This window comes from Schistocerca gregaria, chromosome 2, assembly GCF_023897955.1.
Source record: "Schistocerca gregaria isolate iqSchGreg1 chromosome 2, iqSchGreg1.2, whole genome shotgun sequence".
In the NCBI taxonomy this organism is placed as follows: Eukaryota; Metazoa; Arthropoda; class Insecta; order Orthoptera; family Acrididae; genus Schistocerca; species Schistocerca gregaria.
In genome coordinates, this window is record NC_064921.1 from 359,534,274 (window position 1) to 359,678,452 (window position 144,179).

The window sequence follows — 144,179 nt, forward strand, 5'->3', positions numbered from 1 at the left end:
GTACATGTTGCAGAAATCCACACAGCACACTTAGTGTAAATAAATTACTCTGGTACACTTTGTAATATTCTCAACGTCAGTTTATGGTACGCACTTGATGTTTTAATGCATTTGCTAAGATGCAAAGATATCATTCATTTCCTATTGACCAAGGATGTAAGCAGAGCATACCCTCATCTTTGCCCGGTTTACATCCTTGATCAAAAGTATTTAAATGATATCTTTGTATCTTTGTTTAATGATATGCTTTGCATTGTAAACAAAAACGAAAAGTGTACAGCTCATGTGTGAGGCTCTACAATAACATTAAGAATATTGTGAAGTGTTCCACAATAATTGATTTACAATGTGTATACTGTGTGAAACTAAACACATCTACATGTACCTGCAAAACCACATGGACCACGACAAAACAAATTGCAACCTACTGGAAATAACGTAAGCGAACACAACTATTTCTCATTATACTCGTACCTAAATAAATGCAAGCACTTTAGTGCGTTTACTTATTAATGAAATAACCGTTCAGTTTAATATTCTATTTACGAGAAAGTATTTGTATGAATAAACTTGCATTTTCTGCATCACAATACAGTTAACACTTCTTACAAGCAGAGACCAGGATGTTGGGATCACGAATTTACTTCAAACCTTGTACACTTTAGTAGGCCATTAAAACAACATAATGTGTAAGTAATAAGGCGCACCATTTCCGCAATTCCAAGAAAGTGGAAAGAGAAGTTTAACGCGTCTATTATGTGACTGAAGTATCTATGGCTAGGTGCCGGACGTTAAGAGTTCATGGTGGTCAAGTGATGAGCGCTCGAGCTTTTGTAAGACGAACGTGTAAGACGCGACGTTTCGATTCCCGTTCAAACTTAATTACTGATCATTTTTTTATCACTGTCTATATTATTTAATTTTTATGACATTTGAGAATTAATATAATGAAAAAACCACATGTATTTGCATGAAGTTTCAGTTCGTATTTTCCATGTCTCTATGAGAAATATCATTCTGCAACGTGTAATGTCGAGAGCACATCCGACGAGAAATTGTACACACATCAAAAAAAGTTTTGCATCACCCTGGTTCCCAGAACACCTGAAGATAGACGCTGACAGTCCCTCTGACTGTTCAGAGAAGTCACTAAACCCGCCCAAAGATGTAAACAACCATGCATGACCACCGCCTATCAGACGGAAGGGGTCCGACAGCCGATCAGTTCCAGTCATTCCACCAGGAAGGAGGTACACGGCTCGTGTTCTCTGTAGTTCAATCATGCCTAAACAGTCAATACCGCGGTTCGATCGCGTCTGCATTGTTACTTTGTACCAGGAAGGGCTCTCAGCAAGGGACTTGTCCAGACGTCTCGGAGTGAACCAAAGCGATGTAGTTCGGACATGGAGGAGATACAGAGAGACAGGAACTGTCGATGACATGTCTCGCTCAAGCCGCCCAAGGGCTACTACTGCAGTGGATGACCGCTACCTACTGATTACGGCTCGGAGGAACCCAGACAGCAACGCCACCACGTAGAATAATGCTTTTCGTGCAGCCACAGTACGTATTACGTCTCAAACTGCGCGCAATAGGCTGCATGGTGCGCAAAAAAAGGTTCAAATGGCTCTTAGCACTATGGGACTTAACATCTATGGTCATCAGTCCCCTAGAACTTAGAACTACTTAAACCTAACTAACCTAAGGACATCACACACATCCACGCCCGAGGCAGGATTCGAACATGCGACCGTAGCAATCGCGCGGTTCCGGACTGAGCGCCTAGAACCGCTAGACCACCGCGGCCGGCGCATGATGCGCAACTTCACTCCAGACGTACATGGCGGGGTCCATCCTTGCAACCACGACACCATGCAGCGCGGTACAGATGGGCCCAACAACATGCCAAATTGACCGCACAGGATTAGCATCACGTTCTCTTCACCGATGAGTGTCGCATATGCCTTCAATCAGACAATCGTTAGCGACGTGTTTGAAGGCAATCTGGTCAGGTTGAACGCCTTAGGCACACTGTCCAGCGAGTGCAGCAAATTTAAGTTCCCTGCTGTTTTGGGGTAGCATTATGTAGGGCCGACATACGCCACTGGTACTCTTGGAAGGCGCCGTAACGGCTGTACGATATGTGAATGCCATCCTCTGACCGATAGTACAACCATATCGGCGGCATATTGGCGAGACATTCGACTTCATGGACGACAGTTTGCACCCCCATCATGCACATCTTGTGAATGGCCTCCTTCAGGATAACGACATCGCTCGATAGAGTGGCCAGCATGTTCTACAGACATGAACCATACCGAACATGCCTGGGTTAGATTGAAAAGGGCTGTTTATGGACGACATGACCCATCAACCACTCGGAGGGATCTACGCAGAATCGCCGTTAAGGAGTGAGAGAACCTGGACCAACAGTGCCTTGATGAACTTGAGGATAGTATGCCACGACGAATCCAGACATCTGGACCACCACTTCTGAAGGTCTCGCTGTCTGTTGTTATCATGAGCAGTAAAAATGGGCCGAAATGATGTTTATGTTGATCTCTATTCCAGTTTTCTGTACAGGTTTCGCAACTCTAGGAATCGATGTGATGCAAATCTTTTCTTGATGTGTACATACTACATTACTCTTGTCATCTGGCACATTATGGATTACTTTTTTTTACCCTCATATTCTATCATCTTGCGGAACTCGAACGCTAACCACTTGCTTTTCTTTTAAAATTTCTCAATGCTTGAAATAAGGAAAACCTCTTTCTTTTAATTATTTTATTTATTTTAATTGTTAGGGCCACAGTCATCTACGGGTTGGAGGAGACAAGATGGACAGGGGTCGAATTCCGAGGCCTGGCCACGATGCCTATCCCTTCCCGCTGCCGTGATGCTCATCACACTGCTCATACTAATTTTACTTACTTATTTCTTTCTTTTTTGTGTAAATATACTGAACACCTGCCTAATTTCACGCAGGGCCCCCGCGAGTCAGCAGAAGTGCCGCAACAAGACGTGGCATGGACTCTACTAATTTCTGAAGTAGTGGTGGAGGGAGCTGACACCATGAATCCTACAGGGCTGTCCATAAATCCATAGTGTACGAGGGGTGGAGATCTCTTCTGAACAGCAAGTTGCAAGGCATCCAAGATATGCTCAATAATGTTCTTGTCTGGGGAGTCTGGTGCCATCGGAAGTGTCTTAACTCAGAAGAGTGTTCCTGGAGCCACTCTGTAGCAGTTCTGGACATGTGGGGTGTCACATTGTCCTGCTGGAATTGCCAAAGCCCGTCGGGTGCACAATGGACGTGAATGGCTGCAGGTGATCAAACAGGATGCTTATGTATGTGTCATCTGTTAGAGACGTATCTAGACGTATCAGGAATCCCATATCACTCCAACTGCACACGCCACACACCATTTCAGAGCCTCCACCAGCTTGAACAGTCCCCTGTTGACATTCAGGATCCATGGATTCACAAAGTTGTCTCCATACTCGTACACGTTCATGCTCTGGATACAATTTGAAACGAGACTCGTCCGACCAAGCAACATGTCTACAGTCATCAACAGTCCAATGTCGGTGTTGACGGGTGCAAGATAAGGCGTAAAGCTTTGTGTAGTGAAGTCATCAATGGTACACAAGTGGGACCTCGGGTCCGAAAGCCCATATCGACGATGTTTCGTTAAATGGTTCGCACACTGACACTTGTTCGTGGCCCAGCATTGAAATCCGCAGCAATTTTCGGAATGGTTGCACTTCTGTGACGTTGAACGATTCTCTTCAGTCAACGTTGGTCCCGTAATTGCAGGATCTTTATCCTGCCGCAGCAGTGTCAAAGATTTGATGTTTTACCGGATTCCTGACATTCACGGTACACTCGTGAAATGGTTGTACGGGAAAATCCCCATTTCCTCGCTACCTTGGAAATGCTGTGTTCCATCGTTCGTGCGTCGACTATAACACCACGTTCAAACTAATTTAAATCTCGATAACCTGCCGTTGTAGCAGCAATAACCGATCTAACAATTGTTCGAGACACTTGTTGTCTTATATAGGCGTTGCCGACCGCAGCGGCGTATTCTCCCTGTTGTTTACATATCTGTATTTGTATACGCATGCCTGTACCAGTTTCTTTGACGCTTCACTGTGGTTCATACGTTTGAAAGTTATCAGATGCATCAACCTAAAGCAAGACGTTGTTTTCACATATAAGTTGAAGTAATTTCTCAAGGTCTTGCAGTAAACTGACCATGACCATCATTCTCAATTTACCATCGTTCTCCGCTGACCATCACTTTCCACTGACCACTGATTGTCTCTCTCCACTGATCATCATTCTCCATTCCGTTGGCTTTCGCATTATGTGAAGGTTCCTTCCTCTTCCTCAGAGTTTCTTGCTTTCTGTCTTGTTGTGTGCATCTTGTCTCTGGCCGTAGTGTGTTGCCGCATAAACTGTGAAATGTTTTGGCCGGCAGGAGTGGCCGTGCGGATCTAGGCGCTGCAGTCTGGAGGCGAGCGACCGCTATGGTCGCAGTTTCGAATCCTGCCTCGGGCATGGATGTGTGTGATGCCCTTAGGTTAGTTAGGTTTAATTAGTCCTAAGTTCTAGGCGATTGATGACCTCAGAAGTTAAGTCGCATAGTGCTCAGAGCCATTTGAACTTTTTTTTTTGTGAAATGTTTTCCTGCTGTACTTGTTGAAACCACGCATTCTGAGTAATCGCGTAGCTGTTCAAAAAATTTAAACGTCGGTTAAGCTAACCAAGTCATCAGCTATTATGAAAGATGTAACGTCCATGTTTTTTGACGCTCGTTTGTGTGATGTGTTTACCAGTAGAACCTTGTATTTATTTCTGTATTATAAATCTCTTGTTAAGTGCACCATGTCCATGATCGTTAAACCCTATGGTAGGTCTGTGGTTTGATGTGTAGCTGTCCTGCTTTCTCTTAGTGTGTTGTTCTGTTGGTTAATATCCGTCACTAGCCCCCTAAGTGGGCGGCTGCCATTTCCTATTTCAGATTAGCCGCCAAGCTGATATTTGCGCTATTTGCGAGTAAGTCGAATTCCTGTTGTATTCATTTTCTCCTATTCCGTTTAATGCTTCTGAAGTGTAGTTATTGTGTGTCGGGTATGTCGATCGCTGGTGCTTACTTATCAAACATTCATTAGCAAAATCTGCTTAATTCACTTCTCATCTTTTCTTATACCTCTTTAAGTAATGTGATGCGCCAGGTTGTGCGAATTGAATGAGTACTAACGAAGTTTATCATGTTGCAGTCGGTACTCATAATCAGTATCATGAGTGAATTCTACATGTAACTTATCGTATCCTGTCTGTTCCCAATTAGACTTATTCATGTTCACGTGTCATTTCTATATGCCTGAAGGCAGTTAGTACATTAATTGTTCATTGATTTCTGTAGCTGGTCAGCTGAATAAAATGATATCTCTTATTATAGTTTCGTGAGTGCTTGCTTTACTTTATACATTTTGATTATGATGATACTTGTGTTGTTAATTGCCCTTTTATTTTTTGTGTAAACTTTTAGATTACTGGGGTAATATTCATATACGTTCGCGGTGAAAACTGTAGCTTTAAAGTTTTTAGTTTATGGTTGACTAGAAGCTCACCGGCCGCGGTGGCCGAGCTGTTCTAGGCGCTACGGTCACAAGTTCGAATCCTGCCTCGGATATAGATGTATGTGATGTCCTTAGGTTAGTTAGGTTTAAGTAGTTTTAAGTTCTAGGGGACTGATGACCTCAGATGTTAAGTCCCATAGTGCTCAGAGCCATTTGAACCAGAAGCTCTTGTTAGCGAACGTGTTTTAACTGTTTTATTAAATTATAATGAAATGTCCCCTCTCACCATATCTAATTCCGCAATAATGTTTCACGAAACTTATTATTCATCGCTTTTTTTCTAATGCTACAGCATTGGATTTTGCCGCTAAAATTTTACATTCAGATTTGGTCCTACTGATGTAAAGATTTTGTATTTGTAATTCGTCATGGTTAATTGTGATAACTATCACTGAAATTTCTAATGACGATTAATATATAAATTATGCAAATCTGAGGAATCATTGGTAAAATATACATCTAAGTAATCTATGTTGGGAGTTATCCATCTTAGTCTCGTCTTGCAGGTTAGTTCTGGTACCTTACAGTTCTAGTCAAAACAACGACGTGCAACGATGTAAAGAAAAATGACTGTTTCAAGCATGGATAGATCGAGAAGAATAGTAAATATTTAAAGAAAGTATTTAAGATGACAGGTTATTTTTAAGTTTTTTTTTTTACTTATTTGATTTTTGACTCAAGTGGGAGAAGAGCTGTCAGGATAATGGTGAAATGTAGTGTGTGTGTGTGTGTGTGTGTGTGTGTGCGTGTGTGTGTGTGCGAGGGGAAAAGGGTGGAGGGAAACGTTGGCTTTGAAAGATGATGTGTGAGCGATGCTTTGTTGCGTTAAAATTGGGGCTGTGTGGTGGTTCGTATGTGGGATAGGGAGGGGATCCCAGTTTATGTACTTCCTCTGCTCCTGCATATGAGCTTAAATTTTCTTAATTTGACATTCACGGTCTTTTCTTGAGATACGTGTAGAAGGAAACCCCATATTGGTTGGCCTGTGACAAAACGAGTTGCTCTTCTTTGGATTATCTCTATTTCATCGATCACTCCGATCAGATAAAGGTTTCAGACTGACAGACGATATTCAGTTAAAGATTGAACGAGGGTTTTGTAACGCACCTCCTTCGTTGAGTGGGCAACACTTCCCGAGGATTGTTCAAATGAATCTGTCAGGGATGTGCTTTTCCTGAGATTAGTTGTATGTGATCGTCCGACTTTAAATTCGTACGCATTCTCCGAGATAATTAATGGATGTGACTGCTTCTAGACGTAGTTCAGCAATCCTACAGTTATATAATTAAGGGTCTTCCCACCTACATATGATCTGTACGTAACATTTGTTTGTGTTCAGAGCAAACTTCCAATTCCTGCACCAGCTGTTGCTGTGTTTATTTTTCTAAGTTTACCACTGTCGGTATTACTAGTAGCATTACTTACAGTACAACTAAGCTATATATATTTCGTAAAAAGGATAGTCATAGAGTTTCAATTACCGCCTCGAAAAAACCAAGCCACTTCTCTTAAACATGTTGATGGCGTTCAGTTCTTTACTATATATTCACCCTACAGTGTGACATACTTTTTCCATTCTCTCGTGACTTGGTGAAGACCTCGTGTGCAGAAGTCTGCATTTTGACTGTTCAGGGACCGTTCCAGTCAAAAATCACCTTGTCTTCATTCTGGAAATGCCTTCCACGCATATGATAGAAAAGAAAGAAATCAGTGAGTGCCGTGTCAGAAAATTCGGGACTGAGGCAACATTTCATAAGCCACACAAGCAACATGAGCAGAAAAACCTGGAGCTTGTCGCGAAGGTGAAACATCCCACTGCCTCCCGTAATCTCATCACGAGATTTTGGTAGTGTGCTCCTGTGACGCTTCACACCTTGGCGACCACATTCCATTAGCTTTATGTAGCTGTGCCACGGATAAGTACAGGTGTGGATTTGGGAAATTCTTGTAAATTTCGCGCAGCTATGGCTGGAAGCCTGTACATAAGGGACCGATTATCACATCGGATGGCAGGCGTGGGCGATGTTGTTATTTAGCAAACGGTTCTGCGAGGCAGGTTTACGACACCACCCGCAGGAGTGAAGGCATGGCCCTGAGGGCACTGTATATAAGTGTGAAGTAATCAGGGAAGCACAGAAGACTAACGTGCTGTGAAGAACCCATACGTTCCAGTTACAACAGTGGCTATTGACCTGAGTATAGGGGCAGATGTGAGCTGAGGAAAGCTGACGTTGTAGTTATTAAAGAGCATTCCATTTTCTCCCTCCAGAGGACCTATACTGTGTGTTCAAAAGTATCCAGACACCCAGCTGAAAGTGACTTACAAGTTCGTAGCGCCCTCCATCGGTAATGATGGAATTCAATATGGTGTTGGCCCACCCTTAGCCTTGATGACAGCTTCCACTCTCGTTGCCATACGTTCAATCAGCTGTTGCAAGGTTTCTTGGGGAATGGCAGCCCATTCTTCAGGGAGTGCTGTACTGAGGAGAGGTATCGATGTGGGTCGGTGAGGCCTGGCATGAAGTCGGCGTTCCAAAACATCCCAAAGGTGTTCTATGGGACTCAGGTCGGGACTCTGTGCAGTCCAGTGCATTAATTGATGTTATTGTCGTGTAACCACTCCGCCACAGGCCGTGCATTATGAACAGGTGCCCGATCGTGTTGAAAGATGCAGTCGCCATTCCCCAATTGCTCTTCAACAGTGGGAACAAGAAGGTGCTTAAAACATTAATGTAGGCTTGTGCTGTGATAGTGCCATGCAAAACTACAAGGGGTGCAAGCCCCCTCCATGAAAAACACGACCGCACCATAACTCCACCACCTCTGGATTTTACAGTTGGCACTACACACGCTGGCAGATGACGTTCACCGGGCAGTCGCCATACCCACACCCCCAGTCGCCACATTGTGTACCGTGATTCGTCACGCCACACATCGTTTTTCCATCGTTCAATCGTCCAATGTTTTCGCTCCTTACGCCAAGCGAGGCGTCGTTTGGATTATGAGAAACCTCTCGACCATGAAATCCAAGTGTTCTCACCTCCCGCTTAACGGTCATAGTACTTGCAGTTTGGAAATCCTCTGTGAAGATAACACAGTACGACCCTCTTCAACTGTCGGCGGTCTCTGTCAGGCAACAGACGAGGTCGGTCTGTATGCTTTTGTGCTGTACGTGTTCCTTCACGTTTCCACTTCACTATCACATCGGAAACAATGGGCCTAGGGATGTTTAAGAGTGTGGAAATTCTCGCGTACAGACGTATGACACAACTGATACCCAGTCACCTGACCACGTTCCAAGTCCGTGAGGTCCACGGAGTGCCCAGTCCTGCACTCTCACAATGTCTAATGACTACTGAGATCGCTGATATGGAGTACCTGCCATTAGGTGGCAGCACAATGCACCTAATATAAAAAAACTTATGTTTTTTGGGGTGTCCGGATACTTTTGATCACATAGTGTATATCAGAGGCGTTGGGAAAAAGGAGCCAAGAAGCTCAAATCGGGCACTTATGTCCATCTCTAGAACCATAGAGAATGACGGCAGTTTAAGTTCCAGGCAAACAATGACGATCTCTGTTGATGGGGGGATGTTAATGTCTGCCGTTAAATGGCTCTGAGCACTATGGGACTTAACATCTGAGGTCATCAGTCCCCTAGAACTTAGAACTACTTAAACCTTACTAAGGACACCACACACATACATGCCCGAGGCAGGATTCGAACCTGCGACCGTAGCGGTCGCGCGGTTCCAGACTGAAGCACCTAGAACCTCTCGGCCACTCCAGCCGGCTCTGGTGGTGGATATCAGCGGCGGATCGGCCGGCTGCACAGACGCGCCTTACATGTGGCGGGGTGGGCTGCACCGGCGCGAGGGCGAGAGGGCTATTGGCCTCCGCTCTCTGGCTAACACCGTCCGGCGGACTGCAAGCTCCGTCCGCAGGGGTGGGGACAGAGCGAGAGATCGCGGCTTCCTGGGTGCAGAGCTGTCTGCGGTTACTAAACGACCTGCCGTGGACAGACGGACGGAGCTGCTAAGGCTCATTACAACGACGGCAGACGGCTGTTTCGGAGCTCTACATGGGGTCCGCGTGGTGGTGGTGGTGGTGACGGTGGTGGTGGTTAGTGTTTAACATCACCCGTCGACAACGAGGTCATTAGAGACGGAGCGCAAGCTCGGGTTAGGGAAGGATTGGGAAGGAAATAGGCCGTGCCCTTTCAAAAGAACCATCCCGGCATTTGCCTGAAACAATTTAAGGAAATCACGGAAAACCTAAATCAGGATGGCTGGAGACGGGGTTGAAACGTCGTCCTCCCGAATGCGAGTCCAGTGTGCTAACCACTGCGCCACCTCGCTCGGTGGGGTACGCAAGTTGCACGTGAAGCAGCAGTCAGCTGTGTTCCGGGATACCTAAGCACCCAACAAGTGCGGTGGCCACGTAGCCGTGGCAAGGCTGGTCCAGCCGGTGTGGCCGTGCGGTTCTAGGCGCTTCAGTCTGGAACCGCGTGACCGCTACTGTCGCAGCTTCGAATCCTGCCTCGGACATGGATGTGTGTGATGTCCTTGGGTTAGTTAGGTTTAAGTAGTTGTAAGTTCTAGGGGACTGATGACTATAGATGTTAAGTCCCATAGTGCTCAGAGCCATTTGGCAAGGCTGGGCGACCGGACGCGACGCAGCAGATTCCTGCGCTGGCATTGGCGGTGACCTGCGCACGCACGCGAGCGGCGCCTTGACTGGGATTAGGGAACGGCCTGCTGTGTGCCTTCGATGCAATAAAGTTAATGACACTCTTGCCGGTGTTTCTCTGCACGCTTCTGTTTGAGTCAGCCCTCTCTCCCAAACCATACTTATCTGCCGTTCCGACATATTACAACCCCAGATCTTGGCAGCATGTAATACTATCATGGCAGTCGCAAAAACTTGTGGCATGAGCTTGCCCAATGGTGACCAGGTCTTCGTCTTTTTGGTGCTGGTGAATCCACATTGCTTACTGTTCCCCTTTCACCGTGTCATAGTGATACTTCCAGTATTCGTTCATGGTGATTAGACGTCTAAAGAAATCTGGATTGGCTTGAAACAGCAGCAACATCTACTCTGCTGCCATGGTTCGGTGGGCTCTTTGATTGGATGTGAGCGGTCGCGGATCCCAGCAAACGGAAAGTTTTCTTTTTTTTTTTCATCAGTCTTCTGACTGCTTTAATGGGGGGCCCCATGAATTCCCGTCCCGTGCCAACATTTCCACTTCACAGTAGTATTGGTAACCTCCTAGTATTTAGTATCTAGTACTTCTAGTATCTAGTAGTATACTAGAAGATAATCAGGTAGATTATATAATGGTAAGACAGAGATTTAGGAACCAGGTTTTAAATTGTATGTCATTTCCAGGAACAGATGTGGACTCTGACCACAATCTATTGGTTATGAACTGTAGATTAAAACTGAAGAAACTGCAAAAAGGTGGGAATTTAAGGAGATGGGACCTGAATAAACTGACTAAATCAGAGGTTGTACAAAGTTTCAGAAAGAGCATAATGGAACAATTGACAGAAATAGGGCAAAGAAATACAGTAGAAGAAGAATGGGTAGCTCTGAGGGACGAAGTAGTAAGGGCAGCAGAGGATCAAGTAGGTAAAAAAACGAGGGCTAGTAGAAATCCTTGGGTAACAGATGAAATATTGAATTTAATTGATGAAAGGAGAAAATATAAAAATGCAGTAAATGAAGCAGGCAAAAAGGAATACAAAAAATTTGGCGCTCCCTGAAATTGTCGCCCAGGTCAGACACCCCGATTTGCCCCTGCGACCGTAACAGTCGCGCGGTCCTGGACTGAAGCACCTAGAACCGTTCGGTTGCAGCGGCCGGCTATTTAGATACTTTGCAGCAGGATTTGCGCAAGTGCAGTTACTGCGTGTTGAGGAGAATAGGCAATTAGTATTCTTAGATAAAAATTGAGTTCCAAAAAAATCGTAAGAACATATTACGCTCTACTTCAGGGACTTTCTTCTAGTACCATACCTTTAGTTATTTTGGTACAGCCTATATCGGTATTTTAGGTGATTAGTGCGCCTTTCAAGCGTCTACAACAGCTGCAAATAAAAAAATTTCATAAATTATGGATTGTTCTCGGTCCTTTTAAGACGAGACATCGGAACAAAAATCGTGGCAGTGGTATACAATTACTTGCGATCTGCCGCGCACGGAGTCTCTCGTAAATGACTCTGCGTTCATACACGACACGATACGGTAATGGTGTCTTACACGTTACCATAATTAAGTTCATAATTTCCTTAAGAATATCTTGCTTGAAGTTCCTACGAGGTCCAATAGAACGCAAATTCATTAGCGACATTTTTCGTTACACAGAAGAAATAGTTGCACACCTCTTTCGGTACTATATTATTTTTCTCTCGCAGTACTTCTATTTATTCACGATAAAATTTGTCTAACATGCATCTGTAAACTCTGATAATGTTCAATTGCTTTTTTCAGCACACATAATTACTATAGTAATTTCCCCTTAAGGAGAGTGCTAAAACACAACTAATTTTCATAGTATTTTTTCTGCCTCTCTTTTTTCTCCCCAAATATCTCTCACATATTCACTGTGCTGCTCCTTCCTCTCTACTGTCCACTTCTTTCTTTTTTCTTCTCTTTGGGCATTTGCTTAAATTTCTGCTTCCTGTTTTTTTTTTTTTTTTTTTTTTTTCGCTGAAGCTACTTTTCTCTGTCTGTCACGTCTTCTGTGCCGATGTTCAGTTTCGTGAGGTCTTTTGTGGCTTCCTTCACCCAGTTGGTTTTTACCATATTCGTTGTCACTATGTTAAAAATCTTTTTGGTCTGTATATTTTCTCTCATCCTTTGTATGTGTCTGTAGAACTTCACCCTTCTCTTCCTGATGTTGTTTGTAACCATCTCTGTTTGTTCATACATTTGTTTTGTCGGGTGATTTCATCTCAAAACATACAGGTCATGTCAACTCGAGGTCATGAATTTCTCTAAAAAAATACATATTAGACCTCTATATCATAAGCGTTAAGAAGTAAAGTATTTTCATTTTATCTTAATTTTTGTAAATGGTAAGGCCCCTTGGAAAATATATATTTTGTAAATAACTCTTAAAACAGTAGAGAACAAAAAATATATAACTAATAAAAGCAAAAGTACCGGAGCTCTGGCAGATGTTTTGCGGTTAGTGTGTTGAAATTTAGCTGATCCCGCACACTAATGGGCTTCTTTTAACTTACAAACTTATAACAAAAACACCAAATTTCGGTTAATTTTTCCACTTAAAATTTTTTTTCTGATTCGGAAAGTCACACAATGCTATGTTTTCTGTCATATTACCAGATATTAGTGATGTAATCATAAACAGTATTTTTTCGCTCAGCTATCTGTATTACGTAAATATTTATCACTAAAAAGTAAAAAATAATAATAATTTTTGCGCGTTTTTACGAATTATTTACTCGAAAATCCGCATCCGAAAACTTTTGATAATTGTGCAAGAATTGCTACACTCAGTACAAGAAGAAATTTAGTGACAACCCACCTGAACGATCACCATCAGCCGAATGTGAAACTGACGAAGAATTCCTGAGTATGAACTTGATGGTGCGTTGAGTGCTAGAATTTCTGCTGTAGCCCCTAGTACATCTCCTGTCAAATGCCCAGGAGAAGTAAGAATCACAAGAAGAAAACAGTACATAAAAATAATAGCATTTCTGCTGTAGCCGCTATTATACCTACCCTTAAATGTCCGGGAAAGGTAAGAAGCACAAGAAGAAAACAGTACATAAACAGAAAAGCGGAGGAAATTGAAAAACGTTTTACACAAGCAACATATTCAAAAATTTGTGAAGTATATAATGTAGATGCACTTGCTGCAGAACCTGAAGATAGTGATATGTGTATGAAATATGATGTGTAGTTTGAAAACCTAAATACTGCTGCGTCAGCAGTCACCTGTACTGAGAAGGCACAATTACTGATACCGATATCAGGTAGCTACTCTAAGCAGCAGCAGATACTGAAATACGAGTACACATCCATTTCCCATATTATTTGATTTCAAAAGCTCGTAAATTAAAACATGAGAAAGGTATTTGGGCATGCCCAGATTCTTATTGTGGACATCCGTTGCAAGATGATACACTTACTGTTGCTGTGGAATATTACCTAAGTGATGACAAAGATTTCAGCAATGTATTTGCCGCTCCGGGATGCAATCCAGTAGTGACTTGATTAAGTTCCTACCACACGCTTCATAGCCGAACACACTACTCTCTTTTTTTAAACGGAATTCCCTTCATATACTTTCATTAACAATTTAGACTTTCACATTTGTTCCTAATGTTGATATGGTGTGTACAAATCCAATAGCATCTCTTATAGCATCAACAGCTTCATGCCTGAAATTAAATCTTGTTGCAAGATGTTTACAGAGACACTCTACCCCATCACATACAGTTTTTCCATGACATGTTAACGAAAATGTCCATTTTTTCGTCTGAATTCCTATACAACAGTGTTGACCAAGCTAATAAAGTTGAAAGCGGCTTTTAAAATGAGATGCTGCACCATCAGTCACACACACAAGTTTAGTAAATGCATGTAATCTAGATGCTACGTCATCAATTATCATGCTGACAGCGTAGCATGCATGTGCACTGTCATGAATGAGATCATCACTGACAATATTAAAACAGTGTGATGTCCCAAAGAAGTGAGCAACACATGTGAATATTGATACCTGTGATGTGTGCCAGCGGCAACTTCGAATTTCGTTCTGCAAAGCAACAGACCAGTTCTCAACAAAGTCGATATGAAGAACTGATGTGTCACTTTTCCGGAATGTGGCTGATTTTACTTCAGCTATGTCTCTGAATCCTCTGGGTATGATTGTAAGCTATTCTTTTCACGAGCCAACGCCTAACCTCTGTAACAAACTTCTCTGCCTCTACTGTCTTCTTCATCAACACTCCTGCCTCCCACAATGCATAGGTTACGTCACTGTCAGTATCCTGGAGGTGTAATGTTTCAACAGTCATCACTTCAGCACTAGGGCACATTGCACACTCCTGAAAGCAACATTCATGTTGCAGCTCTTGACGTATACACACAACCATCAGGTCCATTTCTGTGTACTTCTTTCCTGTGACACTGCTTATGGCGACACAAATAAGTTTCAAATTATTGCAGTAAATACATGTGTATTTTTCCTTCACTGGCTGGCATTTTACCCATTTTGGTTGTAAGGGGTAGAATTCGGTACATCCTTTTTCATTAGGAGATGTGCTTCTCTTACTGGTCTTGTCATATATCTTCTTACCTTTTCAACCATTTGCACTTACAAATCATCATAAAATGAGAATATTGTAGTTTTAGAGAGTTATCATATGGAATTTCAACATACATATTTTTAGCAACCTTGGAAATAGTGATGTGACACATTCGGATGTTCTACGACTGCTAATTTCATCCAGGCCTGTATTCCGTCTTCTGTGGCTCTGTCATATGTTAAATTCCACCATCTGATTTTCGTTTTTCTCGGTGGTTGCCCCAATTTTATAAGTTCCTTCATTTTTGCTGACAGTTATGTCCGTTCGTTATTGTCAAATTTCTTAATTATTTTGTCATATTTTGTTGTTAAATTTTAGGAACTATGAGTCTCTTCTGAAACTTCTGTTGGTGCTCGTGATTTTTCTATTTGGTATTAATTTGTTTTTTGGATGTCGCTTTGTGATCGATTTGAAATTCTGCTAGGGCGTTGTTGGGGCATTTCCAAGTTCCTAGTTTATTGTAATTGCTTCGACATGATTTTGAGTCAAATTTCCTGCAGAAGTATACCATATTCTCTCCATTGGTGTTTGTCCTCTTGCGTGCCGCCGCGCCGGCCGCGGTGGTCTAGCGGATCAGGCGCTCAGTCCGGAACCGTGTGACCGCTACGGTCGCAGGTTCGAATCCTTCCTCGGGCATGGATGTGTGTGATGTCCTTAGGTTAGTTAGGTTTAAGTAGTTGTAAGTTCTAGGGGACTGATGACCACAGCAGTTGAGTCCCACAGTGCTCAGAGCCACTTTTTGTGCCGCCGCGTCTTGTCACGGTCCGCGTGGCTCCCCCTGTCGGAGGTTCGAGTCCTTCCTAGGGCATGGTTGTGTGTCGTCCTTAGCGTAAGCTAGTTTAAGATAGATTAAGTAGTGTGTAAGCCTAGGGACAAATGACCTCAGTAGTTTGGTCCCATAAGACATTATCACAGATTTTCAGTTCCAAAAATTCTTGTGGGCCGCATGTGTTCCTGTTGCGTCTTTGAATTTTCTTTCCCTGCTTAACTGTATGTTAAAATCTTCTAGTAACACTTTCAAGTGCTTCGTGGGAACTTTGTTGGTAGTTTCTTTCAGATCTTCCCAGAAATCTTCTATCATATGTTTCCGTGTTTCTTTTCGTAGTTGATTGTGGGGTTATGTGCACTGATTACTGCGTAGGTTCTTTCTGGATCATATCGTGAGTCCTGATATCTTTTTCTGATTCTGAAGCGAAATCTACTACAGAGAACCACGTTAGCTGTATTGAGAGATTTGTGAAATAGAATTTATTCGTGGTGTTTGATCAAATGGCTCTGAGCACTATGGGACTAACATCTGAGGTCATCAGTCCCCTAGAACTTAGAACTACTTAAACCCAACTAACCAAAGGACATCACACACATCCATGCCCGAGGCAGGATTCGAACCTGCGACCGTAGCTGTTGCGCGTTCCAGACTGAAGCGCCTAGATCCGATCGGCCACTCCGGCCGGCTGGAGTTTGTCAGTTGTTTCAATTTACCTTTTTTCAGTAACACACTATCATATTCTACACTAAAAACATAGATTTCTGTTTTTTTTCAGAATGGTTAGTAGCATTTTAAATGGTCACTAAATGACAATGCTGTAAGACGGTCAGATGACCTTGATCTGCTTATCTTCGTGACAGCCGCTACTTATTTTTTATATTCCAAGCAGATTCTCACCTGGAAATAAGTTTTCTACTTTAAAATCTATTTCATGGTCTGGATCAGATTTAGAGCATGCCTTCCCTTTTTTATACACTTCAGACAAATGGCAAACATATACATTTTTGCAATGTTTCATTGACGTATGAAAACTATTGCATTAATATCCTGCTACTGAAAAGCCAGTTGTGGGTATAATCCAAGTAGAAAAGCAGAAGAGAGAGAGCCTGGACTCTTTTGGGTGGGGTGGGGGAGGTTTCGCTTCACTTCTGGTGTTAACGTAACGCGCGTGCGTGGTGGCGACGTGCTCGGACAGTGACAGTGTTTACGTCGAGGCGACTGTTCAGGATCAGAGTGGAGTCAGTGTGCTGGCTGATAAGCCCGCTGCTGGCGTCTGTCGCCTCTGGGGACAGCCCACGGCCCTCCTCCCAGACGTCGCAGCCGCCTCCGGGTCACCGGCCACCGTCCGCAGTCAGACGGCACTCGCAAATTACCAATCACAACCGTAATTACCAATATAACTGCACAGGCACTTGAGACAGTGTAGACGGAATACTATTTACCAAACTTTACAGGAATAATGTCCATTTCTGCGTTGTTAGCACTTTTATTGCTACGACCTGCAGTTAGGCGGCAATGCTGGTACCGGAACTCGGACCCCAGCAACCAAGGACATGGAGCGTGAACGACAGACGTTGCTATGATCTGCTTCACCAACATGTGATTCCTAATGTAGGGGACAGAGGTGCTTTACACTCAACTACACTCTGGCCATTAAAACTGCTACGCCAAGAAGAAATTCAGATGATAAACAGGTATTCTGTGGACAAATATATTATACTAGAACTGACATGTGATTACATTTTCACGTAATTTGGGTGCATAGATCCTGAGAAATCAGTACCCAGAACAACCACATCTGGCCGTAATAACGGCCTTGATACGTCTGGACATTGAGTCAAACAGAGCTTGAATGGCGTGTACAGGTACAGCTGCCCATGTAGCTTCAATACGATACTACAGTTCATCAAGCGTAGTGACTGGCGTATTGTGACGAGCCAGTTGCTCGGCCACCATTGACCAGACTTTTTCAGTTGGTGAGAGATTTGAACAATGTGCTGGCCAGGTCAGCAGTCGAACATTTTCTGTATCCAGAAAGGCCCGTACAGGACCTGCAACGTGCGGTCGTGCATTATCCTGCTGAAATGTAGGGTTTCGCAGGGATCCAATGAAGGGTAGAACCATGGGTCGTAACACATCCGAAATGTAGCGTCCACCGTTCAAAGTGCCGTCAATGCGAACAAGAGGTGACCGCGACGTGTAACCAATGGCATCCCATACCATCACGCCGGGTGATATGCCAGTATGGCAATGCCGAATACATGCTTCCAATGTGCGTTCACCGCGATGTCGCCAAACACGGATGCGACCATCATGATGCTGTAAACAGAACCTGGATACATCCGAAAATGTGACTTTTTGCATCCAGGTTCGTCGTTTAGTACACCATCGCAGGCGGTACTGTCTGTGATGCAGCGTCAAGAGTAACCGCAGCCATGGTCTCCGAGCTGATAGTCCATGCTGCTGCAAACGTCGTCGAACTGTTCGTGCAGATGGTTGTTGTCTTGCAAATGTCCCCATCTGTTGACTCGGGGATCGAGACGTGGGTGCACGATCCGTTACAGCCATGCGAATAAGATGCCTGTCATCTCGACTGCTAGTGATACGAGGCCGTTGGGGTCCAGCACGGCGTTCCGTATTACCCTCCTGAACCCACCGATTCCATATTCTGCTAACAGTCCTTGGATCTCCACCAACGCGAGCAGCAATGTCGCTATACGATAAACCGCAATCGTGATAGGCTACAATCCGACCTTTATCACAGTCGGAAACGTGATGGTACGCATTTCTCCTCCTTACACGAGGCATCACAACAACGTTTCACCAGGCAACGCTGTTTGTGTATGAGAAATGGGTTGGAAACTTTTTTCATGTCAGCACGTTGTAGGTGTCGCCACCGGCGCCAACCTTGCGTGAATGCTCTGAAAAGCTAATCATTTGCATATCACAGCATCTTCTTCCTGTCGGTTAAATTTCACGTCTGTAGCTCGTCATCTTCGTGGTGTAGCAGTTTTAATGACCAGTAGTGTATTTTGATGCAGGACAGAGCTCCACCTCATATTCCTCGTGAGGTCTCTCGGTTACTCCGTAACACATTTGGAGAAAACCGAACTATTGGCCTATCGTTCCAAACTGTCGCCACCAAGATCACCAGATTTGCACCCTTGTTATTTCTGGCTGTGGAGTTACCTGAAAGACAGGTTTTATCAAAGGAACACTAACACACGTTGGATGTTGAAAATGAGCATAGCGAGGAAGGCACCCAACATCCACCCGAGATGTTTCTGGCAGCATAAGAGCGATCTCTAGTGCTGTTCCAGGATGTGATTGCAGGTGGTCGTCACATTGAGCAACGCTGGAACGTAAACATGGTACGCAATTGACAAGTGTGGCCCTCTCAATCAATGGTTTCTTTCAATGGTTTATTCATTGTTTCTCTTCCACATGTCCTACAAATGTTTTCACAAAGCTTCATCGTCCTATGATCATTCGTTTTTCATGGGGATCCTCTCAAGTAGCGAAACTATCATTATAACCACACGATGCTATGTATCGAAAATAAATGAACTAACGGAAAGTTAACAGTGTGAAAAGACAAGTAACTGTTGGTCTATTCATGTTCTGAATACAGCAGGTGGATTAAATAACAGTTCTACAGGGACTTATATAATCCCTTACAAAATTGCTTTCCAAGGCTGCTATCTGAAATACATCTCCGTGATAATGACAAGGAGGAAATTGAGTCAGTAAATAAATCACTGATAGCCAACGTCTCTCATGGATATCATGGGTTATCAGGCAGAACAATAAATCACTGTGCTGCATATGTTAGCCCTGCACTTAGCTGTGATCAATTAAAGTCATCAGCAGTGAAACATATCCTATAAAAAACGAGAAAGAGATAATGTAGACGATTTTAGATCTACTTATATGCCTTCGGTGTTTGCAAAAGTTATTGAAAAGGCTGTACATATAAGTCTAACAGATCATTTGCGTACAAATAATTTTCTGTCAAACATCTAGTTTTGTTTTATAAGTGCTTTAACGAATGAAAATGCTATATTCTCTTTTCTCTGTGAGGCACTGGACGGATTAAAGGAAAAGTTGCAAACATTATTCGTCGTCTTTGATTTACCTAAGGCGTTGATTGTGTTGATCACAAAATATTACAGTAGAAGTTGAAATAACAGGAGTATCTCAAAACTGGTTCTTCTCATAGATTAGAAACAGGCAGCAGAAGACCAGTCTCCACAGTAATGAGAACGGTTAAGAGGTGGCGTCTGGTCGGGACACGGTTCAGTGAGGAGGGAGTGGGGAAGGGGGCGGGGCTCGTATGTACATAAATGATATGCCTTCCATTGTGGCAGGTGATCCTAAAATATTTCCGTTCGCTGGCGACACTAGTCTGGTAATGAATGACGCTGAATGTAATAAAGGCAATGTATCAAATAGTGCAGTTCAAGACATAAATGCATGAGTTGTAGAAAATAAATGGATACTAAATCACAGTAAGACTCAGATTTTACTGTTTATAACGCACAGTTCAACTAAAATTTACATCATGATCACATAGAATGGGCATATGATTAGTGAATCCGAATAACCCAGATTCGAAGGAGTTCAGATAGAGAATAAGAGTTCATTGAAAGCCCATGTTCAGGATCTTGTTCAAAAACTGTCATATTCACCATTAGAGCAGAATCTGCAATAATTATAGTCCAATATGAAAATTAGCCTACTTTGCTTATTGTTATTCGCATATGACACACGGCATTGTTTTCTGGGATAACTCTTCCTATTCACAAAGGGTACTTTTGGCTCCGAAATGGGCAGTTCGAGCTATATGTGATGTACGTTCGAGGAACACTTGCAAACACCAATCAGGACTCTGGGAAACCTGATACCGAACGCTCAATATATATTTATCTTTAATGTCGTTTGTTGTTAACAGAGTGAGATTATTTTCAAGAATTAGCAGATTTCGCTCATTTAACACCAGATATAATTCAATCTGCATTTCTATCACAACTCCTCGAATCTTGTGAACAAAGTCGTGCAGTATTCTGCTGTACCCATTTTCAATAAACTACCACAGAAATTAAAAAATCGTAGCAGTTACCCTCGCACTTTCAAGTTAAAACTGAATAATTTGCTTGTGGCCCACTCCTCTCAATCTGTCGGTTAGTTACTTGAATAATTTAAACAGATTCCTTTATTACATTTTTGATTATGTAAATACATTCTCAGAAGACTGTCGTTTGCATAGTACATGCTTAAATTTTATTTAATTTAATGTTAACTTTCCAGATGTTAATTTCGTGCAATGATGCATTCCATGATCACGGAGAATTGCTCCTAAAGTTAATCCTACGGAACAGGACGTGTAAAATTAGATAAAAAACATTTCAAGAAAGGGAAAAGAGAGTTAAGGACTGGAGTGCGGAAGGTGGATTGCTCTCCCCCTCTCCCCCCTTCAATTTAATCGTAATAGAAAGAGCACCGAGAAAAGTAACAACCTTAGACACAGGATCTCGGCACCTCGTGGTCCAGGGATAGCCGGCACGGTAGCTCAGTGTGTCCGGTCAGAGCAGAGGGTAAGATGGTCTCTGTAATAAAAAAGCAGAGAGAATGGATTAACGATGAACTTGAACGGGTGATATGATACGTCTGTCAGAACAAATGCAATGAACAATAATGAACAAAGTGAGATTTCCCAAAAAAAAAATGGGGGAAGGGGAGGGTGGTTACCGTCTTTGATTAGTGATCAAAACGTCCTCAGTCCTGGTCTCGAAACCCACCACCGCTTAAATTTTGATTAATAATCAGCGTTGGCCGCCGGAGACTTCCGGTATAAGAAGTCAACCTCTTTCTACCAACGGCCTAGTCAAAGAGGAGCGGACCGAGGTTCAGGGCAGTCTCTTGTCCTTGCGGTGGAAAACTGCCCCTAAAGGCAGAAGAACCAGGAATGGTCAATGGCACAGAGATGCAGAAGGTTTTGGAACCCACTACATTAAAGACACATAACGTGTATCTACAGGACATGTGGCGTGTAATTGAAACGTGTCACGGTGATCTCTCCATTTCAAAAGATTACGGAATAGTCACCAATTTGGATAACTGGGATGGGACTGCCAAGGGGGAGGTGACTATGAGAAAAAGATTGGATAACCAACGAAAAGACATCATTCTACCAGGCAGGGCATGGAATGCCAAAAGCTTGTACGTGGCAGTGAAGCTAGAAAATTTGAAAAGGGAAATACAAAGGCTCAATCTAGATATAGTAGAGGTCAGTCAATTGAAATGGAAGGAACACAAGGATTTCTGGTCAGATGAATATAAGGTGATATCAACAGCAGCAGAAAATGGTATCATGCGAGCGTGATTCTTTATGAATAGAAAGGTAAGACAGAGAGTGTGTTACTGTGAACAGTTTAGTGGTAGGGTTGTTCGTATCAGAATCGACAGCAGACCTACACCGACAACGATAGTCCAGATATACATGCCGAAGTCGCAAGCTGAAGATGAAGAGATAGAGAAAGCATATGAGAATACTGAAAGGGTAATACAGTACATAAAGGCAGATGTCAAAAATGGTTCAAATGGCTCTGAGTACTATGGGACTTAACTTCTGAGGTCATCAGTCTCTTAGAACTACCTAAACCTAACTAACCTAAGGACAACACACACATCCATAGCCGAGGCAGGATTCGAGCCTGCGACCTTAGTGGTATCGCGATTCCAGACTGTAGCGCCTAGAACCGCTCTGCCAACCCGGCCGGCAGAGGATCCAGAATTAGAATCAGAATTTAAGAGAGCTTTGGAGGACTTAGGATCAAATAAGGCAGAAGGGATATATAACATCCCAGCAGAGTTTGTAAAACCATGAGGGGCAACAAAACGATTATTCACGGTGGTGTGTAGAAAGTATGAGTCTGACGACATACCATCTGACTTTCGGAAAAAGATCATCCACACCATTCCGAACACTGCAAGAACTGACAAGTGCGAGAATTATTGCACAATCAGTTTAACAGCTCTTGCATCCAAGTTTCTGACAAGAATAATATACAGAAGAATGGAAAAGAAAATTGATGATGCGCTAGATGACGATCAGTTTGGCTTTAGGGAAAATACAGGCACCAGAGAGGCAATTCTGACGTTGCGGTTGATAATGGAAGCAAGATTAAAGAAAAATCAAGACACGTTTATAGGATTTGTCGACCTGCAAAAAGTGTTTGACAATGCAAGACGGTACAAGACGTTCGAAACTGAGAAAAATAGGGGTAAGCTGTAGGGAGAGTCGGGTAATATACAATATGTAAAAGAGCCAAGAGGGAATAATAAGACTGGACGACCAAGAACGAAAAGTCCGCAGCTCGTGATCTCGCGGTCACGTTCTCCCTACCCGTGCACGGGATCCCGGGTTCGATTATCGACGGGGTCAGGAATTTTCACCTGCCTCGAGATGACTGGGTGTTTGTGTTATCCTCATCAATTCATCGTCATTCATGTAAGTGGCGAGATTGGACTGAGCAGTTGAGAATTTGTACTGGCGCTGATGGGTGCGCAGTTGAGCGCCCCACAAACCAAACATCATCATCATCATCATCATCATCGAATTAAAAATCTACTGTTCAATCTATTCGAAGAAGCAATTATGGTAATAAAAGAAAGTTTTAGAAGTGGAATTAAAATTGAAGTTGGAAGTCTATCAATGACACGATTCGCTCATGACATTGCTAACCTGAGTGTAAGTGAAGGAGAATTGCATGATCTGCTGAATGGAATGAACAGTGTAATTAGTACTGAGAGTAAATCGGAAAAAGACGAAATTAATGAGAAGTAGCAGAAACGGGAACAGCGAGGCACTTAACGACAGAATTGTTATCACGAAGTAGATTAAGTTAAGGAATTCTACTACCTAGGCAGCAAAATAAGCAACTGACGGAGCAAGGAGGGCATAAAACGACTAGCATCGGCAAAGACAGCATTCCTGGACGAGAGAAACTTTCTAGTGTCAAACGTTGGCCTTAATTGACGGAAAAAAATCCTGAGTATGTACGTTTGGAGCACTGAATTATTTGGTAGTGAAACATGGATTGTGGGAGAACCGGAACAGAAGAGAATCGAAACATTTGAGGTGTGGTGCAACAGACGAATGTTGAAAATTGGGTGGACTAATGAGGTACGGCATGAGGAGGTTCTGTGCAGAATCGGAGAGGTAAGGAATATGTAGAAAACATTGACAAGGATAAAGGACAGAATGAGAGGGCGTCTGTTAGGAGATGACTTCCCTGGTGCTAGAGAAAGCTGTAGAGGGCAAAAATAGTAGAGGAAGACAGAGATACGAATACATCCAGCAAATAATTGAGGACGTAGGTCGCAAGTGCTACTCTGGAATGAGGAGATTGAAACAGGAGAGGAAAAAAAACGAAAGAAATCATTTTGAACTCCTGCCCACAAATTGACAGAGAATCGTTTCTGGTGATCAGACGAGCTAGGCTTTTAGATCCTCATCACCTGGTGCAAGACTATGTGGCAGTTTCAAACAACGTCACGAGCGAAAGATGCCTCATTCGTGAACAACGCAAACTGTAAGATATTTGGCACTGTTGTACTGAGCTGTATAATCCATTGAAGAGAACTAAGCTCCGCGCTCAGAATCTATTGGCCCCATTGTTCGCATATGTTGGGTGTGACAGCTGATACACCAGCATTCTTCACATTATGCATTTTAAGGACAGTTTGTGGGTGCTACTTGATGAATCGGTTCTCACATGATGCAACACCATCATCTCAAATCCACGCGAGAAGTGAGAATAATTCTTTGTCGAAAACTTAGACTCGCCAACTGCTTGTTTCACTCGAGTTTCTATCCATGGTGATCAACAGCTCGTATCTTCCAATGAGAATGAGACATTGTGAATCTTTTCACTGTACATTTGTTTGGCTTTCCGGGAACAAAACTCCACCTTTGCAAGTTCCTGTAATTAATAATTCTCAACTTATTTACTCAATTTCTGATGATCAAATAATTCTGCGTGGTAGCGCAAAAGTCCCATGAGTCCATCCAAGACATACAGTATCATCCTACACAGAAACATTGCCATGACTGAAGGATGCTATGCCCAGATGTTTCATGAAGAAGTAACGGATTCCAGCTTCATGCAAATGAAAACATACGATCTTATTCTTGAAAAGAACGATTATCACCTTCACCACAATCCAATGTGCATTACATATGCTCCCCCCCTGTGACTAGCAGAGGGCGATAGATTCGCAAAAGGCCAATTAGCATTGTTATATAATTGTACGTGCTTGATGTTGAGGCTAACGGTGTGTGCCTGACCTGGTCCAGCGATGTAACATCCATCACTATATGCGTGCGGCAGTCAAAGTGTTAGCCATTGGTCCGCAGCTCGTGGTCGTGCGGTAGCATTCTCGCTTCCCACGCCAGGGTTCGATTCCTGGCGGGGTCAGGGATTTTCTGTGCCTCGTGATGACTGGGTGTTGTGTGTTGTCCTTATGTTAGTTAGGTTTAAGTAGTTATAAGTTCTAGGGGACTGATGACGATAGATGTTAAGTCCCATAGTGCTCAGAGCCATTTGAACCATATAACGTCATATCCAGCTTTACGGCAAAGAAATATGTAAAAATCTAAAAGGAAAGCAGAACAAAAGGACTGCTATAAACACCAAATAACTATTGTATACCTATCCGCCACATAGCGGACATTTGCATTACTGCGTATGTAATAGTCCATAAGCTGTGGTCGTCAAAACGTATAGAAGATAGGGCACAATAAACATACAAAAGCATTTGGTAATCGTCTACGTTAAACACCACCCTTATCCAACTAAGCTTGTGCCAAATGTTTTATGTCCTACGTTTCTTCATTTAAAGGAACTATTTAAGTGGTTAACCGAGCCACCGTTTACACAGAAAATAAGTAACTACAGGAAACAGCTTGACGGTATCTTCCTGACATTGGATTATCCCAAAATAGGGCTGTGTTTATAAGGTAGCCTCCGCGGCCGGAAAAAAAGCCGTCTGTGTTGGAAGCAGTGCGGGCAGCCAGATGATCTGTGGGCCTACTGTTGATAAGCGCCTATGTAAACGTGACGAGGCCTGCCGGGCGCAGGGGAGGCGTGGCCGTCCCAGCATGCTCAGCGCGGACCGCGCAAAGTCCGCAGTGGTGGCTGCGGGCAGCTAGCAGCGGGCGCTGGTCGCAGAAGACACCGCGCAGTCCTCTCCTCCAGCATGCCAGACCTCCTGGACAGCGGGCTCTTCCCGCTACCCTCCAACTTCTCCAGGCGGCAGTGGCTCACGCTCATCGTCATCGGCATCGCAGACTTCTGCAACGCCATTTGCGTCTCGCTCCAAGCCCCCTTCTACCCGCACGAGGTGAGTGCCCTACTGCTCAAATAATGGTATTTCCCGACCACATATCCGTTCTAGTTCGAACTAACTGGCTTCAGGAAGCATGTACACAAATACATGTGTAGGACATTCTTCAATACAGTGTTAAGTCTGGTGATCGTTAGCACACAAGCAGTTGTTGCTTAAAGTGTTAACTGTTGGGAAACGGACGCATTGCTCATCGAAATTTTAGTCGACCTAAATTAAGTTGCGTTGCTGAGCGATAGAACACCTGTACTAACCACAGCTCCTGAAATGGACAAAGTTTCATTACAAAAACGGCAGCATTTCGGGTCATAGAACGTAACTTTAATCAGGTTCTAACAGGAAGTCGTTTAATTTCCGAGCCATATACAATGGAAAAAATATTACGATAGAAATTTTTTGGATTGGAGACAGACAACCTGTAATTTAGTGTCTGGCCTACTAAAGTCTTTTGTTTCCTTCTTCGTCTGTCCCGCATACTGTTGAATTCTCTGAAGATAAATGTAACAAGGTTTTACACATTGTTTTGAAGATGTAAAAGAATGCTTTTCCTGTCACCAAATGCGTCAGTTTCCCTTAGGAAGTGATAGTGTGCCGCTTGTTTATGAATCATATAAGTTTTGCCTTGCGTAAATAGTATTTAAATTGCTTGCGTTCATTTCGAGACTCGTAAAAGTTCGGAATATTCCTAAACAAGAGAGTAAAACCACCAAGCATCCACCTCCATGTTGGCCAATGTACCAGACAAGAGATAGTTGGTTTGAAATGGTGAGTCGATGCTCATTGACTCACCTCGGTTACCCAGACCAGCACACAGCGCGTCAATTACACTAGCAGGTCGCAGTTGCCACTAGACAAATTCTTCACGTTTAGAAGACAGTGTTCCGTTTCTCGACGAACTGTGTAGTACACGCCCATTCCAACCCAAACAGGACGCTTCCCTTCATCGGGTACTGCTCTTAGCGAACGAGCTAGACAGTCAAGACTCACAGTCGTAAACAAAGGCAAACACAAATTGTAATATCATTGATTCTAAGACCCTCGAATTTATTTTATCTCTGAGACCCAAATTCAGTATTTGTAATCGTTGTGAGCACGCTGTATTAAATATTGCTCTTTAGCGCAGCGTATTTAAGTCACTCAGAAAGAACGCGCCGTCACAAAATTGAACTGCTGCTGTAAGCGGCTAATATTCAGTTACCTTTGTCGTCCGTTTCAGGCACAAGATATCCTTCTAGATTTAATCGCTGCATTTAGGACCGAAGTTACTGCTGCTGAAAAGTCATTACTTTAGAGTCAAGAGGTTATTGACAATGCAGAAAACAATTATTGAAATATATTTTGTTCATATGGTTACCAATAACTCGTAAATACTTAACGTTCTCATATACCACAGGGTTGCTGATAAAATCAAACTATATTTTTCAGTTTCGATCATTGGGCAACATGATTTGTGATCACGCTGGGGCTTCAGTTAAAAGAATTCATAGCATCAAGAAACATGAAAATGTGTAATAGGATTTAGTTGTATAAATTCATTTTGTATACTCTTAAACTCATTTTTCCATCGATGACAGCGACACATGGTCATTTTTCATCTCATTTTCGTCGCCACTGTATACTGCTGTAATTTTGTTTGATCATTTAGACTGAAATGGCAGCGAATAAAGTTTTCAGTAACTTTTGAGGATATGTAAATTACTTTTTCATTCCCAGCGTCACTAATCCGCCTGTAATGCACTTAGTAGTATTTGACCCACACTACTCGAGTTGTAATTGTATACAAGATAAAGTACCTTTAGAAATTTGTAGGTGTAAATACAAAAACCTGAGTATATGTAAAAGAACGTCATTTAACGAATACTTATCAAGCTGGTGAAAAGTTTTGTCTATTATGAGCGCCATGTGTAGCATGGAAATGTGGTTGGAAAAATGATGAAAAATGCGACATTTTTGGAACCTGTTTTGTCATTTAATCACTGTACTGGCGTTGTCTTTTGTTTATCTGTAATCTGTCGAAATATTATGGGACAGTTTAGTGTCTGTACCGCATGTTCGGTGCCTTACAAGCTTCTCGGATGAGCAGATTGCCGGCACTTTCAGATGTTCCACCCTATTGAAGTATCATATCCCTTTCGTGTATCTAATGTCTGAAGGGTTACATTGTTCATGTTTCTTACACACTGAAGCAAAACATTTTAAATGACGAAGTTAAATGGAGCGGGCATTTTTGGCAGCAGACGTCCTCCAAGCTGAAGATGGTTATGAATTAGTACTAAAAATGTCCAATATTGAATTTTTCACCATGAAGATGGATTGTCTCTACCTTCAGATTTGTGTACTGTCGAAGCAGTGTGCCCTATAACAAATGGTTCTTATACTTACTGCTCTGAGGCAACTGGAATATCTTCGCAAATATGATAAATTTTACTGCTCACAATTTAGGTTTTATATGCATGATTTCCCTGTAGATATGAGGCCAAAGATGGCATTTCTCCATCGTGTTGGATGTGTCTGTAATATTTGGTGGCATTCCTGCAGTCATATAGGAATGTATCGTGCTAAAAAAGTGCTGAAATACTTTTCGGCGTCTTTGACAATATGTTCACTTCATTTGCACCCAGTACTGCTGGATATTTATCTGTGAAGAGGACACAATATATCCATGTAATTTTAAACTGACTAACCCATGTGCAAATGACACATCTGTTTATCCGTGTCGGGATGCTCGGTATTTAAAATTAGTCGCGGTATGACATACCAAAATAAAGCAACGTGTAAGAAAATCGTGATGACAGTGTTGCACTTTTATTTGGTATGCTAGTACTGTACGTGAATGTACAAACAAAAATGTACCAATTATCGTAGCAGTCTTTCAGATTGCTGGCTGCTCAATTATACTGTAGCTTTGTCTGCTGCAGCGCTTGAAGCTGTAGTTGTCCCTTACATATTCACAAATGTGAACTGTAGCATCAAAAAAATGTTTTGGACTCCGAATAACTACCACAAACGGATAGCGAAGCCATTCGAGAAGTTGTGCTGCGCCGAGGGTTGCGTGAGTGTGTAGCGCCGTCTTGAGATCGCTGACGACGCCTGAGATAATAGCCGCTGCGTCCGCTCAATGCTCCAGGGAGCAGGTGGATGGCGACTGCCCTCTGCTCTAGAGACTGCCACTCTGTACGTCTGGATGACAACTGACAGTCTGCCTTTTCGCAAAGTACTTCTTATACTCCAATTTGTGCAAATATGTCTAGTTTATTTCTCATAAATGCAACCACTATACCTTGAGCAGATATTGTATTACTAGGTACGCGTCACCTGATGTGACTCTAATTCCTTAAAATTCTTCAGACTTGCATTTTACACATCGATGCTGCAAAAGTTTAACTTCAAAGTTATAGTTGTGCGCGTAGAGAGAAAATGATAAATAAAACAGTAGGTCAAGAATTTACCTTGTCAACCGTAGGGCCATTCCTAATGTAGCATAATCACGACTACGTAACACATCTGAGATATTAACCACCTCCTTGTCCACACATGAACATTGCTGTCACGCAATACTTACTTTCTGGTCTCACTTGTGGAGCAAGACTTTCTCTTTCTGGTTGACTGCAGTAAATCGAAAAACTGATATTTTATTTTCTTCATTACTGAATTACAATATACTTGTTAAATGACATAAACATAACGTAAAAAATATTTTCCGTTTTATTCTGTAGTTTTTTCAGGTACCTGCTTCAGTAATATATGTAAATCGTACGTCATTTTATCTGTGTTTGGTTGTTTCGGGGGAAGGGACCAAACAGCGAGGTCAGCGGTTCCATCGGATTAGAGGAGGATTGGGTGGAAGTCGGCCGTGCACTTTCAAAAGGAATCGTCCCGGCATTTGCCTGAAGCGATTTAGGGACATCACGGAAAACCTAAATCAGTATGGCTGGACGCGTGTTTGAAGCGTTGTCCTCCCGAATGTGAGTGTAGTATAGCCACTGAGCCACCTCGATCGGTTTTCACCTGTGGTTGCGACATTTGTCACCTGGCAGTGGCCTGAGAAGAGGAAAGCCTGTTCGTGATCCAATAAACGGCATTTCGCAGAACGTCAGGAAAGTCCTCCCTTTTGACTTTTATTTACCATAAATAAAAAATAAGGGCACCCAAGTGGAAAATGTTAGCGGCGACAGGAGGAGGTAGTTATATTCAGGATAAGTTTCTCATGTGGAGATAAACTGACTTGATTCTTTAGCGGAATCCATTGATTACAGTAAATGTTTTGGTTGCAAAGCAGTTGAACCACTTACCAAGTGACGTCGTTAATTATTGATGCCCTGTATGTAAATGAAACGTTACTATTATGTCATTGTTTGCATTATCAGCTTATTGGGCGCGGTGGTATGTGGCCAATATGTTTATGGCTCAATGGAGCTGGTCTCACGTTCAAGGGAACCTTTAACTGCGGCCGTGTCGCCTGGTTTCCTTCAGCTGTAATTTTTGACGTAATTGACACCATTGCACTAACATTGAAAGTATGTGGCTAATGTTTACGATGTGTACCGTACGTGCCGCGGTCTTTCTATATAAGCTGAGGAAGTGCAAGAGCGACGCAGAAATACATGTAATAGCAACGCTAGGGTGTCGTTACCTGGCTGTGATTGCCATTACTGCCGCAGTAATTGTGTAGTGTCCTGCTGCAAACCACAATACTTCTGCTGTCGTTGATTATGCTGCTACTGTAAACCTTTAAAAGGGATGGAGGATAGAAAACTTTCTCCATTCCCACACAGTAGTTCAGACATACAGGGTGTTTAAAAATGACCGGTATATTTGAAACGGCAATAAAAACTAAACGAGCAGCGATAGAAATACACCGTTTGTTGCAATATGCTTGGGACAACAGTAAATTTTCAGGCGGACAAACTTTCGAAATTACAGTAGTTACAATTTTCAACAACAGATGGCGTTGCAAGTGATCTGAAAGATATAGAAGACAACGCAGTCTGTGGGTGCGCCATTCTGTACGTCGTCTTTCTGCTGTAAGCGTGTGCTGTTCACAACGTGTGCTGTGGACAACATGGTTTATTCCTTAGAACAGAGGATTTTTATGGTGTTGGAATTCCACCGCCTAGAACAGTGTTGTTGCAACAAGACGAAGTTTTCAACGGAGGTTTAATGTAACCAAAGGACCGAAAAGCGATACAATAAAGGATCTGTTTGAAAAATTTCAACGGACTGGGAACGTGACGGATGAACGTGCTGGAAAGGTAGGGCGACCGCGTACGGCAACCACAGAGGGCAACGCGCAGCTAGTGCAGCAGATGATCCAACAGCGGCCCCGGGTTTCCGTTCGCCGTGTTGCAGCTGCGGTCCAAATGACGCCAACGTCCACGTATCGTCTCATGCGCCAGAGTTTACACCTCTATCCATACAAAATTCAAACGTGGCAACCCCTCAGCGCCGCTACCATTGCTGCACGAGAGACATTAGTTAACAATATAGTGCACAGGATTGATGACGGCGATATGCATGTGGGCAGCAGTTGGTTTACTGACGAAGCTTATTTTTACCTGGTCGGCTTCGTGAATAAACAGAACTGGCGCATATGGGGAACCGAAAAGCCCCATGTTGCAGTCCCATCGTCCCTGCATCCTCAAAAAGTACTGGTCTGGGCCGCCATTTCTTCCAAAGGAATCATTGGCCCATTTTTCAGATCTGAAACGATTACTGCATCACGCTATCTGGACATTCTTAGTGAATTTGTGGCGGTACAAACTGCCTTAGACGACACTGCGAACACCTCGTGGTTTATGCAAGATGGTGCCCAGCCACATCGCACGGCCGACGTCTTTAATTTCCTGAATGAATATTTCGATGATCGTGTGATTGCTTTGGGCTATCCGAAACATACAGGAGGCGGCGTGGATTGGCCTCCCTATTCGCCACACATGAACCCCTGTGACTTTTTTCTGTGGGGACACTTGAAAGACCAGGTGTACCGCCAGAATCCAGAAACAATTGAACAGCTGAAGCAGTACATCTCATCTACATGTGAAGCCATTCCGCCAGACACGTTGTCAAAGGTTTCGGGTAATTTCATTCAGAGACTACGCCATATTATTGCTACGCATCGTGGATATGTGGAAAATATCGTACTATAGAGTTTCCCAGACCGCAGCGCCATCTGTTGTTAATTGTAACTACTGTAATTTCGAAAGTTCGTCTGCCTGAAAATGTACTGTTGTCCCAAGCATATTGCAACAAACGGTGTATTTCTATCGCTGCCCGTTTAGTTTCTATTGCCGTTTCAAATATACCGGTCATTTTTCAAACACCCTGTATTTATTAAACATATTGTGCCCTATACCCACCCCATATCACGGCAAATGAGCTTTTATATTGTTAGTTCTCCGAATTCATTCAAATAACATCGTGTGATGGTAATTCCAGCTCATCAGTAGCCTGTTTGATGTCGGCAAAGTCACCAAATGACTATCCTCTGGTGTTTTTTCTGGCTTAGAAATAGGCGTGTCGGAAGAGGCCGGATCAGACGAATTAGGGGATGAAATGGTCGACTAACTGGGAACGCTGTGCATCCATTTCAGTCTCATCTTCCAATGAATGCGAAGGTGCGTGTTGTCCTGCAACAAAAGGTTCGATTTGGTCGACTTTCTAGGTCATTTCGTCGTCTTTTAGCTGGACAAAGATTGGTGCAATACTCTAAGGTAAAACTGCAGACTGAACTACGCAGGCCTAGAACAGACTACAATATTTACCCCCATAAAACGGATGCCACGATTTTCTGACATATTTGGATGCGAAGCTTATCCGAGTGCACGTACTCACCCTGATTATTTTCTTACTCTTGGTTCCTGTATCACAACTATGAAACTATTTTCTGCTAACGTAGCGAGAAATTCCTCTGCAGTGGCAAAATGGGACAAAACTGTGGATGGCTCAACTCGGCCTTGTTTATTAACTACTGAAACTTTTTGGCAGCTAGTTCACTGAGGGCTTCACGTCTGACATTTTTAATAAGGATAGAAATACGCTTCTGGGTGATGTCTAGTATCTCAGCCATGTTTTTGGAAAATACTAGGTGATTCTCAAGAATCAGCTTGTAGACATATTTTGTTGATGGATGTGTAGTGGGCCTCCCGTTGAGAGGCTAAACAGTGAAATCTACAGTCTCAAATCTAGGCACCCAGGTTTTGACCGTGTTGGAGGAACGACACTTATACTACATAGTGTTTGTGACATCTGTATTGAATGTCGTTTGCAGACTTTGTCTGGAGAAAAGTCATCACTGCTTATAGCTCCACGTGAATTAAACTTGCTTGTGTCTATCTCAGACGCTACCTGAAATTAGAGGTATGAGAATAGCAAACGTGCAATAGTCTTATAACTGGCGGAGGGCAAATTCATAACAAATGATTTGATTCATAACATGTGATATTTGGGCAGTTACGTAATAAAGTATCAAGCTTTCACGTACTATCACATTAATTTTCCAGTTGTAATTGGACGGTGCCAAATTCTGGAACTCATCACATTTGTTCTTGATATTGCTGCCGTAGCTTAGCTGTTTGCGCCTGGTTGGTCGCGTAGTAATACTTGCTCCATATCGTCTCGTTCACAGCAGCAACAATTGTTCTCCCTACAATAAATAAGCAGGAATAAAAGTTGGCACCTTCGCATCGACGTTGAAAGCTGATTCCATAATTAATAAAAGTTCAGGCATTTGGTGATAACACAATGAGTGACACCAATTGTTAGAACGTCGTATACTAATGCACATTCATGTCCTAAGGAGAATAAGTTCCATTTCCGCAACCGAAGATAGTTGCCAGGCTGTTTCAAAAGCTTGCCAAAAACCATGGCTGAACTCGTTATGGAGCAAGCGAGTAAGCATACATATCCAAAGCGTACACGAAACACACCGTTAAGGGTGCCTGGGAAGTGGTGATCAGTATGTCTGACCACGAAACTTGATGCTGGTTGCTCTGGTGGTGCGCCGGCCGCGGTGGCCTAGCGGTTCTAGGCGCTCAGTCCGGAACCGCGTGACTGCTACGGTCGCAGGTTCGAATCCTGCCTCGGGCATGGATGTGTGGATAACATTGACATAAGCTTGAGGAAGAACTTGCTGAAATTGTATGCTCGGAGCACAACACTACACAGAAAGGACTTGTACATGCGGAAATTGAAGAAAAAACTGGTAACATAAAATGTGGACCTACAATTGTTTCTAAAATAGTGGATGGATCGAGAGCAAGAGGTATTCGAACAAAGGCTGGCGAATAATGTAGAAAATTTGGCAAAAGGCTGAAAATTGGAGGGAAACGTGCTTAGGCACCTAATACAGTTTGGCAATGACACAAAGCAACGAGCGGTAAAGCTGTAATATCAGGCAAACGTTTATACGTTACTAATTGATAAGGAGGATGGGGTAGTAGGTAATCAGAGATAATAAATCTGGCGCAGAGTATAAAGTAGACCACCACAGTATAATTGTAGGATTGTTCTCTTTAAAGTAGCTGTTAACCCATGTCTGAGGACACGTCTGATGGACGTTTAGTCATACAAAAAGAAATCATTACTCCGTGTCGCTTCATAAGTGGCCTCCAAGTAGCGATTAGTCGTTAATTGGGGTCTAGAGGGGCGGATTAATTTAAAGTGTATCGCTCCGAGTGAAGCAGGAATCCTAAAGATGGCGTAGTCGGTTGGGATAACGGGCCGGAGTTTGCAGAATTGGGCAGACGAGGCACGTTTAAAGGGAAGCAGACTGGCGCCGGCGCCGGCCGCACGGATCAGCGGCTGCGCTGATGGCTGCAGGGTTATCTGCCCGGCCGCCACTCCGCTCACTTCAAGCGTGTCGCCAGTCCAGCATCCAGCATACGTCGCAGAGGACGCACGCGCCGCCTGGTTTTGGCGTCGTAGTATCTACAGCTACGGAGCGTGCCAAAACTCGACCTTATTTTTATGCAGCCAAGCATAAATCCAGAAAAACAAAGCATGCTTAACTGTGTTGTTTTCTCGACGATTCTATAATCTACCGTCACTAAGTGATAACAAATCTTGAATCAGTCTGTAGCAAACGACTTCTGTGTTCTCTTATTGACTGTGATGGACAAGATGAAGGAAGAGCGGAATATGTACTAAATTCCGCCATCTGATCTTAATAAGAGTATATGAATGAGCGTTCTGGAAGCCATAGTACAAAAATTAGATGGGGCTTGCATGAGCCCCAGTATGTTTACTCAGGTGAATGCATATGTTCCGGTCATTTCATCCTCTCTCCGTCCATCCCCCCTCCCATTCCCTCTGTCCATATCCTCCTCTCCCCCCCCCCCCCCCCTCTCTGTCTCCACGTCATCATGTTCACCCAATACGACGCTGGTGGTTCTTACTCCCACAGTATTTCCTTCTAGATCGTAATCGTGTGTACCAAATTGGGTTGAAATCTTTCCAGGGGTTTAGCATGAGCCTTCGTACACATTTGTCAAATGTATTTCGCTTATACTCAGCATATTTCACATGTAATTGTACATATTTCGCCCAGCAATTTTTCTCACGCAGCTCAGTGTTTAAAGGGACGAATCCCCTGAAATATGTGCCGTGTAATGATATAATTGTGAAGGTGCATTCAGCGGCGTATGTGAATATTGCCTGAGAAGTGTTTTCGCGGTTAAGTCAGTAGTAAAGCAGTAGTACATTAAAGCGCGAGGCTTCAAGTCAGTGTTATTGTAAGAGCAGCGAAAATGTAGTAAGCAATAAACTTTTCTTCATTTTTGGGGTTGTCAGCGAGAAAGTTCCGTAAAAATCTGAAATTGGGTTGGAACAAACATTACACTAAGTACTCTTCCTCAAATACTAAATGAATAAAGTATGGGTATTCGCGCATCGTTGGTTAAACTTTCTCACTCATCCATTTGATAGGTGGTTCACACCACCTCCTCCACCCCCACCCCTCTCACAGCGATGATTTCCAGGTACTGATATGTGTGCCAAGTTAGGCTGAAATCAGTCCAGTGACTTAGGAGAAGATGGGGAACATACATACACACATACATCTTTATAATACGTATTTGTACCGAAGACTGACGTAACGACTAAGAAGACTCCTTTAAACAGATGTCTGCAGCTCTTAAACAGAAGTACGTTCAATCACTTTGAGTCCCTAGTTAATACAAGACGAACGTAGTTATATCGTCTCTAACGATCTCGACTTAAAGGCTTCAGAACATAATCTTTCTTCCTATTAGTTGTCAGTTCTTCAGATATCCTTCCGAATTTTTCTCCCCCCCTCCTCCTCCTCCTCCTCCTCCTCCTCCTCCTCCTCCTCCTCCTCCTCCCAGCTTCACACTGGGATGTTCTTTCGCACTCATGCATCAGATGGAAGTGATTTAGTCCCTCGCTGCTGCACATTTCTAAGGGAAAATTCTATGATCTCAGCAGACAGCAGAAACCTGTGGTACCTAGTTGTTTCATCATACTACAGTGTTACTTTTCTCCATTTTCGCTAAGTTTCTTTAAATTTGCCGCAATTGTTGTTAACGTCACTTTTTATCCAAGCTATTAAAACTTTCTTGCGGCTATGAAGTTCCGCGCAGCTGAGACACCTAGTGTAGCAGCGGTTCAGTTTGAAAGGACGACTCATAGGAAAATGATCAGCGACCATGGACCTGGGAGTTTGGTGAAAACTTGAACAATGGGCTTACACATATTATAAAGTCAAAACTGAGGAGCTGTTGGTGTGATCAGCGTCAAACTGCTAGATGATCAGCGTCAAACTGCTAGAAGGCGCAATAGTGAAACTGGTCAATGTAGTTGTTCTGGTTCACGGAAAAATTGCTGATACTTCTTAAGCTTTGTGCAACTCTAATTTTATCCTCAATCCCTTTGAAAGTCGTACATAGGAATCTACATAATATTCATAAATTCCAACATGAAGGGACGTTCTTTGAATTTTGAAAGCAGTTTTTATTTCCAGAGGAAAAAGGCTTATTGCTTAGGATGATAGTTTTTAAGTCTTCCAATTTTCAAGAGCAGGACTGGGCTTAGCACCAAAATTTGCAGCACACTATGTTTTATGTTCGCTCTGAGTACTTCTATGCCTCTGTCCTAAGGGCCAAATAAGATTGTCACCATTGTACAAACTTTATGCGCCGATACTCCAGCCTGACATGCGTTCTAAAGGTTTAGTGTCCCGGCAAATAATAGTTGCACAGGCAGTATCTTCGGTACGAGGACTGCAGTTTCTCGAGTGATCACCGTCCCCGCACGGTTAGATGTTGTTTTCACCTGCATGGTCTCTGATCCATCCATATCATAAGAGGCGTACCTAGTTCCCTCTTTCCAGTCGGCCGATACTTAATTACCTTTTCTGGTAATCAATCTTCTGTCAACATGATCCACTTCATCTTAGTGTCTTCAATCTTATTAACCGAAGAGATTTTTAAACCTGATTTTTTCATTTCTTATTTTATCCATTTTACTACAGCCCTTTACAGCTCATGTTCACATATGCTGCCTGTATATGTGATTTTTTCTTTTTGTTACTGTCCATGATTCGGAACCACATAAGAGTAGCTCCAACAACAACTTTATAAGATTTTCCTTTCCTTATTTTTCTTTTCATAGATCTTCCAGTTGTTCCGCAGATAGCTTTATATTTATTAACCTTCTTCTCAATGTCTTTGTCATAGTTAAAACCAGTATCACAACCTAGATAATTGAAGTGGAATACTTGATCTAAAATTTTCTCATTCTTTGGTTTCGATCTGACTAGATTCCTCCCCTTGAAAACCATTATCTCAACTTTTCCACCAATCAACATAGGCCAGTCGTTTTATCCACGACTGAAGCAATGTGGTAATGCCTCATTCCTTTCTCTCCTCATGAACTGTAGACTCGAAGTTGATACATTTTTACGGTTTGTGAGGGCAACTTTACATGCCATCACGTTTTAAGGTAGGTACTAACCTTCGCATCATATTGATGACCCATTAAAAGACAATGTGTACGACGTTTTTAACAAGTAACAGTTCTTAATCGTGAGAAGTTTAATATTGCAACTGACGTTACTAACTCATACAAATATGAACAGATATGGCTCTATCAGACTTCCCAGACGTACATCAGAAGTCATTTATCAAATGAGATCTCCATTCTAGTCACAGATCAGTCTATATACCTAACACAATTGTATTTTCGTCAGTAGGCGCATGTATTGACAGTGAGCCAAAAGGTTTTTCGAGGCCGAAAACCATCAAATCCACTTCGCCATTGTTCATTCACAGGCTATCACGTGTAACAAGTGTGAATTATGTTTCATATGATCTTATTCCTTTCTGATATCCGTGGAGGAAGTTTAACTGTTAACTGTAGGCCATAATTTTAAATCGGAATATATTCTAGAATCAAACTAATATTAGAGGTTGCGTGTGCTGTACAGTAGGACAAGTCTATAGGCCATTTTTACCTGTTTATCAAATATCGTAAGCTATGCTGGTGGCAATATTTCTCTGCTCGGAGAATCAATGTTAAATTGTGGCTAGTAACCGAACTAATTCAGTTATTTTCCGCAAAGTTTCAGACAAAAACTGTCGGGTTTAGAAGCCTTGCTTCAACACGTTGATTTCAGAAATATAAATATCATTAATATCTCTAATGGTAGGGAAATTGTATGTGGAAAGCATTCCTTTACTGCACGAGAAAGGTTTCAAATGGCGTTGCTGTAATGAAATTTTCAGATCACCAATCGCGACAATTCGCAGGTGTCTGCGACTTCTCGAGGACTACAGGATCTCCATAAATTGTTCGTAACTTCAGATTTAATTATTTTAAAACTATACTAGGTTATAACTTGTTTCCAATCTAAGTAGTCAAGGTTTGGGTTCCTCACTCATACAGGTCAATGAGTGCAACCACAGTGGCAAGGACAATGTCCAGGCGGTATGGAATTTCTCTCAAAGGACGCTCCAAGAACACTGTGACAGGTTCAAACGCTTTGCGTATGTTTAAGACCCTGTAGGTATGTAGCTTTGATTCGGTACACTTTAATTTTATAGTGCTCCATAGGAAGGAACCTACTGGGGTGAGGACCACATCGTCCAGTCAGTTTGTCTGAAAACTTTCCACACAAAAAATGACATGTAGGAACCGATGAGGTGATTCCCCATCCTGTTGAAAGTAGTCTTGCTGGTTTGACAGGGAGGCTCTAGAACATATCTGGCAAGACAATAAGAAACAGTATTTATTAATAGTGATGATACACAGTTAAGTAAAACTTCGGTAAGGCTGATGCGTGCCGCTTGACCTACACTTACAGTTCCGCTCTATCAAAACTACGGTTTAGTATTTCTGGTACAGCACGTAAATGACAGCATAACCGGCAGTATTGGTACCATTGAGAGGGAAACACAAATGAATGTGTGAAAGAGAAGCTAGGAACCGACGACCATTGTGTATATAATATCCTTCAAAAATATAAATTGTAGTTTGTAAGCAATAAAATTCATCGATCGCGTAACTTTTACCCATTTATGGAGAGAAAGCAGTTATTTTCATGGAAGTACAGTTTACACCCACAAACATTAAAATCTACACTGAAGAGCCAAAGAAACTGGTACACACGCCTAATATCGTGGTTGGCTCCAGCGAGCGCACAGAACTGCCGCGACACGACGCGGCATCGACTCAGACTAATGTCTGAAGTAGTGCTGGAGGAGACTGACACCATGAATCCTGCAGGGCTGTCCATAAATCCGTAAGAGTACGAAGGTGGTAGAGACAATTCTGAACAGCGTGTTGCATGGTATCCCAGATATGCTTAGTAACGTTCATGTCTGGGGAGATTCGTGGCCAGCGGAAGTGTTTACACTCAGAAAAGTGTTCCTGGAGCCACTCTGTATCAATTCTGGACGTGTGGGGTATTGCATTGTCCTGCTGGTATTGCCCGAGTCATTCAGAATGCACAATGGACATGAATGTATGCAGGTGATCAGACAGAATGCTTAAGTACGTCTACCTGTCAGCCGTGTCTAGGCGTTTCAGGGGTCCCAATCACTCCAACTGCACACGGCCCACGCCATTAGAGCCTCCACCAGCTTGAACAGTCCCTTGCTCACAAGATGGGTCCATAGACTCAAGAGGTTATCTCCATACCCGTACACGTCCATCCGCTCGATACAATTTGAAAAGAGACTCGTCTGACCAGGCAACATGTTTCTAGTCGTCAACAGCCCAACGTCGGTGTTGACGATACCAGGCGAGGTGTAAAGCTTCTGTACTGCAGGCAAAGTACACAAGTAGGTCTTCTGTTCCGAAAGTCCATATCGAAGATGTTTCCTTGAATGGTTCACATGCTGACCCTTGTTGATGGCCTAGCATAGATATATGCAGCAATTAGCGGAGCGGTAGTACTTCCGTTATGGTGAACGATTCTCTTCGGTCATCGTTGGTCCCATTCTTGCAGAATCTTTTTCCGTTTTTCCGGCCACAAGTGTCGCTGATTTGATGTTATACCAGATTTCTGATATTAAAGTGCAATTGTGAAATGGTCGTACGAGAAAATCCACACTTCATCGGTACCTCGGAGGTGCTGTGTCCCATTGTTCGGGCGACGACAATAACACCACGATCGAACTCACTTAAATCTTAATAACCTGCCGTTGCAGTACCAGTAACCGATCTAACAATTGCGCCAGACACTTGTCTTGTGTAGGCGTTGCCGACCGCAGGGCCGTATTCTGCCTGTTTACGTCTCTCTGCATTGGAATAAGCATGCCTATATTAGTTTCTTTGGCACTTCAATGTATGTAACTTATATTGTACTCCATAGAACATTCCTCTTCATCAAAGTTAAGTTTCCTATTATCAATAGGTGCGAAAGTTGTTTATGAACAACATGTTTCACATAATCTCGACGAATACCGTAGCAATGTGTTTTTTTAATTTTATCTTTTTTGAGTGAATTGTTTTTTCTATCGCTACATGATAATCAGTAATTGTTTGTGTAGAACATCCCTCTGTTTAAAGGTACAGATCAAAAGTTTTCGAAAAAAGCTGAACCATACATTGGCAATTCCAATTTTGCTATAGATACTGTTCATTCTTAAGTGATAAGAGGATAACCAAGTAAACAAAAAAGTTTCGTGCGTTACGCGGCCTTTATGTATACTCCATCAGTTTTTAGCGGGTTCGTGACTTCCGGTTTCTAGAGGACTCTAGCAAGACAGCATACTTCCCCCCAGGGGGTCCACAACATCTTTTGTGGATATGTGCGTAGCGAGCACGGGACCCGGAGCTAATGTGGCCCTCCTTCCTTTCTGGGCTCCATACCTTCCATTTCCGCATCCTTCCCCATCCCCCATCTTCCCTCCCCCCCCTCCCCTCACCTCCGCCTCTTTTCTTTCCTTTCTCCCCCTCTGGGAGTATGTTTTGTGCCTACGTCCGGAGATGGACGCTCCAAAATGTAACACATTCTTTGCTTTTTATGCTTGCAAGTCTTCGTCCTTCCTTTGTCATTCTTTTCCTTACCTCTTCTCTTTACCCTTCTCCACTGCAGCGTTTGAGACCTCTTCTTTCCTTTCTCCTTCTTTGTTTTTCCCTTTCTCTTTTTTTCCTCCCTGTGTGTGTCTGAACGCCAACCCATGCATTTCCATGCATAGCCGGTGACGGGGTAACGCGTAATTCCCCGCCGCAGATACAGGTAGGACGCTTATGTACCCCCTGGTAACGGCCAGGCCCAGGGAGGGGTGATTACCCGAGCTGATACCTTCCGAAAGTGCCGATTGGTCGCTCCGTCCGTTTCTCGGGAGGTGTGACCTGAGGTGTGAACAATCACCTAAGGCGGGAGTGCCCTCAAAGAGGGCCCCCACAAGGGAGGAGCGCGCCATCGGAGACGCTGGTAATCATGGGGGATACTTCCGCAATGGTTTCCTCAGCTTCTACCATGTCTACTCACAAGCGTAAGTTCAATGAGTCTCATCCACAGACAGTTCTTCCATCGTTGCCACAGTTCCTTGTTGTTTCTCGGTCTGGCGAAGGTCACGACTTCTCCACGGTCAACCCTTTCATTATTCAGAAAGGTGTCGACGCAATTGAAGGTCCTGTAAAGTCTTGTTCCAGATTACGAAATGGCACCTTGTTGTCGGAAACAGTGCCCTCCAAGCCCAGAAATTGCTGCGTATTTCACTGCTACACACCTTCCCTGTCCGGGTGAAAGTGCACCACACTTTAAATTCCTCACGTGGGGTTGTTTACACACGCTCCCTCGATGGATTGTCTGACGAGGAAATTCAACATGACCTATCTGACCAGGGCATAACGGCTGTTCATAGTCATGAAAAGGATTGACACGAACATCGTTCCAACCTGTACTGTCTTCTTGACATTTGACAGAGTTCAACTCCCATCGAACATCAAAGCGGGCTAGGAGATAATTTCTGTTTGCCCTTACATCCAAAACCCTTCGCATTGCTATCGGTGTCAGCGGTTCAATCATACCAGCCAGTCCTGTTCCAATCTGACCAAATGTGTTGCGAGTGGCAAGGATGCCCAAGAGGGTGCTTGTCCACCTCCATCCCCTCGTTGCATCAACTGTATGGGTGACCGCGCTGCTTCCTCTCGCGATTGCCCCATTTTAAAGACGGAAAGCTCATTCAGGAAATCAAAGTGAAGGAAAAGGTGTCTACCTTTGCTGCTCGAAAATTATTCTCCAGTCGAAAGCCCACTGTGCCTCAGACAGGTAAATACAGCACTGTCCTTACCTCTCCTCGGCCAACAAAGGAGGCGGCCACGCAGACTTGTGATCTCACCTTTAGTGCCACAGTTGTCAGATCGGCCAGTACAAAGATCGTACGTTCAACCTCCCCACTTTTGCTTGCTCACTCTAAGGCTCACCCTTCATCGGGTTCTGTTAAATCTCGAGCCAAAAAGTCAGACACCCGGACTTCCAAAATATAGCCTACACATGCAGATTTTTTACATACCCCAAATTCACAACCATCAGTTCCTCCTTCATATACACATCCTGTTTCCAAGAAGGCTAATAAGAAACCCAGTTCATCTCCTTCTCCACCATGGCGTGTCTCATCTACAGCACCAAATGTTGTAGCCGCCCTCAGCCGTCTTGTGTGTCGCCGAGGCGCACTGCTGGAGGCCGATGAACCGGCCGATCGCTGGTGGCAGGAGCTGCTCCTGAACAACATATGGATCAGGATCTTCTGCCTTCGGCTGACTGCCATTCCACGCTGTCAGTCTCCAGCTCTGATCTGTCGTTGAGTTGAGGGCAACCTTGGTCGCATTCTTCCATTTTCTGTCCACCCTATGTCCATTATCCATTGGGATATCCGCGGCATTCGAGCCAGTCAGGATTGTCGATCCTCTTACGATCCTACTCGCCGGTCATCTTTCGTCTTCAGGAAACAAAGCTGTCCCCATGACCGCTTTGTTTTCCCCCATTTTCAGTCAGTCCGATTTGATCTCCCCTCTGTTGAAGGCACTCCAGCACATGGACTCATGATTCTTCTTCATGATACTCTCCATTATCACCCAATCCCCTTACACACTTCCTTCCAAGCAGTCGCTATGCGTGTTCCCCTTTCTGGATACACCTTCTCTCTTTGTACGGTATACATTCCATCGTCCACACCAATGGCACGAGCTGATCTCCATCTTCTTGGTCAGCTTCCACACCCCTATTTGCTGGTTGAGGACTTCAATGCCCACAAGCCGCTTTGGGGATCTCCACATCCTTGTCTGTGTGGCTCACTATTGATAGACGTTTTCCACCAAGCGGATCTTGTTTGCCTCAACACTGGGGACCCTAAATTTTTGTCTGCCTCCACAACAACTTTCTCTCATTTGGACCTTTCGATCGGTACTGTTCCGCTAGCTCGGCGCTTCGAATGGTTCGTCCTTGCTGATACACACTAGAGTGACCACTTTCCATGTGTCCTTCGATTGCAGCCACACCTGCCATATGTGCGCCCGCGACACTGGAAGTTTGCCCAAGCCGATTGGACACTTTTTCGTCTCTAGCGACATTCGATGACAGTCACTTTCCTAGCGTCGACGATGAGGTCATTCATTTTACAGACGTTATTCTGTCAGCTGCGAAATGTTAAATACCTCGCACCTCCGAATTGCCCCGGCGCCCGCCAGTTCCTTGGTGTAACGAGGCATGCCGCGACGCAATACGTAAGCGGCGGCGTGCTCTTCGCGTTTTCAGACACCATCCTACATTGGCCAACTGTATCCGCCATAAGCAGTTCCGTTCGCGATGCCGTCGCGTCATCCGCGATAGCAAGAAGGCAAGCTGGGACTTCTTTACTAGCTCATTTAACACCTTCACTCCCTCCTCGGAAGTTTGGAGTCGGATTCGACAGTTATGTGGCGCGCCTAGTTTCTCCCCGGTCTCTGGGCTCACTGTCGCGCATGATCCTTTAGTGGACCCCGTCGTCAACACTTTGCTGAGATTTCGAGCTCTTCAAATTACCTGTCAGCGTTTCTCCCGAAAAAACGCGCTGCGGAAATGTACCCTTTTGCCTTCTCTTCTCAAAATCGCGAAATCTACAACACTGTTTTCTCCATGCGGGAACTCCAACATGCACTCTCTTCTCGCTCCTCCGCCCCAGGACCGGATGGTATCCACATCCAAATGTTGCTGCATTTATCATACCGTAGTCTTCGTTACCTCCTTCGCCTTTATAATCGAATTTGGACTGATGGTACTTTCGCCAGACGATGGCGGGAAGCTATTGCAGTTCATGTTTCGAAACCTGGAAAGGACAAACATCTCCCCTCTAGCTATCGCCCCATTTGTCACGAGTAGTGTATATAAGGTTTTGGAGCGTATGGTGAATTGCCTTTTAACTTGGTGGCTGGAGTCCCGCAGTCTTTTAACACCTGCCCAATGGGGTTTCCGAAAGTATCGTTCTACAGTTGACCATCTTGTTGCCCTCTCCACTTACATCATGAACAATTTTCTCCGGATACGCCAAAAGGTAGCAATATTTTTTGATCTGGAGAATGCATACGATACCTGTTGGAGGCCAGGCATCCTCCGCACACTGTTCTCTTGGGGCTTTCGAGGACGGCTGCTCCTTTTTCTTCACGAATTTATGGCAGAGCGCACATTTAGAGTGCGGGTGAACACTACTCTCTCCCTTACTTTCTCCCAAGAAAATGGGCTACCCCAGGGCTATGTGCTAAGTGTTGTACTGTTTGCCATTGCCATAAATCCCATTATGGATTGTCTCCTTGATGTCTCGGGCTCCCTCTTTGTGGACGATTTTGCGATCTACTACAGCTCTCAACGGACCAGCCTCCTTGAACGACGTCTTCAAGGATGTCTCGGTCGCCTCCGCTCTTGGAGCATCGAAACCGGCTTCCGTTTTTCTCCCAGTAAGACCGTTTAATTTTTGGCGCCGTACGGAGTTTCTTCCACCTTCCTTACATCTAGGACCTCCCGTTTTCGGACGTCGCTGGATTCTTGGGTCTTATGTTTGACAGAAAATTGTGTTGGTCCTCCCACGTTTCCTATCTTTCGGCTCGCTGTCTGCGATCCCTCGACACCTTCCGTGTCCTGAATGGTACCTCCTGGTGTGCATACCGAGTGGTCCTTCTCCGCCTCTATCGCGCCTTAGTGCGCTCAAAATTGGACTATGGAAGCATAGCTTACTCCTCCGCTCGGCCGTCTATTCTTCGGCGTCTCGACTCTATCAACCGTGGATTACGTTTAGTGTCTGGCGCTTTTTACACCAGCCCTGTGGAAAGCATTTATGCTGAGACTATTGAACCTCCGCTGTCCAATTGGCGAGCTGTCCTGAGTCGTTATGCTAGCCATCTGTCTTCCATGCCTACTAATCCGGCCCATGACATGTTTTTCGACACCTCCTTGGATTTAGGGTATGCAGGCCGCTCTTCCTCCCTACTACCACCGGGAGTCAGCTTCCGTCAACTGCTCCATTCTCTTTCCTTCCGTTTCCCTAAAACTTTCTTAATAACTTGGGGTACAGCACCTCCTTGGCTCTGTCCCTGGACCTGCCTGCTCCGTGACCTTTGTCAGTTTCCCAAGGATGGTACTCCTTCACTTGTTTATCGTCGCACATTTTCTGCTCTATGTGCATAAATGAAGGAAGCCACATTTATTTACACTGATGGCTCAAAAACATCGTTTGGTGTAGGGAGTGCCTATATTGTTGGCGATATCCCAAATCGATTTCGGCTTCCCGACCAGTGTTTATACTGCGGAGCTTCACGCTGTTCTCCAGGCTGTCCAATACATCCGTCGCCATCAGCGGATACAGTATGTTATCTGTTAAGATTCTCTCAGCTCTCTCCTCAGTCTACAAGCTCTCTACCCTGTCCACCCTCTGGTCCACTGGATTCAGGACTGCCTATGCTTGCTCCACTTGGGGGGCGTCTCTGTGGCGTTCCTCTGGATCCCAGGACACGTTGGTATCTGTGGAAATGAGGCGGCCGATATAGTGGCCAAGGCTGCAGTCTTTCTTCAGCCAGCTATTCGCATGATTCCCTTCGCCGATCTGCAGAGTGTTTTATGTCGTTCTTTTATGGCACGCAAATTTTACTGGCGATCCTCCCCCACTCTGTCCCCATTGCTCTCAGCTGTGGACGGTAGACACCTTTTGAGTGCCCCTATTTTACTCCGTTACGCGCCCGTCTACAGCTGTCGCCTGATATATCTTCCATTTTAGCAGATGACACGCGCTCAGCCGATCGCGTTCTCGAGTTTATTGGTGCCAGTGAGTTGACGTCAGTCATTTGAAGCTCTTTTTGGGGACAACCAACCCCCCCCCCCCCCCCCCTCTACAGTGGTTTTTTAAGCTTTCTTTCTGTTTTTAGTTTCTCAGATTTTTGAGTTTCGTTCCCATTGCTGCTGGTTTTCAGTTTCGTTTTTTACCTTTTCCTAAGTCACAGACCGGGCGCTAATGACCATAGCAGTTTTCCCCCCTAAAACCATAACAAAAACATACAGTTAAAATATCAAACCAATAACTCCAGTACTTTCGTAGATACAATTTTTTACCTAAAACACATAACGGTGCTGGCATTGGCATCACATTGAATTAGGGACTGTAATGTATTCATCTACAGTATCAACTGAAACACTACAACCAAGTTGAGTGTCAAATTTATTAGTAATTAATTTTCTGAGAAATAAATTTTTCATTAAATTTTACAGTTTCGGAATTGAGATTTCTAGTCTAAATTATTAGCGGTAAACTTGTAGACATCACAAATACCACGAATATAGAAGTGGTCGAAATTATCTGATTGGCTGCTTTACATACAATCAAATAGGAATTTAGCATTTCTAGTGGGTTTGAATAGGGCTTTGTGCCTCAGCTCTGAGACGGGATAGCCGCTCGGGCGCAGTCGTCTGGTAAACTACGCTGATCAAATTTGTATCAAAATGAGTAGATTCCCGCGTTTGATTGGTTCTCGTGTCGTTGAAGAAAAGCGACTACAGTATTGACTTTATTGTGAATGTTTTATTTTAGGAGATATTCACGTGTGGACATTTCATGTCTTCCATAACTCCGCGTTGCGTGTTTCGTGCAGATTACGAGACCTTATGGCCACCACTTCTTTACAAGAAGTCTACTGAACGACTGAATGTGTTAACTCGTGAGTGGTCGTGGGTCAGTGGCTGTTTAGGACGTTCAAAATACCAGGTCGGACTAAATACCTTCTACATGCTTTCAGATGTGAACTTGTCGCAGACAGTCAGTAATATTGCATAATCGACGCCGGGATATTAAACATGGATTTGATAGCTATTTTCTGTGTTTTAGAGAAAATAAAACAACTTAAGCTTAAGGATATTTTTTCAAACGAGTTCTCGCTCGATAGTTTAACTTCCGGCTACTGCCCATGGATTTGAATTGCGTGGTAGGTATTAGATTTTTGTTAAAGCTGCTTTTGTCGGCTAAATCAGTATCTACCATCGCACTGTGAAGGGGCTGACAACCTGAAAACCTACCTAGGTAGGTGGACTGAATGTTTAAAGAACAGTGAGAGAACAACCCGCCCAGCCGCTATTTGTATTAAACAATATTTTTAATCGCACCACCACCACCATCTAACTCTGCACTGCATAACTATGACGGCTGTACTCGCCGTTACGGGAGAATAACATAACAGCAAATTACAGCCATAACTGTAACTTTTGTAGTTTACCACAATTCCCTGTGGCAGCGCAGGCACCACGAGTTCAGCACAGGGTTCTCTAGATGCTAAACATGGCCCTGCTTACAGCGTATTGTTTTGGAGTGACTCCTTGCCTGCCACGACAGGTCATACATCACAAGAGGGAACAGTGAGAACGTCATGTGGTGTTCAAAGTAATATCGTAATTGTCATTCGTAGATTTCGTTTCTAGAGTTTTAAATCTCTATATTTCATGCTCGTTTTACATTTAAATTGCATTAATAATCCATCAGTGCAAAAATTCAATATTAGAAAAAAATACTATACGTATTTTTGACGAGGTCGAGCAAGCAGCTGACGCAAGTGGCATTTTCCGACAATGATGCTCGTGCGTCAACTGTTCTCTACATAGTGGGTTCGCCGCGCTATTATGAATAAATCTGTCGATCCCCTTGATAAGAAAAATAAAATATTCAAAGAAAAATAAGCAGAAACTACGTATACCGTAGCCACACCCCCCCCCCTTTTCTCACTCCCCGGGCATGTGCTGTTTCTCTTCTCACGAAACTAACACACTAGTAGTCCAGCTGTTGATTTTTGTGATTTGGTTCGTACATATGAAGATTTGGATACCTTATTTCCAATTTGGAAATGTCATGAGTGAATTTTTGTAGTGAAGAATAAGTAACTATTTTGTTAATCTGTTAAGGAGCGGTAGCTTATGTATGAAGCCACACTTCTTTGCGAGGCTCCTCTGGAAAGTTATAATGCTCTGAGTTTCAACGAATTTCTGTTATTTGTGAATACAGTAGAAACACTACTTAGCTTAAGAGCTTAACACAAAGCGATGTGCTAAAACACTGCTTACAAGGTTAAAATTGACTGTGGTGTTGAGGCTTAAGTCTCAAACAGCAAATTAAATATTCAAACTAGGAGTACCCTAAACAGGAGATTTCTTAAAGTGCTTTTATCGGGCAGTCATTACGATTATCGTTCTAGGGACGTGTGACTTCTCGAAGAAGAAGAAAGGAAATCCTGACCAGTTTGCAAACAGCTTTTTCGCTTCGGAATTGTGTTGAAATATGCAGACATTTTACTTTTGAAAGGATTTGCGCCTTACGTCGTAGTCGTATACATAGTGTTTCGGTAATCAGAATACGCTCTAAATAAATTTGCTTCTAAACTTCAACAGACAAAACCTAACTAGTTTCCTGGATCGTTATCAAATCATCCAGATAGTCCACTTTATAATAAATATGTTCAGGACGCTTCTGCCCACTTTTCTGAAATTGGTTCAAATGGCTCTGAGCACTATGGGACTTAACATCTATGGTCATCAGTCCCCTAGAACTCAGAACTACTTAGTCCTAACTAACCTAAGGACAGCACACAACACCCAGTCATCACGAGGCAGAGAAAATCCCTGACCCCGCTGGGAATCGAACCCGGGAACCCGGGCGTGAGAAGCGAGAACGCTACCGCACGACCGCGAGCTGCGGACTTTCTAAAATTGGCGTGGCCTCCATACGACAACGTTTACATTTTCAAGTGCAGAGTAATCGTAAAAAACTCTGCTGCTCCCGCAGCAGTTCTGAAACCGTACTTCCGTAACGAATGCTCCTATTGCTGTTTGAAAGGAATGTGGGCTCTCTGGAACACATTCTCAGTCGAGTTAGGACAAGGCCTGGAAATTTTGCTAAGCCACATGCCTTAGTCGCATGCGTCATGCGTGGACAACCGCGAGATAAGATCGCGGTCAGTGCCCTGCTTATTCATCCAAGAACGCGAGCCAGGTCTCAAAATTTTTCAGGGTCAAACAAAGTAGTGTGCTGGGGTACATGCATGCCAGTATATTTACCCATGGTAATGCCGAATCAAGGAAGAACGCCCTAATTTTACATTCCTAGAGTTACTGACGGAAAGCCAAGAAATACGTACGTACAAAAAGGGGGAGAAAATATAAAACTGAAAAGATTTCTTGGTAAGTTCTGTAAGTTGCAATTACGAAACAATCCATGTACACACAACTTTTTATTCTGTAAACTGTCGAAACAGTTACGGATACTATATTACTTAAGACAGAAAATTGTAACACAGTTATCACTGCAAAGGTCCATCCAGACACTAAATGCAAGCAACTCTCCATATTTGCTGCAGCATTATGCTCACTCTTGTGAAGTTTTCTGGTAGGTTAAAATTATGCACCACATTGACTTCAGTCTGGACTTTGCCCTGTCAGAGCCAGTGCTTTTACCAACTGCATTACCCAGGCATGCTCTGGGTTAGCCAGTCTGTTGTGCTCCAGACAGTACATAAGTGACACGTTCTACATCCTAGAGGACCTTCTCACTACGGATCAACTGGAATGAAAGTAAATCTAATCTAAAATGCCCGTTGCTGAAGTTTGAATTGCCCATGATGTTGCGCATGAGCCAGTCAGACACTGGGTGTACAGGTCTGCTTATAAAAGTAAAAAAACACTCGTAGCTTTTAGTGTATCAGGACTTACATATTTTTGACAGCATGACGACCCACCTGTTAAAAAACACGCAAGAACATACGATGTCTTTAATAATATTGCAGACCTTAGTGACGCTACTTCATTTCGTGATGTAGATCCAAGCGGTAAGCAGTATCAAAAGTCTGCATCTGTAGCATAAAACCAAACTTCCACATGCAACAAAAATGACGTCACTCTAATGTCACCAAAGTTGCGTGTAGAAACATTAATATTCGTGTCATGCCATTAGAGTGACTTAACTTTTAGCCACACTTTTTGTGACGCTACTTCTCATCTCCCATCACAGCGTCAGAAGCAGCCACCATCTGGGAGCTAACGTGGCGTATTTGATGGTTTTCTTATTTATACTGATAATTACGAAAATATGTAGTTTTAATGATGGACTACATGAAGGGTCTTTCCAAAAAGCATAGTTCTGAGTGTAGTTTATTATGATACGATGTTTATCGCCAAAGACCTCTGCAGTGTTTCCTGCAACATCCTTTGCAGAACAACCTTTTGGAGACTTTCTGCTAAGGCTCGCTCTCTGTATAAATGCACTAAGAAGGAACGTGGGAGCACTACATCTACTCTCTGGATATGTCTCTTCAGCCTAGATGTGGGCCAAGCTCCATAGTCTTCTGGGCCATCAAAGAGCCACAACTGTGCCAGTTATCTTCTTTCAGAATGGTCTCTGTTCTGATAAATTATCTCTTGCCGAATACCTTGCGATTCACCTTGCCTCGACTCATGATACGGCCTTGGGTCATGATACCGTTTACAATAAAGCACACCCTCTGGAAATTACGCCTCACACCTTCACATTCTACTTGCTTTCTTTGTCTGGGATTTCTGATGCTCCCTACTAATTTTTATTAGTCAGCTTTTAGCCCAGAAGTTGTTCTGGGTTTCAATTAGTACTTCTCAGCTCTTCATGGGTTCTACAGAACAGTGTCCCACAGGGCTATGTTCTAAGTGTCACCCCATAAGGGGCTCAGCATTAGTTTGCTGATTACAGACTTGGTGACCCCAAGATTCCTTAGTTGGGGACTGGTAAGCGCCACCATTCCTGTCAATGCAAGTTCTGGTCATACTTGAGTGACCACTGTGGCTTCACTGCCTGGACCGCGAGGAAGGTACTCACCTATATAAAAAAAAACCTCAACAAGGTGTGCTACGAGCTCAGGTGGTGAATGGCTGTTGAGGAAAGTCTTTAGCGAGTAACCTCTGGAGCACCTGCCCTCCCCCACTTTTATAAGGCTTGCTCAGGCATTCAGAGATCTGCCTGTGTCGACGGTTGTTTCCCTAGCGTCTCGTTGAATCCCTATGGAACTGTCATGAAACTACTACTATTCACAGGAAAGATGTACCATCAGGCAGCACCTACACCCACTCCTCAGAGCTTTTAATTGAAACTGCTAATTCCAACCAAATATCTAAGCTTCTGGGATGTAAGGCCTTAGGTGACTACCCAGTCGAGGTTGATTTGAATAACACCCTTAACTTGGTAAGCTCCAATATAAAGGAGATGGACTGGGCAGCGTTAAGTGACGAATGAAAGAATGTGGGCGTCACAGAGGTGCGAAATTATGTGAGGAGTGTCAATGGCAATTTGGAAAAATCGACAACATTTATTCTAACGTTTAGTGCTCAATAATTACCGGAACATATCCTTGCAGGCTATATCCGCCTTAAGGTTTACCCCTTTGTTCCTCCCTCTATGTGATGCTATAAATGTCAAAGATCTGGCCATACCACTATGGGATGTAACGGGAAGGTTACATGTGACAATTGTGGAGGCTCAAGCTCACGAGTCAGGGACTTCTTGTACACTTCCTCCGAAATGTGTAAACTGCTCTGGGCATCACCCAGTGTGGAGCAGAAAGTGTGAGGTTTACGAGGAAAGGCAAATTCAACAGTTGAAAGTAGAGACGCATACCCTATGGTGAAGCTAAAGAGGCTTACAAAGCCATGCAATCACCGGTTTTTGCTACATCTTTTGCATCAGCCCTTAAGACACCAATCACTAAGTGTAATGCCTCCACACAAACTCGGACCACAGATTAAAGTACAAGTACATGCACTTGCGATGTACCTGTGGGGGAAACTCTCGACTCGTTCGGAAGCCGTCAGCATAAGCCAAATACCGCTCCCCAACATCAGAAGCCAACCAAGCCATCCCTGCAAACCAGGCAACTGTCTCCTCCTGTCAGTAAAGAAAAACGTCCTTCGAAATGTAGTTCAAAGGCCAAGAAAGCGGTAGTTAAACCTTAGCATCGACGAGCGCTCTCACTTTCTAATGGAAACTATGCTCTTGAGAATATGGACTTCCAATCAGAGGAGCCAGAGAGCACGGAACTGGCGAACGTTTCCCCTTACCTCCCTGGCAAATCACTGCTTCTGAGGGAGACTGAAAAGAACAACCATCGCTAAACAATGGCTTCCACAGGGACTTCTGTGTTGCAGTGGTATTTGACTGGATATCGCTCACATTTGGAAGAATTACAGCTGCTGGTCTAGGATAAACCTTTCTGCATCCGCTTACAAGAAACGCATCTTAGTCACAGGCACACCTGCATTACGTGGCTACCACATGTACAGGAAGGTCGATACTACCAGAGACACAGCTAAGGTGGAGTGGCTATTTTCCTTGATGATAGATGCCACTCCTCCCCTGTCCCTCTTATCACGAACATACAAGTAATTCCTGTGAAAGTTTCCGCACGCTTCACTATCACAGTGTGTTCTTTGTACCTGCCCCCAATGACGCTTTGGATGCAGACGCACTGGCAGACATTTTCCAGGCATTCCCATGCCCATTACTCCTTGTAGGGGGCTTCAATGCCCACAATGTGCTGTGGGGCTCTGCTATTACTTGCTCCTGGGGTCGGATGATCGAGAAACTCGTCCATTCTGAGAATATGTGCCATCTGAATGACTCATTTTCCCACAACTACAGGGTCTTTTTCAGCTACTGGTCTTTTTGTTCCCAGATATTGCAGACTCAGTTCAGTGGTAACTGGGTCCAGATTTACATGCTAGAGAGCACTTCTCAGTGTGGATCCATCTTCTGACTAGGGCGGTGGCCAATAGGGGACCACACAGGTGGATGATATACAGGGCAAATTGGCTACTGTACAGTCGACAGGCTATTTTTGAACAAACAGGATTGTGCACAGGAGACGGTGGCCCATATCACTCAAGAACTGCCCCAAGTCCATTCCCGAGGTCTAGTAACCACCTCAGACGACAGCCTGTACCTTGGTGGAATGACGACTGTCGACTGGCAATCAGGGCCACACGGACAGCTCTGCGGAATTTCACTGTCCAAATACAAAATCTTCATGACTTCAGGTCTGTGAGAGCACATGCAAGGCAAGTGATCAACGAATGGAAGAGGGCTTCCTGGAGGGAATTCATGACCCCCATTAAACGGTTCACTTCTACTGCACAAGTTTGGGAATCAAGGGTAGTACACGTTCCCTTATGGCCTTGTCAAATAATGGGGTCTTAATGGACCTGCCAGAAGATATGGCTCACGTTTTAGTTGCTCACTTTTTTACTGTTAAGTCATCCAGACAAGCTCATGATGTTTAGGTATTCCACCAGATGGCAGAGATGAGGAAGCTCAATTTCTTCTCGCACGGTGAGGAAGTCTACAACTCTCCATTCTCCATGTGGGAACTGGAATCACCTTTGTCCGCAACCAGACACTGCTACAGGACCTGATGAGATTCATTATGCCATGCTTCATCTGTACTGTGAACAAAGGTCAGCTCATCTCTTGTTTCAATGAGCTCTGGTTTGATGAACAGTACTCCACAACTTGGAGGCAATATCAATTCCATTCTGGAAGCCAGGCAAGGACCATAGCGCCCTTACCAGTTGTATGGGCAAGACTCTTGAACACATGGTCAACTGCCGCTTCGCCTGGCTGCTCGAGTCCTGATCCTCTTCCAGTGCGGTTTCAGGCGCTACCATTCTGTTATTGACAACTTAATTCTACTGGAGACGGCTATGCAAGAGTCCTCACTCCGAAACCATTTGGTTTGTGTTTTTTACCTCAAAAAAGCATATGACATTACTTGGAGGTTAAACATCCTTCACCAACTTCATGACTGGGAACTACGTGGACGCCTGCCGCTTTTGATACAATTTTCTCGAGGAGCGGCATTTTCGTTGTTGCATTGGCGATGCCAGGTCTCATTGCTATGTTCAGGAGAATGGTGTGCCCCAGGGCAGTGTCCTCGATGTCACATTGTTTGCCATTGCTATCAATGGCATTTCCTCCAGTCAGGAGCCCTCTCAAATGCTCTTTGTTTGTAGATGACTTTGCAATCTTCTACTCTTCCTCTGATCTTAAGACGACGAGGCAGCTACAGGTGGCCATTAAGAGGCTGGAAACCTGGGCCCAGACAACTAGTTTTCAGTTCTCACCTGACAAGGCTGTGTGTGTCAATTTTAACCAAGCTCATTGGAGTTTTAACCAACCAGTGCTTATATGGGGAACTGTATTTTACGTCTTCAAGACACTGTGCACTTTTTGGGTTTATTATTTGACTCGAAATTAACATGGCTCCCACACTTGACAGACCTACGAACAGAAGGCTTCTGCTCGTTGAACGTTCGAAATGCCTTGGCGGAAAAACATGGGGAGCTGACAGGTCCTGTCTCCAGCAGTTTCAAAGGGCATTCGTCAATCACACTTAGATTATGGCAGTGTGCTCTATGGCTCGCCCCCCCTGTGGGTTCGGGGGTAAGAATAGGCCCACGGTATTCCTGCCTGTCGTAAGAGGCGACTAAAAGGAGTCTCAAACGTTTTGGCCTTGTGAGATGGTCCCCTAACGGGTTTGACCTCCATCCTTCTAAATTTTCCGAAGAGCGAGCCGATTGGGGAAGGGCGCCTTACAAGGAGAGATGTGTCCATCAAGCATTACCATCTCTAGCCAGGTTTGTCGTCATCGCTTAGCAGTCCCGCTCACCTACCATCTCTTGGGCGTGGATTTGTTCTTGGGTGCGGTTTCTTGCAGTCTGCTATGCTGTGCCGCTTTATGCGCCAATGACGATATTGGACTACATCACCTGAAATCCAGCATGGTAGCCAGTCCGTTGTGGTGGGGCCGCCATGTACCCTGTTGGTTGTAGCCCCCTGACTACACAGGGATCGCTCTGCTGATGCCAGCGCCGTTAACTCCCCACGTATGCCAAGGAGTAGATGCCTATCTTCTTGGGGCATTGGGACTCCCGGCAATGGCCATCCTGCCAGGTGGTCGTTGCTGAGGCTGGGTGGCGCCCGTGGGGAGGGCCCTTGGTCGGAGTAGGTGGCATCAGAGCGGATGACCCGCAATGAAGCGTGGTACATCATCTCTTGCTGGTGGCCAGCCGCCAGCAGTCTCTAAGCGTTCCAGGGCTCAATACAACGCAACTACATATGACCCCAAATCGTTCCCCTCCCTGGCTACACCATGGGAGGAACGAAAGACTAAGGATGCCAGCGAACCATACTCGCCCCGCTACCTGGTGTGTAAGAGACCTGATGGTGAATCCTTTACATCCATGAAGCCTCAGTTCTTCGTCGAGCACTTAGAGGACAAGTTCGGGGAGGTGGAGGGCTTGTCCAAAATGCGCTCGGGCTCGGTTTTGATCAAATCGGCGTCCTCCGCCCAGTCCCGCCGGTTACTCGATTGTAACAAGCTGGGGGATGTTCCGGTTACAATCACGCCCCATAAGAGTCTTAATATGGTCCAGGGCATAATATTCCATCGGGACCTTCTATTGCAGTCCGATGACGAGCTTCGCGCCAATTTAGAGCGGCGAGGTGTTCACTTCGTCCGGCGCGTACATCGTGGTCCAAGGGATAAGCAGGTTGCCACCGGTGCCTTCATCTTGGCCTTCGAGGGTGATACTTTACCTGAGAAGGTCAAGGTGATGGTCTATAGTTGTGACGTCAAGCCATATATCCCTCCCCCGATGCGGTGCTTTAAGTGCTGGAAGTTCGGGCATATGTCTTCCCGCTGTACTTCCGGCCTCACATGTCGAGATTGTGGACGCCCATTACATCCCGATACTCCATGTGCTCCGCCCCCCATCTGTGTAAACTGCGGAGAGCACCACTCACCTTGCTCGCCGGACTGCAGGATCTACCAGAAAGAGCGCAAAATCATGGAGTATAAGACCCTGGACCGCCTGACATACACTGAGGCCAGGCAGAAGTTCGAACGCCTCCATCCTGTTCGAATGCCTGCCTCTTACGCCGCGGCTACTACTGTTATGGCCCCATTAGCTCTCCCTCAGACTGCCACCTCTCAGAGCCGGAATGCTACACCTGCCCCCTTGATGGTGGGGGGCACTTCACTCCCTGCTGCTCCTGCACTACCTGCCTCAGGAGCAGCAACCCCCCAACCATCGGGGACATCAGTCCCCACTTCTAAGCTGGGGAAGCCTCAAACTTCCCCTGCTCGAATAGCACGGAAAGGGTCCCTTGGGTCCCTTCCTTCCCAGGTTTCCGCCTCTGGGAAGGGTGACGTCAGCCAATGGAAGAAAAGCAGACCAGCGGCTGATCGCAGGGCTTCCCGCTCCTCCTCCGTCCCGGAGACTGACTCGCTGGAGCCCTCCCAGCCAATGAAACCCAAGGACCAAAGAGACAAGACGAAGAAGAAGACCTCTAAGGCCAAGGACCACGCGGTGGCATCCACCCCACTGCTCCCTACAGGCTCTGCGTCCGGGGATAAGGTGGAGATCCGGGCGTCCGCTGAGGACCTGGATCTCGCCGGACCCTCAGACGCCATGGAAGCAGATTGTACTGGTCCTCCATCGGTGGCAGCAGGTGACCCAGTGGCGTGATCTGCCTCCTCGGCCCCTTCACGCCTTTTTCGGACATGGACAAAGCGATACTCCAGTGGAACTGCAGCGCTTTTTTCCACCACCTTGCTGAGCTTCGCCAACTCATCAGCAGTCACCCTTTCCTCTGCATTGCCCTACAGGAAACTTGGTTTCCGGCAATGCGGACCCCTGCCCTACGTGGGTATCGGGGTTATTACAAGAACCGGGCAGCTTATGAGAGGGTATCTGGTGGAGTCTGCGTCTACATCCTTAACTCTGTCTACAGCGAATGTGTACCTCTTCACACACCTTTAGAGGCTGTCGCTGTAAGGATGTGGACGCCTCAGCCTATTACTGTCTGCAGTTTGTATCTTCCGCCAGATGGTGATGTCTCGCGTCATGTGTTGGCTGCATTGATAGCACAACTGCCTCCTCCTTTTGTGTTACTGGGCGACTTTAACGCCCATAACCCCCTGTGGGGTAGCGCCGCGATTACTGGCCGGGGTAGAGATGTCGAGACTCTTCTCTCGCAGCTTGACCTCTGCCTCTTAAACACGGGAGAGCCGACACATTTCAGCGTCGTCCATGGCACATTTTCGGCCATCGACCTTTCTATCTGCAGCCCCGGACTTTCACCATCCATCCACTGGAGTGTCCATGACGACTTATGTGGTAGTGACCATTTCCCCATCTTTGTCACTACCACAGCGTCACTCTTCTGAACGCCCCTCCAGATGGGCTCTGAATAAGGCTGATTGGGGCTTGTTCTCCTCTCTCGCCACTATCGCACCTCCTTCCCCTGACACCATTGATGCGGTGGTTCAGTCGGTCACCACCGGCATCGTTTCTGCGGCGGCATCTGCGATTCCCTGTTCATCCGGGTCCCCTCGGAGGAGGACTGTGCCTTGGTGGGCGCCCGAGATCGCAGAGGCGATTAGAGATCGCCGGCGGGCTCTTCAACGCCATAAGCGGCACCCGTCCTTGGAGAACCTCATCGTTTTTAAACAGCTCCGTGCCCGTGCCCGACGCCTTATTCGCCAACGGAAGCAGGAGTGCTGGGAACGGTATGTTTCCACCATTGGCGTCCGTACCTCTGCATCGCAGGTTTGGGCTAAGATTAGGCGACTCCATGGCTATCGGCCGCCTGTCTCTGTCCCTGGGCTTTCGCTGAATGGAGTGGTGTGTACTGACTCCGACACGATTGCGGACCGGTTAGCAGCGCATTTTGCTCAGTGTTCCGCATCTACGAATTACCCACTGGCCTTCCGCTCCCGGAAAGAGCGGTTGGAAAGTTGGAGGCTTTCCTTTCACACGCGCCACGCGGAGTCGTACAATGCTCCTTTCAGCGACTGGGAATTCCAGAGTGCCCTATCTGCTTGCCCTGATACGGCTCCTGGGCCAGACCGCATCCACAGCCAGATGCTGAAACACCTCTGTGAATTGCAAGCGACGCCTCCTAGATGTTTTCAACCGCATCTGGGTTGAGGGTGTGTTCCCGTCTCAATGGCGAGAAAGCATCGTCCTCCCCGTGTTGAAACCTGGCAAGAACCCGCTGGAGGTAGACAGCTACCGCCCCATAAGCCTCACCAACGTTCTTTGCAAGTTGCTAGAACGTATGGTGAGCCGGAGGTTGAGTTGGCTCCTCGAGTCTCGAGGCCTTCTGGCTCCGTCTCAGGGTGGGTTCCGCAAAGGCCGCTCTGCCGTCGATAATCTGGTCTCCCTAGAGTCTGCCGTCCGTACAGCCTTTGCACGCCGCCAACATCTGGTTGCCGTCTTCTTCGACATGCGGAAGGCGTACGATACGACTTGGCGATATCACATCCTGGCCACACTTCATGGGTGGGGTCTTAGGGGCCCGCTCCCGATTTTTATTCAGAATTTTCTGTCGTCTCGTTCCTTCCGCGTGCAAGTTGCTGCGTCCCATAGTTCCTCCCAGGTCCAGGAGAACGGGGTCCCACAGGGGTCTGTCCTCAGTGTCTCCCTGTTTTTAATTGCGATCAATGGGCTCGTTGAGGCGGTGGGATCGTCCGTCGCAGCTTCGTTGTATGCAGACGATTTCTGCCTCTACTACAGCTCCGCTGGCATTGCAGTTGCTGAGCGCCAGCTGCAGGGCGCTATCCGCAAGGCGCAGTCGTGGGCTGTAGCGCACGGCTTCCAGTTTTCGGCCGCTAAGACCTGCGTTGTGCATTTCTGCCGGCGTCGCACGGTTCACCCTGAGCCACGCCTTTACCTTGACGGTGAACCTCTTGCTGTGGTAGAGACGCATCGGTTCTTGGGACTGGTATTTGATGCCCGGCTGACTTGGCTGCCTCATATTAGGCAGCTTAAACAAACATGCTGGCGGCATTTAAACGCTCCGTTGCCTTAGCCACACCGGATGGGGTGCCGATCGGTCCACCCTTCTCCGGCTGTATCAAGCGCTGATCCAGTCCCGCCTTGATTATGGGTGTGTGGCTTATGGTTCGGCGTCGCCATCAGCGTTGCAATTGCTGGATCCCATCCATCACTGCGGGATCCGACTCGCCACAGGAGCATTTTGGACAAGCCCTGTTGACAGCTTACTTGTGGAGGCTGGTGTTCCTCCATTGCGGATCCGGCGCGACCGACTTCTGGCCGCTTATGCTGCCCACGTTTGTAGCTTGCCAGGGCATCCCAACTACCGTCTCCTGTTCCCGCACTCGATCGTCCATCTTCCAGACAGGCGGCCCCAGTCAGGGTGTACGATCGCGGTTCGCATCCGGGCTCTACTGAGTGGGATTGAGTTTTTTCCTCTCCCGCCTGTTTTCCGGGCCAATCTCCGTCTGCCCCCTCGGTGTGTGCGCCGACCATGCATTCGGCTGGATTTGGCACAGGGTCCGAAAGACTCGGTCCCTCCTCCGGCCCTCCGCCGCCGCTTTGTTGCTCTCCTTGCTGAGTTTCCCGGATCTGCCGTGACCTATACCGACGGTTCGATGGTCTCTGGTCGCACTGGTTACGCTCTTACTCTAGAGGATCATTGTGAGCTGGCACCCGGGAACAGTGTATACACTGCCCAGTTGGTTGCCATCTATCGCGCCCTAGAGTATATCCGCTCCCACTCAGGTGAGTCCTTTGTCATCTGTAGTGACTCCCTGAGTGGTTTACGAGCTCTTGACCAGTGCTTTCCTCGTTCCCGTCTGGTGATGGCCATCCACGAGTCGCTCCATGCTCTTGCCCGTTGCGGCCACTCCGTGGTCTTTGTTTGGACCCCAGGTCATGTCGGCATCCCGGGCAATGAGCGGGTTGACACGCTGGCTAAACAGGCAGTGAGTTCACCGGCTCTGGAACTCGGCCTTATGGAGTGTGATCTCCTGTCGCTTTTGCGCCAGAAAGTGCTTGGTGCCTGGGGTGATGAGTGGCGCACCCTGCCCACGCCCAACAAACTTCGGGCGGTGAAGGAGACGACCCGTGTGTGGCGCTCCTCCATGCGGGCCTCTCGGAAGGACTCTGTCGTCCTCTGCCGGCTGTGCGTTGGCCACACGTGGCTGACGCACGGCCATTTGTTGCGCCGGGAGGACCCACCGCTATGTCGCTGCGGGGCAGCTCTGACGGTGGTCCACATTTTGGTGGACTGCCCGCTTTTAACAGGACTCAGGCAGACGTTTGCGCTGCCTGATACCCTCCCTGCCCTTTTATGTGATGACGATGCTATGGCGGACCTCGTGTTGAGTTTTATTCGGGCAGGGAGTTTTTATCGTATGATTTGAGTGTTTGTCCTTTTATTTCCTGTATTGACTTGGGCCTTTGGCCTGTGGTTTTAAACTGTGGGTTTTAATGTCATTTGGTGGTTGGCTTTTCCTTATTTTCATGGTCGGCCAACCACCTTCACACTCGGTGCGATTTTAGTTCCGTTTGTCTGGTCTTTGTCTGCCTTTCTTGTATTGTGTCGTCCCTTCTCTCAGTTCTCCGTTTTTAACGACTGACAGTTTTTATTTCGTGTGATTTTATCGTGGAACAAGGGACCGATGACCTTAGCAGTCTGGTCCCTTCAATCCCACACCCAACCATCTATGGCTCGGCCTGTCCTTCATACCTCCGGATGTTAGCTGCTGTTCACCATGAGGGCATTAAGATATCAACTGGAGCCTTTCGGACTAGACCAGTTCCGAGCCTGTGTGCAGAGGCTGGTGGTGAACCACCACTCTGGATTTGGCAGCGTATCCTTTCGGCTCGACAGGCGATGAAAATCTCGGCGTCACCTGTCATTGGCATTTAGTTCCGTGATCCAAACGACCTTCGAGCGACTGTTCAGAAATCGGCCCCAAGCGACCTAGACATTTGGTATACGTGCTACAGACTGTCTGAAAGGATCTGCATCTCTCAGGCATGAAAATACTCTCTCAGGGATAGAAAGCACTGCCACCTTAGTGTCTTCAGAGGCCCAAAGCGATATTAAGCATGACACAGTGCAAGACAACTTTGTTTCCGTCTATTTCAAGTATGTACGATAGTTTTATCGTTATTTATACAGATGGACCCCAGCAGGAGAATGCTCTCGGTTGTGTTACTGTTTTCCCTCGTAGGGTTTTTAATGTGCATCTTCCAGAACAATTTACTAATTATGATGCACAGTTAAATGGCATTCTGAGGGCACTGGAGAGAACTCAGACATCACCGTACGATTTTTCTTGTCTATTCAGACTCTTAGTGCACTGCATGCACTTCACCAAATGTATCTGGTAGACACGCTGATTCAGCTCATCCATGACTCCTTACAGAGGCTCCAACGCTGTGGCAAGGTGGTGATCTTTTGCTGGGTACCTGGTCACTTTGGGATACAGGGTAACGACACGGATGACAAGGAAGCATGTTGGGATAGTGCTGTCCATCAGTGTCCCGTTGCACGCCAGTATCTCATTTTCTGACAGATGTATCATATCAGTGGGAGACAGAATGGTTGCAGGTGACAGACAACAAACTGCTGTCACTCAAATCGACCACAAAGACTTGGCGGTTTTCATGTCAGCCTCACTGCTGGAAAGAGGTTTTGCTTATCAGACTGTGCATTGGGCATAGCCCTTTCACACATGGCTTCCTCCTCCGGCAGGAGGATCCACCATTCTGTGAAGTTTGTCGCATGCCGCTTTCAGTTCCACATTTTGTGGCTACTTGTCCTGTATACTGAAATTAGGGCTTCCTTGGTCTCTCTGAAGGTCTGCCCATCATCATAATATTGATACCAATGTTGCAAGAGTGGTTAAATTTTGTTAACTGTCAGGCCTCATCCCTAAATTGGTGGGGAAGGGCTGCCAACTTAAATACATTATAAATTGATCTGCATGTGGGGACAGCCTTCATCCCTACCCATGAGATTTGCATGTTAACGTCAGGGTACTGATCATGATGTTGAGCGCCCCCTCAGCATAAACAACAACAACAACAACAACAACAAGCGTCACACCCATCACTACCAATGTGCTAGTGAACTCTCTCGGTGCACTGGTCACCTCTGAGCTACAGGTGAATGACTTTTGTATTTGGCACACCTCCCATTATCAAGCCTTGGCTTAATGCCAGCTTCAGGGGACCATCTGATGTGCCTGCATTTGGACTCTGTCCCATGGTTTCCAATTATCTCCTGCAAAAATGCAGATAAAACATTTTTGTTGTATTATGGCCCATCCTGACCCAGAACTCACTTGCATACACAGTGCTTGGACATTGTTGCAGTGTGGATTTTTCAGACACGTCTCTGAAAAGAAGCTGGCTTGGCTGTCCCATCACCATCAACTAAAGACCAACTGCATGAAAAGCATAATGCTCTGTTTCCTTGCCCACACCACTTGGGGTGAGGATCAAACTACTCTCCTTTGTATCTACCAAACTCTGGTCCAATCCCACTTGGACTACAGTTGCCAGGTTTATGGCTCAGCAGCACCTTCACCCTTTAAATTGTTAATCAGTCATAATCATTAGGACCTCTCTCTTTCCGGAATCTGACCCTAAAGTTTTAGTTACCCCACAGTCTTCCAGCACCTATTCATTTGTTCTTCATGAGTATTTGATGCAACTTTCACACTGAGGGTTTTAAAACCATAGATAGGATGGGCTGTTTTTACATCTCCTGCCGGGGAGGAACACTGTTCACTGCAGGGAACATATAGTGTTTTTATGGTGGAGCTGATGATCATTGAGTGCTATATTTTATTAATTAGGCCTGCCTCAATGATGTTTTAATCTGTAACAACTCAATGAGCAGCCCGTGACCCATTGAGAGACGTTACTCTTATCATGCTTTGGTCTCTGCTATTCACGAATTTTTCTGAACTTAATCATATGCCTGGTCTGTCACCATTCTGAGAGTCGCAAATAGTGTGTATCCCAAGCCAACAATTTGTCTAGTGACAAGATCACTCTCACCCCCAAGCACTTAGACAATCCCAGATGTGAATTTGTTGGTGCTACTAAGGCCTCTACCCATTTGCAGATGGAAAATCTGGTGAGCTACTGCCCCTCGAGGAAACTCATCACTATCAAGGAGACTACTATTGTCACATCCTTTTCTTCTATTCCTTCTGAAAGGAACCCACCATTGTATTTTGTCTCCACATTGTTCTTATTTAGTGTGTCATAGTTTTATTTTATGTAATGAGCCACCCTCTTTGTGGTTGTGAAGCCTATCTGGTGGAATGTCACAAGCTCCCAGCTCTCAATGCTAAACACTGTCTTCCAAATTCTTTGTGTCTCATGTTGGCAGAGAGCTTTGTGGACAATTCAAATAGTTCTGTTTTCTCCATTCTGTTTTTATTCTCATATACAATGTTCTTAACGATGTTAACAGAATGGGTAGGTTGGCTGGGGTGTCTCCTGCTATATTCTGGGTCAAGGGGTCCTCAACTTTGCCTCCTTCACTTGCTGCCTCTATCATCCCTCCTCTCCTCTGTTTCATTTGCTTTTAGGCAGCTTGTCTCTCTTTGTGCTGCACTCATTTTGTTTTAAGAGTAGCACACTGTTAACTAATGGGTGCTGTCCTCTTTAACACTTTACCCATGATGGTTGGTGAGTGGGACAGCTGTAGGGTGAACCTGTCCCCTTCACATGCTGAGCCCCAGGGTACATCCATATGCAGACTTAACTATTTCTCTCATCTTGTTTTACTATTGATGATCCAACCAATATCTGTTACATGTTAAGCTTTTTCCATTTAGTTCTCTGGATCTCTTGACTAGAAGGTATTCTTTATTCTGTAGTTGTCTTTGCCCTTAGTCAGGCAGAGGTTGGGTATGGGCAGAGTTTCTCTCATGTGGCTGAGACCTTTCTATCTGCTTTAACCTTCATATGAATCAAACCTGTATACTTTTACTTGTCTATGATGACTCTTTTTCTTACTCTTACTGTCCCTGCCCACACTCCCCAACCTACTCAGCTCTGGCATCAGTAAACTGCCTTCAGTGCCACACTTTTATAATTACTACACATTTTCCTCTCCTTGTCTGAGCACATTACCTCTTGGTGAACAAACCCTTGACCAAAGGTGGGATGACCTCACTATTTAGTCCCTGAACATCTAGGTTTGATTCCCAGTCCAGCATAAGTTTTCAGCTCTTTCTGTTGCACTGCCACAATGTCCTGTGGAGCTGGAAGTTATTTCCTTGCTCTCTCTTTCCCATCCTATTTCCTTTCCATTCCTTTCATCCCAAAATATTCATTTTCAAGGAACCTTCAGTCTTCAAAAAATTAAGGTTCAGATGACTTTAACCCATAACATAATATAATCAATGCCACGTTAAGTTCTAAATTCATGTTGGGTATTTTCCACAGGCAGAAAAGAAAGGAGCAACTGCTACGGAGTATGGACTGGTCTTTGGTGTCTTCGAGTTGGTGGTTTTCATTGTCAGTCCACTGTATGGAAAACATGTAAGTAAATTAACTCTGATCCCTAAGGCTTGACAAAAGCATCATTGTTGATAATGCATAATAGTAGATATGTTTCCCTTTATCCATAAGCTTGCATGGTAATTTCCATTTCATTGCTCCAGGGTGATAAGCCATTGGCTTCTATTGATGCTGTCAGACAATTTCATTATATTGAAGTACTGTTATGCCGTGTGTGTGTGTGTGTGTGTGTGTGTGTGTGTGTGTGTGTGTGTGTGTGTGTGTGTGTGTGTAACAATAAAGGCAATGGTCTCCACACACACACACACACACACACACACACACACACACACACACACACACACACACACACCTCCTGTAGAGCTACATTGTCCCAGTGTAGGAGGGGGTGATGGAACAAAGAAAACTTGGGTCCTGGGCCGGCTGGAAGTGGGAGTAGGGCAGAAAACTACCAAAAATGTCAGAAGGATTATGGGAACAAAGGGTATTTTGTAAAGACAACCAACTCCCTTATATACCTTTCAGAAAAGTTGGTGTTTGAAGGGAAGAATCCAGATGACACAGGTTGCAAAGCAGGTGATGAAATAGATCATAGGGTTCTGCCACTGTGATCAGTTCTACTCTTGACCACAGTTTGGCAGTGGTGGACAGCTGTTTGCTGGCATGCCCACATAAAATGCTGTGTGTAAATTCCAGCAGAACTAATGTATTATATGGTCGCATTCACAGGTGGCCCTGCCTCTGATGTGATAGGATAGGCATGTGGTAGGGTGTGCTGGAAGAGTATTTGGACAAATCTTGTAACTGGGTCTTCCACCTGGGTCTTAAACAGGTATATGACCCTGTGGCAAGAGTCTGAGAGTGGATACACCATAACAATTAACAAGGGTATTATGTAGAATTGGTAGGCATTGAATACACTGCCATTTTCATATGTATGGCACTTTCACTATAACCCATTCATCATAAGAATAAACCTGATGTAAACAAACACAAATGCGATGACTGGTCTGAAGCCATTACACATGAACACTGCTGGTGTTATGCTGTTGGAAGTAGGTCCTACTTATGTATTAGATATCTTATTACTAAGCTAAGTTAAATGAAACTTTGAGATATTAGTGTATTAACAGCCATCAAAGTTTTTCTTAATCAAGATTTAACTACATAGCTTTTATTGCAAAAATCATGTACAGACACAGCCCCTGCAGCATTGTTCAGATTGTCGCGCTGTCAATGCACAGCACGAAAATGGCTGAGGCTGCTTTCAGTTCTGTAGTGAAACAAGCACATGGAACACGGTTAAAAAGTGCCGGGAAGTAGGCCGTTCTTAATGTTTTTCATGAATTTAGGGAGATTATCGACACTGAAGTTTTCGCAGTGTTGTATATACTGTAGTATACGAAGAAACTGAGATTGAAGGTATAGTGCAATAGGTAGCTTTATGAAATGTGAAGCAACTCTGGTAAGTCGTATTTTTTTCCTCGTTCAATTTGAAATAGTGCCAACTCATAATTATTAAACTCGTCATTTTTATGAATAATGCAGGTCTTCGTGTTTCTAATTACATTTGGACGAGAAATTCCTGTTTCCATTTCAAATACAAATTCTTACTTATCGATGTTTTATAAAAGGCTGTTATCAAAAGTCGTTTGAATGAAGAAAACATAATTTAATTTTCAAAGCAAAACTGAAAAACCAAATCCTCTTTATTTGGACTATGTCCATCGTCTTATACCACAGAGATAGATAAGTATCGTAGAAACATGGATAACAATCATTTTCACAGCATCGAGCACGTCATACAAATGTTGCACTTTTAAATTTCCTACTGTACCATTACAATATGAACCCACAGAACTTACCTGGAGCCAAGCTGCAGGATTTGGCCTGAGAAATAACAAGACTGTTAAGCTGCCATACATACTAGAACTAACATGCACAGCTTTTTCACACATCACTGCCAGACGCTGGTGGGATATAGAAAGGCTCGTCATATAAGAAGAGAAAATGCTGTGCCTCTGGCCACGTCACTGCAGGCTAGCTGTACCAGGTGACAGGCCAGCACTGTCAAAGTTAAATGCACCGGTAAACATGTTGTACTATATTATCGCTGAGTGATGTATGCATAATGCACAGCACAAAACGTACCCTTATCATACTTGACAGTACTTGAGACAGCTTGTCTGCACTCCCACATGAAATGGAAACCCAATTAGGTTCCAGCAAAGTGGAAGAATACATACCATAGTGCAATGTTTACATCAGGTTTATTCTTATGGTGAGTGGATTATAGGTAACTAACCTTCCATTAATTCACTTATTCCACACCATTGTGATCCCATTTCATACTGGAAATATAGTGTGCTTTTCTTTACAGCTAATAGCTGGATGATGGTTTAAAAAGCTGGAACTGGTTATGAAATAAAGGAAAAGTTTAAGTAAGTCTTAGTGGAAAAATTTGACATTCATTTAATATTAAGATCCTTAAAGTAATTTGTACAAAATTCTTACAGTGTAAATCCTACAATATCCATAACTGCCTTATTGTACCAATTAAATCTAGTTTTCACACAAATTTAATTTCCCCATACTATAATTCCAAGGGCAGGTGTGAGTAGAGCAAAGTATGCCTATAACAGCATTCCACAGATCAGCCAGAGAGATTATTGCGCAGTTTCTCTGAGAGCATCCCATGTAAGTTTTTGTAAATATGAAAACCAAGAAGTTTCACTGATGTAGCCCTGTTTGGGTTTATTTAAACGCAATAATGTCCACAGGTTTTATAACTTCATGACATTTGTATCACTTGTATCCTAAGAGTAGTTAAATTCATTTCTCAATACGAGAATGCTATTTCTTCCTCACTCGGGTTGTATTACGCACTTTCATAATTGATGTAAATATCGTTCTATTGGCCACAAATTAAGGTACCTATATGTTTGCCAAACCAAAAACTTACACTATACATACTTATCACTGAGGCACCCAAATGAATTTTACAGTTTTGTGATTGTCAATTTAATCCATTATATTTTGGCTCCTTTTCTTTCTTTGCAGCTCAACAGGATAGGACCAAAGTATATGTTCAATGGTGGAATTTTTACCACAGGCACATGTGCTATATTATTTGGGTAAGTATAGTAGCAATGTCAAATCAGAAACTTTCTTTCATTTTTTGGCACCCTGTCACTAAGCAATTTCAATATTTTCAAGAAACAGCAACATCAATTCAGAATTGAACTTAACTAATGAAGGCATTGTTCGCCTTCATATTCAACATTTCATAAAGTTCCTTGTAAGATTACAGATTCTCTGTGCAAAAGGACTGCTATATTTTGGGGATTATGTCTTGAGAACAACAAAATTTGTTTTATTTGTTTACCTGTACATGTTTACACTATAATTAGTTTCCTCTGTTATTCTGGTTAATAGTATATTTGGCTGTTCACACTGCTGCATAACTTTTGAAGTAACATAGCTTCAACAACTGTGCTGTTAAGTAGAATAATGAAAGCCCCACTAATGAGTGTAAAATCACTGAAACATGTATAGGCAAATAGGGTAAAAAATAAATTGTTTTGCTAAGGTCTGTGTCCTGAAAATATATACACTGCTCAAGCAAAAACATTCACAAAATATTGAACTTCTCTGAACAAAAGTAAATGACAAGCAAACTCAAGACTACTGTTAACATATGTTCATCTTCAAGGAAAACTAAAAATATTTCTGATCTCTAAAGACATTAAAATAGTGGCTTGTTTTATAAATAATTCTAAACAAAGATGTTATCTAGAGCCCATAACTCTGATTTGGGGGTATTCTTGCACAAAAGACGTTGAATGCTAGGTAAACTACCAAGTGCAGTTGCACATAAGGAATGGAATAGTTTCATCATCTTCCTTTTCTCAGTTTGTCAAAGAAGAGCACTGAAAAACTTAAGATTCTGCCTCCCCCTTTATAGTTTACTTATATTATTCATAATCGTATATTTTCAGATCCTCTAATGAAATGAGGTAATATTTTCATACAGTGTGTAAACAGTTGTGTATGACACCAAAGTACTTAAGTTTTCAATGTTGCCATTGTTTGACTAATGTTGCTATTACTTATCTGCTTGAATTCTTAATGACTGTTTTCACAGCCTGCTGGACAAAGTCAACGGACACTATCCATTCATTGTGCTGTCGTTTCTGATTAGAATAATTGAAGCACTTGGAAATGCTGCTTTTTTGACAGCAAGTTTTGCTATAATTGCCAAAGAATTTCCAAACAATGTTGCCACAACATTTGTGAGTACAAAATTTTTACATAAGATGTGAAGTTCTATAAATTTATCTTATTATACTAGCTTCCAGGAAATAAAGTTTCAATTTTTATAGGCTTCACTGGAAACATTCTTTGGTCTCGGTCTCATTGTTGGACCAACTGTGGGAGGAGCTCTCTACCAGGTAAAATGTTACTCTTTCTAAATACTGGGGCTTTCTGGGATGTTATAGAGAGCATTTTTTTCATAATGGTTATGAACATTGCATTTTATTCTCAGTTCTCTGCAATGTTGTGCGTTTAAAAATGTATAAAAATAGTGGTGCAAATTAGCTCACATTCTCCTTGGCTTTCAGGTTTCCAGTTTATTCTATGAAACCATGGATTTCTTCCAGTGACTTCAGGGAACACTTTACCAAACTTCCTTGGCCCAACAAAGTTATACCTCCAGCAAACTGGGTCTGGGTTATTTGCACATTCTTCTAACAAGGGTTTTTACACTGAGGTCTTCCTCACCTATTATTTTCAGTGCCAGTACATTTCGTAGTTAATCCAAGTCATTTATAACATTGAGACAATACACACACATTTTAAAGGAATGAGGGTTCAAATTCTCACTTGGCCAACCAGATTTATTTCTCCATGGCTTTATATTAAATAATTTTAGGTGACTGTTGAGATGGTTCCCTAACAGAGCATCACTAGTTCCATCATCCAACCTTACACTGAGGAAGTATTGTTTGTCTAATAATCAGTAAAATGTTAGAATTTTAATCTCTTTCCTTCATCTACTGACTTCTTTTTAACATTCCTTCATAGCACTGCATTTCAAACATTTAATGTTTCTTCTTTAATAGTTTCTCTCTCAGCACTTGATTCACGTATGATTTTGTTTGATACATAAATATTAGCAACTATTTTTACAATTTCATCCCAATATTTTACACCAGCAGAGCAATTGTATAGGAGAATTCTTCCCTCTCATTACCTTGTTTCTGAGGTCATTCTCCCTTCAATCATTTTGTGTATTCTTTCTCTGTGGGTTGCAGAATAATTAAACTTCCCCAGTTTCGATGGTTAGCAGGATGATAATCTGCTTCCTATTACTCTTCATTAGTTACCTTTGCTTCATTAAAGTGCTAAAAGGGCTGCTTGTGTTCCTAAAATGCTTACCTCCCCTCCCAGCTCTCCTGAGCTGTGTTTCCTTCCCAATGCCCCTCCCTGTGTTCTTACTTGTAGGCCTGGCTATCCATCTGCTTGTATTCCTTCCAGTTTTTGTTGCCCTTGCCTTTTCTCATACTTCCTTTTGGACATTTTTGGTACATCTTAGAATTTAGAAGTGGAGATGAAACCCCCATCTCCATAGTGTGAGCTATTTAGGGAAGAACTCCCTCCCTAGCATCTTCATCAAGGATGCTTTCCCCTTTCCCACCACTTGTTTTTTGTCCACCAGAGCCTCCCCTCTGACCTGCTAGGTCACCAGCACATGTAGCCAGCCAATGTGGTGAGGCTGTTACGTACCCATCTGGCTGAGTTCCTGACAACACAGGGATCACACTACTGATACCTGATCTGCTGCCTTCCCATGTATGTCTAGGTATGGATGCTTGCCATTCAGGAGCACTGAAGCTCTCAACAGATGCCACGCCACACAGCCCCAGCTATGGCTGGGTGGTAGCCATGAGGAGAGCCTGTGATCAGAGTGGGTGATATCTGCTTTGTGTATGAAACATATCAAGCTTCAAAAGTCTGGCCATTCTTCTCTGCAGTATGGCTCATTTAATGCTGCTTCTTATGACCCCTGTCTTCTGTTCCCTGGCTACCCCCTAGCAGGAGGCCCAGGCTTCCCAGCTTCCTACTACCTGATCAGCACAAGGCTGACAGGGACATGCTCACCACCACCAAGCCATTATTTTTTGTGGAAATTAGTGAAGATAAATTTGATGAAGCAATCTCTCAATAAGATGCAGTCAGGTTTGCTGTTCATAGAAACTTCTGCTGCTGCTGCCCAGTCTGCAGCTCTTCATGCTTGTGACCCTCTTTGTGATGTGTTGGTGTCCATTATTCCTCACCAGTCTTGGATTAGGGTTCAGGGAGACACTTTTTGTAGGAACTTCATCTTTCAAACTGGTGAACTCTGGACCAATCTGGAATGATAGGCTGTTCATTTTGTTTGGCATGTTAAGAAAGGTTGTAAGAAAAATTGCACTGATATTGAAGCCTTTAGTCCGACATTTGAGGGAGAGGCCATTTTCAGTGCTAGTACTGAGGCATGTTTCCCATTGTACGACTGACAAACTATACTGTGAATTGCACACCCTCTCCTTGAGGGAGCCCCTGTGTTTTGTTGCCCATGTATGTTAATTTTAACTCTCCATGCTTACTAGACTGCCCAGTTTATAAGAAAAGGAAGATGCAGGAGTAGAAGTCCCTTCATAGTTCATACTGCACTGAGGATCATCTCAAATAAACTTCAACTGGTGTCGATGACCTCTAATTTTCCTTTATCATGTTCTTCCCCCTCCAGCCTACTCCCCCTTCCCCTGTAGTTCCCAAGCTCTCCCCTCCGGGTGCTGCTCCCCCTACCCAGTTAGAGAAGTCCTACCCTTCTGTGATGCCTAATGATGGAGCTTCCTCCTGGAACCCCTGTCCATGGCATCAGCCAGCTGGACACCTGCTATCACTACTTCACCAGTGTGCCTTCAGCTCACCCACTCTTTCCTCCCTGGCCCTGTATGCTCCTCCTAGCTAACCTGGTTGCCAAAAATTCCTCTCAAATGACCTCATTGGTGGAGACATCAGTGTAGATGCCAGATCAACACAGGATGGTATGAAACAGTACTCTCCCCCTCTTACCAACAGTATGCCACCACTCCCAGCCACTCTGGATCTTGCAGAAGCCAGCACTGCCCTCTGTTAACTATGGAGGAGGAGGGACTGGGACAACCCCAGAGATGCTTCCTCCCCCTTGCAATCTGAGTCTGACATGTTATTTATGGATGTCACCCCATCATTGTTGATGGGTTCAAAAATGGTTCAAATGGCTCCAAGCACTATGTGACTTAACTTCTGAGGTCATCAGTTACCTAGAACTTAGAACTAATTAAACCTAACTAACCTAAGGACATCACACACATCTATGCCTGAGGCAGGATTCGAACCTGCGACCGTAGCAGTCTCTCAGCTCCAGACTGCAGTGCGTAGAACCGCACGGCCACTCCGGCCGGCATGTTGATGGGTGGTGACCTGCAGTGTAATAGGGTCCAGCCTCTTCACCACCCATTTGGATCCCTGTTCTGTGCTTATTCAATGGACCTGAAATGGATATGACCACCACCTCCTGGAGTTTAAATATCTTATTTCCTTTTACTCAGCAGCTTGACATTTTCCAGGAATATCATTTCACTGATCACTTGCTGACCCTTTCTGGGGTCCATGATTCCTGTCAGAACAAGGTCAACCCTTTGAAGCCTTCAGGTGGTGGTTGCATGTTGATCCATACCTACATTTTTAGTACATGGATCCCCCTTCATGCCACACAGAGAGAAGTTGCTTTTGGTCCACTTAAACTCTGCAGTCATGGTTTGCAATCTCTCTCCCACTCCTTACAGGCCACATACACCTGTTGCTCTGCCTTCCTTCATTCCTTCAACAACTCTCACTTTCCTTCCTCCTACACAGGGATTTTAATGCCCCTCACCCTTTACAGGGCAGTGCTTTTAGGTCTGGTTGGGGACTCCTCACTGAAAAGTTTCTTGTGAACCACAACCTTTGCCTTCTTGATGATGATACTCCTACTCATTTTAGTACTGCATAAAGCACTTTCTCTGCCACTGATCTGCCCACTCCCCCACTTCCTTCCTTCCTTCCTTCCCCCACTTCCTTCCTTCCTTCCCCCACTTCCTTCCTTCCTTCCCCCACTTCCTTCCCCCACTTCCTTCCTTCCTTCCTTCCTTCCCCCACTTCCTTCCTTCCTTCCTTCCTTCCCCCACTTCCTTCCTTCCCCCACTTCCTTCCTTCCTTCCTTCCTTCCCCCACTTCCTTCCTTCCTTCCTTCCTTCCTTCCCCCACTTCCTTCCTTCCTTCCCCCACTTCCTTCCTTCCTTCCTTCCCCCACTTCCTTCCCCCACTTCCTTCCTTCCTTCCTTCCTTCCCCCACTTCCTTCCCCCACTTCCTTCCTTCCTTCCTTCCTTCCTTCCTTCCTTCCTTCCTTCCCCCACTTCCTTCCTTCCTTCCTTCCTTCCCCCACTTCCTTCCTTCCTTCCTTCCTTCCCCCACTTCCTTCCTTCCTTCCTTCCTTCCTTCCCCCACTTCCTTCCTTCCTTCCTTCCTTCCCCCACTTCCTTCCTTCCTTCCTTCCTTCCCCCACTTCCTTCCTTCCTTCCTTCCTTCCCCCACTTCCTTCCTTCCTTCCTTCCTTCCTTCCCCCACTTCCTTCCTTCCTTCCTTCCTTCCCCCACTTCCTTCCTTCCTTCCTTCCTTCCCCCACTTCCTTCCTTCCTTCCTTCCTTCCCCCACTTCCTTCCTTCCTTCCTTCCTTCCCCCACTTCCTTCCTTCCTTCCTTCCTTCCCCCACTTCCTTCCTTCCTTCCTTCCCCCACTTCCTTCCTTCCTTCCTTCCCCCACTTCCTTCCTTCCCCCACTTACTTCCTTACCTTCCCTTACCTAACAGAGCAAGTGGGTGTGTTGGGGATGCTTTGCTCCTCTCTAGGGTCTTCTGTCCCTTTGTCATGGGTGTGAGGTACACTCTGCACCATCTAAGGTTATCAGCAGCAGGCTTCCATTCTGATCCTTGCCCTTCCAGGTGGACTTTTTACAGATCCACCAGTTCTTGCAGAACACATTGTGACCTGTTTTGCAATGGCAGTGTCATCAGCCCCCTATCCAGCAACCTTTCTCCTCAGGAAGCATCATGCTGAAGCTTCCCACTTAAGATTTACCCCCTTGTCATACAGATTCCTACCATGATCCTTTTACTGAATGGGAACTACTTCTGGCCCTATTCATCTTGCCATGATTCAGGCCCTGACCCTGAGACCATCCACAACCAACTGCTTCAACACTCAATCCTCCACATTATCATCTCCTTCAGGTGTTCAACCATATTTGCCTATAAGGTGTTTTCCTCTCTCAGTAGAGAGACAGTATTGTGGTTCATGCTTAAGCCTGGTGAGTATCCCTCATACATTGATAGCTACTGGCTGGACAGTCTGACTATTGCACCCTTGCAAGTCAGTAGACTGGATGATGGCTTGTTGGCTGTTGGGCTCTCAAATCTCAGGAACTACTCCCCATTCTCTGTGACCCCTCTGGCAGTAGATCCCCCGTTTCCACAATCATTGACAGAATCTTAAGAGACTATGAAGGAGACTCCCACCATGTGGCATTCTGCCCTCTGCCTCTCTGGCTGGGAATCTATCATCCTCTGCTGTCTGCATATTGGTCCTAATAAGCTGACCCATGGTTTCTTACTCGACAAAGAGCCCCCACCTCCACCCCTTTCTTTGTATTTTCTTCCCCCAGTGTTGTCACCATTGTGTTGTAATCATAGTGTGGTGTGAGGAGTGGTGGTGGTGGTGCCCCAATGTGCGTACCATTTCTGGAGCATCTGTGCCCCCAACCCCATCTCTTCCTGCTGCCACAACATTACTTTTACCTCTTTCTTTGTCTGTTTTTCTTCCCCTTGACTGGATTGCACTGGACTGTGCAGTTTGTGTTGTTCTTCCCTTTGTTTTTGTCACCTTAGATCATGGGACCAATGACATCACTGTATTGTGCCCTCTCCTTACCTACCTACCTTCTAGAACGCATTCCTTATGTTCATATTTGACCTTCATACTGCATCAGGAAATGATCAATGAAACATAAGTTACATGAATAAAATACTTTCTTGATCACCAGGGTGCAATCAAAGAATGTACCCAAAATACAGTGTCAGGTGTGTTCTTGTGTGGCACCCTGGCAACCAAGAGCAAATTTAGTTTCTAAATTGCTGTTATACACATTCAGTTTGTATCCAGGTTACCTCGAAATGGTGTTTATGAATAAGTTCTCATTTTCAAAGTGAATGAATTTATTGAATGGCTAAGCAGCTGCTGGTAAGTGTATACTAAAGCCATGTTAAATGATAGACCATGAATGTACTAGCAGAAAATATCAAAAGTTCATGAACACTAAATAGTGGATACTAAAATTATTTTATATATTTCAGCTTGGAGGTTATACAACTCCATTTGCTGTGTTGGGATCTGCTCTATTCATGTCAGCAGTGATGACAGCATTTGTACTACCAGGACACTCAGATTCTCCTGTTGACGACAAACATGAAGGTAAAACCAGTTACAAACACCCTGTGCAAAAAGAAAATTTATGAAAGAAAATTCTAAAATTACATGTAATTCAGGAGATGAAATGCAAACAACTGCCTATAAACAGAAGCAGAAAAAAACTACGGTAGCTTTTGGAATAGTTACTACTTTCTTCTGGGAGGGAAGGAGGGTAGAATGAGGAAGTTATAAAAGACAAATCACTGAAACAGTCCACCTTATGAGAGGACAAAGGGGTGCAAAGATTAATGGAAATTAGAGAGCAAGAGTTCAGTGAAAATAATTAGGCAAGCACTGTACAGCTTCAATTCAGAAATGATAGGTCAGAGGATACCTTTCGTGAAGAAAGAGTTGTGTTTCTGATGATTGTTTATACTTTATTGCTACATTTGACAGCCATGGGCAGGAAAATATCAATTTATTTACTTCCCAGTTATTTATTTAATAAATTTTTTGTGTTTGACTGTCTGTGTGTAAAAGGCAAAAACATTGTCATTAGAAAAGTTGTCAGTTGTAATCCTGCTCGAGAAAAGATAGTTTAGCCTTATATTTTATGGAGCATATTTATTTAAGAAAGACAGTTGATTAGAAATAGTGATGCACTTTAGTACTCCATTGGAACTACATACACTAAAAGTAGATTCCAGTGACAGTTGTTGAATATTACTGAAAATAAAATGAATTCTACTCTTAAATTACACATTGTTTTGACACACACACACACACACACACACACACACACACACACACACACACACACACACACACCTGTTGGTATTACCTGTAAGACTACTGAAACTTCCGTATCTTACAGGTGGCCTGTTCCAAGTCTTGAAGATACCAGGAGTTATGCTCGCAGCTTCAAGCATTGTTGTCACATCAATGAGCATTGGCTTCTTACAAGCTACATTGGAACCACATCTCAGAAATGTATGATTTTAATGCAACTACTCATTTAATTAGATAAGGACTGAGCTTTTAAATGTGCATTCTAAAATCTGATAGTACTAACAAAAATTTGTTAAAACATTTTTCATTTTTGCAGTTCAACCTCTCCCCTGTGATTCTGGGGCTCATGTTTGTCATCAATGGTGGTACTTATGCACTAACTGCTCCTTGCTGGGGTTGGATGTGTGATCGTTTCCTGATGCCTAAGATTGCCACCATCATTGGATGCCTTATGATAATGGTTGGCTTCAGCATGATTGGCCCTGCTCCTTTCATTCCATGTGACACGTAAGTAAAAAAAGTGTAACATTACCACTGTAGTCATACACTGAATTTTAAACAGTAACACTTAAATGATACATATGTTACTGTTTGCTCAACTTCATTTATTTTCTTAGTTCAGAAAAAAATTTCACAAATAAGTTTGGGAAATACATGGTACATAGCCTACAATACTTCACTTTCTCCACTTAAACGTCGAATGAAGTTATTGTTAAACAAATAATTATTACCACTAAACAGAAATGCCATGTTACAGACTGTAGATGATTGCATAACTTTGACAGAGTGTAAAAAACCATGTATACAAAGTTATAATATTTAGAGGAACACTTCAAATGTGGCAAAAATATTACTAGTGCACCATTTCTCTGCTAAGAGTCCTTGAAAGGTTTAATGCTGAACTTCCTGCAGGCTGATGTTAGGTTGTTTTTACTCCTTCACACAAAATACACTGACATTGAAATATTATGAAATTGATTTTCAACTTTGACTTCCCATTGTTTGACACTGAAATATGATCAACACAATTTCATTTTACTGCGAGGAAAATACAGGAAATCATAGTACCACCTCCATGAAAAGTCAGTGACTATGGTTACAGCATTGTGTGGCCCCACCACAAATTAACTGTTGATATCGGAAAACATTGTAGATTTCTTCCCAACTGTTGGATTGGTAGGGGCAGTACTCTTGTGAATTAATTTTTATGGTTGGAGATGAAACATTTGGTGTAAAAGACACACAAAATATGACAGATGAGTTGATTGCTGACTTTGTTAAAACTGAAACCATTATTCATGAGAAACATGGTTGTTTTGAGCGTGTTAGGTGCTCATTAGCATACAGATGTCAGTTGTGCATTGATGTAATGGACAACATATCTAAAACAATGGTCATCAGACAGCAGTTTGAATACCATTTCTGAACATCACTGGCATCAAAATGTTTATAGATCCATAGCAGCATAAGTGGACCCATGTCACATTCTGTATATCATTTTACGTTGGTGTATATCACATGCTATCCAGCAAAGAATATAATATGCAATAAATTGCCTAAGAGAACAACTGTACTGGCTAGTGAAAATAAGATGTCTGAAGCAGTTGAACAGGTTTCTACAAACTGTTAAACTGTTGACTCTGCAAAATTTTCTTAGTATTTGTTTTTCAAGATTAAATAGGCCTACTTTGAAACTGCATTGACAAAGAAACTTTACCATAGAAAACAATTATTAGAAGTGTGTGAGCAACATTATAGTGTGTGGTGGAGCGTGCTTTCTGTACCACTGTTACATTCCCCTTTTCCTGTTCATCACGTTATTTACAGGAAGAAAGATTTCTGGTAAGCCTCCATGTGGCACACAGAGGAGAAAGCAATATATTGGTTAACTCTTTGATGGAGCTCAGAGCTCTTCTGTGAGCTTATGTTTGGCACAAATGGGACCCTGAGTTGTAACAACCCTTTCTTCATTGCTGGACTGCATTTCCTTCACCATGCCCCTCCCTCCCTGTACCCACTATTTTCCCTCTCCCCCACCTTCACTTATCTTGGTGTCCTCGCTTACATGGGCCCAGCTATCCTCCCTGTTTTTGGTATCCCTATAGCTTTGTTTCTCTTGCTATTTCTCTTTCATCTTCCTTTCTGGCATTTTTTGTCCCCCTTGAGAGTTTGACCTCCCCTTCTAAATTTCCTCTCATTAGTGAGCCAGCTGGGAACACCACCTTACTTAGTAGCTTGTGTGTGGCCTTACTGCTTCTGCCATCTTTTCCTCAATGCCATTGTTCTTTAACACTATATAGCCAGCACTGTTTCCAGTCCATGTGTTGACATTTTTGCTTACCCATTTGGCTCAGCCTCCTGACAACACAAGGATCATACTGATAATACCCTAGCTGGTGCCTCCCTTGTGTACTTAGGAGTGGTTGCTTTTCATTCTGGAGCATCAAAACTCCCAGCAACAGTTGCCATACCGCTTGCTCTGGCTGGATGGTGCCCACAGGGAAATGGACAGGATAGTACAGGGTGGATGCTTTGCATATGAAATACCATTCTTCTATGGCTGCTGTTTATAACCCTGCAGCTTTCCCGTCTCTGGCTGCACCCTAGGAGGGGGGCCAGGCTAGCTGGCTTGGGGTGAAACCTTTTCCCTGCTACCTGGTCTGCACCAGGACTGATGGACTTGTTCACTGCCACCAAGCTATTACTTTTCGTCGAAACTATTGATGACATGTTTGGCAAAGTGGAGTCTGAGTAAGAATGGTAAAGTTTGCTGTTAATCAAAAAGTACCCTCCTCCCCAATCTGTGGCCCTTCATGCCTGTGGCCATCTTGGCAACATCTGTGCCCATTATGCCTCACCAGTCTTTAAATATGGTTCAAGGAATCATTTTTCAGAGGGACCTCATCCTTCAAACTGCTGAGGAACTCCATGTCAGTTTGGAATGGCGCGGCATTCATTTCATTGGGCTTGTTCAGAAAGGCTGTAAGGATGATCACATTAATACTTATGACCTTTTTCTGACATTTGAGGGGGATACCCTATGACAGAAAGGTTTATTGTTGTGATTTGAAGCCTTACATCCCAGCACCCATGAGGTGTTCTCAGTGTTTACCTTTTGTGCAGATCTTCCCACTGTATGGTGGACCCTCTATGCAATGAATGTAGACATCCACTCCATGAGGGGAGCCCCTGTGTTCCACTGTCAACATGTGTTAATTATCATGACCATCCCTCCACACTCACTGGATTGCCTGTTTTATAAGAAGGGGAAAAAAGTACTGGAGTAGAAGTTTCTTCATTGTTAATCCTGCACTGAGGCTCATTGTCAATATGATTGTCTTCGTCCAGTGTCTGACACACACACACACACACACACACACACACACACACACACACACACACACACACACACACACACACACACACCTTTCGTTGATGGATGTTGCCCCATACTTGTTGGTTTTACCCCTTGTCAGGTGAAATCCTACAATGAAACTTCCACTGAATGGGGATATATTCTGGCCATCTCCTTTTCTCATGGTTCGGACTGTGGCCCAATTCCATTCATAACCAATTGCTTAAATACCTTAACCCTTCACAATGACAATATCACCTCCAGAAATTTAACCATATTTGTCCCAATGGAGGGACAACATAGTGATTCATCCTTTAGCCTGGCAATGATCTATCATTCCTTGATAGCTACTGGCCAGTCAGCCTGACCAGTGTCCCTTTTCTCAGTGCTGCCATCTTATTACTGTTTTCTTAGGTTTTCATAGGGCCTATGATAGGACTTGGTGCCATCACATCTCATTTTCAAGTGGGTTCATTGGGCCTCTACTGATTTTTATTGAGCCGTTCCTGTAACACCTGTCATCCTGAGTTTGAGTTGGCACTATACTCAGCTCTCTGCAGACGCAAGAGAATGGCATTCCACAGGGCTCCATATTAAATGTCCATATTCTCATCACTATTAATGGACTTGCGGCTTCTGTCAGATGGGTGGTTACTCCTGCTCTATACAGGGGGAGAAAAATTGTCACAAAATTCTAACCTTGGATAGCTGATGTCAGTAGGAACCAAAATTACTAATTTTGTGTAGGTCGACAATGCACCATTTTTAAACTACAGAAACTTGGTGACACATGCTCAGGTTGGCCTTGGGATTGCCCCATTGCCAGATGCTCTGGGCAATGGCAATTGAAGTGTGTGGGCCAAGTTTCTGTTGTTTAAAAATGGTGCTTTGTCAACCTACACATCAGTAATTTTGGTTCCTATTGGTATCACCTATCCAGGGTTAAAATTTTGTGGCACAATTTTTCTCCTCCCTGGAAGTGGATGATTTGTCCACGTGGGTCAATGAACTTAGTGTAATCATAGGGACTCACATGTGGCATTCTTCCCTCCACCTCTCCTGATGGGAATCTATCATCCTCTGTCTGTCTTTGTACTGCCCACACTATGTTGACCCATGGTTTTTTGCTCTGTAATGAGCTGCCCCCACTTTGTAGTACTCATCCATATTACACTCCCGGAAATTGAAATAAGAACACCGTGAATTCATTGTCCCAGGAAGGGGAAACTTTATTGACACATTTCTGGGGTCAGATACATCACATGATCACACTAACAGAACCACAGGCTCATAGACACAGGCAACAGAGCATGCACAATGTCGGCACTAGTACAGTGTATATCTACCTTTCGCAGCAATGCAGGCTGCTATTCTCCCATGGAGACGATTGTAGAGATGCTGGATGTAGTCATGTGGAACGGCTTGCCATGCCATTTCCACCTGGCGCCTCAGTTGGACCAGCGTTCGTGCTGGACGTGCAGACCACGTGAGACGATGCTTCATCCAGTCCCAAACATGCTCAATGGGGGACAGATCCGAAGATCTTGCTGGCCAGGGTAGTTGACTTACACCTTCTAGAGCACGTTGGGTGGCACGGGATACATGCGGACGTGCATTGTCCTGTTGGAACAGCAAGTTTCCTTGCCGGTCTAGGAATGGTAGAACGATGGGTTCGATGACGGTTTGGATGTACCGTGCACTATTCAGTGTCCCCTCGACGATCACCAGAGGTGTACGGCCAGTGTAGGAGATCGCTCCCCACACCTTGATGCCGGGTGTTGGCCCTGTGTGCCTCGGTCGTATGCAGTCCTGATTGTGGCACTCACCTGCACGGCGCCAAACACGCATTCGACCATCATTGGCACCAAGGCAGAAGCGACTCTCATTGCTGAAGACGACACGTCTCCATTCGTCCCTCCATTCACGCCTGTCGCGACACCACTGGAGGCGGGCTGCACGATGTTGGGGCGTGAGCGGAAGACGGCCTAACGGTGTGCGGGACCATAGCCCAGCTTCATGAAGATGGTTGCGAATGGTCCTCGCCGATACCCCAGGAGCAAGTGTCCCTAATTTGCTGGGAAGTGGCAGTGCGGTCCCCTACGGCACTGCATAGGATCCTACGGTCTTGGCGTGCATCCGTGCGTCGCTGCGGTCCGGTCCCAGGTCGACGGGCAAGTGCACCTTCCGCCGACCACTGGCGACAACATCGATGTACTGTGGAGACCTCACGCCCCACGTGTTGAGCCATTCGGCGGTACGTCCACCCGGCCTCCCACATGCCCACTATACGCCCTCGCTCAAAGTCCGTCAACTGCACATACGGTTCACGTCCACGCTGTCGCGGCATGCCACCAGTGTTGAAGACTGCGATGGAGCTCCGTATGCCACGGCAAACTGGCTGACACTGACGGCGGCGGTGCACAAACGCTGCGCAACTAGCGCCATTCGACGGCCAACACTGAGGTTCCTGCTGAGTCCGCTGTGCCGTGCGTGTGATCATTGCTTGTACAGCCCTCTCGCAGTGTCCGGAGCAAGTATGGTGGGTCTGACACACTGGTGTCAATGTGTTCTTTTTTCCATTTCCAGGAGTGTATTTATTACCCTCACCTTTTAGCCCTTCACACAAAATAAGCCACCCACCATTCTTGTCCCAGGGGTTGGCAGACATCCCTCACATGGTTAAATCTATCCTTGATTTTTCTTTGTGAAAATGGTTTGTCCTCCCAGATTAAAGTACCTGACTTTCCTTCTGAAAATGGAGTTTCTCTGCTTTGGCTTAAGAAGCCTTCAAGCATTCCTCTATGCCAGCCAGATTTCCCCCTCCCCCTTTCTTCTATGTTCTGTCTGGTCATTTTGTTGTTTCCTTTTCCCCTTTACTTGTCTTCTTCCTCTGGTGTTTTCCCCATTGTCGCATTTATGGTATGGTGTGGCGATTGGGATGGGTCAGTGGCAGTGCTGGCAAATCACTGTGCTTGAGCACCTGGGGTACCCCTGTTCTCGTCATCTTCCCCTCCTCCTGTTTCTTATCCTTTACCCATTTTTCTCTTCCCTTTGATTGGACTGTACTACTTTTGTTTCTTCTAACTTTGGTTCTGCCCTCTACTCTCTACCCCTCCCCAAATCAGCCAACCAACCAACCAAGCTGTGTGTTTTTTTCAAGAAAAAGATTTAAAAGTTGATATTGACCAGGTTTGTAAGAGGGTCAGAACTGAAACTTTTTATGGCTACCTACAAGTCACCCATTCCTGATGAGTTCCTAGGTATTCTGAAATCTTTTTGTAGTTCTTACGAAGCAGAAATACCTTTCTGCCTTTCTTATATTCCTATTTGCAGTCATTCAGTAATGCTTGTGATCACTGGTGCCCAGTTGTAAACTGGCTTAGCCAAAATGTTTTGGGCTGTTGGTCAGAAGATCCAATACGTTCCCAGAATTAATTTATCACTCTCGTGTGTGTGTGTGTGTGTGTGTGTGTGTGTGTGTGTGTGTGTGTGAAGATATAAAACTTCATGGCAGATCAAAACAGTGTACCATACTGGAATGCAAACCCAGGAACTTTGAAGGTAGGAAACTGTGAGAATGGGCAGGAAGTCATGTTTCGGTAGCTTAGTCAGTGAAGTACTTGCCCACAAAAGGCAAGGTTCTTGGCCAAAGTCCCAGTCTGGCACACAGTTTCTATCTGCCAGGAAGGTTCACTCAATATGTTGCCTTAATGAGTCAGTACTTTGATAAAAGCTCAGGGTAACATATGGATAAATTGTTCAGAACAATTTTATGATTCCAAGTCCATACAATTTGCCTAAATCACTTGAATCTGTCTTGAATTGGCAAGTTGAAATATCTACCTGATACTATAATATGATCAGGAACTTTATGTAAAATGCTGTTTCCCCTTCAACATTTCACTGCTGCTACTGCTGCAGCAGATGTCGATAAAAGTATGCGATGAACATATTTTATCCACCTTTGTCAATCTTCACTTGTATTATTTCACATCCAGAATCTGTACTAATATCACCAGATACTATAACACTATGGCTGTAAACACACCTTCACCACTAACATTAATCCTGTCCTTCAGATAAACATTCCAGTTGGAATGGAGAATTTCATTGCTATTAACATTCGGTTTCAGTGGTGTCTTCCCCTAGTACTAAGTGGGCATTGTTAACATTGAAAAGTGAGACTAGTTCTGTGGCCTTTCCATAGACACTACTACAGTTACCTAATACTACATTACCGTTTTCTTTACTTTATCTGCCATTATCAATATTTTTGTCCACAGAAACACTACAATTACTGTAAATAATTGGCTACTGTTGGGCTCACAATTTTTTGTCAACAACTAGTTTCAATCTGCATTACAGATCATCTTCATGTCTCAGGTTAGTTTCACACAACATGGACAAACTGTACTTTGCAGCTCCAGGTATAAAGATGATCTAAAATGCAGAGAGAAACCAGCTGTTGGTATACAGAGTTGTGATCCAGACAGTGTTTATTAAAACAAAAGGGTCACAGTTCCTAAGACATAAGTTCAGTTATGAACTAGTTATTATATACCAAAATGCAAAGCAGGTCAATTTAAGTTTTCTAATTCATTTATTAACACCAACATGTTCATTCCATTTCCATTTACATCCTTTTGAATGACAAGTCTTCAGACCCATGAACTTCCTGGGCCCTATATACCATTACACATAAGCATATCTGCATTATATGCATTTTTGTAATATTAAGAAATTTAAATCCCCACAAACTGTCAGTTGTACTACTACTGTTATCACATAATTTGATTGACTTCTATCACTATAATACCAATTAATATTAGTTTCTGCAATAGTATATGGTGGTATCTTTAAGGCATCTGTGTTTACAAAAAGCAGATGATCAGCATTCATTGTTGAAATATGTGAAAGGCTTCGTCCTCCCATTTTAATTTTGATCCATGTAAGGTATCTATTAATGTGAGCCTTTGTTTTTTGTTATAAGAACAAGGTTCCAGCATTCTAAGTGGGATTATTACATTTTAGTTTCCTGTGTACAAAGATTAACAGTAACTCTTAAACATGTAAAATAACAACTTCTCTTGATCAAATATTTCTAGATGTTAGTAGTGGCCTCATTTGAGATTTACTGCATCAAAAAGTATTAATGGAAACTACTGGCAGAATTTATTAGTCTGAAAGTACTTTAAATCACTTACTCCATGTTAAGCCTCAGTCTTTGTATGCACACTGAATTAACGAAAAAAATGGATAATGTGACAAAGCTCTGAACATGATATCAAATCTTATACTATAAAAATCAGTGTTCAGTTATACATATTTTTTGCAACATGGTCTGATTGTGAAATAAATTTGTTGTTAACTAGAGCTGTGACACAATACTGACATTTCCTTTATATACTTAGATGATAGCAAGACTAGTACAAATATGGTGTAGCTGTTACCTTTTTATGGTGTACATGTATTATTTCATTCATGATGCACATAACTGCCAATTGTTCATTGCTGGGCTGACACTGTAACAGACTCTAAGCTTGTTTTAATACTTTCAGAATTCTATGGTTATCAATTCTGGGGCTTGTGTGTCATGGCCTTGGGATAGCTGCGCAACTGGTGGCATCATTCACAGATGCTCTCAGAACAGCAATGTAAGAGCACAATCAAAAGTTATGTATAATACATAATACATTTTTTCTTGTTTTTATTTGACTTACAAATTTATTTCAGAGCATATGGCTTTCCTAACAATCTGGAAACTTATGGCTTGATATCTGGATTGTGGACTTCAACATTTGCACTGGGAGCTTTTATTGGTCCATCTGCTGCCGGTATTCTATATGACAGAGTAGGATTTAAAAATGCAACAATGTTCATTGTTGGACTTAATCTTCTTGTAGTAAGTATAAAAATAATATAAATATTTTTTAATTCTAATGTAAGTTAATTTCATTTTCATATATTTCAGAAGTTCTGTATATAAAAGAGAACAGAATCAAAATATTCCACTTGGTACTAATATACAAAGCAAAAATGCTATGAAATAAGTGATATAATTACGGTGGAAAATATAGGCATATGCACATTATAAATTTACTCTGTCTACACATAGTGACATCAGAATGCCTCTCATTCAGTGGATATCCTTAGGGTGGTAATACTGTTACAGATTTTTCATCAGAGAGACAGTGAGTGGGCAGTAGAACATGCTGACTGCATAATGTTCACTTTGTAACCACAAGAAGAAAACTTTGCGATAGTACCTTTGTGTACACTAATGGCTCTTGGACTGACCGTGGTGTTGGGTGTGCCTTTTGTCATTGGTGCCGACATTTTTCGGTATTGGCTTCCGGACCATGGCTCGGTATTTACAGCAGAGCTCTTTGCCCTATATCAGGCCAAGCAGTACACCTGGCACGGGAGGGAAATGGACAGAGATTTTGCACGACATTAATTCCTAAACACCATGCAGGGTGGTATCAGCATGTGTCAGATGATTGCCTGGAGACTGGTAGCAATGACCACCAAGCCTTTACTTTTGGAATAGTCTCCCTGTATTGATAAAACTGTTTATTTTCTAAATTATTGCATTAGAATTATTCACCTAACAGTATAGGCACAGTTTCCTATACCAGCAGATGGGAGATGACTAGATGATATAATAATGAATATATGATGACATGACTGGTAGATGTAGATGAGGGTTGGGATGAGTGAAATTTAAGTTTCTGCGGCAGAGGTAATAGAGGATATGAGTCATGGACTTGCAGAGGTTAATGCTAAGAGGATTACAGGACCAGGACAGCATCATAAGGATGAGTCCCATCTGTGTAATAGAGGTCATGGGTTGTGAAGCAGCCACCAAAATTAGACACCTGCTCAGCACTGTGTTGTGCCACTGGATAACAAAGTGCTCTTGGCCATGGTTTGTTGATGGTCATTAATATATCCTTTCTTTCAGGAGTGCTAGTTCTACAAGGTTCGCAGGAGAGCTCCTGTAAAGTTTGGGAGGTGGGAGACAAGGTACTGGCAGAAGTAAAGCTGTGAGTACCGGGCGTGAGTCAAGCTTTGGTGGCTCAGATGGTAGAGTACTTGCCCGCGAAAGGCAAAGGTCCCGAGTTTGAGTCTGTCGGGCACACAGTTTTGATCTGCCAGGAAGTTTGTGTCATTGTGAACAGCTGGTTCGGTGGTCATGCCCATATAGCTCTGAAAACAGTTCATCCAAAAACTAGCTAAGGTCTCCATCTTGTTTGTTACTTTTGATGCCTCAGTACCTCAACTTTCCAGTGGGTTATCTTTATTCCTTAAGTAATGTTCACCAGGAGTTTAAATCGCCAAATTTATTTCAAACGTATGATGGTTATAATGTCTTGTCATTCCCTTTTGGTGTAAAATTAAGCTAATATTAACACTTTGATAGTGATGTCAACAGGACAACAAAGAAACCAGTGAAAACCAATTCTTTCATTTTTAAATTTATCAATCAGGCTTCATCATCATAATCTTTCTTTGTCATCATAGCTCTATAGCTTTTCTATTCATGGAAACAAGAGAAAATAAGTCGGTAACAAAGTTTTTTTGCCATCAGTCTTCTGACTGGTGTAATGTGGCCCATCATGAATTCCACTCCTGGATCATCCTTCCCCTTCATCTGCTTCATGATCACAAATTGTGATAAGATTCTTGCTATCCTTATTTCCACTACATCTCATTACTTTTGTCTTGTTTTGATTTACTCACAACCCATGTTCTGTACAGATTAAACTACTCATCCCATTCAACAGATCCTGTAATTCTTCTTCACTTCAACTGAGAAAAGCCATGTCATAACCGAATCTTAACATAATCTTTCACCTTGAATTTTAATCCCATTCTCGAACCTTTCTTACTGCAACAAAACTTGGATACTTCTTAAAACTAAACTATAGAAAGTGTTTCCTGGGTCACAGCTTACTCACCAAGTAATAAAACATCTTGCATTCCTTGTTGGGAAATATTATCATTACTTCTGAATATTTTGTATGGTAATACAAATACCACATACACAATTACAATGTATGGACAATATGGTCATGACACTGCTGAAGGCATGTATGCTAATTAATATGGAAAAGTCTCTTCACATTGCTTGTGTTCACAAAACTTGGAGCTGAATTTAATGTGAATACTACCATTTTGTACTTCAGTTTCTACTTATGCATAAAACACTTAATCAATTAAGATTACTGATGCAGTCATTCCTCATGGTGAAGCTTTTTATTTTAATGGCTAAAAATTTCTGTACTGCATTCCACTTATTACTCAGCACTAAGACACTGAAAAACTTTTCTGATTAGTTTTTACTGTCTGCTCTAAGATTATAAAATTCTGCTTGTCACTTGCTGGCAGTATTTCTCTATTGAACATCATGACAAAGTATTTTGCTTTTGTTGCTATGAAGCTACTGCTGAAATCTACAGGGGTAAAATAAAACGGGCATGGAAAATTTTTCACGCAATTTAGGACAGGCAATCCATCTTAAGATGCATGAACTATATTGTCCACACTATTTATGAAATTTATATAAATCTGTATTACGACTAACTTTAAATGTTTCATGTATCTACTTTTTTCTGAAGAATTGTGTGAAAATTGTGAAAGAAAAGTTTAGTATGAACGTGTTTCATTTGTTCACTGATTTACCTTTACCTTTACTTTTTCATCAGGGTATTGTCGTACTGATCTTTATTTGCTTCACACGAAGAAGATCACCCTACAAGGAAATAACACCAACAGATGATCTGAAGATGTACTCCAGTGCAGAGACAGGGTCAAACATCATCAGTAATGGAACTGTTGTCAGAAACAAAGCAGTTGCTATTGAACGACCACCAGGAATGAATGGCATTATTGCCTGTAACAGTTACAAAAATAGGCATGGAACCTGGCATATGAAAGACAGTGGTGCTGTTCTGATAGGCCCTTACAGTTCAAGTTTTGGTGGGTCAGAATCAAGAAATCTTATAGGGGGCAGACATTGAACATTTCTGCTGAAAAATTAAATTCTGAAGAAAAATGTGTTGCCTACAGTGTTAAATTTTACACCTGTAAAAGAACACCTATCAGTATTCTCAAAACACCCTTAATGTCTTGTTATAACTGTAAAGAAGAGTGTTCACAGTAATATGATGGTAGCAACATTAGGTCAAGCTCTACCCATAAACAGTTACCTCTATGCCTTCTCATTGTAGACAGACTGACTGACAATTCAGGAGGCCATTTTGTGTCTTAACATTTTATTTATTAAACTTTCTTAAACATGACCACAAGTTAAATAAAACTAGTTCATACATGTTCCTCACTTTTAGAATAATTTTTGTGTGTGTCTCACTCTTATTTAGCAATCTGTAACTGCACAAATGGGAATGTATTTTGTATATATTGATTACATTAGTGTGGATGGAGCAAATAATTGTACATACTGACTAAGAATGAGTGTGATAACTTCTGATCTGCATTTTTGAAAAATAATACTGTAGTCCATCACTAAATAAGAATGGGACACACACCAAAGTGAAAATGTAAAGAATAAAAACAATGTGTGACTGGAAAGGCATTTTGCTTTTTTAAAATCCTTTTAACCCTCTTACTTGTACATAAACTTAAGTACATATAATTAATGAAAGAGTAATTGAAGTAAATCACTAAATGGAACACATACCTATACAACTGAACATCATGAACTGTAAGAAATGGATGATTTTTATTAAGGAGTACAATGGAAGACTATAAAAAGTCACATGGGGCTGTGGAGGTAGAATTAAGAAACAAAACAGAAAGGCTGTAGTAACTAATTTTTAAGTTGCAACATGCTAATAATGACCTGCAGAACACCACAAATACGCCAAACATTGCTGATGCGAAGACTGAATAAATGGTCTGGGGGTGACTGGAGAATGACCATATTAGGAAAGAATTTCATTATTAGAAACTTCTTGCTACAAAACAGAAGACTAAAACAGACCAACAGTTTTTATATAACTGCAAATAAAAATGTCTTGATTTATGAAAGTGGTATATAGCAAATTACTTACCTATAAATACATTTTATCTTACAATTACTAGTTTAAAGTGCAACAATGTCACACATACAATGCTGGGCAGACTTAATGCCTGCAACATATGTAGAGGGGCCTATGATCTGATATGTATTCAGCATCTACTCTAGTTGAAATAGCAACAGGCAAACTTCCCGATAATGTATATGACATGCCATTCATTATCAGTTGACATGTTGTTACTCTTATTCTCGCATAAATTGAACTGAATAGCACACAGATATCATTGAAGTGCTCTGTCCATCATATGGTTAAGATGATAGACATTTTTATTGTATCTTACTTTTTCAGGGCAACCCCATGCTAGATTGCTCCCATATTTCACCTTTCCATAATAAGTAATAGATTGTTCATTTCCTAGTTTGTATTTTTATTCTAGATACATCCAGGCATAGTAGCAGTGTCTCAGTTAATACTACTTTCCACACACCTGATACATATTAGGATGCTTCATTTATTACTTGTAAGCCCATTCTCAAGCATTTAAAATTAGCGTCCTATCTGTCTAGATCTACTGTGTTACTTTCTATAGACAGTCTTAGTGAATTATAGCTAATAACCTTCCATGTAATGGACAGGTCATGACTTACTATTTATTACCACTGTGTACTATTCAATAACTATGAGTTAAGTTTCACTATTTTCATAAATTCATTAATGGAACTGTTTGTCCTGTTATTTAAGCTCAACTCTGCCACTGATGGTCCCTAAATACCACACTATATCTGCCTCAAAAGTGAACTTCACTCAAATACCATAATGCCTCATAGAACAGTATTTTTATTATTTAGCTGTATCAAAACTTTGAGAGTGCAAACATACCTTTCTTTGGAGATAATACTGTACAGAATGGATCTACTGCCAGAACAGTTATCCAGTATAACATAGATTAATTTTCAAATTATTGTGCTTTTTCTGAGACTTTGAAATTTCATGGTGGCTTTTCAACAAATTGCACCGAAGAAATTAAACCTGTAGCTATAATCGTAATTTTTATTTCTCACTGTATACCCATCACTGCAACAGCAGTAGTTTTGACTATGTAGCATAATTATGCATACAATGAACTGGGGTTAATCTGGCCAAATATTTATTTGTGGCAAGGAAACACCAGGAGAGAGAGAGAGAGAGAGAGAGAGAGAGAGAGAGAGAGAGAGAGAGAGAGATATGGAAATATATTTTTCTAGTATTGTCCCACTTATACCATCCATTAAAAATGATATTGAACAAAATGCATAATATCTGGTGCTGTTGTACCACAATAATCTCTAGAGTAGACATTCAGGAGCAAGAGGAACAAATAAAATATCAAATGTTGAAGGCAAGGAGAGGAAATATTGAACTCTACTGAGAAAGTGAGACAGCAAATGTAAAAGTATAGTATATTTCCAGTTACATGTTAATCTATGGTAAGTGCATGGAAAAGTAACGTACAATACTGCTACTTAAAGATAATGTATAGTATGTAGACAAATTACTGGAGCTCTGGTACTTGAAATCAGCCATGTTTTGCTGGACTGACAAGAATTATCAAACCTTCTCAATGCAAGAATAGTTTCTCATGTCTCATGCTGTTTACTTTAGCAACCTCATCACTCAGCCCAGTCCCAATTCCACAATATTGTTCATTGTATAAGACTGTAGCATGCTGTCCACCTGCTAATTTATCTTCCAATAATTTGTGGTTCTGGACATTATCTTGCACACCAGAGAAACTTTCAGAATTGCCATTAGATTCTAACACCACTTCATCTTTATTTTGAGGTTACTTTTGGCCCAGGCTAAAGCAATTTCACATTTTTAGAAAATCTGCAGTATTTTACAGAAGTTTTAAATATGTTATCAAAACTGAATTTAGAAAAAAATGAGTTACTTACCTTTTTACCTTTTACATAGAGAATGCAAATTTATACTCACTGTATTTTTAGTTTAACTGTCCTTAACTGCTGCTTTTTACAATCAGTTATATAAGCTGTTAATATTAAGTTAGTATCTTTCATAAGGTTCAAGAATCATAAAAGAAGGTTGTATACATGGAAGAATCCTAGAGATACTAAAAGGTATCAGATAGATTATATAATGGTAAGACACAGATTTAGGAATCAGGTTTTAAATTGTAATACATTTCCAGGGGCAGATGTGGACTCTGACCACAATCTATTGGTTATGAACTATAGATTAAAACTGAAGAAACTACAAAAAGGTGCTAATTTAAGGAGATGGGACCTGGATAAACTGAAAGAACCAAAGGTTGTAGAGAGTTTCAGTGAGAGCATAAGGGAACAATTGACAGGAATGGAGGAAAGAAATACAGAAGAAGAATGGGTAGCTTTGAGGGATGAAGTAGTGAAGGCAGCAGAGGATCAAGTAGGTAAAAAGACGAGGGCTAGTAGAAAGTCTTGGGTAACAGAAGATATATTGAATTTAATTGATATAAGGAGAAAATATAAAAATGCAGTAAATGAAGCAGGCAAAAAGGAATACAAACGTCTCAAAAATGAGATTGACAGGAAGTGCAAAATGGCTAAGCAGGGATGGCTAGAGAACAAATGTAAGGATGTAGAGGCTTATCTGACTAGGGGTAAGATAGATACTGCCTACAGGAAAATTAGAGACATTTGGAGAAAAGAGAACCACTTGTATGAATATAAAGAGCTCAGATGGAAACCCAGTTCTAAGCAAAGAAGGGAAGGCGGAAAGGTGGAAGGAGTATATAGAGGGTTTCTACAAGGGCGATGTACTTACGGACAATGTTATGGAAATGGAAGAGGATGCAGATGAAGATGAAATGGGAGATACGATATTGCGTGAAGAGGTTGACAGAGCACTGAAAGGCCTGAGTCGAAACAAGGCCCCGGGAGTAGACAACATTCCATTAAAACTACTGACAGCCTCGGGAGAGCCAGTCATGACAAAACTCTACCATCTGGTGAGCAAGATGTATGAGACGGGCGAAATACCCTTAGACTTCAAGAAGAATATAATAATTCCATTCCCAAAGAAAGCAGGTGTTGACAGGTGTGAAAATTACCGAACTATCAATTTAATAAGCCACAGCTGCAAAATACTAACGTGAATTCTATACAGACGAATGGAAAAACTGGTAGAAGCGGACCTTGGGGAAGATCAGTTTGGATTCCGCAGAAATGTTGGAACACGTGAGGCAATACTAGCCTTAAGACTTATCTTAGAAAAAAGATTAAGAAAAGGCAAACCTACGTTTCTAGCATTTGTAGACTTAGAGAAAGCTTTTGACAATGTTAACTGGAATACTCTCTTTCAAATTCTAAAGGTGGCAGGGTTAAAATACAGGGAGCGAAAGGCTATTTGCAATTTGTACAGAAACCAGATGGCAGTTATAGGAGTCGAGGGACATGAAAGGAAGCAGTGGTTGAGAAGGAAGTGAGACAGGGTTGTAGCCTATCCCCGATGTTATTCAACCCGTATATTGAGCAAGCAGTAAAGGAAACAAAAGAAAAATTCGGAGTAGGTATTAAAATTCATGGAGAAGTAAAAACTTTGAGGTTTGCCGATGACATTGTAATTCTGTCAGAGACAGCAAAGGACTTGGAAGAGCAGTTAAACGGAATGAACAGTGTCTTGAAAGGAGGATATGAGATGAACATCAACTAAAGCAAAATGAGGATAATGGAATGTAGTCGAATTAAGTCGGGTGATGCTGAGGGAATTAGATTAGCAAATGAGACTCTTAAAGTAGTAAAGGAGTTTTGCTATTTTGGGAGCAAAATAACTAATGATGGTCAAAGTAGAGAGGAATAAAATGTAGACTGGCAATGGCAAGGAAAGTGTTTCTGAAGAGAAATTTGTTAACATCGAGTATAGATTTAAGTGTCAGGAAGTCGTTTCTGAAAGTATTTGTATGGAGTGTAGCCATGTATGGAAGTGAAACATGGACGATAACTAGTTTGGACAAGAAGAGAATAGAAGCTTTTGAAATGTGGTGCTACAGAAGAATGCTGAAGATTAGATGGGTAGATCACATAACTAATGGGGAGGTATTGAATAGAATTGGGGAGAAGAGGAGTTTGTGGCACAACTTGACCAGAAGAAGGGACCGGTTGGTAGGACATGTCCTGAGGCATCAAGGGATCACAAATTTAGCATTGGAGGGCAGTGTGGAGGGTAAAAATCGTAGAGGGAGACCAAGAGATGAATACACTAAGCAGCTTCAGAAGGATGTAGGTTGCAGTAAGTACTGGGAGATGATGAAGCTTGCACAGGATAGAGTAGCATGGAGAGCTGCATCAAACCAGTCTCAGGACTGAAGACAACAACAACCTTCCATAAATATTGGTTTCCTGAATCATTTTCAGAGTCAAGGTAATGTACATATTATGTGTGTTTACACTGCAGAGTTGAGATAATGTAATCAGATAGCATAAGCATTACATCACGTAACATGGCAGATCCCATTCCTAACCTTTCACATAACTGACAGATACTGGCTACCCATGTTCAAAAGTGTCATCAAAATGTTATTAAAAGTGTAAATAATGATTAAAGTACATAATGTAGTAACATTCTCGAAAAGCCACATAACACTGAAAAATTATGTATTCACTGGTAAAGGTGCATCTCATATAATGTAACAAGTACATATCTCCAGTTACATGTTGTGTTCATCACAACACACAAGATTTTCCTTCGAATATGACAACATGCAAGATTTTCTGTCAAATATGACAAATCCACACAGTACATAAATTATTTATGCAATGAGAAACATATCCTTACACAGCATTCAAATGTGTTCATAAACAATAAAGTAACTGATTCATAACAAAATTTTTAAGTGAAAGGTTTCCTTTAAGTGAATAGCAAAAATTGCAACCTAAGTTTCTGTAATCAACAACTCCTTTAACATGCTGAATATATAGTTTTAGTAATATTCTTTACACAAATACCACTGCTAAGTGTAGAGATCAGATCAGAATAACATATTTCCTAGAAACCATAAAACAGATGTTGTTGTGGTCTTCAGTCCTGAGGCTGGTTTGATGCAGCTCTCCATGCTAATCTATCCTGTGCTAGCCTCTTCATCTCCCAGCACCTACTGTAACGAAAACAGATGTGTGTGTTAAATATACATAGTGCAAAATAGGCACATTTGAAATGACGGTGATGATGTCACTGCCCAGCACAAACTCTGATACTAAAATCAAACACTTATTAACATTTAAGGTGCACAATAAATCTTGTCATAGAGTTAAAATTAAGTCAGAGGGTCAATTGCTAAAATATAGCTAAAAGTGACCTAACTTCTCTGTGAGATTAAATTTTTCAGGGTCTCAACCAATCTGTCACACTAAACTTTTGTAATGTTTTTAATGAGGCCAAACGATATATACACTCACAAATTTTAGTAACCTTTTTCTCAAAGTTAGTGCAAATTCTGATTAGCTACTTTTTCACCAGTGTGAAACATATAAAATGAATCAACATAATTGACAGAAAATCAGATACATATCAAATTTAGGCTAGCAACAGAGGTACACCGCCTGAGAAAAAATGTGAAGCACCCAGAAAACATTGTCAGATTTCAGTGTTAGCTATTAACGCTTTCACATTGGTGAATATGTAAAAGGTTGAGCTGCAATTATGTGTGGCAGGTAGAACAGCCATCAGGGTGCATTTGTGTTCAACATATTTAGTGTTGTTATCAGATCTGGCAGGGCATACAAGGTTGTGAAAAGTGTCAGATGTTCAATGGCAATTACCTTCCAGTAAAGTACTGCACTCAAATGACATATATGTGTAACCTATTCAGAAGAAGCCTAGGAGCAGGTGTTGAATGATCACTTTGAAGGACATGGAGAGGTTGCATGCTAATGAGAGACAACATTATCAGCACCTGACAAAATTTGAAAGGGCCCTCATAGGTCTCCATAGTCAGCTGGGTGAATCAGACAACGTTCAGATTGGTAGGGCATTCAGATGTGACAATAGCCCAGAGTTAGAATGCATGAGAACCTGAAGGCGGGCATATTTGTTGGTGTCCCAGGCAACTATGTCTAACCACCAAAAAGGATGATCAGTTTTTGCACCAGGCACATCATAATCCTGCACATCGGCATCTGCCATTGGAGAATGAGTAACAGATTCTGTGCAATGTTCTGTACCATTAGCCAGACTAGAAGCTGCCATTTAGGAAATTAGTATCATTCATAGGCTTCCATTGACAACAGAACATAAACAGCTGCACTTGAAGTGGTTCTGTGATTGGGAGGCATGGATTACTGATAAATCTTGTTACCCTGTGTTCAGCCATGAATCACTGTTCTGCACTATCCTGGATGAACATGGGGAGAGGCCCCGTTCCTTAAATGTTTTTGAGATCCATAGAAGTGATGGTGTATGGAGCCAGCAAATATGACTTCAGGTCACAGCCGATAATAACTGATGGAACTCTGATTGTACAACGGTACATCATGGACATCCTACAGCCTTGCGTATCCTCTCTCATGTGACAATATCATAGTATCATTTTTCAACAGGACAATGCTCATCCACAAATGTCACGTCTGTAAAATGTCTGCATAATGTTGAGGTACTCTTGTAGACAGCAAGATTCCCAGATATGTCCCCACAAGAACATCTGTGGCATCAGCTCAGTACTTGTGTTAGCATCCAGTATATGAAGAATCAGTTACAACAGTTCTGGACCAGCATGCCCCAGAAGAAGATACAACAGCTTTGTCACCATTCCCAACTGAAGCAGTGCAAGCATCTCGACCAGATAAGATGCACTGTCATTCCGATAAATGGATTGAAACTGTCAAGTTTTGTAAATTTGACCCAGTTTTATAATCACTGAAATAACATCACTTACCATCTGAACCTGTGAAGTTTCATTTTATTTTCTCCTCTCATTCTGGGTGTCTTTTTTTTTTTTTTTGTCAGGCCACATATCATATACACTAAATATCTGTTGAAAGGATTTCCACACCTGAGCAATGGATGACTATCAACCAGAGAATCAAATCCTTTCCAAACATTGTCTCAGTGTACAGCGCCACTGTTTAAAATGGAAAGAATATGACAAGTTTTTTATTTCTTTCACATCTTGCACGTGGCTACAATATTGAAGCATAAAGTTACAAGCCTAGTGAGTAGAGTGACCTGTTTAAGTTCACAGTAAACTTCAATCAAGTATAGTCATTTTTACATTGAAATATAAAAACTTCTATTGTCTCATTGTGAATAAAAGTGAACAGACTTTGTGGATCATATTCACCTGAGACACACTACAAATATTTGAATTTGCATTTTGATAATTTTATTGTATGTAGAACACACAATTCAATCATAAGATTAAATGAAACATTGTCACTATTATGTATGTATGCAGACTAAAATGATGACTGAAAATTTGTGCCAAGGCTGTGATTCAAATCAGGGTCTCCGGCTCACCAGACAGCAGCATTTATCATTATGCCACCCTGGCACAACTTCATGAACTACCCTAGCATACCTCCCTCTTCAATCCAAATTCCTATTCACAATCTGGCCCACTTGCTATTCCCCCCAAACTCAAACAGCACTGTTGAGGCTCTCCAACTGTATTGGAGTAACACCTCAGCATCAAATAAAATGGAGCTTTTCATTCATTGCTTCAGTCTCTATATACACACCATACATGTTCGAGGGCAAAAACTAACAATATTATGTGGCACCTCGGACCGCAGTTTTCCAGGTCTTTTTATTAACTGGCATACCACATAAATGGTGTGTTATGAACCTCCAAGAGACTAGCTATAGTAAAGAAGTGAGAGGTTTACCACTGACTTTGTAGCAGTTATCATTAAAGTTGATACCATTCGGACCACTACGTGTAGAATTTTCTCTGTTTCAGATTGTTGCCACCCTCAATGACCCATAAATTGTAACACTGAAATTGCCCAATGAAATGTTGCTGCGTAGTCTTTGTGAACCGACAGTAAATAACAGCAAATGGACTTATAGTTAGAGGTATTATGTAACATGAGACACAATCACTCACTGTTTTATACGTGTTTTGAAAGTCATTTTTCTTCAACTCACTTGACTGATTTACAAGAGCCTTAATTTTATTTCATCCTAGATGAGGTACCTGGCATTAGCTAGATATGTATTTATTCCAATGTTATGTTATTCTGTCTATTCCTTCCCTCACTCTCTGTCGTCCATCTCAACTTTCCCCTCACTCGCCATCTCTTCAGCGCTCTATCTGTCCATTTCGCACACACCCTGTATGTGTGTCCATGTCCTCCTCCCCCTTCTCCCTCCACATTACCATCCCCTGCCCCAATGCCTACCCTTCAATATTTCAGATTGAAATTGTGTGTATCAGTGTGGTTGAAATCGATCCGAGGGTTTAGGAGGAGAAGTGGAGGGTAAAAAAAAACACACACACACACACACACACACACACACACACACACACACACACACACACACACACACACACACACGCGCGCGACTTATTTCTTTTAACAAATATGTACTACATATGACCATCTCGTCTCTATAATGCATATTCATGAAGCCAATGCACTTTCACTTATGACTGATACAATAGCAGGTAATTGGCACGAGACACACACACACCCATTTGTTGTCAGCACTGAGAAACAAACAAGAAAACATTTCCATTATTACGTCCCTTCCGACCAAAATGACAAATCTATCTGCCCCTGTACTAAATGGCACCTGTAAAGGTGATAGAACATCTTTACATGCTCCTACTTACAATTCTTCTAGTATATTTTTCATTTGACGAAGAATGCAGGTACAGCCAATAGCTACAAGCCATTCATTCTTTCCCGGATTTGGATATATATCATTTATCATTCTTCAGAAACTGTAAACATTAGCACCTGTTAAAATGAAATAGTACTTTTGGAAACAAACCACTAGCAACTGTTGGATGTATGTGACTCCTTCGCCAAATAACATTGCTGTGCAGTTGCTGACAACAATAAGCCATGTAGATGATACTGAAATTCTGCAATACAGGGAAAAAGATTTTTAAATACCTGTCTGCTGGTTTGACAACTATTAGATTATGAGAGATATATTCATAGGAGATACATGAGTACTTGTGTCATGTTGTCAACAATTACATTTTTAGTCTGTCTTCACAGGAGTCGAGTGTTGAGACCGACTGAAATATTCATTGTGGTAGCATGAGTCAATAATGACATGTGCCATTCACTGACTTTCACAGAATGACTGTCCCCATGTTTATGAGTGTTGAAAATTGCACAAAATGCTGCTGATCAAATTTCAGTAAACTGGAAAAAAGCTTACAGTGCATCTGACTAATTCATTCCAGTTTAATTATCTCTGTGAAAATAAAATTCACATGACTTGCATTATCTTACAATATTCATGTAGCTAGGCAGGGGCACATGAAGGTTGAAGAGAAGGAAGGGAATCATTAGTAATTTTGAGCCACTACCAAAAACAAATCTGGGATCAGTGTACATTGTTCCTGAAATTTATTTTAAAGTGCTTTCATGCAAGATGAGATAGATGTATTATTAAAATATTATATTACAGTATCCAAATGGCCACAAAAACTTCATTATAAATGCATTAATCTCAAAATTTCAAAAAATGTAGAAATAAATAAGAAATTTAAAAAATAAGAAAAGGACAGATGCACTGCACATGTAACAGGCTATATAAGAAAGCTGCAGGTCTCTTATTGAATCTGGTTTTTATTCCTTATTATTGCAAAACAAACGTAAATACAAATATATAATTTTTCATTAATGTGACTTGTGGTGTTGAACCCTTTGGGCTATGTCATCTATATCTGTGTTGTTTGGGCTGAAGCAATCCTAATTGCGTCTTCCAGATGACTGGATAACCGATTATGATATTTATTTTTCAGGTACTTCAGTTTTAAAAATGAAGCTTCACAGAGGTGAGTTGAAGGAAATAGTGTTAAAATGAACTGTGCGTAGTCTCATAAATTTTTATAATTGTTAGGCACACATTTCCAAAGTTCAGTGTACTGTTGTGCTTCACAATGTTCTATAAACAGAGCTTTAAGCTGTGTGTCATGCTGAAATTTGATTATTTCATTTAGCAAATTACTTTTAGGAAATCCAAATTGGCACAATAATTTGAGATCATCATGTCCAACATGCCAAGGGTTCTCTACGAGAATGAAACAGCTTCAAATATTTCTAACATCTGCAAATCTATTTTTTATTTCTTCCAAATATTCTTTCATGTTTTGGTAAATATTTTCAGCGATGGTTAAGCCTGACTGGAGCATAGCAACAGTTGGAAAAACAGACAGATCTTTTATTTAGAGTACATTTATATTTAATTCCAGTTTGGCTTCAAATGCAAATATTTTGTTAGTCATTTGCCCAATTACCTTGTTTGGTCCTTGTAATTCCAAGTTAAGTGTGTTGAATTTTTGTGTAATATCGGTCAAAAAAGCTGTAAGTATCCACCAATCATCATCATCATCATTATCATCATCATCATCATCATCAAGTTCAGGATAATTTTTGCCACTTTGTTATAAGAATAAAATAATTTCAGATTTCAAATTGACAAACCGTTCCAGCACTTTTCCTTTGCTTAGCCATCTGACAGCAGTATGTAGGAGAACATCACTGCAACAAGCTTGCAATTCCTGCAGAAGTTCTTTAAATTTTCGGTGATTTAGTTCACAGGCACAAATGAAACTTATAACCATTTGCATAACATTCTTCAATTTGGTATTTGAAATTTGACATGCCAAACTTTCTTGATGCAGTAAGCAGTGAATCGAGAGTAAATCTCGCAAATTCCATTCGTTCTTAATCACTGCTATCAAACCACTGTTGACACCTGTCATTGATGGACAACCATCCGTACATGCTGATATTAATTTGCTCATAGGTAAGTCATTTTTTTTCAAATTCTTTAATTGCATCCACAAAATGACATCCTTTTGTGTGACCTGTCATGGTTATAACTGCCACAAAATCTTCCTCTATTACCCTCATCATACATGCAGTAACGCACAAATGATGAAAACTGAGCCATCGAAGCTAAATCTGTACTGGAATCACATGCAAGACTTTACTTTACTAATTACTGCCTCAAATGTATATTTTGAAATATCTGCTATACGACATCAACAGGTAGATTCTGAAAGTGTGAGCATATTTATTTCATCTGATATTTGTTTACTGTTGGAGAAATTTTGAAAAAAGTTTCAGAAACAGTCATCATACATTACTTCACTAATTCAGCATCAGTAAAAGCTTTCATATTTTTTGCCAGAACATTACGTACTTGGTATGATGCTCTTGCGACAGCCTCACTTTGCGCAACTGCTGCTAACATGTTTTGTTGGCGACGAATGGAAGATTTTAGATGAGCAATTTTTTCCTTTCCTTCATTTGAATTCAAAGGAAACAATACTTCAAATGAATTGTGCTTACTTGTGTAGTGGTGAAATAAATAGTATCTGTTCAGTCCCACAATCGTATCTCTGCATATTAAGCAAGTAGCAGTACCTTCTTTGTGTCCACTTATAAAGCAAAACTCTTCTTCCCATATTTCTTGGAAGCTTCTTTTCTCTTCACATACTTTCCTCATAATCACTGTTCTTGAGGGTACATAAGACATTATTTATTCCACTAATAACTATATCACCAAACGTGAGCACAAATATACTCAATACGTGACGAATGCTCAGGGGCACTGAAACTTAGTTCACGACTGACACACTGACATGACAAAGCTAACAATGAGGCGGCTGCGGGACAAACCCACCACCGACAAACGAGCAGCCATGGGCATGCGGCCCATTTGATGCAAGGCTCACATTGTTGGCTTGCAGACCGCTCACGCCTTCAGCACTGTGGAACACTGGCAAGTGGCGTGTTAAATAAAAGTGCTGGATAGTTTTCAGTTACATAATTACTTCCCCAACTTTAACCACAATTCTACGCAGTTTCCGTAAACAAAACACCGCTACACCAAACAAGTAGATAACTAATGCTACCCGTGCAAAGCCAAGGAGGGTCGTGGGCTGCACGAAAACATGATATAGGCTGCATGCACCCCGTGGGCCACAGTTTGACGACCACTGCTGTAGATGTTTGAGACCTGAGAAAGTCTTTGGAACCATACAGTTTCATTTGATTAAAGCATGCTGTTAAAGTTTAGAAGGAATACCAAGTGGGCTGAGGCATGAGTGGGAATTTGGAGTGAGGAGGGAGGCATACCAGGGTAGCCCATTAAGTTGTGCAAAGATACTGTGCCAGGGTGGTGTAGTGATTAGCGTATGTGCCTACTGAGTGGGAGACCGGTTTGAATCCTGGCATTGGTACAAATTTTCATTCATCATTTCAGTCTGTATACACAGGGTGGAGAAAAATTGTGTCACAAAATTTTAACCCTGGATAGCTGATGCAAGTAGGAACCAAAATTACTAATGTTGTGAAGGTTGATAATGCACAATTTTTAAACTGCGGAAACTTAGCGCCACATGCTCCGATTGATCGCCTATTCGACATGTGTGCATGTCATGTTGGGGCAGTGACAGGGCGAGGGACTTTTTTTGTGTGAACCAACTGCGTGTCAACTGACAAATGGTAACAGGGCAATCCCATGGCCAATCAGAGCAAGTGGCACCAAGTTTCCGTAGTTTAAAAATGGTGCGTTGTCAACCTACACAACATTAGTAATTTTGGTTTCTACTGGCATCAACTATCCAGGGTTAAAATTTAGTGACACAATTTCTCTCCAACCTGCATAAAGCATAGATGTTTGAGACTGGAAAAGGTCTCTGGAAACATAGTTTCATTTGATTATCCATATTATTACTCCAGCAGTTAATGAAATTCTATCAAAGTTGCTGTAGGACTTGAATTTATCTTTGTATATCACACAGACATGGATTCTGGAAATATTTTGACATATGGCATACATAAATTTCCATATTTCGTATTATGAAGCTATTGATGCCAGAACTTATGATCGCCTTAATACACCGGTTACTGACAGAAAACATGTTTTTAAACTAACTGTTAACACAGTCAACTTTGTTTCCACTCAGATGTGAGTTTATAACAGCTTTATGTTCAAGTAGACTTATTTTTCAATTTCAGTTCATTATTTTACGTAAATTTCTTTCTTAAACAATTCCAGAAAAATCAGTGTGTCATCAGGTCTTGAATTCACTTCTCTAATTTGTTTACCCTAGTAATAATAAATGATGTTCAGTAGGAAGCCAAGATTCTGTGTAAATGTTAGACTGAAATTCAATTTTGTAACTAAGATATAATTAATGTTTTGCAACAAATTGTTAATATTATGTAATGGACCAAATTATCTACATAAAAAATATACTTAGGTGATGAAAGTCATGGGATACCTTTTGCCTCGGGTAGTGCAGCAGCTTGACATGGCATGGATTCAACAAGTTGTTGGAAGTCTCCTGCAAAAATACTAAGCCATATTGCCTCTATATCAGGGGTCGGCAAGTAATTTCAGATGGATTCCAGATATTTTGACCTTTTTTTTATCAAAGACCAGAAGAAAAACTTCAAATTCCTTACTATTTTTTTATTTTAATTTTCACTCTCAAACTAATATGGAATACAATAGATAGGAATATTTGTATCAAAAAATCCAGAAAATCTTATATACTTCACTATTCTTAATTTTTATTTTCACTCATAAAATATGAAGTGCAATAGATATTGCCTTCTCTGATTTACTATAGTATGGGATTAATTTATAAAATTTCCTTGTTCATTAAATAAAATCCTTGTGTTGCATTTGTGTGTAAAGAGCTTGTACGTGGATTGACATAACATGCTGTGCTGCCTGGCCAGCTTGCTCCCTTTTTCCCCTGCTCTCAAGCACACTCTCCTGCACAGCTCAGCATAGTAACTGTGCATTTAATCTACCTACAACTAACTTTTAAAAAATATTTAATTATTTAGCAGATAATTGTACACTAATAGAAAAGATAATAGGGGTGTCACTGAAACAAATTGTTATCTACAGAAAAAATATTTTATTTAATTAATTTCAGTATGTAATTTATACTTGCCTTTATGTGTGGAACCATACAAGCAGATTAACATGGCCCAGGGTGCTTAGATCCCCCTTCTCTAAGTGCACTTGGGTAATTTTCAGCAGGCGCATCCACATATCAGGGGTGGGCCCGGCTTTCGAGCTGGTGGAAAAGTTCTGTTGGGGACCCAGTATCACGGGGTATAATGCATAACCCATGCAGAGGGTTATGGGTGAGGACCACATTGGCAAGGAAGGCGAAGAAGATGGACTTCGGTGCGGCGGACTTGGCGTAAGTGGCACCTCATTCCCAGGGGAACCCAATGGAGGAATAGACAGAGTCCCTGAGCCCAGAAAGGCAACTGTCTAGTGGAAGAAAACCATGATTAAAAATCACCTGGTCCTCCAAGTTGGGGGTTTAGACGTTGGACCTGCACTCCACCCTAGCAAAAGAAATTACATGCAAAACCTACCAATTTACCCTCGAAACGGAAGGGATCAAAACGAAGATGACAATAGGCACAAAAAAGGACAATGAGAATTGCAACATGGAATATACAAGGAATTTCTAGAAAGAAACATTATGTCTTTAAAGAAAGTGCCTTGACATTGACATAGTGGGCCTAACAGAAACCAAAGTGAAAGGGCTTAGAATAGAAGATACAAATGATTACATATACATTTATAGTGGCATGCCAAAGGAGCAGTGAGCCCAAAGTTGAGTTGCCATTGCCATAAAGAAACTACTCAAGGAAAACCTAAGCAGCTGGGAATATGTCAGTGATAGAATTCTGCAAGTACAAATGAAAATAAAGAGCCATTCTGTGGTGATTATTGTGGTCTATTCACCAAACGATGATGCTGATGTAGAGAAGAAAGACTTATTCTACACTCAGTTAACAAGATCTCTTGAAAATATAGGGAATCATAAAAAAGTCATTTTACTAGCAGACCTAAATGCCAGAACAGGATGGAAAGCTAGTGACAACATAGTGGGACAATATGATGAAGAAACCATAAATAATAATGGTGAAAGATTGATAGACTTTTGCATGCAAAATGAGTTAAGAATTCTGAATGGATGGTTCAATTATAAAGACAACCACAAATACACATGGAGGAAACCAAGTGTTAGCCTCAAGTCCATTACAGACTATGTCATAATAAAGCAAACAACAAATCTAGTAGTACAAGATGTGAGGGCTATGAGAGGTGCAGAGTGCGGATCAAACCATTTTCTGCTAATATCTAAGATATTATTCAAGTTTATGAAAGACATAGAAATACAAGTGGAAACCGAGCCAGAGAAAGCCAATAATATTCAATATAATTTACAAAGCCTTGACTATAGTTCTACCCATTTCTTGCACCAGCAAAGGCTAGCAGAAAAATATGCGCCATTGAAGAAACCTCTGCAGATAAGATGTATGAGATGGTTTAAGAAGCCATCCATAATGCAGCTTATGAAGCACTGTGAAAAAAAGGAATCCAAAAGAGTAATAGAACACGTGATGAGTGGTGGAACCTCTCAATACACGAGAAGGTAGACAGTAAGAAGAAAGCTTATAATAAATGGTTGGACTCAAAATCACGCAATGATTGGCAGGAATACAGAGAGCAGAGAAAAGATGCACGGAAAACAATAATTAAGGCAAAAAATGAAGCCTGGCAGAAAACCAGTGAAGAGATAGAAAAAAGCATGAGGAATACATGAGCAAATACAAGCCTGGAAGGTATTAAATGCAATGAGAACACAGAATAAAGAAAGATAAAGCAGATATGAACCTCTTTAGCATGCAGGAATGGGTCCAACACTACCAAGGATTACTAACGGAGAACAGAGCAGCATTCACTGAGAACCCACCACACATTGAAATCAGTAATGATAATATACCATCAATGACTCCAAAGGAAGTCCAAAATGCAAAAACAGAAAGTTGCCAGATTCAGGATTAATTTATATACAACTGGTTAAAGCAGCACCATCAAAACTCTTAGAGATACTGGCAGTGATTTTTGACAAATGCCTTAGAGGTGACAAAGCCCCAGAGGAGTGGAAAAAGGCAACAATTACATAAATATTTAAAAAGGACACCAGGAGAAATTGTGCAAACTACTGTGGTATTAGTGTGTTGCCATCCATGGTGAGAATGTATGGCTGTATCCTAAAAAAGAGGAAGAAATAACTGATCTGAAGAACAAAATGGATTCAGATATGGTCGCTCCCATACTGATGGAGTATTTATTCTCAAAAACCTAGAGGAGAAAAGGACAACAAGGGGCCTTATGACCCACCTTGTCTTTGTAGACCTCCAGAAAGCTTATGACACAGTTCCACAGAACAATCTATGGACAAGTCTAATTGATAATGGCATGTTACCGAGCTATGAGAAGGCTGTCAGACTCCTCTACCACGGTTGCACGGCAATGTTAATTCAACTATCTCAGGAGTTTGAGGTGACAAAGGGACTACACCAGGGATGCATGACTGCTCCTACACTCTTTAAGATCTACCTAGAGGAGGCACAAAAATCCTGGAAAAGGAAATGCAGAGGAATGGGTATCCCCATAGATGATGAGATCTCGTTCACTTTATTTTTTGCTGATGACCAAGTGTTAGTAGCTGGAGATGAGGAAGATGCAAATTACATGTTCCGCAAATTAAAAGAAGAATATGAAAAATGGGGTCTTGTCATAAACGTATCTAAAACAGAATATCTGAAAGTGGGAGAAAATGCTGTTAACGCCTTACAACTCAGTGATGATACTGTTAAAGGGTGTCATAAATTTAAGTACCTGGGAGTGACACTGTCGTCCAATGGTAGAAGTATGGATGGTATAAACAATACAACTGGCCATGGCAAGTGAGCCATAAAACAACTAAATGGTATTCTCTGGAACAAAAACATAACACACAGAACAAAACACACCATCTACCACACAATTATTGAAAGTATCACAACATATGGTGCAGAGTTTTGGGAACTAACTCAGAGGCAGAAAGATCACCAGCTGGCTGTCGAGAATGATTTCTGGAGACAGAGTTGTGGATATTCCAAGCTTGATCATATTAGAAATGATAGGATCAGAGGGGTTACGAATGTCGAAAGCACAATCCTAGACTACATAGAAAGGAAGCACCTACTCTGGCATGGTCACTTACAATGTATGCCAGACACAAGATGGCCAAAACATGTATGGCAGTGGAATCCACATCAAAGAAGAAAACGCAGTAGACCTGTGAGATGCTGGAAAGAGGCAGCTGTAGAAACCTCGCTCATATATATAATTTATACTTTCAAACTACTTTTGGTAGGCCAATTTCTGACATTCTGCAGTCTGGACCTATATTGCAGTGTGCCAACTGCCAACTGCTGCTCTATAGCCACCCACAATTGTGAAAGTGTTGGTGATGCAGGATGTTGTGCACAAACTGACATTTTAATTATGTCCATAAATGGGATTCATGTCAAGTGACCTGGGTGACCAAATCATTTTCTCAAACTGTCCAGAATGTTCTTCAAACCCATAATGAACAATTTTGGTCCACTGACATGGCATCATTGTTTGGGAACATGATGTCCATGAATGGCTGCAAATGGTCTCCAAGTAGCTATAAATAACTGTTTCCAGTCAATGATCAGTTCAGTTGGACCAGGGGACCAGCTCCATTCCTTGTAAAAGCAGCTCACAGCATTAACAAGCCACCACCAGCTTCCACAGTGCTTTGTTGACAACTTGGGTCCATGGCTCTATGCAGTTTGTGCCACACTCGAATGCTACCATCAGGTTTCATCAGCTGAAATTGGGACTCATCAAACAAGGCCACAGTTTTCCAGTGATTTAGGGTCCAAAGGATATGGTCACAGCCTGGGAGAGGCACTGCAGATGACGATGTCCTGTTAGCAAATACATGTTGGCCATCTGCTGCCATAGCCCATTAACACCAAATTTTGCCACAATGTCCTAACAGCTACATTCATTGTAATTTTATATCAACTTCTGTGGTCACTTTGTGCAATACTGTCTGTGTGTCACCACTGACAACTTTACATAAACACTGCTGCTCTCAATCATTAAGTGAAGGCCGTCAGTCACAGTGTTGTCCGTGTTGAGAGGCAATGCCTGAAATGTACTATTCTCGGCACGTTATTGACACAGTGGATCTTGGGGTATTGAATTCCCCAATGATTTCTGAAATGGAATGTACCATGTGTCTAGCTCCAACTATCATTCCACATTCAAAGCCTGTTAATTCCCATCATAAAGCCATGATCACATCAGAAACCTTGTCACCCTTATCACCACAGTATAAATGACAGCTCTACCAATGCACTGCCCTATTACATCTTGTGTATGTGATACTACTACCATCTAAATAAGTGCATATCGCAATCCCATGACTTCTGTTACCTAGGTGTATTCAACTACAATGTAGAGTGTACACAAAATTTCCACATGTCAGACATTTTTCACTACTTTAATCACATAAAAGTCATCAACATCATCATCGTCATCATCATTTAAGACTGATTATGCCTTTCAGCGTTCAGTCTGGAGCATAGCCCTCTTATCAAATTCCTCCATGATCCCCTATTCAGTGCTAACATTGGTGCCTCTTCAGATGTTAAACCTATTACTTCAAAATCATTCTTAAACGAATCCAGGTACCTTCTCCTTGGTCTGCCCCGACTCCTCCTACCCTTTACTGCTGAACCCATAAGTCTCTTGGGTAACCTTGCTTCTCCCATGCATATAACATGACCCCACCACCTAAGCCTGTTCGCCCTGACTGCTACATCTATAGAGTTCATTCCCAGTTTTTCTTTGATTTCTTAATTGTGGACACCCTCCTGCCATTGTTCCCATCTACTAGTACCTGCAATCATCCTAGCTACTTTCATATCCGTAACCTCAACCTTGTTGATAAGGTAACCTGAATCCACCCAGCTTTCGCTCCCATACAAGAAAGTTGGACGAAAGATTGAACGGTGCACAGATAACTTGGTCTTGGTACTGACTTCCTTCTTGCAGAAGAGAGTAGATCGTAGTGGAGTGCTCACTGCATTAGCTTTGCTACACCTCGCTTCCAGTTCTTTCACTATGTTGCCATCCTGTGAAAATATGCACCCTAAATACTTGAAACTGTCCACCTGTTCTAACTTTGTTCCTCCTATTTGGCACTCAATCCGTTTATATTTCTTTCCCACTGACATTACTTTCGTTTTGGAGATGCTAATCTTCATACCATAGTATAATTTTTAATTGTGATTTTAATCATGTCTAAAGACATGTATGAAAAATCTCAGTTATTATACGACAGCAGAGGCTGACATAGCTGTTTTTGTAGCCTTCTTCCAGCGTTCAATATCAGATATAACCATATTTCAGTTTTATTCAGGTATAGATAATTATTCAACAACAAATAATTTCCATATGAAAACTGTGGACACAACAGTCACTTATGTTGTTTTTGTTGCACAAGCTTCCACACATGTGCTCCCCCCCCCCTCCCCCCCCCACACACACACTCAAAGTCATAACAAAACAATGAAATACAAAGAACGTCAAATACAACTCTCTGCCAAAAATAAAGAAGCTCTAGTGAAGGCAACAATTCATTATCTACCTCTTGCACCAGTTACTTGCAAAGTAACCACACCAGCCCCTCCCCCTTTATAAAGCTGGGTGCTCCACGAATATCTGGATACTGGTGTTTAACCTGTTGGTCACCCCTCATGATGATCAGCTAGAGGAGAAGAAGGTGTGACCTGGCAGCATCTGGTAGAATTGTTTCAGGCCTGCCATTCAGGTCAATCTTGAAAGTGTTATTTTCCAAAAGCACCCTACAGGGACCAGTATATGGGGGGGCTTAACGGTGAGCACACAGTATCACATCTATGCCAAATGTGATGCTACAAGCAGATATTTATGGATGAAAACCTCTCTCCCTCCCCATGCCTGACAGGTTGGACTGCATGCAAATGTCTCATATGATAGCTAAATCGTCAAGTGAACACTGTCACTGTATCTGGAGCAGCTGGCTGAAGTTGTGTGGGTACAATCAGTTCATCTGGCATACACAACTGCTCGCCCTAGACCAGCTGGGCTGGCAAACAATGCAGATCATCCTTTACTGATGTGCACAGGCCTGACAATATCAACATCAATGGCAAGGCATCCATCCAGATTGATGAGTAGCTAATGGTGTGAAGATGGTTGCAGCTTTATAGTTGAAGGAGCTCTTTAAACAGCTGATCCATGATCAGTCATAATGGTTTGAGGAATGCCAAACCTTGAGAACCATGTAAGCAAAAACGTCTTTGCAACAACAGCCTCCATGGAGATGTCTGGTATGGGAGTAGTTTCAAGCCGCCTTGTAAAGTGATCCACTATAGCAAGTATAGAGCGATGTTGACCAGCTGAATAAGGTAATGGCCCTACTATGTCCACATGTATATGTGAAAACCTTGCTTTCAATGTTGGAATATGCACAACCAGTGTGAAGGCACGCGGGTCTAGTGTTGACGAAGGCCTTAATGGCTGAAAGCTATAATTGTGAGAGTCTTTCCGTTGTGCCTATCTGCGACTCAGCATCTCCGCTATGTGGTGAGTAGCAACTTTCTTTCTCATAATTGTTAATTCTATCCCGGATTTTCCATTGTTGGACAAATTAATTTATAACATTTCAGTGAATGATACTTTAATCATAATATGACAGATTCTCCAGAATGTGTACTTAAAACTAAAACACAAAATAAAGTAATTATTCATCAAGTACCTCTTCGACATACACCAGAGGCCAGAATGAAAACATCAAATCTGAAAATCATTTTATGTTGGAAAAATAATCAGTACTGCTACAATATGTGCAAGAAGAGATGGTCTGTGAATTTCACAACTGAATGACTGGAAAGAAATGAATTCACAGCTCATGGTCTACATATAACAGATGGAGACAGATTCACATTTGTAATAGACTTGCCTCTTCCATATATATGGTGAAAATAGAAAAACAAAATACAGAAATATAGCATCCACAATCAATCAAACAGGTACAAAGCAACTGTCTTGAAATGAAAATACCAAACAAGAACAGACAGACAATTATAGACCAGTCCATTAAATTTTGAGAGTGCAGTCACATTAATTCCGCGTCTGTTTCTAATACTTCAGCTGTATACCATACAGTCATCTTCAGAGTGAGTTGAATGGCAGATGCTACAGCACACAACTCTGTCCTTTTAAACTTGCAGACTGCAGCACTGCTTATGTGACTGCAGACATGCAGTAACCACAGATGTTAATTGGTGGCAATGAAGTAAGTAGACTTATGGCCTGACACCTTCCTCTCACAAAGAGGAGTATATTTTCATTGATGGTCCTCCGCAACTTTGGATATGCCATACTGATTTGTGTGTTACTGCAATACACTACTTCAAAAGCCCCGTAGTTTACTAGTATGTTGTTTCACGGCAATTGTGGATTGAAGATTTATCACAAACACATCACCCTTACAATTAAATATCAGTTTATGGTGCTTCAGTGACATAAGCCTTTCTGAGATACAGCTCACACAAAAGGATAAAAAATGCATGTCCATGGTATAGCATAAAGGATGAAGATGTGGAGTAAAGCGTCAAAAAATGAAGATTCGCATAGCGTAACTGGTATAAGGATTTGGATTACAGAGTTGAGAAAAGCAGATTCATGTCCCATCTGATTGGAAAACAAAGGATGAAATAAAGATTTGTCTGTTTATTTCTGAATATGTGACAATTTCCAAGTGTGTGGTTAGTCAGGAACCTAAGAGGACAGCTTAAATTACTAAGAAAGGAATGAGCAGCAGTAAAAGTCATATTCTTAATTGTCATGGAATCTCCAGAGATACTGAAGATATGAGTTCACAAAAGGCTATTAGCAGAAAAATACTCCTCTTTGACAGAGGAATACATCAGACTCCCCAACATCCTGTAGTGAGGTACATATATGTATGAATTAGATCTGTGATTCCATGGTTAATACACACTAGGAAGTCAATGTATATCTGTGAGCTGTACTGTGGTGACATTTATCCAAGACTATTAAAGAAAGTGGGTGATCCTATGACTCTACCAAGATGAAAAAGTTACAACAGCTTCTTTCGTCACTGAGCCCCAAAAGGTTGAACTTGATGCTTGAATTTTGATGTTTTCATACAGTACGGAGAGAGCAGTATCAATATAGTGCTCTGTCAGTTAATTTATTGGGCTGTAAGAACTATGTGTACCTGTGCAGTTCATGGCCTGTACAAGTCATCAGTCTAAAGTATTAAAGGCCACACTCGCAAGGTATCTTGTAAACCTTAGACTTCTGCAGCATCAAATCATCATTAATGGAATGTGAAAGTACTGCTGTCTTCAGTGGATGGTGAAAAATAAATTTTACTTTGTGCTTCCTTAGGATCCACCCTATTTTCAAAGTTAGGCTTCCCAGATATGGCAGGAAAGTTACAGGTTTAAATCTTTCTATCTTTTCTTCTGTATTCCTTACACCCTACTTTGGTTTCATTCATAATGTCACACATATCTGACGTGGACAGTTCCAATTGACTCCAAGAACTCTCTTTAACATGTTCACTGCCATGTGGGTGCCGACAACACAGCAGAACTGACTTCTATGGCTGATGGTTGCCACACACAAGTCAGTGTAAGAAGATTGTCCTGCAGACTGCTCTCATTGGTAACGATGCATGCTCTGTGAATCAAAGTTCTGCGAACACTCATTATCTGGGAATAATGATGACAGCTATTTGCACTTAAATAAAAATCTGTATGTGTTGATTTCCAATATAATATATGTCCCAAGGTGCCACCATCTTTGTGCTGAACAAACAATTCAAGAATGAAGGGTAATCCCCCTTTTATATATGTATTGTAGACTACATTTTTCCATGAATGGAATTAAGATGGGGCTACACTACAAGTGTGTCATCAACACATAGCCAAAAAATGTGGGTTTCAAGCTGGCAGAGTCAAGCACCTTTTCCTTGAAGTCTATAATGGGACACTGTTTTCTAACATAACCCTTTTCTCTAGAAGTAGCCGATACCAGGATTAATCCCGAATCTGGTATAGGTAAACATTCTTGGCTGTTTCACTGAAAGAATTTCATTTGATTTTGTATACAATGTATTATATTTCAGGCTGAAAAGTATAAAGGGAAACTGATTTGTTACACTCTGTGTGTACCGTTGGAATTATTGTTCTTTTAGAAATATTTGAAACTAATTGCACATTCTAACACTAATTATGAAATTTATTTCTGGATTCATTTATAAAATAATGATATATCTTGGGGATGATTCTTATTTTTTCAAGAAAGTATGTAAACTCTTTTGCTTTGTAAACTCTTTGGAATATTGTGAGGGCTGCAGAATGCAAGGCTCTGATGGAGACAGACGTATTTTTCTTACAATCGACACTAATGACGTAATTTGGAATATTAAGTGGAATTTGTAAAGATAGTGTGATATTGAAAAACGTGTCAAAGAATAAAATTCAAGAATAATACAGGAAAATCTTTAGAAGAAGGAAAAAATGTATCATTTGCAGTTTATATATTAATGAAGTCCCGATCACGCAATGAAAGAAAACCCAATAACCACCCAAGTTGTATCAACAGTGACAAAGTAATATCAACAGTGAGGGACCATATGAATTGAAAGAGGAGTTTACAACTATGATGAGGGACATCTATAAGAAAAAAAGAAATTTACAGACTATTTGTAGAATTAATATTTTTGGTGGACTCATGTGACTGCTAGGAAAATGAATGGAGATGAGGGTATGGTGATAAACTGAAAGCTGTAGGCCAGAGTCTAGACATGTTTAAACCAAGTGAAAGGGTAGTCAGCAAGTAAACAGTTAAAACTGATGTTATACAGATGACTTTGGCAGAACTGAGTGCCATCAATGATTAGTTAACAGAAATAAAAACATATAACAATAGCAAATTTCGTGCAGTTAATGATAAATTAATCAAAAAAATTACTTTACTACAAGGACAATTAAATTAACTAAAAAGTGAAAACAATGATGAAATTGACAAGGTATGATACCAAATAGACCAACTTAATAATCAGGTTTTGGAGCTAAAAAATTGGTTGTCAGATGGATTAAAAAGTGTGAATGAAAAAGTCGATTTATTAGAAAATAAATTTATTGTTTTGGGCTGCACAATCTGTAAATCCAAGAGAAGAATGTTTAATTATGACAGAATTCAACAGAAGGCTGTAGAGGAAAAAATGAAACAGGACTTTAGTCATTTAAATCAGAAAATTTTTAATGCTGAAAACAGTGTGCTAATTAATGTAAATGTTTCAGATCATAAAATTCCCAGTAGTTCAGGAAAATTGCATTCACAATGATTATTATTCAAATAATGGTATTGTGTGGTTCAACATTTCAATCAAAAGTTTTCCATCAGGGAATTTACATCCAGTGGATTTTTCACACCCCATAGAGATAGTTTTGTGCCGGGCATGAGTGATGACCAAAAGATTAAATTTGTTAAAAGATGTCTTGATGGTGAAGCTCTGTCTTGGGTAAATCTAAATTTAAGTCAGTGGGAAACCTACAAAAGTTTTGAAAATACTTTTTTAAATAAATTTTGGTCGGAAGCTGAACAAGGGAGAATCAAAAGGTTATTTCTGAATGGTCCTAATTATAGGAATAGGGACGGTACTCTGAAAGAGTTCTGTAAGAACTTAAGAAATTAATTCATATTGACAAACCATTTGACAAAATGACATTGACTGATGCACTAAAACAGAGATTACCAGAAAGATTGCAGTGGGTTTTATTACACAGACCTGACAATTGCCTTGAACAATTTTCATATGTTAACAGGCTGGATAGGGCAGTAAAAACAAGCATGTACCATAACAATTGAAAAGGTACAGATTACAATGGTAATAACTACACAAACAGGTATAGTGGTAACTTCTGTCAGAGTCAAAATGGTAATAGAGACAGAAATTTTTTAAACATCAGCAGAAAAGGAATAATGGTGATAACTATGGGCAATTTAATAGGTAACTGTTCAGGAAATGGCAGTCTGCCTCAATGAAGGTCCACAGTCTTGGAGTGAGGAAACACAAGAAGTACAGGACCCACAATTTACACTTACAATTAGGCAATAATAACAGTATTAATAATGTGGCACAGGTATCTGAAGTTGAAGAGAAGGAATATCAGATTTCTCATTTATGTTTTGATCAAAAATTCTGGAATACTATGTTTAGTTATAGTGATGTATGTACTAATCAAAACCAGAATGAGAGAGTAATGAGAATTTTGTTGTAGTCTGTACTAATGATTTCTTCTCTTGATCAGAAAACAGTGTTATTGATATGTGTAAAAGCAGGTAATGACTGTATTGGGTCTGAATTAGGTGTTTTTTTATGCAAATGTGAATGAGAGCTGTGAAATAACTGAGGCTGAAGGCTGAGACTGGTAGCTTATTGCAAATAAACGTAAGTGTGGTGTGTGACTTTGATGGTGATGAGACTTGCATTGTTAATGATGTTATTGATAAAGTAATTTTGGAAGAATACGATGATGATAAATGTCAGGTTTTTGTGGGGTTTAAGAATAATGAATGAAATTTCAGAGTTATTTGTGAATACAGGTGATGTATGTGATGATGTAAGTGAGAGTCATGGAGTACCAGTCCTGTCAAAGCAGTTTTTCATTAATGTCATGGAGAGTAATGATCGAAACAGTAAAGGTAAGTTATCTGTAAACTTAGACAATAAAGGTGAAAACTTTATGAAATTTATTTGGGACCAGATTGACCATAACATAAATGTGCATTATGGAATAAGTTAGCTGTGGTTTGTCAAAATTTGTATCCAAATTGGTGGAATGAAGTGAAAGAAGATCTAAGTAGGAAATGTAATTTTGACAGTAATATATTTTGTGTTCCTTCTGTAATAAGTAATGTTAGTTGTGCTATGGAATCCATTCATTGTGTTCAGTCTTAACCTGACAACATGAGTGACCAAAGTAATGCTAAGATACCAATAAAGTTGATAAAATGCTGCAAGTACAGTGTGGATGTAGTATCTGATGAAATTGAAAGTGATGTTTTACATGAAGTGTCTGATAACAGAGATGATGATTCAGGTTTTAGATGTCCTTACATTAAGATTAAGATTGCTCGGTGGGAAGGAAACTGTTTGATACAGGCATATCTGAACAATTTAGAGACAAGATTAAATACAGTAATAATTTTGTGCAAATGTCCACTGAACGTGTAAAGATGGTGTGCAAAGCAAGTATGTAAAATGTCAAGTACTGTTAACATTCAGTATAGAAGACAAGATCTGTGAACATGGATTCATAATGATTCTTAGTCTGGAAAAAAAATCTGTGATGTCAGTAGATTTTTAAAACTATGTAATGTTGTTTTGTTTGACATGAATGTAGTATGTAAGATCATGTAATTTCTTAAGTTCTATCTTATCTATTGACTCAGTTGAAAATCTATGATACACTATATAGCTATGTTCTCTAATTGATGTGTGTATTAAAATTTGATATTATATATACGCCTCGAGACTAAATGAGTAGATCCTTTTGCAATTTTGAAATTGGACAATGTTCATAATTTTGTACTGTAAAAATTAGGAATAGTATCTTAGCACATCTGTGTGTAATACCTGATTAGTCCATTTTTTACTGCATTTAACCTTGTTTATTAACGTTTCACATGAGAACACTTTTCAATCTTAACTGACATAAATCCAATATAATTGACTTTGAAAGGTTACTAAGGAGAAAATATCTTCTGTGACATGAGGAAGGTATTAAACAACAAATTTAGTACACAAAACAATGTTTCAGGATCTGATGTGAATAGTAGACAGGAAGTTACCTATCCATTGGAGCATGTGATGAGAACTCTAAGGAGGAAATACAGATGTGTGCAGATCCACTCCCCACACCACTGTATGGATGTATCCTACTGGACCAGTCAACTTGCAAGAGATTGTGGGTGCTGGGTAACCCACTCAAGCATCTGTTGACTGGATCTGTGTTGTGGCTGATATTTGTGAATTGTTAGTCAAGACTGCTAAAAACAGTGTTATTCATCACAAATGCATGTTTTTTTCAAGTAGGGGGATTGGCTTTCCAATACATTATGTAACTTTAAATCAGTATATGTTTTTTTATCATTTGTAAATGAATCTTCTAGGTCTTTGTGTATGTAGGTTAGTTTGTATGGACAATTAGCAAATAGTGTGGAAGACATTTACTAGTATAGACAACATAGCAAGGTGTATGCATGTCTGCTTCCATACACTAATTTTGGTCCTCAAGCTACTGGATTATGTCATCATTCAGAGCTAATTTATGACTTTGTTGATCTGCATCTATCCTGAGTATTGCAATAGTTTTATCTGATCAGAACTTGAGTTGTGGACCAATTCATTCTGCTTTGGGTACCTCTGGTCATCGCGACTGTGTGTGCGTGTGTGTGTGTGTGTGTGTGTGTGTGTGTGTGTGTGTGTGTGTGTGTGTGAGACCATTGACTAAGGCTAGATGTCTCCTACAATAGTAAGTAGTAGTGGGTATGCCTCTGATGGAGACATTTTTTTTATGATCAACACTAACAATGTAATTTGGAATATTAAGTGAAGTTGTAAAGATGGTGTGATATTGAAAAACGTGACAAAGAATAAGGTCATTTCTAAGAATGATTGTCTATCAAAGTCACGGTGTCCAAATGATACATATTGAATGTGCGATCATAAATCGATCATGGGACTACGGTGGCGGGCATTATGAGTATGTTTACGGTGGTCACTACAGCAGCGACAAAATAAGAGCATTACAAAAATACTTGTAATTACAAAGGAGACAACCTGCCTTAGTCGTCATCGGTTTTGTAGTCATGTGAAAGTCTATTACGCTGATATGGATGGATAATTTGCAAAAGTCAAACCATGTATTCTTCCTTATACTCATTCATTTTCCGCACTGTCTGCAATGAAATTGTAACAGTATTTTAGCATCGAAACTGTTCTTATGAAGTTTTACACACCTCACACCACCACAGTCTACACAGTCCCTCCTTTTGTCGTTCAGTACTACTCCATATTTGCGACAAAAAGTCGAACAATTTTCTATGGGGGATAAGCATGGAATTAGATTTTTCCATGTTAGAGAATCTGCCACAGAAATGTCAAGAACACCAAATATTCCACTAACTACGAACATAAATCTTCTAGCGTTCACTAGCAACTCACAAATAATTCGTGGAGGTATGTAATTTAGAGCAACTAAGAGAATGCAAAACAGATAAAAATGATGATCACTAATAATTGTTCATAATGCCCGCCACCGGAGTTGCATGACCGATTTACGATCACACGTTCGATATGTATCGTTCGGACCCCATGACTTCAATAGGCAATCATTCTTGGAAATTACCAAGAATAAAATTCAGGAATAATACAGGCAAATCTTCATCAGTTATTTAGTCATCAAGAACCTACAAAACCAAAATTTCAGCTGCAAGAATGTACTCCTGGACCAAGAACTGGAGCCAACAAGAAGAGAAAATGAAAATAAGTAATAAGTTTTCTTTTGTTTATCTTATGCCTCTCAAAGCTTTTAAAAATAATGAAGAGACTAAGAGAATTTTAAAAGTGATGTGTGGGAGGGTAAAATAACAAATTCACCATGAACAAATTGGTCATAAACGATGACAAGAAATTGTCAATCTAAGAGTGAAATTTTCACTCTACAGCAGAGTGTGTGCTGATATGAAACTTCCTGGCAGATTAAAACTGTATGCCAGACTGAGACTCGAACTCAGGACTTTAGCCTTTTGCGAGTAAGTTCTCTACCAAATGAGCTACCCAAGAATGACTCACAACCCATCCTCACAGCTTTATTTCCACCAGTACCTCATCTACTGCCTTCCAAACTTCATAGAAGCTCTCCATCGCAGGAGACGAAGTACTGCTGGAAATAAAGCTGTGAGGACGGGGTGTGAGTCATGCTTGGGTAGCTCAGTTGGTAGAGCAGTTGCCCATGAAAGTCAAGGTCATGACATGTCTCCACAAATCTGAAATCTCTTTTGTAAAACTTTTGCCACTAAGAGATAACGATTCTGAAAGGAGAACCTTTGTGAATAAGGACACCACATCAAAAGTGACTAACAGATCAGGCCTATTCAGTTTTAGTGACTAGTATGCCTGCCCCCTCCCCCCCCCCCCCCCCCCGCCACCCTCTCTCTCTCTCTCTCTCTCACACACACACACACACACACACACACACACACACACACACACATTCCATGCCCCAGCCTGTAGAATGTTATCCTTGTGTTGGTTAGTCAATCTTTTTCTCATGGTCACATCTCCTTGGCAGTACCCTTGCAGAGATCCTAATGGGGGACTAATCTGGAATCTTTTGTCAATAAAGAGATCATCATGATGCTTTTTCAATTACAGGCCATATTTTTTGTGGTTACATATTATGTGTCTTCAGTGCAGTCCTTTCCATTGCCTTCTGCACCCTCATGCTTCTCATCATTTCTGATTCTTCTACCTTTTAGAGGCAATGTCCCACTCAAGGGCAAGAGAGTGTCTTACACATCTGTCACCTCCTCCACCTTCTTATGCCAAAAGTCTTCAGCCACCATTGCTGATTATTTGTACCCAAAATTTAAGCAACTGTGTGTTCAAATCCAGAACCAAGGGCATTTAAATTACTAGTCAAAGACACTAAACCTAGACTGTGGGTGTACAAACTTAATGTGGATTAATGAATGTCATTTTTCTTTCTGGTATTGTAATTATACACTGGCACATCATTGTTTCTTTTGAACTGCTGTGGATTATTTACAGTAAACTCCATAAAGTAATTAGATTAGATTAGATTAGATTAGATTAATACTTGTTCCATAGATCATGAATACGACACTTCGTAATGATGTGGAACGTGTCAGGTTAATAAAAGATGTCTGTACAAGAAATTACATTACACAAAATATTGCATGACACTAATGATTAAGCAGTATAATATACTGGAAAGCAGTAGTGAAAATGCCTAGCTACTTCAAGTAATTTCTACAAGATGATTGGGGGGTTAGCATCACATATTATTTTTGCAGCACAGTTTACAGTAATGAAAACTTTCTTTCTCAAAAATGAGTTGCCACAAAACATTATTCATTATGACATTACTAAATGAAAATTTGCAAGATATGTCAGATCTCTCTCTCTCTCTCTCTCCCCCCCCCCCCCCCTTTTCCCCCTAAAGACTTGTGACGAGTCAAAGTGCGAATATGGAAGAACTGAGTTGTTTTATGATTTCCAAAACGTCCTTTTTCCAGTTTAAATTCTCATCAATAAGGCCACCTAGGAGTTTTGAAGCTTCCTAACTACTTATTATCATCTCGTCAAGAGTTACACTTATCACTGGTGTAGTATCCCTATATGTGCAGAACTAAATATGTTAGGTCTTTTTGAAATTGGGGGTGAGACCATTTGCCGAGAATCAGCCAATAGCACTTTTAAGAATATTATTTACCCTATCTTCAGTTGCACTTTGTATGTTTTGATAGATTACAATACTAGTATCCTCTCCAAAAAGCTCTAATTCTGCTTGTTGTGTGTTAAACACAAGATCATTTACATATTTAAGCAACAATAGCGGACCTAAGATTTACCCTTTGGGAACCTCATACATGATTGCTCTACAGTCAGAATAATGTCCCAGACTACATTGGTTGAATTACTAAGCACAACTTGCTGCATTATTTTGGGTAGATACGACATTCACTGGTTGGCTATATTATCAATCCCCTAAAACCACCATTATGTTGGAGAACATTATGAGTCACACAGTCAAACACCTTAGATAGTTCGCAGAAATACCAACCGATGCTATTTTGTTATCTAGTGCTTATATGATTTGGTGAGTGTATGTTTTCTAAGCAGATTCAGAAGGATGTAGGTTGTAGTAGTTACTCAGACATGAAGAAGCTTCACAGAATAGAGTAGCATGGAGAGCTGCATCAAACCAGTCACTGGACTGAAGATTACAACTACAACATATGTAAATGGCATACTTCATAGAGCAATTTTTCTGAAATCTTAACTGTGGTTTACTGACGACATTACTGTTGCTCAGGTGGGACACCATTCTAGAAATAGCACCTTCTCAAAATGTTTCAAAATAATATCAACAGTGGAACAGGTCAGTAGTTACTGATAACACTCCTATCACTTGTCTTACAGAAGGGGTTTAACAATGGCAAATTTTAATCTGTCTATAAAGATGACTTGGGGTTAGTGATGCACTACATATTTCAAATAAGACAGGGTTTGCTGTATGAGAACAGGAATTTGGTGGTGGTGATGGTGATGATGATGATGATGATGATGATGATGATTATGGTGGTGGTGGTGGTGGTGGTGGTGGTGGTGATATTACGTTTGTGGGGCACTCAACTATGCGGTCATCAGCACCCATACAAAGCCCCAATTTTGACACAGTCCAATTTTTACACAATGCAGTCTAGCCACTGTCACGAATGATGATGATGAGGATGAAATGAGGAGGACAACACGAACACCCAGTCGCTAGACAGAGTAAATCCCCAATCGAACCCGGGACCCCATGATCCAGAGGCAGCAACGCTTGCCACTAGACAAGCTGTCAACGGCACTTTGGTAATCAGTCAGAAACACCATCAAATATAAATGTGCTTTTATTTTTGAGAGAAGATACAATTTTCTTAACTGTGGCAGGAGAAGTTGGTGATATAGTCATATGATTCAGTTTTATGAGAGCTGCTTCTTCAAGATACTGCTGTGACTTTCCTCTTGAACTGTTTGTTCCTATATATTCTACTTCTTTTAAGAAATGGTTATTAAACATATGTGCTACCTGTGACTCATGATTTATAGGCCTTCCATTGTTTCACCACTTTCCATACAGCACTAAAGTCCATTGTTGCAATTACTGATTGCTGAAATAACCCGTGTGTTCCTTGATTTTTTAATAATTTTTCTTAACAATTCTGCATGGCTTTTTGTAGGGCCCAAGTACTGAAGGATCTCTTCTTGTTCTCTCCAACAGATACAATTCCCTTTTCCTTCACAAAATATTTCAATTTCTTTAATGATCCATGTCTTTTTAATAACTTTTCCAATTTTATTATTCAGAAAGTTATTTTCAAATAATGATATGAATTATAATGTGGTTCAGATTATTTCATGAGCAGTGATGCTGTATTATGAGAAATTAGAGAATGAAGCCACAGTTAGAGCAATGCTATCTTGATAAGCAGTAAAGTACATTCATGAGATTAGAAGGAAATGCCGAAATGTTAAAACTTGTTGAAAGTAAATTACCTGCAGGAGAAGGAGGTAATTATGTTTGTAGTACCATGTGAACTTAACTTTGAGTGAAGACAAATGAAATGAATAATAATTATTCATTTAGTGATCTGCTTTTAACACTGTAAGTAATTGTAAACGACATCTGCAATAGAAAACACACATTACATAGAAAAATTTTATTACATCTAGAACTTGTTGTCGCTAATGATCAAAAGAAGTAAGAGCTTGTAACTGAAAAGAATGTAGAGATCTTGATTTAAACAAAAGTTGTCAAAACGAGTGCTGTTACCACTTGTGACATAATCAAGCCTAATATACATCACAAATTCATTGATACCAGGGACAAATGATCAAGGGTTCTTCAACTCAATAAAGATAAGGCAATAATCACCAATCAAACACAAGCTCTTGCTTGTAATTTACAACAGATTTTATTTAACAATTGCATGACAACAGCAAACTGCTGTACCCCACAATAATACACATAATTTCCCTAGAACCTGAAACATTAATAAAGAGACAAAATGTTTACGGGTGTCAAAGCCCACCCCAAACAATAAATAATTTTAAAATCCTCTTTACATAAGTCTTAAGAACCATACACCCAATAAATGGTTTACCGAGAAAAATTTCCACAGTAGCAGGACACCTTTTATCATATAACAATTTCTCTTTCTGAATAAGATATTAAAAACCCAGAACAAAGAAAGGCATCTTTCAGGTATCACAAAATTTCAGTGACAAGTAATGGCACCTCAGGGGTGCATGGAAACTACAACTCAGATCGAGCCTGAACGAAAGCTGAAAGGAACGGTGAAAAGGAAAGATGGATGCCTCAGCATCACCAGAAACAAATAATAAGATAGTCAACTTAAATTTGCTAAGGAACCAGAGCCTACTGATAAACACAGTGACCACGCTGTTGGTTACAATTCAAACTGGCCACTGCCAAGACGTCATCCCCCAGTTAAACAACCAGCTACAACGGACAATGTGTACCGCTGATTATACCATTAAAACAAAAACATTAAACCACACAGCAACTGGGCAGTAACCAAACTAAACAATCCTTAAAACATTAGAAAAATTTCATAATAGGAATACGGTCACAAGGGACCAACAAGCGTTGTTATTTTTCAGCTTAATACACACATATACAAAACATTATCACGCAGTGAGCTTTTGTAGGAGTACACAATCTATTTCTCGCAAACTGCTTAATTTATTCCTGCTCCTCTCTCATCACCTCCATACCATCACCTGCTCATCGTGCACCTTCCTGATGCTGGCTATTTTCTCAACATACTCAACAGAAAGAATTTCCATTTGCTCCAAATTTGATGTCAGCATGGCACAAGTAGCCAATCTCCAGTCCTCCACAAATCCTCCACTTCACACAGGTAACCACTATTATAAGTCATGCACCAGTGGTCAATATGAAACAGATAACATGGGTGTCCAAACACTAGTGAGCCATTAACTGCAAACAACACAATTCTATATACATATATACAGCAGAACCTTAAGAACCTGAATAATTCCACAATTTGATTCTGTAACATATCTGATTGCTGGCTGATGCATTGCAAAGCCAGTTTCACATGCTCACATCAACTAGCAGCACAGACGAGACCATCGCCCTCTCACTAGACGTAGTACACATTCACCAACTGCATGTGCATCTCTGCCCATAGACCCCCTGCCCATGTGACAGAAAGAGGCATAGCATGTGCAAAGAGCAACCACTGAAAACCAGGCTGCATGCTGGAGCACCAACCAACAGACCAAAACCTGCTCTCTCCCCACAGGATCGTGCACTTTGATAGCCAAAAAGTGACCAAAAAGGAAAACAGCAGCCACTCGATACGAAGTTGATCACAGAGATCTTAAATGAACACAGAAAGGCGGCTGGCGCCAATAACGCCACGTATCATCCTCTGCCTCTCAATGAGGGCCACAGCCTCCATCAAAATGGACCTGAAGCTTACCCCTGCGCCCCCCCCCCCCCCCCCCAACCTTCACCTGATTAAGATGAACCCACAATTTTCTGCCAGAGGATACCTCCTTAACCTGCAGATTAACTGGGATAAGTATCTTAATGATATGACAGGGGACGTTGCTCCTAATATCCTGGCCCTTATGTGTGGAAATTTTTTTAATGAAGATGAGATCACCGAATTTTCACTTACTGGGACGCCTGATTATACCTGTCAGCTTGTCGATGATGGGCCAAGCTGATATTTCACCTTGCTCACTCCCAATTCTCCCGGAGGCTTGCCGGATTAACTGTGGGAGGCAGGAGATCATTAATACTCCACAGGTTTGACAGCGGAGAATTCGAGGTATATACGAATATGATGGAGGCGGTAGTGTCAGCAGCAGCTTCATGATGAGCGGAATGAAATGTCTAATTAAGCAAGCTAAAGTGGCATCCTATCAAGTTAGACTCTTAGCATGGAAAATGCTAAGAGCCACCTTTAGGTCTCTGTTCACCCGTAGGGCAAATGAGACCTTGGGATAATACGATGTAGTAGTAATATGTTTGATCCCATGGTTGAAGCAGAAACTTTTGAAGCTATTTGACAGAAAGGCAGGTGATTATCACTCATAAGGGACTTGAGTGACCCAAACCAGGAAAGAAGCCTGGATAATTGCTGAATTGTAATTTCGGCTATCATTCCTCAAGTAGGTAATAACCAGGTAAAACAAGAGAAGGTGTCTACCACCAGCAGCACATACCTATTTCTTTTCCATACGAGGTAAGAGCCCAAAGTAATCAATGAATACCCGTTCTATGGGGTATAACTCCCTCTGAGATTGCAACAGCCCTCTCCATGTTTCGGAATAGACAAAATGCCGCGTACTGTGATACATGTTCACCTAGCCCCTCAAGAACCCTTTTCCAGGTTTTGTGTAATCCGAGATGGCCTCCCCATGGCCTGATGAAAATACCTTAGCACCATTTGAACGAGATTGATTGGAAGGCAAACCTTTAATTAGCACTCATCTCCCACTTGCCTATATAACACTCCTTTATTGAGGCAAAACCCCGAAACCACCTCTCTCGATTCCAGCTTCTCACGTATAGGTGCCCATTTGAGATCCTGCGCCTGCTTAGCCCTTAAATCACAGAAGAGCTCGAGTCTCTTGGATAGAATAGTATTTGCCCCAAAATTTGGCTGAGTATTCTCCTGACCTGTCCCGGACTCTTCCGTGAACATGCAACTGAGCCTATCAGTGACGGCATTCTCGGTTTCCTGGATAGGCTTTACCTTAAAGTGGAAAGCAGAGATCCACCCACCCACTATGCTATGCAGCCCACATTGCAAGGGCTTGATTGTCAGACCCAAGAAGAAACTCCTGATGTTCATGCTAAAAACTGAACTTCTCAAGAGTGAAGAGCATGGCCAGCACCTCACATTCATAGATAGAATAATTGCTCTCGGCACTGGTAAGGCACAGAGATGCATACGCGATCAGGAGTCTCTCTCCTTGCTGTTTTTGGAGAAGTACCACAGCAATTCCAGCATGTGACACATCAATTTGCACAATAAAGTACCATTAAAATTGGACACCGTCAAAACCAGAGGATTGCTAATAGCAGTTTTTAATTGATTCAAAGGCACACTGCTGATCTTGTCCCCAAAAGAACTGTTGATTTTTCTTCCATAAATCATTGAGTGGTACAGCAAGCTGAGTAAAATTGGGAATGAATTAGTTTAAAAAATTCACCATCTTGATGAATCGTGCGATGCCCTTCTTATCCCTAAGGGGTGGGAACTCTCTCAGAGCCTTAGTGCACTCCTGGTCAATCCTAACCCCTTCTGCCAATAATAGATGCCCCAAGAATGAAATACAAGGTCAAAACAAATCAATCTTACATGGCTTCTTGGTCATACCAGGGCACGCAACCAAGAGAAAACCTAACCGAGATGCTTGAGGTGGTTGGAGAAGGATTTACCAAAGTGACCAGGTCATCCAGATACACTATGTGATCAGAAGTATCCAGACACCTGGCTGAAAATGACTTATAAGTTCATGGTGCTCTCCATCAGTAGTGCTGGAATTCAGTATAGTGTTGGCCCACCCTTAGCCTTGATGACAGCTTCCACTCTCGTAGGCATACATTCAATCACGTGCCGGAAGGTTTCTTGGGGCATGGCACCCCATCCTTCATGGAGTGCTGCACTGAGGAGAGGTATTGATGTCAGTCAGTGAGGCCTGGCATGAAGTTGGCATTCCAAAACATTCCAAAGGTGTTCTATAGGATTCAGGTCAGAACTCTGTGCAGGCCACTCCATTACAGGGATGTTATTGTAGTGTAACCACTCTGCCACAGACCGTGAATTATGAACAGCTGCTTGATCATGTTGAAAGATGCAATCACTATCCCCAAATTGCTCTTTAACAGTGGGAAACAAGAAGGTACTTAAAACATCAATATAGGGCTGTGCTGTGATAGTTCCATGCAAAACAACAAGGGGTGCAAGCCCGCTCCATGAAAAACACAACCACATCATAACATCACCACCTCCGAATTTTACTGTTGGCACTACACACGCTGGCAGATGATGTTCACTGTGCATTTGCCATACCCACACCCTGCCATCAGATCACCACATTGTGTACCGTGATTCTTTACTCTAAACAACATTTTTCCACTGTTCAGTTGTCCAATGTTCATGCTCCTTAGACCATGTGATGCATTGACTGGCATTTAACAGCATAATGTGTGGCATCTGAGCAGCCGCTTCGCCATGAAATCTAAGTTTTCTCACCTCCCACCTAACTGTCATAGCACTTACAGTGGATCCTGATGCAGTGTGGAATTCCTGTGTGATGGTCTGGATAGATGTCTGCCTATTATTTGTTAATAACCCTCTTCAACTGTCAGTGGTCTCTGTCAGTCAACAGACAAGGCTGGTCTGTAAGCTTTTGTGCTTTGTGGGTCCCTTCACATTTCCACTTCACTATCACATCAGAAACAGCGGACCTAGGAATGTTTAGGAGAGTGACAATCTCACATAGAGATGTATGATGCAAGAGACACCCAATCACCTGGCCATGTTCAAAGTCCATGAGATCAGCGGAATGCCCCATTCTGCTCTCTCACAATGTCCAATGACTACTGAGGTCTCTGATATGGAATACCTGGCAGTAGGTGGCACCTAATATGAAAAAGTATGTTTTTGGGGGTGTCCAGATACTTTTGATCACATAGTGTAATTGTAGACACAAGTATATTTGATATCGCCAACCAATCAACCAAAACCAGCACTCTCCCCTCAGTGTCATGCACTTAAATAGCCAAAAAGTGACCAAAGAGGAAAACTGTGGCCATGTGACACAAGAGTCGATCTGAGAGATCTTAAATGAATACAGAAAAGTGACTGGCGCCAAGATATCACCAGTGGGTGTCGATAATTGTATTTGTAGGACAATAACATATGAAACTATTCATATATAAACATAATTTTGTACATTACTACTTACATTTGATGTGGATAACATAGGAACCCATGAGCTTGTGTTTTTTTAATGACCTATTATCCTACAGTTGGGTGATTTCATCTCAAATCATGCAGGTCATGTCAACTCATTGTCATGAATTCCTCTGGAAAATGTGTATCATAACTGTTAAGAAATAAAGTATTTTTGTTTTATCTTCATTTTCATAAATGGTCTGGCCCTTTGGAAAATGTATATTTTGTAAATAACTCTTAAAACAGTGGAGAACAAAAAAAAATATCACTAATAAACCAAAAGTACTGGAGATCTGGCAGATGTTTTGCATTAAAGCTCCCTCTCAGTTTGTTGAAATTTAGCTGACACCCATACACTAATGGGCTTCCTTTAACTTACAAATTTAAGACAAAAATACAAAATTTAAGTTACTTTTTCTGCTTAATTTTATTTTTCTTAAGTCACAGAACACTGTCTTTTCTGTCATATTGCCGCATACTACTGATGTAATTATTAATAGTATCTTCTTTGCTCCAGCTATCTGTATTATGTAAATGTTTATTACTAAAAAATGTAAAAAAAAATGTATTTTTACAAGTTTTTACGTATTATTTACTCAAAATCCTCCATCTGAAAACTTTTGAGAATTGCACAAAATATTGTTTGGTTAATATTTTAGACGTCAATGCAAACACATTGGGCAATATTTTTCTGTGTAAAATCTTAAAAATTTTTCAACATTCTACATATTTTACATCACTGACTTTCTAGTTTAAAATATGAATGTTGGCAACACTGTTTCCAGCACTCATATCTTTATAAAACAACGAGGGAGAACTCGCACATAAACCATTCTGCATAGAGTTTTGTGTTTGGTTTGAATTTTTTGTTAAATACAATGTCAGTTAAAAACCACTACACAGCTGTTGGAAATCTGTCAGAGGTATTGCAGAAATATCTTGGATCTAAAGTAATGGTATTAGAATTACATCCATTGTGCAGGAATTGCTACACTCACTACAAGAAGAAATTTAGTGACAACCCACCTGAACAATCACCATCATCCAAATGTGAACTGAAGAAGACAATGCAGATGTTTATATTTCTGAGTGTGAAGTTGTTGATGTGTTGAATGTTAGCATTTCTGCTTTTGCCCCTACTGTATCCCCCCTTAAACATCCAGGAAAGGTAAGAAGCACAAAAAAGAAACAGTATGTAAAAATAAAAGTGGAAGAATTTTAAACAAGTTTCACACAAACAACATTTTCAAAATCTTTTGAAGTGTGTAATGTAGATGCACCTGAAAATGGTGATATGTGCACGAATTGTGATGTGTGGTTTGAAAACCTAAATACTGTTATCTCAGCAACACCTATACTGAGAAGGTACAGTTACTGATACTGATACCAGGTAGCTACTCTAAGCAACAGACACAGAAATATGTATCCAGTTCCTCACATTACTTGATTTCAAAAGCTCATAAAATAAAGAATGAGAAAGGTATTTGGGCATGCCCAGATTCTTACTATGGGCATCCGTTGTGAGATGACATGCCTACTGTTGGCCTGGAATATTACCTAAGTGATGACAAAGACTGCAACAGGCAACGTTCTAACCAGGCTAATGTTATCTCTGTTAGTGAAAATGGTGAAAAAGTTAAAAAGAAATATGACAAGATCAATAACAGAAGCTTATCTCCTAATGAAAAAGGAGAACCTGAATTTAAAACCTGGTCATCAGAATTCTACTCCTTACAACAAAAATGGGTAAAATGCCAGCCAATGAAGAAAGTATGCACACGTATTTATTGCACTAATTTGAAACACGTTTATTTCATCATAAGCAGTGTCACAGGAAAGAAGTACACAGAAATGGTCCTGATGCTTGTGTGTATATGTCAAGAGCTGCAACATAAATGTTGGTTGCAGGTGTATGTAATGTGTTCTGGTGCTGAAGTGATGACTGTTTAAGCATTACACCTTCAGGACATTGACAATGACATAGCATATGCATTGTGGGAGAGAGGAGAGTTGGTAAAGAAGACAGTAGAGCCAGAGAAGTCTGTTACATGTTAGGCAATGGGTAATGAAAGGAATGCTCACAATAATACCTGGAGGATTCAGAGACAGACCACAGCACGAGTAAAATCAGCTGCATCCCAGAATACTGACACATTAGTCCTTCAGTTTGACTTTTCTGAGAAATTGTCTGTTGCTTTGCAGAACGAAATTCAAAGTTGCAACTGTCACACATTACAGGTATCAATATTCACATGTGTCACTCACTCGCTTGGAACATCATGCTGTTTTGTTATTGTCAGTGATGATCTCATTCATGACAGTGCACATGCTTGCTATGCTGTCCGTATGATAATTGATGACATAGCATCTAGATGCCACATATTTCCTCAACATATATGAGACTTATGGCGCAGCATGTTATTTTAAAAACCACTTTCAGCTTTATGAGCTTGGTCCAACACTGTAGTACAGGAATTAAGAGAAAAAGAGTTCATGGTTCCAGCAACTGAGCATGGAAAAAGTGCCTGTGAGGAGATAGGAGGCCTCTGTCAACATCTTGCAACAAGATTTAGTCTCCATGTTGAAACTGTTGATGCTATAAGATATGCTACTGGATCTGTACATACCATATCAACATTAGAAACAAAAATGAAACTCTTAATTCTAAATCAAAGTACATTAAGGTAATTCTGTTTAAAAAAGAGAGAAGAGTGCTTGCTATGAAGCCTGTGGTAGGAATTCAATCAAGTCACTACAGGATTGCATTGTTAATCAGCATCAGAGTCCCGTTACATTGTTCCATGGCTGTGGAGGTCCTGTCACCTGGCATCTTGCTGGTAGCAGTCCGGCCATCTGTGACCCAGTACACATCAGTTCTGCCCTACTGCTCCCTACCTGGATGCAGTTCCACTGTCCATTCTGAAAGAAAGCTGCCACCCACATCCTCAAGGCCATGGTGTGGTGTGGTCAGCAGTCTCCCTCAAGCATCTATTTTACCCCAATGACCTGTTGTCTATCTCAGTACACATTTACTAAAGCATTAAGGAAATGAAGTCAGCATGCAAAAAGCACAGAGATTAGTGATGCCAGTGCAACTACTATCATATCCTCCATTTCAATTCCAAGTGTGATTATCAAGTATAATTGTCATGAACAGTATTATTCATTCCATCATCTCATCCACAAGTGAGATGTGGTGAGCCAGAAAGCCTAGCCACCTCTCATCAGAAGCAACTGCATATTTTATAACATAATTTACAATATTTTTAAATAAACTTTGGTAATATTTATGTAAAAAATGCACTTAAGCTATTTTAATCAGTGTCTTTGCCACCAAATTAAATAATTAGATTCTTTGCCTAGGAACGTAATCGCTATACTGTTTCAACCGATGGGAAGAGCAGTTTTGAGAATCATGTGTTTTGTATTTATTTTGTGTTTCTAAAAAAAGTTCAGCATATAGTTGTGATATATTTATAAAATGATTCATTCCTCAACATAACGATTTATCATGCAAAATGACCCAAGGAACATGAAACCAACCAACCGACGAACCAACAAACCAACAAACCAAACAAACAAACAAATCAACCTAACTAACTAACCATAGCTCGTAGTAGCAGATGGAAGTTATTTTTGTCAACCAATTGTTTGAAGAGTTAAGAATACAGAAATTAAAACATGTGAACACCTATTATTTCAGAGTCAGTGATTCATCAAACTTTTACAATCCTGGAAATTTTTGAATTTCTTCATAAAGAAAAACCTAGACACAAAAACACCCATACTCCAAAGCCAATATATAATACTAGCTAAGCAGCACATGCAAATGTAAGCAAGTCCACTTTTAAAATTCCACAAATTTACGCACCTCTGCAGTTTGACTAGTCCATGGCAATTTGACCTTTTATTGAAAGTGGCATATTACACCTTATAATTTTCCAACAGCTTTGTTGGAGCAACATGGTAATTTTGTATATAGTAGTAATTAAGCTGTTTAGCTTCAAGGTGTTTTAACTAATCTGGAGGGTGGAGCTGACATCTACATAAAAGTGATTGTATTTTACACTGTTACTTGAACCTTTTGTAATCATTCTATTATACTGATGAACACTAATTTTGACAAACAATGGCTCACCTCTCTTCCTTTGTGAGTGCACTTTCAGCTACATTATTATATTTCTACATTACTGTGTATGCCTATGCACAAGCACTGTTACTATTATGTACAAAAGAACACGCAATATGTGACATCTATGAGCTTTAAGACCAACATACACTCCTGGAAATGGAAAAAAGAACACATTGACACCGGTGTGTCAGACCCACCATACTTGCTCCGGACACTGCGAGAGGGCTGTACAAGCAATGATCACACGCACGGCACAGCGGACACACCAGGAACCGCGGTGTTGGCCGTCGATTGGCGCTAGCTGCACAGCATTTGTGCACCGCCGCCGTCACTGTCAGCCAGTTTGCCGTGGCATACGGAGCTCCATCGCAGTCTGTAACACTAGTAGCATGCCGCGACAGCGTGGACGTGAACCGTATGTGCAGTTGACGGACTTTGAGCAAGGGCTTATAGTGGGCATGCGGGAGGCCGGGTGGACGTACCGCCGAATTGCTCAACACGTGGGGCGTGAGGTCTCCACAGTACATCGATGTTGTCGCCAGTGGTCGGCGGAAGGTGCACTTGCCCGTCGACCTGGGACCGGACCGCAGTGACGCACGGATGCACGCCAAGACCGTAGGATCCTATGCAGTGCCGTAGGGGACCGCACCGCCACTTCCCAGCAAATCAGGGAGACTGTTGCTCCTGGGGTATCGGCGAGGACCATTCGCAACTGTCTCCATGAAGCTGGGCTATGGTCCCACACACCGTTAGGCCGTCTTCCGCTCACGCCCCAACATCGTGCAGCCCGCCTCCAGTGGTGTCGCGACAGGCGTGAATGGAGGGACGAATGGAGACGTGTCGTCTTCAGCGATGAGAGTCGCTTCTGCCTTGGTGCCAATTATGGTCGTATGCGTGTTTGGCGCCGTGCAGGTGAGCGCCACAATCAGGACTGCATACGACCGAGGCACACAGGGCCAACACCCGGCATCATGGTGTGGGGAGCGATCTCCTACACTGGCCGTACACCTCTGGTGATCGTCGAGGGGACACTGAATAGTGCACGGTACATCCAAACCGTCATCGAACCCATCGTTCTACCATTCCTAGACCGGCAAGGGAACTTGCTGTTCCAACAGGACAATGCACGTCCGCATGTATCCCGTGCCACCCAACGTGTTCTAGAAGGTGTAAGTCAACTACCCTGGCCAGCAAGATCTCCGGATCTGTCCCCCATTGAGCATGTTTGGGACTGGATGAAGCGTCGTCTCACGCGGTCTGCACGTCCAGCACGTACGCTGGTCCAACTGAGGCGCCAGGTGGAAATGGCATGGCAAGCCATTCCACAGGACTACATCCAGCATCTCTACGATCGTCTCCATGGGAGAATAGCAGCCTGCATTGCTGCGAAAGGTGGATATACACTTTACCACTGCCGACATTGTGCATGCTCTGTTGTCTGTGTCTATGTGCCTGTGGTTCTGTCAGTGTGATTATGTGATGTATCTGACCCCAGGAATGTGTCAATAAAGTTTCCCCTTCCTGGGACAATGAATTCACAGTGTTCTTATTTCAATTTCCAGGAGTGTATAATGAGAAACAATATAGTTAGGTAATCAATTTTTAATCAATTTTGTAACAGCAGCTGTCAACACTTGAGCATTAGCTGCCTAACATGCTGTTTTGATTGTTTTGCCCTAATTATTCTCGTTTCTGACATTCATGTACTATTTCATACATATGCTGTCTGTGAACTGTTATTGGTCCTGTCCCCCAATCTGAAACTTAATTGTGAAGCCAAGGGTTGACAGATGACAAGAGAAACCTTAAAATATGGACTCTGATGAATGAAGTGATGAAACTCAGTGAAAATACATGTCATGTCATGTCATCTGATCAAAGCATTTAACAAAGCAATGTGTGGCAAACTAGCAACACTTGCATAATGCAATATGAGGAAACTACAGCTTCACAGCAGCTAGTCTGCTCTGAGCTATCGTGGTGTATGCATGCAATCTGATGTATTTCTGCCTAGTAATGAAATGTAGATCCATGCTATACACAATCTGCTATTTAACCTGGGCCTCCTCATCTATATCTTCTCTACAATGCATAACTTGCACAATCTTGTAAAATTTATGTGATCAATCATAAAAATTTACTGTTTTACAATCTTTTTTCCTGAAACTCCTACTCTACTAGTAAATAATAGTATTCTTCAAATTTTAATAAGTCTTTTGTATGCACAACACACAACTTATTATTATGATTTAATCAGAATGAGTTATTTCAATTAACTGTCTGTCAATATTCAAGTATTATTTAAATGAAACAATGTTCGAAACGCCATTAGTCTAATTTTCAAAACACAAAAAATTATTATATTAAAATTTTGTAGCATTGTATACATAACACTTTTCTTATTCCTGTTCTGCTCCCAGCAGACGTCGACAGAATTTCAGGCATGGCTTTATATGCAAGAGATTCTGAGGTGTGTGCTGTGTAACAGACCAGGAAACACTATAACAAAGTGATCCGCGCCAAGGCTGATTCTCATTCCAGTACTCTAATCGCAGTACAGAACACATATTTGTTAAATTACTATTCGCACTGCCATACTTCAATTCCTCTTGAATATGAGATTTAGTAGTCATTACTTGCTTGCTTCTGGTTTCCAAATTATTTTATATAAGTTTACTTGGTAGGGCATATTCTGAGGCGTCCAGGGATCACCAATTTAGTATTGCAGGGTAGCAGGGAGGGTAAAAATCGTAGAGGGAGACCAAGAGATGAATACACTAAACTGATTCAGAAGGGTGTAGGTTGCAGTAGGTATGGTGAGATGAAGAAACTTGCACAGGATAGAGTAGCATGGAGAGCTGCATCAAACCAGTCTCTAGACTACAACAACAACAAGTTTACCTTTAGAAAATTTGAGATAATAAGTTTGGTATTAGTTCCTGAAATTGCACTCCCAAATTATTTGCTTTTGTTATGTAATGCCAGTGTAATCATTAGCATCAAAATTAATTTTGTAATTAACAAACAAATTAATTGTTTATGGCTCATAGACATATTTGGTAAAATTCCATATAGAAATACAAATCATGATGGTCCTGTTTATGTGAAATACATTTCCATTCTTTGTAAAGCATGTATCCAGTACCAAACATGTGACAACTGCCAAGTGATCAGTCTAATCAGATTCTTCCAGTTTCAGGGTATATGCTGTACCTTGCTTAGCACATTAAGCGTACTATCAGTCCTCTGGGACTGACAGTGGAGTCCATTTGGGCACAAGCAGTCATTGGGGACTGATAGTGCACTTTTTGCTTGGACATCATCAGTGCATGGGAACAACAGTACCAAGGTTAAAAAAATGTAATCTTAACGAAGTGTAATAGATGATTAGGAACAAATGTGGGGTTTAGATTCGCATGGGGAAAAAAAAAAAAAAAAAGGTAAACCACTTGTTTTAGTTCATTTTCTAGTTGCATTGCACCTGAATGTTTTCATTTTTTTTTCTTTTTTAAACATTCAGAACAATATTTATGCAATACTGCTTATACTTTTATTATGGGCATAATTCTCTGCCTAAGGTTTCGACCTCCAGTCCTGGAGATACCATCAGAGGCTTTAACGACTCAGAAAGGCATGCTGATTGGTTTACAAGAATCCACACAATGGTTTGTTCGTGAAGTCAGATTTCTGCCTACGATCGCTAGTCATACCAAAATATGCTATGCAGCTTCTTGTGGGAATAGCTGGTGCTGTTTGGTTTATTTAGCACTAAGGCCACAACTTCGTTTGATTTCAGTCCTCTTCCTTTCCTGTTAAGAGAGTTTTTGTGCTTTTGTATTTCTATGGTCTTTCTGTACAGCTTAATATAGCAATTAGCAGCTCTTGCTAAATCGAATCTAGTCATTTCCAAACCGTAGTGCATATCTGCTACTGTTGATTTACCTACGTTCCTTAAAGCATGTGTTAATGTTTCTTTTAGCAGATCCTGTATACACTTTCCCACAAGCACAAAGGATTTTATATACTACTGCTATACCAAGCAGCAGCCATAGGTTTCTAAGAATGCTGAGTGAAGGGTAGATCCAATAGGCAGTACAGAACACTACTTCAATAACTACTAACATATAAATAAACATCTGACTATTGCAGAACTCCAAATGACATCTGAAACAAAGGCAAAGAAATCATATAAAATATACTACTACACTTCACTCTTTCAGTCACTCATTATTTATCAATCGTTATGCTGCTACGGGTCCTTTGCAGTGTTCTTTTATTCATGCACCTTTCTTATTGGTTTAAATGCAGTACCAATGTCATGTTTTATGGGTACTTTGCTGGAGCAACTTGTCACAGTTTTCATAAATGGAAGGATAGGATAACTTTCTCTTTAGTTGGTTCTTTTCCATTAGAAACAATAGACCTTTTATCTCTCTGTCAGAGTTGCCATTTCTTCTGAAGGCCATTCTTAAACCATTGAGCTCATCTGTGGTTCACTGATTGTCTTAGCATGGCTCACCAGTGTTTCGATCACTCCTCTTTTCTGCTCAGGATGACAACTGAAATTTCTGTGAAGGTATCTATATCAATATCTACCCATGTGACTGGCCTTCTGCAGATGCCCTACAGTACATCAGAAGCAGAAAAGAGGAGTGATCAAAACAGCCCAATCGGCTTGGGCAAGTGTAACCAGGGGGGGTTACACTTGCCCCAAACAAACTTACCGGAACATATTTATTTATGTAAGCCTTAACCTTGTTTTTGACATCACACTAGATTAACTAAACTGGCCTTCCTGTGTTTGAAATCTGCTTCAGACCAAAAGTTAACTCATCAGGGGTAAAAATTAGCAAACATGACTTTTCCAATCTCCTCACTGCTGTATGTAATGAAACACCACCTGAATTGTTGAAAAGTTCGTTTTAAAAAAGCAGGAATATTCCCTTACAGTAGAGACGTAATTGATTAAATTAAATATGATCCGGAGGCAAATAAAAGATATGTTACTTATACCAAATCTTTGGCAGAAACAAATCCATTGGCAGCTCACGATAATGCAGCCATAGACCGTGTGGAAGCTACGTCTTTAACAGAAAGTACTCAGATTTTTGGGAGGCTTCCAACTGATCAACCTCCAGAATTTTATAGGCCTACATCTACTGAGCCCTGTAGTTCTCCCAGTATCAGAGTTCTTTCTCAACCATTTCCGAGTTAACCAATGTTTCATTATGTTCTGGAACTTCTGATTTGTCATTATTATTGGATACAGTCCAACAGTGTAGTTCCACTGGTAAAACAAAGGAGAAAAGGATTGTATAAGGAGCTGAAGTTATCAGTTTTCAAGATGCCATCTATAAAGAAAAAGATTTTAAAGGAAACAGGAATAATAAGGAGAAAGCAAAACAAAAAAGCATTATCGGCATAAAAAAGTACTTGGTAATGAAAAGTAAATCTTCCAAACAAAGTGCTGTTACTTTATCCGAAACGGCATCTCAGAATGTTGTGGAAAAAAAAATCCCTGATTGCTCATGTGGGTAACAAGAAAAAAAAAAAGGACTGCAAATTGAATCAATTGAATCAACAAGTGAAGAAAGTGAAACTGAAGGAGGCTTATCTTTAATAAGTAGAGATGAAGATAATGGTAACAGTGGATGATATCAGGAAAAAAATGATAAGCTGTGAAGAAGAAGAAGAAGAAGAAGAAGAGGCAAACTTTTTTGAAGCCAAAGATAAAATTAGAGTTGGAAACTATGTTCTGGTAGCTTTTGCAACAAAATGTAAGAAAGTTCATTTTATTGGCCAAGTTACCAAAATTAGTGATTTAGGAGATCCATAAGTGACTTTCCTCAGGTGCAAAAATAAGACAAAGCATGGCACCACATTCTGCTGGCCTGATAGAAGAGATGAGACGCAAGTTCCATCCTCTGATGTCCTTTCAGTGCTGCCTGAGCCTACTTTGGGTCACAAGGGAGACCTTGTGTTACATTTGATTCATACACCATTCAGTGACTAAATAATAGTTAGGGCCTAAGTGTGAATATAATAAGTTGAATTAGGGCAGTTGACCATTAAACACAAATTGCCAACAACTTTAGTTCAATTACCATGAAAAATAATGGAAAGTGAACTTATAAAGTGATTTTTTCTTTTCTCTTGAGACTAGATATTTTATTATTTTTGTCAAATTGCCTACTAAAGAAAAAAATATTACTTTTGTAGAATTTAAACTAACAAATTACTGGCCTAAAACAAAAATAAATCATCTATGATGTGTTCTGTTTCAGTGTTTTGTGGTTTAGGCTAACACTTATTTTTTAGTTTAGGCTAACACTTATTTTTTAGTTTAGCTAACTTTTTCTGTGTATTTTATAATATACACTCCTGGAAATTGAAATAAGAACACCGTGAATTCATTGTCCCAGGAAGGGGAAACTTTATTGACACATTCCTGGGGTCAGATACATCACATAATCACACTGACAGAACCACAGGCACATAGACACAGGCAACAGAGCACGCACAATGTCGGCACTAGTACAGTGTATATTCACCTTTCGCAGCACTGCAGGCTGCTATTCTCCCATGGAGACGATCGTAGAGATGCTGGATGTAGTCATGTGGAACGGCTTGCCATGCCATTTCCACCTGGCGCCTCAGTTGGACCAGCGTTCATGCTGGACGTGCAGACCGCGTGAGACGACGCTTCATCCAGTCCCAAACATGCTCAATGGGGGACAGATCCGGAGATCTTGCTGGCCAGGGTAGTTGACTTACACCTTCTAGAGCACGTTGGGTGGCACGGGATACATGCGGACGTGCAATGTCCTGTTGGAACAGCAAGTTCCCTTGCCGGTCTGGGAATGGTAGAACGATGGGTTCGATGACGGTTTAGGTGTACCATGCACTATTCAGTGTCCCCTCGACGATCACCAGAGGTGTACGGCCAGTGTAGGAGATCGCACCCCACACCATGATGCCGGGTGTTGGCCCTGTGTGCCTCGGTCGTATGCAGTCCTGATTGTGGTGCTCACCTGCACGGCGCCAAACACGCATATGACCATCATTGGCAAAAAGGCAGAAGCTACTCTCATCGCTGAAGACGACACGTCTCCATTCGTCCCTCCATTCAAGCCTGTCGCGACACCACTGGAGGCGGGCTGCACGATGTTGGGGCGTGAGCGGAAGACGGCCTAACGGTGTGCGGGACCGTAGCCCAGCTTCATGGAGACGGTTGCGAATGGTCCTCGCCGATACCCCAGGAGCAACAGTGTCCCTAATTTGCTGGGAAGTGGCGGTGCGGTCCCCTACGGCACTGCATAGGATCCTACGGTCTTGGCGTGCATCCGTGCGTCGCTGCGGTCCGGTCCCAGGTCGACGGGCACGTTCACCTTCCACCGACCACTGGCGACAACATCGATGTACTGTGGAGACCTCACGCCCCACGTGTTGAGCAATTCGGCGGTACGTCCACCCGGCCTCCCGCATGCCCACTATACGCCCTCGCTTAAAGTCCGTCAACTGCACATACGGTTCACGTCCACGCTGTCGTGACATGCTACCAGTGTTAAAGACTGCGATGGAGCTCCGTATGCCACGGCAAACTGGCTGACACTGACGGTGGCGGTGCACAAATGCTGCGCAGCTAGCGCCATTCGACGGCCAACACCGCGGTTCCTGGTGTGTCTGCTGTGCCGTGCGTGTGATCATTGCTTGTACAGCCCTCTCTCAGTGTCCGGAGCAAGTATGGTGGGTCTGACACACCAGTGTCAATGTGTTCTTTTTTCCATTTCCAGGAGTGTACAAAGAGGCGTGTGCAAAAAAGTTCATATCTTGAGTAAAATTTCACATATTTTAATAATTCAAATTCAGTAAAAATTGGCTAATCAGGTCACTTACCCTAAGTCTCTTTTACAATGCTCTATATGGGTACAACAATGCGGGGTTACACTTGTCCCAAACCATGGGGCAAGTGTAACCTCACGACACAAAATTTTGAAAATTTGACCATATAATTTTTTCTTTAAACCACAAAATGTATATTGTTTAAAAGTCGATAAGTCAAACTTTAAGCATGAGAAATTTCAAAATCATATCTTCAATAACAAGTTGCCAATTTGGTGTCAAAGTTGAACTATGCCAAAACATGGTTACACTTACCCCACTTCATCCTAAATCAATTTCAACAGAAAATAAGGATTGAAACTAAACAAGTTGTGGGTCTTAGTGTAAATAAAACCAACAGTGCCAATTTGTCCCCACAAAAAAACCTCAATAGTGTATGTTGGCTTGACTCCCCAATCTTGCAAAGGGACCATGCCTAATAATCGTCATCACTGATTTTGTCCAAATTATGGTATGTGCAGGGCTTGGCCAGACATGAAAGTGATATAAGTGGTACCACCAGATGACAAAGGGTGTAGAAAAAAAATGTCATTTTGGCATAGGTCAAATGAGGTATGAGCCATTTATGGTAGCTTAGTTTCCAGGCAGCAGTTGGTGCAGTGGGAGGAGTACAGAAGGGCAATTGTAGGGTTGTGGGATTGAGTCCCTGTGTGGGAAATTTTCTTATTTTCAAGTTTGTTCTATGGCAAATGAACTGAAGTAATGTTCAGTATATAATAGTTATTAATTTTTTCATAAAAGACATTGAAAGGAAAGGCTAAGAAAAATTTGAGATCACAAGTTTTTTAAGATAGTGCTTACAGCAGCTACGAAGAATCCGCAAACAAGTTTTCAAGAAGGGGTTGTAATTAATGTGAACAGGACATCATATTCCACTAGTTTTATTTTGACCTTAGAGCAGCCCTCAGCAGTTGCACGTGAACTATAGATTCAGGTAAACTATAGATTCATGTAAAACTGGCACATCGGCCACTGAGGACAACGCTGGCTATGGTGTCACAACCTACACACTTGCTAGCTCTCAACCGAAAAAAATGTGAATTTTTTGAGAGTGTTCTAAGAGCACTGTGTGAATATTGCTTCTCTACAAAAACTTTAGAATAACCACATAATTGTAAAAATGTGTTGTTTGTAACGTGCAAGTCATTGAGAGAATTACTGCTGCTTCTGCTTTTATCATAAATATCACCCCAGCACATGTAAATCATCAATTGGAAACAATATCCAGCTTTATTAGGTTGGAGCACAAGTTCATAGCATTTTTCCATAAGTTTAGTAAAGACAACAGATACACAGAAGACACACTTTCATCATCAATAATATATTCTCCTTCACTATTTACAACAGTCTGCAAATGCTACGGTAACTTTTTGATTCTGTGACTGTAGAAATCATGAGATGAAGAACTTGTTGAGGCATGTTCAGAGTGCATTCATCCAGAAAGTGGGTTACTTGAAAATTGTTCGATAGAGAACAGAAAAGGTGAAAATCTGAGGATGCAAGATCAAGTGAGCAAGGTATGTACAGAATGACTTCCCTACTCAACTCCTGCACAGTGATTTTCCTCAGTCTAACAGAATGCGGCATTATTGTGGAGTAGCATTACTCCACACAGTCTTCCTGATCATTGTTCTTGGACTGTCTCTGCAAGATGCCTCAGTTGTTGATAATAAATGTCAGCAGTGGTGGTTACACTTCTGGAAAGCAGTTCTTAGTGCACTAACTGTAACTATGCAAAATGTTATTGTTCTGGATGTGTGCAGATCTTTGTAAGGCGAGTTGCTGCTTTTTGCAAGCTCAACCATTCCTTTCTTTTCCTTATGTAAGCATGAAGCCACCATTTATCATCACCAGTACCAATACAGAGTAGTAATTGTTCATGAACCAACTGATAATGAGCAAGCAGATATGCACATATAGCCACCCACTGATTTTAGTGATTTTGGCTTAAAGCATGCAATATCCATACACCTGATTTTTGAATATTCTCCATTGCATGCAAATGTCGCAAAATAGTGAAGTGGTCACAGTTCATCACTTTTGCCAACTTTTGAGTTCACTGATGTGGATCATTGTGGATTAATGTGTTTAAATGATCTTCATCAAACTCTGAAGGTCTTCCTGAACAATACTTGTTAAAATGATCCCCAGACATGGTGCAGATATTTCTGGCTGGCCCTCTATTGAACTTAAACAGAATAATATCTTGGAAATGTTCAGATTTCTCCACTTGGCACTCCATTTTTTAACTTCCACAGCTCTGCTCACTATCTCCAAATGGCGATATGAAAACACTGACAGCAACAGTGAATTACAAATAGAAAGTGACAGTCACTAAATAAACCCACAGGAACTGGAATACCAACAAGCAAGACAAAACCACTACAAACTTATGCACCAACCTAATATACACGTTCTCATGTACTTGTTACAATCCCTTCCTTGAAATTTATTTACAACCTTATATTTGTTTATCTATTTATTTTAGCTTCCCTATTCACAACCTTTTTGAAAAAGTTAACAAATATGACACAGAAATCATTATTTCAGTTTATTTGCAGCATAAATAAAGTAAAAATAAAAAAAGGTTCTGCACAGGCTTGACCCCACAGTCTTTGGATTACTGTTCTATACGTCCTTCTGTTGTGACAATCACTTCCTGGAATTTACACTAACAATGGGAGGGGTGGGGGGTACATTTTGCAAAATGTCATTTGACAATATTCTGCTACAGTAGTCACTGGAGGCATCATGCATTGCTCTCTTGGCAGCCAAACACATTTCATTCAGCACTGCTCTATTTATAGCCTTACATTTCGTTTTACATGCATTATACAGTAATCTGGTTCTTTCAAAGTTGATTTGCAGTGACTATATACCATGGAAGCTCTCTCCCATATGGAATTATTCCACTGGGTACCTATGTATCCAGTGCACAGTCAATTACGCTTTTAAACTTGAGCCAGAGTTCCTCCACATGTTCCTGCCCTGTGCTGAAAGTTTCAAGTTCTTCACTGAAATATGACATTGCTGACACTTTATCTAGTCTATTGAACATATATACCTTTCTGTTTGTTTTAGCTGTTGTTCATACTTTGGTAATCATTATTGACATAATTGTGTCATGGTCATTAATATCAGATTTTATGTGGACATCCTCAAAGAGGTCATCTCTGTTTGTTGCCATTAGATCCAATATATTTACATTATGAGTGGGGTTGCTAACTACCTGTTCTGGGTAGTAAGTGTCACAGGATGTCTTTTCGTGCCCACCACTAACAAAACTATAATTTTCCCAATTAACTGTTGGATGATTAAAGTCTCCACTGATGATTACAGTGAGATTGGGAAACATACAAGTGAACCGAGGTTTTCTCTCAAGTTTTCATTTAAATTGGGAGATGAGTGTGGTGGGAGAGAGAAACATCCAATTATCACTTTATGCCCATCCCTGAGACTCAATCTTGCCCAAAAACAATCTCAAATGCACCTTCAATTTCTGTCTCAGTGGATTTGATTTTCTTGTCTACTGGGACAAACACAACAGCTCTATTTCCCGTTTGTCTGTCCTTTCAATATATACTTAAAATTTTCCCCAAAAACCTCATTGCTATCAATTTAAAGTTTTAACCAGCTTTCTGTGCCTAGTACCATGTGAGATTCATTGCTTTTCACGAGTGTTTCAAACTCTCGCACTTTGTCGCGAATGCTTTTGCAGTTTACCATTAGGATTTTAATACCCTAACCTGTGGGAGGCATTTCTTTTGATCTTACACTGATACTTCTGTGTTTCTTACAGCTATTATTATCTATGAGTAGATTGGATGAAGAGTCACCTAATCTAAAATACCCTTGTGTGCACCCCATACACAATCGCTACTTGATTAGCAACCTCTGACATATAGTGAACACCTGACCTATTTAGGGGAACCC

General features: G+C 41.8%; 1 protein-coding gene across 2 annotated transcripts; it reads left to right on the forward strand.

Annotated features, from left to right (window-relative positions):
• Nucleotides 1-233: 233 nt before the first annotated feature.
• On the forward strand, nt 234-89,780 carry LOC126337066 (MFS-type transporter SLC18B1-like). 2 transcript variants are annotated; one of them, XM_050001396.1, is made up of 12 exons: nt 234-438; nt 25,904-26,166; nt 65,435-65,530; nt 68,570-68,643; nt 69,654-69,801; nt 69,892-69,960; nt 75,988-76,105; nt 76,917-77,032; nt 77,148-77,338; nt 85,745-85,840; nt 85,920-86,088; nt 88,895-89,780. In XM_050001396.1, exons 2-12 carry the CDS (start codon nt 26,023-26,025, stop codon nt 89,207-89,209), a joined length of 1,536 nt encoding a protein of 511 aa, XP_049857353.1. In that variant the 5' UTR covers nt 234-438; nt 25,904-26,022; the 3' UTR covers nt 89,210-89,780. The 2 variants fall into 2 exon arrangements, with proteins under 2 accessions (XP_049857353.1, XP_049857352.1); XM_050001395.1 differs by having other exon boundaries at nt 246-438; nt 25,949-26,166.
• Nucleotides 89,781-144,179: the final 54,399 nt, after the last annotated feature.

What these genes read in the sequence shown, in the direction of transcription:
- LOC126337066 (XM_050001396.1), top strand. Translation starts at nt 26,023, where the DNA reads ATGCCAGACCTCCTGGACAGCGGGCTCTTCCCGCTACCCTCCAACTTC. An exon ending in CCCCCTTCTACCCGCACGAG is followed by an intron (nt 26,167 to 65,434) that starts GTGAGTGCCCTA and finishes TATTTTCCACAG; the next exon opens with GCAGAAAAGAAAGGAGCAAC. An exon ending in GTCCACTGTATGGAAAACAT is followed by an intron (nt 65,531 to 68,569) that starts GTAAGTAAATTA and finishes CTTTCTTTGCAG; the next exon opens with CTCAACAGGATAGGACCAAA.